The sequence below is a fragment of the Talpa europaea genome (assembly GCF_964194135.1).
Source record: "Talpa europaea genome assembly, chromosome: 10".
Classification (NCBI taxonomy): domain Eukaryota; kingdom Metazoa; phylum Chordata; class Mammalia; order Eulipotyphla; family Talpidae; genus Talpa; species Talpa europaea.
The window spans coordinates 110127962-110272140 of record NC_140077.1 but is presented as its reverse complement, the minus strand read 5'-3'; the positions used below and the strand labels follow the sequence as shown (position 1 = coordinate 110272140).

Genomic DNA, 144179 nt, shown 5'->3' with positions numbered 1-144179 from the left:
GGTGCTGGCTGGGGGGCTGGGAGGCTGGCAGACCTCCCAGCCCCCAGCAAGTCTTCACTCTATCTGGGCTGTCTGGCGTTCTCTGCTTCTGCTTCGGCTTCTCCTTCAGATTCTGCTGCTGCTGCTGCTGCTGCTGCTGGCTGGGGCTGCTGGCGTCCCCCCGTGACGCCACCCTTAAAAGCAGTCTTAACTCAGCTGAATCCCATCTACCTATGCCCACACCCTATTCCAGGTGCCCGCCATCAGGCATGCATTCAGGACAAGGATCCATCATCTATCCTGATGGCGGAAGGGCAGAAAAGCCTGACATTTTCTTTACCCTACAGCCACGCAGTCAGTTTTAGGGATATCCAAACGACTAAGGTTGTCCCTGGAGCCTGGCTGCGCTCCCTGGAGTAGCAAAAACCAAGAGCTGCCTCTTTATGAAGCAGTGTGCAGCTCCAGGCCCCGTAGAGGGTCTCCTCCTTCACCTTCAATTTGAGGGAAAACTTCAAACTTAACAAATAGTGAAAGTTAAATGTATGGACCTCGTATTTAAAAGTACTTTTTTTTTTTAAAAACAGGTGAAAATAAGGCCAAACTTTATTGGCATAAATCACAGTTTGGAAGATGACAGAGAAAATAAAATGAAAATTAAATCATCTAATAACCACTGACCCAGAAGGTGGAGCTTAGAAATCCCAGTCCGTCCAGGGGAGGTGCCTGAGCGAGTCGCTGTAAAAAAAGCCATAAGGCCTGTGGCACAAGTGGAGACATCAGAGCTTCAGAGGGCCTGGCTGATTCCCCTGATGGAGGGCTGCAGCCTCTCCCTATCGAGGGACTCTGCTGAGCCTCCGCCCTCCCACGCACACCCTAGAGCTCAGCCTGTCCGCGAGCCCAGGGAGTGATAGATCTTCCCGAATTTCCACCCCACTGAGCCTCAAAGAGCTCTTCAAAAATTACTGACCCCAAGATATTTAATAATGAGGATGGGCTCATTCTGTTGATGAAGGGATAATAGTCGACACCTGTAACACTCCCAATCGCAGCTTGCATCTTTTTAAAAATGTATAATCTACTTAACAAGATGTTAGTCATCATTGTGGTCCATTTATCACACCAGCAACTGTTTGATTTGGATAAAAGACTTAGAGAGTTGAATGCATCTGGGGATGCTAATTATGAGAAACTGTCTGGAGGAGAAAAAGGGAGGATGGAAGGTCTGGTTGGGTGAGCCCAGGACATGGAGCAAAAGAGAAAGGCTTCCTGAGAAAGGCAATTGGTGGCTGTTCCTTCCTTCTTTTCCCTCCCTCCTTCTCTCTGTCTCTCCTCTTCATCTTCTGTTTCTTCCCCTCCCCTTCTTGCCTGCCCCCCCTTCCTATCATAACCTAATGGAATGGGAGGAGAATTTTATCTTAAATTTCAGGATGCTTCAAACCTTTGTTTCTCACAAGTAGTTATCATGTGATCTAATTATCCCCCAGCAGATTCTACTCTTTGACACGGGGGGAAAGTTTGAGAGTCACCACATGCTGCTCCCTGCCCTCCGAGGTTTGGGCCACCAGGAGAGCCACTTCCAAACACCCCAAAGCAATTGTCTTTTTTCCTCTGTTCCCCTATTTTTAGCAGCATATCTTCTGATATCCTCCTTTTCAATATTTTAAATTGTAATCCCAAAATAGTTTTTCTATTCTTGTGAATTCTATTTTCTCCTTCTTGTCTGTAAATTGCAGCCAAATAATAGACTGGAGTTGAATTTTAGTCATGTGTTAAGAACTCAAATTAGCAACTTCATAAATCCTCACTTACCTAATTCTTAGGTATATTTCTATTTCTCAAGAAAGTTGTCCATTTCAAATTTGTTGGCAAAATGCTCATAATAGGCTTTTATCAGCTTTTTAATGCCATTTGGTTCTGTAAGAAGGTTCTTTTATTCATCCTGATATATTATTTGTGCTCTCTCTTTTCTTGATTGATCTTTCCAGGGTATTACCAGTTTTATTAGTCCTTTCAAAGGACAAACCTCTGGTGCTGATATTTGTGTTATTATCTCTTTCCTCATAATAACACACTGAAAGCCGGCCAAAAAAAACAATGCCCCCAAGACCCACATGTTTGGTTATATACCAAGCCTGGCTGCTTAACTCCACCCTCAGTTTCCGGCAACCCTCCCTTCGGTGGTGATGACATTATGGGACTTGTACTCCTTGGTGTCTGCATCTCTTTGGTCTGGGGCGGGGGTGGGGTTCATAAAACCTATTTGTGGAGTTGTTTTTTTTTTTTCCCCTAAAATTTATTTATTTATTTATACAAGCACTGGGCACAGTCAGAAGCGCGGGAGGGTGAGAGGATTCACCAGAGCCAGAGCGGGGAGCAGAGCAGGCAGAAGGACCGAAGTACACTGCTGAGGGGAGCAGCGGGCGGCAGGAGAGGTCTGTGCGCCATGCGGGACCCTCCTCCGGTGGCCGGAGCAGCCGGGGATCGAACCGGCACTGAAGAAGCTGCGGGCAACTTCGCAACCCAGCGCTCAACCGCTGCGCCACCGGGGAGGCCCTATTTGTGGAGTTTTTTCAGGACATTCTTTCCCCCCAAACAGAGGCGTTGTTGAGTTCTCTTGTAGAAGCAGGACCTGGAGCACAGTGCAGGTTTTCTGATCCCATGCAGACCGGGTAAAGGAGGAGTCAGAGTCCTCAGTGGTTTTGCAGGTTTTTTATTGGGGTTCACCAGGCATATGGCAGGCAGGGGTGCTGGCTGGGGGGCTGGGAGGCTGGCAGGCCTCCCAGCCCCCAGCAAGTCTTCACTATCTGGGCTCTCTAGCGTTCCGTTCATTCTGCTGCTTCTCGGCTTCTCTTTCGGCTTCGGCTTCTACTGCTACTTCTACTGCTGCTGGCGTCCCCGTGACGCCGCCCTTAAAAGCCCAGTCTCAGCCCAGGTGAATACCATCTACCTAGGCCCACACCCTACTCCAGGTGCCCGCCATCAGGCATGCATTCAGGACAAGGATCCATCATCTATCCTGATGGCGGAAGGGCAGAAAAGCCTGACATTTTCTTTACCCTACAGTCCACCCCCTCAGGGTTTTCTGCCATACAGTCTATACATATATATACAATTTTCTAAGCAAACAAACAATGCAGCCATGGCCCACAAAAGCAAATACATTAAATATAACAAAATACAATATAATAAAATACAACAGAACACAAATAAGTCCAGGCAGGGCACCAACCAAGTGCAAAAGACAATTATTGGTACCAGCAGATAAGCCACCAAATCTGCTGCCGAAGGCACTGCTCATACGAGGGAGGGGAATCACTCACGGCATCTACTAAATCACACCAGGAGCCGTCAGGCTTCCTGGCCTTCTCTGGCTGTAGTCTCGGCTACAAGGCACACACAGCATCCACCACCAGGATGCACTAGCTCTGGGATTGGCAATTTTATTCTGTTGGGGGTAATCGTCAACCCTCAGGGTTTCTGTCTGCAGTCGCTCCAACACTCGGCCTTCACAGCCTCCCATGCGACTCACAGACCCCTGCACTCAAGCCAACCCACTGCACAAGCACATGGGTCGGGGATCCAAACTCTACATTCAGCTTGGGCTCCACCCCAAGCCACTTTCCCCACCTGTCCCCCAAGGACAGGCTCCTCAGCTCCTCACCCTCACTCAAGAATGAGCAGGGCATCACCCTCAGGTGATTTTACGAGACTCACAGTTCTTCAGCATACTCAGGCTGCTTAACAGCCGCTTAGGGCTTCTCAACTTAGCATCAGTACCAGCTTTTGCCTTCTTAGTTGGCTTTTCTCCTCCACCTGGCTGCTGGGCATGCACAGGCTGCTTTTGGCCATCAAGGCCCACTGGCCACCCCCAGATTCTCAAAAAAAAAAAAAAAAACCATAACCTGCCAAGGTCCTCCGCCTTCTGGCGGGATTGTCAGTCCAAGTTTATCAGTCCATGTCCATTGGCCTCTCCCTGCGTCAGCAGCAGCCTGCTGCCTCAGGGGTCATTGGCTGGTCCTTTCCGGTGTCGTTGCCTGGTCCTCTCGGGCGTCTCCTCCATGCGAGGTCTCATCCCACAGCTCCGGACCGTATCCACCTTCTGTGCTGCCATGGCGCCTCCAGCGTCATCACAGGCAAACAGTCTGTTCTCCTTAGTCCCTCCAGGTCTTCGGAGGGCTCCAATACCCGTCTACATGGATCCTGCCCACTTACGCCAATTGTAGAGGCAGGACCTGGAGCACAGTGCAGGTTTTCTGATCCCATGCAGACCGGGTAAAGGAGGAGTCAGAGTCCTCAGTGGTTTTGCAGGTTTTTTATTGGGGTTCACCAGGCATATGGCAGGCAGGGGTGCTGGCTGGGGGGCTGGGAGGCTGGTAGGCCTCCCAGTCCCCAGCAAGTCTTCACTCTATCTGGACTCTCTAGCGTTCGTTCTGCTTCTCGGCTTCTCTTTCGGCTGCTGCTGCTGCTGCTGCTGCTGGCGTCTCCGTGACGCCGCCCTTAAAAGCACAGTCTTAGCTCAGCTGAATCCCATCTACCTATGCCCACACCCTATTCCAGGTGCCCGCCATCAGGCATGCATTCAGGACAAGGATCCATCATCTATCCTGATGGCGGAAGGGCAGAAAAGCCTGATATTTTCTTTACCCTACATCTCTATCCTTGGAGGTTTTCTGTCTAGTTGGTGTATGGTTATTGAGTGATGCTACAGGTTTCACCTAGAATTGTGGATTTGTTATTTCTCATTCCAATTTTTGCTTCACATATTTTGCAGTTCTCGGTTGGTGCACACACAGAACTGTTGTTTTCTTGGCGGATCAACACTTTCATCATTATGTAATGACCCTCTTTGTCATTTCCTTTGCTCTGAAATCTACTTTACCTGATAATGCTATAGCCACTCCTGCGTTCTTTGGAATAATGTTTGAGGTATATCATTTCCATCTTCTCGCTCTCAATTGTTTGTTCAAATAAGTCACCCCAAATTTCTTTTTTTTTTTTTTAAAAAAATTTATTTATTTATACAAGCACTGGGTACAGTCAGAAGCGCGGGAGGGTGAGAGAATTCACCAGAGCCAGAGCGGGGAGCAGAGCAGGCAGAAGGACCGAAGTACACTGCTGAGGGGAGCAGCGGGCGGCAGGAGAGGTCTGCGCGCCTTATGGGACCCTCGCCTGGCGGCTGGGGATTGAACCGGCCCTGCAGAGGCTGTGGGCAGCTTTGCAACCCAGCGCTCAACCACTGTGCCACCTGGGAGGCCCCACCCCAAATTTCTTATCTATAGCTTTGGCTATGCTTAATTCTTTTAAAAATATTTCAGGGGTGGTATTGTTAAAACTTCCCTCCAGAATATAATATTTGGATTCCCAGGAGTGTTTAACCTAGAAGGATTAAAAAGAAGGAAATATTTTTCACACGCAGAAAGAAATTTACAGAGAACTTGAATTTTTGAGTTGCAGATAGTAACGGAAAGGCAACTTTATTTTTTTATTTTTATATTTCAGTAGCACTGCCTGTTCTGCTCCCTACTCTGTCTCTGGAAAGGCAACTTTAAATGTGAATCAGTGACTATGAGGGAATTGATTTAAACCTTACTTTTGTTATTTATGAAGAACATCATTAATTTTTTGTTAATTGAAATCCCTTTATATGTCACATCATCTATGTAGGATAATTCTGAAAAGATTCACAGGTCCACAGATTTGTATTGAATCAGAGGGCAAGTTAGGGAGAATTAGGCAGCCTCAAGGACAGTGCAGGTGGGGACCTGGGGAGAATTAAGGAAGGCTTCAGAGATAAGGGCAGCAAGAGGAATGTGGTAATGCTGGCCTTGATTTCCTTCAGGTGATAAAGGATGGTGGCGTTGGGGAAACCAAGAGTGGGTTAATTAGGGCAGCAGACTCATTTATGCAAGGGGGAGATGAGAAGGGGTCAGCACTGAGACCAGTGGGCGGCCAGCCTGGTTTTTTCTTCAATAGCTGATGTTTGACTTTCTCTTCCCTAAAATGCAGGGGTGCTCATTTGGGAGAGTGGGTCATAAAGATAAAGCTATCAAACAAGGGGGAAGATGCAACAAATGGGGAAAGACAAACCTGTTAGATAAGGAATGTAAAGATCCCCCGCTCAGTAGCAAATTAAGTGCAATAGCTGAGAACTAACCAATCACAAAAAGACTGGTGGAGCTTCAGAATAATTAGGGAAAGAAGGTATATATTCCCTGTGACACGACTCCACTTTGGCTTCCTTGCTCCTCTCTAGCCTGGTTTCATGGCCTGGGAGTCCCGCTTTATTTCTGTTCTTTTTCTCCTCAATAAACTTTTTCTTTTTCTGAACAAACCTGCCTCTTCTCGCTTGCTTGCCTGAGCATCTGTGAAGTTCCTGCTGCGGCTTCGTGAGACACCAACCCGTGGGGGTCTAGTGGCCGGGACTTAGCGCTGCCCCTGCAGCCTGGGATCCGTTCCTGGCTGGGAGACTAGGCCTGACAATTCTGGTATCAGTACTGTAGATGACCATTCTTAGATACTCACAAACTCAGTATTACTTTATTGTTGTTGTGCAGTGGCCAGACTTATTTTCCCAGACTTTCAAAAAGTAAAGTGATGTGTCATGAACAGAGGCACAGCATTCCTATTTCGTCCTTGATAAAACCTGAATTCTTTCTTGTTACCACTCAAGGCCCAAATGCTGAGAGTCCTGGCTCTTTGTTATCTTTGGGCCTCTGGCAACATCTCTTTGTTCCATTCTTGTCAGGACAGCAAGCACATGCTGTATAGAACACTGAAACAGAGGGAACCTGGTGTAAACAACATATTTGCATATTTGAGATAGAACATTAACTTAGTTTTATACTGTAGCATTCTATTCCTGGGAACATGTTTATAACACTAATCCCTTCTAGTGTTTTTTTTTGACACTATCCCCCTTACCATCCTCCTTATTAAAAATCTATTCAGTTCTAGCCCAAATGCCCAAAAATAGATGACTGGATCAAGAAGATGTGGTCCATATACACCATGGAATATTACTCAGCATTCAAAAAAGATAAACACATGCAATTTGCAGCAACATGGATGGCGCTGGAAGGGATCATGCTCAGCGAAATAAGCCAGAAAGAAAAAGAAAAATACCGGATGGTCTCACTCATAGCAGGAATCTAGAAACCTTAAATAAGGGACCAGGAAAATGAATAACTATAAGAAAGTGAAAATCAAAATCAACAAAAAACTATGAACCAGAGACACCTTTTGGGGGGTAGGGGGCGGAAGGGGAGGGATTGGGGTCAGAATGGGGGGGTTGCAATTGTATGGGGAATATAAAAATAAAATTTATTATTTAAAAAAATAATAAATTTTAAAAAAATTAAAAAAAAATAAACCTTAAAAAAAAAATCTATTCCGTTCTGGACCTCCCTGGTGGTGCAAAGGGTTGAGACGCAACCTATAAAGCTATCCCCAGCCACTGCAGCATGAGTTCAATCCCCCGCCGGCCAGGGAGCAACCCACATGGCACGCAGACCTCTCCTGCCATGTCCGCTGCTTCCCTCAGCAGTGTATTTCGTCAGTCTGCCTGTTCTTTTCCCCGCTCTGTTTCTGGTGAATCCTTTCACCACCCACCCCCCTGCCACTCCCGAACCTCTGGCCTGTACCCCAGCTCTTGTATGCATAAAAATAAAAATAAATCTAAAAAAAAAAATCTATTCAGTTCCTCTTCCTCCAACTAGACTCTGATGGTTTGGAACTGTTCTGGATAAAAATACCTAACACTTGAGCCCATAGCTGGCATGGTATTAGATACCCTACGTGCACAATCTCACTTACTTCTTATGATATCATTACCATATTTTTCCAATGTTAAGTTGAGATAATATAATTAGAAAAAGGTGAGAAAACTGATTTCAAGGTGAGATTATCTCATGAACTAAACTGTGAGCAGGCAGGAGGGGGCTGTCCATCAGCCTGTTCAAACAGGTGGATAAAACACAAGCTGGCAGGTTGCGGCCTGACACCTTGTTTAAATCTTGTTTAAACAGCCTGTCCCATCAGCCTGGCCTAGACAAAAGGTGCTATCTCCTGACTAACGATTGTTTCACCAGGATCCTGCATTTGCAGTTAATACAATTCTTGACCAAGGATAACCAAGGTCTCATTTGCATGATAAAACATACACCCATGGATGAATACTTATGATGCTAACTTGTGACACTGAAGTAGCACTGAACCCAACTGCACATGCCCCAGTGTTGCCTAGCCCCAAACATATTGTGATGCTGCTCCTCCTGCTCCCCTCTGCTCCCACTTGTTAGACCCACCTTTTAAAAATCCTTTCCTAGTTCCATTAGGGGAGCCAGGCTGGAAATTTTCTCTTTCAGAAGAGACAAGCCTCCATTGTTGGAGAATCAGCCCAACAAACTTGTTTGGATGCATGATCTTCTGTCTTTTTGTTAAAATCTTTATCAAAGAAAGTAACAAATGGCAAGTTCAGTAGCAAAAGAAGTGAGATAACTTGCTTGTATTGACACAGCCACTAAGCTCCAGTTTATTTAGGCTTGCCTGACTCCCTAGCATACCCTCACGCTGCTGCACTTATCCTTATATGATGCTATCAATTCCAGAAGTAGCTAGTAGTTCCAGCCTGTTAGTTTTGAAACAAAAACAGGCCTTTGTGATTTGGCACCATGTAAGTACTACTAGCTGCCTGACTAGCTTCTGATTTTCCTTGAGTTGATTTGATTTGGTCTTCCTTGAGCAAGATTTATATGCCCATATAAAAACTCTGAGTATAGGGCCTCCCTGGTGGCGCAAGCGGTTGAGTGCAGCACTGTGAAGCTGTGCGCAACCTCTGCAGTGCGGGTTCAATCCCAGCCCGCTGGAGCAAAACCCACATGGCACAGCAGACCTCTCCTGTCTCACCTGCTGCTCCCCTCAGCAGTGTATTTCGTCAGTCTGCTTGATCTGTTCCTCGCTCTGTCTGTGGGGAATCTTCTCAACCTCCCGCACATCTAGCCTATACCCCAGTTCTTGTATAAAAATAAATCAATCTTTAAAAATAAATAAATAAAAACTCAGAGTATAAATACACATTTTAAAAGACAATTGGCAATTTTTATGGGCAATTTTTACTAACTGCTTTTCTTGCTATTTATTGCTTACCTTAAACAATTATCAGATTTAAGATCCTTACTCTAATTTCATGATTTCCAAACCAGGACTATTGGAAGAGGGGGATCCAATACTTCCAAAATACAAACATAATGTAAATCAATGTTGCCTCAATCAAAAACAAAGTGTTAATAGCAAAAAAGAAGAAAAAAAGTTGTAGGCTACCTATTCAAAGGTACCCCCTTCCATTTGAAATTCAACATAAGCAACCAATTCAAACCTTCTCTCTCAAAAGCATTCTCCCCTTTATTCAATAAACACTACAAGAATGAAGAATGGACGTGGGAATACAAAGATGAGTTAAGTCTGTGCCAGCAGGTAACAATACGCTGTTTGATGCAGATTTGTTCTCGAACAGACTACAACGTGCTTCAGTTCTGGAGATGGATGCCCGGGGCTGTTGGGCCCAGCTGCAGATCTTGCAGCAAAAGAACGTGTGCTGTTAACGCTGCTCCAGGAGAAGAACGTCCACGTTTAATTTACTATTCGGTGACTGAGGAAAAGCTACAAGCCATCGCATCTCTGCTCGTGCTTCCCCCTGACAGGGCAGAACGCACAGAATTGGCTCCCTTTGGGGCCACAAAATCAGAAACGGGCGGTCGAGCCGCGCGAGGGGAAGCGCAGGCTATTTGGGGGTGACCAACACGTGAGGGTCAGCAGCAACAGTTGAGCCTAACGGGGCACTTTTCCCCTAAACGTACAAGGCCAGACGTCACTGGGGTTCAACAGCACGTCATCAACACGCACAAAATGGGCTCCCTTTGGGGACTCAAATTCAGAGGCGGGCGGTCGAGCCGCGCGAGGGGAAGCGCAGGCTATTTGGGGGTGACCAACACGTGAGGGTCAGCAGCAAAAGTTGACCGCAACGGGGCACTTGTCCCCTAAACATACAAGCCAGACGTCACCGGGGTTCAAGAGCACGTCATCAACGCGGCTCTGCGCGGAGGCGGCAGCGGCGTGGCCGCCAGCCCAGGCCTCCACGTTTCAGGGGCGGCGCAAATCCCGGGCCCCTTTTCCGGGAGTGCAGCCGCCCGGGCCCGGCCGAAAAGACCCGGCGGCCGGACCTCGGGGGCCGTTGGAACGCGCCGTAGGGGCGCTCGCGTCACGCCCAGAGCGGACGCACAAACTACGTCACCGAGCTCTCCTCGAGGCCCCGCCCACTCCCCCTCTAGCGTCGGCGCCGAGGGGGCGTGGCCGGGAGGCGGCGAGCTGGCTGCGCACGCGCCCTCGGGAGCCAGCGCCGGAGCCAACTAGCGCTCTCGCGAGGGTTGAAAGTCGGTGGCGTAGATAGTGGTCGCGGCGCAGGCGAGCGGGAGGCTGCCCCGAGGCGGAGAGGAGGCCGCGACGCCCGCTGCCCGCCGCGCCCGCCCTCCGGCCCCGCGTCTCCCGCGCCCGCCCTCCGCCCTCGGGGCCGCCGCCCGCCTTCCGTGACCCCCGCGCCCGCGGCCCCGCCCCCTCCGCGCCGCGCTTCCCGCCGCGAGGTGAGGCCGGCGGGCCGCGGCGGCGAAGAGCGCCGAGCGGGCGGCTGTGGGCGGCGGGCGCGTCGCGGAGCCGCGGCGCCGGGCCGCGCCAGGCCTCGCTCCCCCGCCGCGCCGGGCGCCGTCGCCCGCCGGGCCTCGGCCTCGGCCTCCTGCCCCGCCGGCCGCGCCGCGGGTGACGCAGCCGCGCAGCATGGCGAGCGCGGCCGAGCCGCCGCCGCCGCCCGCCGAGAGCGCGCCCCCCAGGCCCGCGGCCGCCGGCGGCGGGAGCGGCGGCGCCAACAAAGGCGGCCCCGAGGGCGCCGCGGCCCCGGCGGCCCCGGCCGCGGCGGGCGCCGGCCCCGCGGACCCCGAGATGGAGGTGAGCACGGCGGGCGCGCGGGGAGGGGCGCCGGGGCGGGCGCGGGGAGCCCCGGGCCCCGCGCGCCACGTTCCCGGCGCGCCCGCGGGCAGGTGGCCGTGGCCGCCGCGGCCCAGGGAAATCTGCGGGGCCTCCCCCCCCCCCATTTTCTTGGTAGAGTCCCCCCCGCCCCTCGCCGCCTCTGAGCCTGGCCCGGGGCGGGCGATGCCCCCGGGGCCGGGCCGGGCGGGCGCGGCGTGGTGGAGCCCGCGGCGGGGCCCGGGCCTGGCCCCGGCCCGGTGCTGGCGGGGGCGGCGTCTGTTCTGGGCAGAAACAATGGCGAGCGCCGGCAGGCCCGGGGCGCGGTGGGGACCCGCGGGGCGCAGCTGCTCCCCCGAGGCGCGGGAGGCCCCTCCCAGGCGCCGTCCTCGGGGAGCGGAGCGAGGAGGCCGCAGCTGCTTGGGGCCCCCCTCTCTAAAGGGGTGTGGGGGGGCCCGCGGAGGGGCGCGGGGTGAGTGAGTCTGGGGCGCCCGGTGGGCCTCGGGGCCCGCGCGGTGCCTCCTCCTGGGCCTCGCCTGCTGGGAGCGGCCGCGGGGCCCGCCTTCTGGCCGGCGCGGCCGGGTGGTGACACGCCGCGGGGGTGGGAGGGTTGGGGACCCGCCAGGCGGGTCTCCGGGGTGTCCTCCAAGGCCTCGCGATTTCGGGAACGAAGTGGGGACTTTCTCCTTCCAGATCGTGTTCTTCGCCAACTTCGATCTGGCTTGAGACCTTTTGTAGTCGTCGCGCACGGGGCCTGGGGTTTCTCCGTCCGTAGACGCGGCGGGGGCAGCTGCTTTGAACGGGAGCCTCGCTGCGGAGCCGGGGCCGGGCCGGGCCGCGGCCGGCGGGGTGGTGAATGCGGGCCCCGGGGGTCTAACCCGGGGGAAGCAGCCGTTTGCGGGCTGGTGTTTGGAAGAACTTTTGGTGGGAAGGCGGCCAGGCTCTCGTCTCGTGTCGGGGTTTGTAACTCCGTGCTTTGAGATTGGTTTCAGATTAATTGTTGAATGTTGCAGTTTTCCCCTTGAGGTACTGCAGCGGTTCTTCTGGATTCCTAGGCCGCCTTCTTTCTCTCGGGTTCCTGCTCTGTGGCTTGGGGGTTGTGACGGCTTGTGCCAGCCTGTGCCGCGGGAGACAGCTGTGTGAGTGTGCAGTCGGGGCCAGTCGCGGTTTTCATCAGCTTTGCACCAGGGTCTGTCACTCTGATTTTGGAATGGCAGTGAGCACCCCGCAGACAGCTCATCGGGATCGCCGTCAGGATATGGCTTTCGGTTACTGTTTTAAGTTGAAGTGGAATTAAAGTTTAAATATGACTGTTGATGTGGTGCCCACTACCATTTGAAATCAGTGATGTTTTTGTTTGCCAGATGAGGATATTTGCGTCTTCTCTGAGTAGACGGCACTGGAACCAGCTCTGACTCCGCAGTGGACTCAATTCCCTTGTATCAGGCCCTTTGGTAGTATCACAGGAAGGGTTTTTTTTGACAGTTTTATTTACTCAAAAGTGACTCATTTTTACCTTCTTGGTGTAGGAATATCAGTAATTTTATCAGTGCCCCTTGCCACTGGCTAATGTTAGTTTTTTGGTTTTTTTTCCCCCTGGGAGGGTGGGGGGAGGTGGATGTATTCTCAGTTTACTTAACAGACACGAGAAATCATTTCATTTCTTTGGATAATAACTAGGTTTCAGTGCACACATAAGATAAGTTACAGTTTTTCACAGTCAAATAAACTTTTTAAAATGCTTTTTCTTGTTGGAAAGTGCAATTTAAGTAAAGTTTTTGCAAAATCAGGAAGTAAGTGAAATCTTGCATTCATCAGTTTTTTCCTGACAGCAGATCTTCCCAGAAATGTTAGTCCTTCTGTGCTTCCAGTTAATTTTTCCTTTTTTTGTTTGGGATACGTACAGGTCAAGGGAGCAGTCGGTTTTTATTTCATTACAGTATATTTTTTGGCAGTGTGGAGCCTGTCTTTGTTCATCTTCATCTCACTGTTGACTAGATTGATAGCTAAACTGTGGGCAGATACAAGTCCGATGCAGACAGGCATATGGTAAGCCAAGGTTCTGGTGTCCAGATTTTTTTTTAACTATAAAAGCCATAATGGGCACTGCTAGAAAATACATTTTTTAATGTTTTCCTGGTAGTCCAGTTGCATTTTGTGAAGTAGACCAGAAGGTGATTGTCTTTTTTACCTGTGGAGACCAGAGGTTTGTCTCCACCAGGTTAAGTAGATTCCCTAAGGTCTTGGCAAGGAAGTTAAACCAAATTTAGATCATATAACCACTTAGTATACTTACTGTACCAGTTTCTCTCCCGCCATACCTGTTTCTAATCTCAAATAGCTTTATTATAGTGAATATTGCCATGTGCAGATTTGTACATCACTAATGAATATCATGCTTTTTATCAGTTCATAACTTTTTTTTTTTGAAATTCAGTTTCATTTTCTTTTTTCTTTTTGAAGATTTATCCATTTATTTATACAAGCACTGAGTATAGTCAGAGGCGCGGGAGGGTGAGAGAACTCACCAGAGCCAGAGCGGGGAGCAGAGCAGGCAGAAGGACCGAAGTACACTGCTGAGGGGAGCAGCGGGCGGCAGGAGAGGTCTGCACGCCATGTGGGACCCTCCTCCGGTGGTAGGGGAGCAGCCGGGGCGGGGATCGAACCGGCGCCGCAGAGGCCGCGGGCAGCTTCGCAACCCAACGCTCAACCGCTGCGCCACCGGGGAGGCCCCAGTTCATAATTTTTTTAATGGATAATTGAAACTTCAAGTGAAGTTGTTGCTGATACTTGTTATTCATGGCATTTAATTAAAAGAGTATCAGAGTGAATATATTTGTGAAATTTACTACCAGTTTGGGAATCAGGTTGTAGCTAAGGATTATTCAGTTTAGCTTGCATGATGACTTTTTTGTAATATTCCAGAAGCTGGAAATCAGGGTGGCTCATATTGCTACTCCAGGTATACATCTGTGTAGTATATATAATTTACATATATATAACAGCAGTAGATACCTGCAGTTTTGTGATAAAAAGGGAACATTTTGCACATCTTATGTATTTGGATTAAATAGGTTGTTGGCTTTATGGTATTTATTTTTAGTAAGGTAACATTGGTTTAAACATTGGTTTAAAACTGTTTTAAACATTGGTTTAAAATCATAAATATATGATTTAGGGGAATAGTTTTATACCTCCTCAGATGTCTTTATGGTATTTACTTTCATCTGCATTTCCTATTAGGTTGGATGATAGTTATTTAAATATCTAGCAAGTTTGGTATAGGAATGTATTACTTAAAATGTTTTAGGCATATATCAATCTAATGATGGTATGTTTACTGTTTTTGAAGAATAATTCCATGATTTCTCCCCCCCACCCTCAGGAAGTATTTGATGATGGGTCTCCAGGAAAACAAAAAGAAATCCAAGAACCAGATCCTACCTATGAAGAAAAAATGGTATGTTCTAGGCATGTGAATAGAATCTATAGTAACATTTTATTGGGTGATTAAATGTACCAATCTTCTGTTTTGTTTTTAAACTGACACATACCCATATGTGTGAAACATATTCCTCATATCTACCCCATACATCTACTTAGTGTTATCTTAGTGAGTGAAAAAAAGTTCCTCTTAACAGGTACCCAAACTGTTCCTGATAATACCTCATAATGTTAATAGTCTTAAGAAGTTTAACCTCATAAACATTTCTCTTTTCCCATCACCTAGTTCAATCTCTCTCCATTGGGTGGATTATTTTGTTTGTTTATTTGCCTCCTTTCTTGTGATCTGACCTCTTAGCTCGCTTCATGTTTTTGCAGGGTAGTATTTGTGACACAAATCTGATTAAGTAATGGAAGCTTTCAGTGGTTCTTTACAATGCTTGTCATCTTTATGATGACCTTTATTGCAAGACTTTGCTCATTTCTTCAAGTTTTTCAGTCTCCTAGTTTCATTTCTCATTTTGCAACAGCATGATCTTCACTTTAACACTTTTCTTCTAAGGTCGTTTAATATGGTATCATTTTCTGTAGTCTTGGTGTTTTAAAAAGAACATTAAGGTTAGCTATAGAGTGTTGAGAACTGCATTATGTTCATAAATATGTCATTAGCTTAGTTTTTCAAGCCTATTACTTTATTAAAATTATACTCTGCCTGGTTGATGAATGACCAGTGTGTTCCCCATTGCTGAATAAAATCACTTGTATTATACAATATCTTTCGATTTTTTATTCGATATTTTTGTCAACAATATTGTAGTATTTATATAGTAGTTTTATCGTTCAAAGTTTTGTCAGAGCTTTGCAGTCATTTAACCACCCCAGTCATGATGTAGAACAGCTCTATCATGTACCCTGTTCCCCTTGCCACTTCAGATCTTCTTTCAAATTTTGTGTGGTGGATCATACAATATGTTGTCTTTTGTGTTTGGCTCTTTTGCTTTGCACATGATGCTTTTGACACTCATCTGCCTTGTTGTGTGTATCAATCTCTTTTTTTATTGCTGAGGTCACTGTGTGGAAGTGAAGTTATATTGGTAAAACGTCTTAAATTTTTTTGCAGCAAACTGACCGAGCAAATCGCTTTGAGTATTTATTAAAGCAGACAGAGCTGTTTGCACATTTCATTCAACCTGCTGCACAGAAGACTCCAACCTCACCTTTGAAGATGAAACCAGGGCGCCCACGAATAAAAAAGGATGAGAAGCAGAACTTGCTGTCAGTTGGGGAGTAAGTAGTAGTTTATACTTCATTGCTGAACCAATTTATTCATTAGACTCATAAGATCACTATTAAAAGTGTGTATTTTTGTCCTGTTGCTTATTTGCCCCCAGCCAATTGGCAGGATATGGCCACACATGTATAAATAAGTGAAAATGTGCAGAATGCCTCATTTTTGGTAGCATTATACTGTTTATGGATTGCAGCGACCTTATGGAATAGGGTATTCAGATATTACTTTCATTCCTTGGGGAGGAAACAAATGTGGAGGTTAGTGGACCTATCTAACATTACATGGAAGTAATTCGAGGGGCCTCCCTGGTGGTGCAAGAGGTTAAGACGCAACCTATGAAGCTGTTCTTAGCCATTGCAGTAGAGTTTGATCCCCATCCAGGAAGCTGCCCACATGGTGCAGCAGACCTCTCCTGGCTCGCTCACTGCTCCCCTCAGCAGGGTGTTTCAGTCAGTCTGCCTGTTCTGCTCCCCACTCTGTCTCTGGTGAGTTCTCTCACCCCCCCCCCCCCCATACACACCTCTGGCCTGTGCCCCAGCTCTTGTATGCATAAATAAATCTTTAAAAGAAGAAAAATAATTCGACTAAACTAAGCTAGAATTTACATCTGATTTAGGTGCATTCTATTCTCCTAAACCACATAAGCATCTGGGGGTATTGCTTTTATTTGAAGTCTATGCTGGAATGTTGTGATGATTTATGCCATAGCAGTTTGTTTAAAATTCTGTTTTAGAATTTTCATGCTGGCTGGATGACTATTGAGAATGTTTATTGAGAATTAATAGGCTTAGGGCAATCTCAGCTCCCTGGAATGGCTATGAGTAATTTCCAAAATAAAATACAAATTATGATCAGTAATTAAAATACTCCAGATTGTATAAAAGAAATTACCAACTGTTACCAGCCATGTTAAATTTACTGTACATTTTACAGAAATGGTGCCAAGAGCCTGTCTTGAAGGGATTATAATTAGAAAACATAAGCACAATACCTTCATTTTATTTGATCAATTCCATTTGTCTGATTTATCTTTAACCATTTTGTGTAGCCAGAGTGCTATTGTTTTAATGCTTATGAAACTTTGTAAGAAAGAACTTTTTATTCAGGTATATTTAATTTTTTTATTTTTTATTTTGTTTTGAGAAATTTGTTGCTATTTAAATGGCATCAGTTTCTGGAAATTTGGAATATCATAGTGGATATTGTTATGGGATAATAGGTTGTGAAAAGAAACACTTCCATGAAGATCCCATAAGATAAAGATACTCTGTAGTAAATATATAATAAATTGTTATTGATTTATTTATTATCACTGGGTAAGAATCTTGCTTAATAGATTTTTTTTCTGTACATTCAAGCCACCTGAAATGGAAAGTTAGCCTTACCCAGAGTAATTAGGTGATCGTAATATCCTTGGAAATGAGCATGCAAATGCTTTCTTTAATACTTCTATCTTCCACTGTTGTATTCAGTGATACTCAATTTGAAATAGTAAGGCACATCCCAGCTTTTATCTTCGGTAATACCACCATAATAATTAACAGTCTTTAATAATATATTGTGAAGGAGATACTATTTAAAAAAAAAAAAGTTCTCTCCCAGTTTGTGGAGAATAAATTGGACTGGGAGGTAGATCTTTACCCTTAAGTTATAGAGTTAGAATCTAAAGAAGTATTGGAAAAATAACACAAAGAAGACATTCTGGTTAAATGCATATAAAACATGACGATGCTTAACTTATTTATTACTGTGATTTAATTTCTGAAAAATGCTGTCTGTCTGGGAAGACTGATTATCTTCGTAGAAATAATGCTCTGAATTAAATTCAGAGGTGATAAGAGAAGGATAATTTGCTATTTTCTAATTTAAATGAAAAATTTTCTTAAAAATCAAAAAAGGTATAACATTGAAAGTTTCAGAATTGGGGAGTGTAAGTAGTTTTACAGACTTGAGTTCTTTAAGAAACCTGATAACAGTATAACTTCAGAAATTTAGTTTTTAAGTGTATCTGCCTCTTAACATGTAGTCTGGACATTTATATTTAAGACCTTTTGAGTAATTCCTTTTGCCTTCTTGTTGAGAGTAACTGCTTAAACTCTTCTATCCTGCAGCTTCTGATAAAAGTTGTAGTTTTAAAAACATGCTTTCTGGAACCTTTGTTTCTGGCAAAAATACTTAACGATAACTTTCAAATAAAATGAGTTTTCTGACGGTGGAATCTTGGTCAGCCACTCAAAACCTTCAATTGAAAGAGTACATGGTAGTTAAAATTAAAGCCATAATTCAAGTCACCTGATTTTTATTTTAAACTTGACAGTTACCGACACCGTAGAACAGAGCAAGAAGAGGATGAAGAACTACTAACAGAAAGTTCCAAAGCAACCAATGTTTGCACTCGTTTTGAAGACTCTCCATCATGTATGCTATAAATTTTTAATTATTTTTTTAAGTCTTTGAGACAATTTGATTAAAGTTTTGAAGAGTCTTTTATTATGTGGGGAACACAGCAACTAAAGATAGACCTTACACACTAACAGGTTGTGGGACTGGTGCCTCCAGCCAGGTTTCCTGCACTGCTATCTTCCCTTAGCTGAGCTCTGCTACTCATGCGCAGCAGCTACCGCCAGCGACTTGGAACTTGCAAATTCTTATTTTTAACATTCAATAAAGAAGTAAAGTCAGAGTAAACATGTTGTGGGCCCCAGTTAAACCTGAATATCAGATGGAGGGAACTGCCTACCTATATGTCTTGTTGTAAATGTTCACTGTGTTTTTTCTTTTGTTTTTAGATGTGAAATGGGGTAAACTGAGAGATTATCAGGTCCGAGGATTAAATTGGCTCATTTCTTTGTATGAGAATGGCATCAATGGTATTCTTGCAGACGAAATGGTATGTATTTGGTAGTTTTTTTTTTTTTTTTTTTTGTAAGATCGTATTTTTAAAGTATGCCATTAAATTTGTTAAAGTTAAGTCAGTATAACATACAGTTTTGTTGCTTAGAATTTGGAACTGTTAGCAAACCAATCCTCTGTTAAACTGCTATGAGCAGTTTGTGTTAGTTGCTTACTAGGATCTGTAATTGAGTTGTAAGGTGTTACCTGTGAAGTGTAATGTATTTCAAAATAGTATTATTTGGGAAACATAATTTTGCTACGATGATTGGGTCATTTCCCTTCACTTCTATGAAATACAAGTTGGGGTCTTTTGAATGTTTAATAAAATTGTCAAATATTTTCTCCATGGTGGCAGCTTGTCTGGTCCTGTCTCAAAAACATTTTATCTCTTGTTTACTACTTGTTATGTAGTGAATATTTTAAAAAGTTTCTATATAGGGGTAGTGCTAAAACTTCTTAATTATTTGGAGAAAGTATGGAGTCAAAATAAATGCATTTCAATTCTAGTTCAGTACTAGTTGGGGAAGTTACTTAAGCTTCTGGGCCTGTGGGAATGGTAATAGTGTTTCCTTTTTTTTTTAAGATTTATTTGTGCATGCATGCAAGAACTGGGGTACTGGCCAAAGGTGCGGTGGGTGAGAGGATTTACCAGAGACAGAGTGGGGAACAGAACAGGCAGACTGATTAAAATATACTGCTGAGGGGAACAGTAGGTGAGATAGGAGAAGTCTGCTGCGCCATGTGGGTAGCTCCCTGACCAGCGGGGCTCAAACTCCTGCTGTAGGGACGCGGATAGCAGGGAGGCCCTGTCATAGTATTTCTGTCATAGACTTGCAAAGATTAAGTGATAGAACACTTGTGATAGAAATTTGTGTTCTTGATGTTTGTTAGCTGTTACAAACACAGAACTTGTCTTTTAAATGTTCTAATAAATGTCAGGGTATATAAATATGAAGTCTTTTTTCATTGCTTTATGGTTATTATTCTGAAATTTTTAGGGCCTGGGAAAGACTCTTCAAACAATCTCTCTTCTTGGGTACATGAAACACTATAGAAACATTCCTGGTCCTCATATGGTTTTGGTTCCCAAGTCTACATTACATAACTGGATGAGTGAATTCAAGAGATGGGTACCAACGCTGAGATCTGTTTGCTTAATAGGAGATAAAGAACAAAGAGTAAGTGTCTAGTATTTCATTGCACTTTTGATATTAAAAGAATTTGAATATAGGTTTGGAGGAGGGGATAACTAAAGGAGGGAGAGATAAAAGAAAAGGGATGCAATAATAAATTCACAAGTATTAGCAGTTTCCAAATCTGATGTCTTGGTTCAGGATCATACTGGGGTAAAGGAGTTGTGAACTGTAGGAAGTTATGATTTTATAGTTTGTTTTTCTTGCTTGTAGAAGTGATTGTATTAAAATCAAAGACTTACATGCTAGAAATACTTTCTTTTTTAAAAGAAGTTTTGAGTATGGAAGTGATTGGAGTTTTTAAGGAGCCAGATTTTTACATGATACTAGTCATAAAATAGTAGTTTTTAAAGACTGAGTTATACTAACCTGGTGCGTTGGTATGGGTGGTATCTATTGAAATAAGTTACATTGTTGACTGACAAGATGATATTAATGTAAAATTCCCATTAAAAATACCATTTGAAAGATTATGTACTTTGTTTTTCCTTTGCCTAACTATATGTGATGATTCTCGATTTCTTTTTTTCCTTTTATACACACTTTGGGTATTACAATTTACCAAATTAATGTGTTTGGAGCCCCATTATACAGATATTTTGTAGTTTCCTCATCTGTAAAATAGGGATACTAATAGCACTGTCTCAGTATACCTATAAATATGAAAAGAATAAGTGATTCCTGTAAAACTTTCAATCTTGTATTTTTATTTCAGAAATACTACTCTTTTACCTAAACCTAACTCCTCAAAGAATTTCAGGGGCTAGTGGAATAGAGGAGAAAAGATATTTTAGGAGTTCATTAAATTTTGCATTTTTTGGGCCAATTTTTGATAAAAGGTAAATAATGAAGTTACGTTAGTGGTAGGAAAGCTAGTTACAGATGCTTGCATAATATAAACAACTAGACTTTTTAAGCATTTTCATCCCTTTTTGCATATTACATTGTTTGTCATCAATAAATTTATAGCTTATTTACAATTTTTTCCTCTTGTTACACAGGCTGCTTTTGTCAGAGATGTTTTATTACCAGGAGAATGGGATGTGTGTGTTACGTCTTATGAAATGCTTATTAAAGAGAAGTCTGTTTTCAAAAAATTTAATTGGAGGTATTTAGTTATAGATGAAGCTCACAGGATCAAAAATGAAAAATCAAAGGTAATTTGATATTATTTTTAAATATTTATTTTTATTTATTTATGCATACAAGAGTGAGGTATAGGCCAGAGGTGAAGGGGGTGAGAGGATTCACCAGAGGCAGAGTGGAGAGAAGAACAGGTGGATCTACTGAAATACACTGCTGAGGGGAGTCAGCGGGCGAGACAGGAGAGGTCTGCTGCACCATGTGGGTCAGCTCCCTGGTGGGGGATCAAACTCAGGCTGCAGTGGCTGGTGATAGCTTGATAGTGCTGAGACTTAACCCCTGTGCCACCAGGGAGGCCCAATAATTTGATACTAGATGTGAAAATCATTTGTGCTTTTATTTAGATCTTGACTAACATTCCGAATTTTCTAACTGTGAATTTTGTTCTTCTAGTTGTCAGAAATAGTGAGAGAATTCAAGACTACAAATCGCCTGCTACTAACTGGAACACCTCTGCAGAACAACTTGCATGAGCTCTGGTCGCTACTTAATTTTTTGTTGCCAGATGTTTTTAATTCAGCTGATGTAAGTATTTCTAATGGTTTTCTGGTTAGACTAAAGATAGTATGTTCATTAGATGCTGTACATTTTTGTAATAGAATTGACCTGCCTTTTTGTACTACTTGAGATAATCATTAATTTCCTCATGCTTTTTACATAGTTAACCTGGTGTAACCTACAAAATTATTATTAACCTAAAACTTTATTTTGTGTCTTTGTTTCAATTTTGTTTTATAAATACTTGTTTCTTTCCTCTGGAATGTCACAGACTAGCATTTCTATTTGGTGGCCTTGTTAACCTCAGTTTCAGTGGCCCTCAGTGAACTGCTTATGTTACTAAGGGCCTGTGCAGGGCATTTCCGAAGTGAACTTTTCAAACTTCACATTGTATTTTAAGCCCCAAAGATGGCCTTGCCCCAAGATGATGCTCAAATTTGTTGGACTCTATTTTGTCATTTTATTTAATGCTCTTAGAAACAGGACCTAATCTTTGCCTTTATAGATTATTTTCATTAATAGAAATGGTTAATTAGCCATTTTTTTTGACCTGTTGGTAATACCTAGAAATAACCTGTCAAAAGTCTGTGCGGTTTAGTAACTGCAGGTTTTTGATAAACCAGAATTCATTTCTGAACCTTTTGTTCTGGGGGGTGGGGGGAGGGGCTTTGGGGACCTCTATATTGGTACATTTTTTTAAGTAAATTGTAAAAAGATCTTCATTTTGGTTTGTTGTATTAAGGATCATTTTAAAAGAATAGAGAAATTTGTGTTCTTGAAAGACATTTATCCAGTCTCAGAAAGCTGCATTAGTTTTACTTTTTTGAATGTTGATGTTTTTTGTTTTTAAGAAAATTTTATTTTTTGCACATTGAGACTGATTTGTTTAGTCTCTGTGAAAGCTTTGCTTTAGTTAACCCAGCGAATTCTATTACTCTTACTAATGGAGCCAAATAGATTACATTCTCAAGGAAAGGCTAGTGACATTAGCCTTGTTCACAAACCAGTGAAATGCTGGTTATCTCGACCTCACTTTGAGTAAATTGAATTAAAACTAACATTGCTGTGGAAATCCTATATTTGAGTGGTCATAAAGAACAAACAGATCATTTTAATTTTTAAGCTTTTACAAAGAAAGCAAGGATTTTTTTCACGTATATTAGTTATCCAATTATTTCTATTAAACTTGCTTTCCAGTTGTCTTTTCTCTGAAATTAGGCCATCTTGTTTTTGAGAAAAATGTTTAGGAAGTAATATGCTCAAACTACTTTTCTGAAAATTGCTAATTCTGATGCACTTAGGACAGATAGGGGTCTGAACAGAGTGATTTTTTTGGAGGTTCATAACTTCAGTATTAGAAATTCTAGAAATCATTGTGTTTGGCAAAATAGGTATTTCTAGTTAAAGTTACCTCTGGTCCTAATGTTTTGTTTGTTAATCTAGGACTTTGATTCCTGGTTTGATACAAACAATTGTCTGGGGGATCAAAAGCTGGTTGAGAGGCTGCATATGGTACGTATTTTGGAGTTGGGTTAAAGCATATTTATAATAGGAAGAATAATAGAGCCATATTGAAGAAATATTTTCCTGTTAATGCAAAGCATAGTGGCTTTGAATCCTACCACTTAACTGTTTATAAGTGGGAGGTAGGGTGATGTATGGTGGTTTTAGCATTAGCACTTCGAATTCTAATTTATAAAGGGAAAAAAAATAACCCATTGTTTTTTTTTTTTTTTAAAAAGAAGTATAATACGGGAAAGAAGAGTTGCATATGAAGTTATATGTACAGATTTTTAAAGCTTAGTTTCATGTATATTCCATAGAAGACTCTTAGTAGGCTTAACTTTGAAAGACTAAAAGATGCGTTTGTTCTTAAGTCCATTGACCGTGTATAAGCAGCTGCTGAAGTGCAGTGGTGAGCAGAATTGGTGTTTTTGCCATGGTATTGAGCTTTCTTTCTTCCTGTGAAGATTTATAATTGAAAGGTGATAGAGAAGTTTCTCTAACAGACCCCAGATAAAGGTACCCTGATCAGAATGAAGCCAGCCCTTATAAACATGGGGATACAGACTTTCCCTGACCTAACTTGGGGTTCTCAACTTACATCAAAGGTTTGATCTGGATATTTTTTTGGGGAAAGTGGTTTTCCTGTATAATAACATCCCCAACACCTTATCTTTAGATGCTAGTAGTATGGACAGGCAAAAATGTCCCCTGAGGGCAAGTTTCTTCCATGATCTAACCTTTCTAGCATTCTTCAACTTTTTTTTTAAGATTTATGTTTATTTTATGCATATAAGAACGGGGGTGTTGGGGGGGGTAGTGAGAGGGTTCACCAGAGACAGAATGGGAAGCAGAACAGGGAGAACTACTGAAATACACTGCTGAGGGGAGCAGCGGGCGATACAGGAGAGGTCTGCTGCGCCATGTGGGTCAGCTCCCTGGCTGGGGATCAAACTCAAGCTGCGGTGGGTGCCAATAGCTTGATGGTATTGAGACTTAACCCCTGTGCCAGCAGGGAGGCCACGCATTCTTCAACTTTTGTTTTACTTATTATCAAGCTTTAATTTGCTAGAACCAATAACCTTGTTGGCAGTACTCAGTAAATATTGTGTTAGTTCTGGTCTTACTATCTTGTCTTTTTTTGGCCACATCTGATATCCCTTCCTGCTCTCTTTTTACTGATACCTGACCAGAATCAGTAGTAGTGATGTCACCTTCTCCACTAAATAAATACACAGGCTGGCGCTAGCTGAGGGATTGTTAATTTGTATTCCAACTTTAAACAATTTGTGCATTTTAGCATAGGACTTTGCATAGAGTATTGAAATGATTAATTCATAAGTGTTTTCCCTGCTGCATTGTTAATGCAAGGCAGGAAACATGTCTTCTTAGTGTCTTTGTATCCCTAGCACAATTCCTGGCTCATAAAATAGGTATTTGAATGGGCTTGTTTATAAATTATGTTTATGAATATTGAAATATTTTCTATATAAATTACATAAAGTATTTTAAAATCCTTATTGAATTTTAATTTGTTTGTGGTTTCCTAGGCAACCGTTGTTTAGATTTAAATGGCATTCAGGCTGCTAAGCACTCAGTTTAGATTAATTCAGTGGATTTTGGGGTGTGTATGTAGTCTTTGGGCTAGATAAGGGGGCACAGGAAATTAATTTTCCTTCCTGCATATTTTCCCATACCTTTCTGCTCTTGACTTTTCTTTAATAAACAGGTACACATAGGTAAAGCAAATGAGGACAACCACCAGCCAACAGTTTTGACATCTCTGTATATTTTGTTCAAAGTAATATTAAATAAGAAAGAGGAGGTCTGGTAGCTACCTCTCTAATTGGTTTTGCCCTGAAAGTGTCATCATAGCTTCTCTAGACTCAACAGGATGTTCAGAATCAGCATGTGTATACTTAGGAATGATATGTAAGTTACCTGTTGCAGAACAACCTCCCCTTCTCCTCCAGAAAATCAACAAAATTATAATAATTTATTTTAGTAACAGCAGAGTTTATGAGCTGACTGGGTGGTTTCTTTGCTGGTTTTGCCAAATTAATCCAGCTGCATTGTGCTGGAAATCCTTGAAGAGGGCCGGTGGGGCTGAGGCCTTCACACGCATGTCTGGCACTTAGTGCTGGCTGTTGGCTTGAGCTGTACTAGCTTCTTCACATGTTAGAGAAATGTTGCTCATCGTTTTTTTTTTTCACTAATTTTTAATTTGTTTTGCGATAATATTTTTATAAGCCAGTATAAATAGAACAGATAGGTATAAATATGTAAAAAAAAGGTATCTTTAGTTTTCCAGTTACAATTATTATGTGAAAATGAATATATAACACAAATATGACTTACAAACAACATTTGAATAAAAGAAACCAGACATTACTGGGCATATCCTGTGCGTGCTTGTGCACACACACACACCCCTGATATATATACACACACATACATTCATGCATATATGTGTATCTCAAGAGAGAGAGTCAAAAATAATAGCAAAACAAATTTGATGTTACAAAGAAGACGTGCTTACTCTTGGTGAGGAAAAGGGATAGAGAGTGGGAAGGTTATAAAAAGGATATCTGGGGTGTTGTTTAAGTAATGGTTGCATGGGTAAGTTTACTTAAAAACTGTAAATTTGAAAAGGATACAAAATTAAAAACAGTAGACTTAATGTGAACCTAGTCATTTCCTAAATAATGCTAGGCAGTGTGCATTTAATTAGTTTTAAACCTGAAAGGCAGTGAATATTGAAAACATTTACAAATTTTTTTTTTTTTCCAATAGAGGCATGTTTATTTATTTATTTGTTTGATTTATACATGCACTGGGTACAGTCAGAAGCGCGGGAGGGTGAGAGAATTCACCAGAGCCAGAGCGGGGAGCAGAGCAGGCAGAAAGACCGAAGCACACTGCTGAGGGGAGCAGCGGGCACGGCAGGAGAGGTCTGCGCGCTGTGTGGGACCCTCCTCAGGTGGCCGGGGAAGCAGCCGGGTATCGAACCGGCGCCGCAGAGGTCACCGGCAGCTTCGCAACCCAGCGCTCAACCACTGCGCCACCGGGGAGGCCCCACATTTACAAATTTTGCTCTAGCATTTTGTATTTTTTTTAACAATATAACAAGTATATACTTAATACATATATTGAATAAATAGTGGTCTTGTATTACTATTCAGGATATCAGTTAACACCGTTACATATTTGGAAGGGAGTAAAGTCATTTAATATTCAAGTAGATAATTTTTTTTGTTTTATGAATTTAATAGACAATTTTGAGATACTGAAATACTTAAATTAGAGATAAAGACATCTCCATTCCTTTTTGCTCATTTAAGGTTCTGCGTCCCTTCCTTCTTCGGAGAATTAAGGCTGATGTTGAGAAGAGTTTGCCTCCAAAGAAGGAAGTAAAAATCTATGTGGGTCTCAGCAAGATGCAGAGGGAATGGTAAGTGTTCTGAGATGTTAACGCTCTTGTGTCCTCACTAACTCTCATTGATAATTTTGCTTTCTGAACTTGTGGTTCTTCAGCGAATTCCTTTTTGCTGGATTGAAGTCAATCTACAGAATTTTCTAGTCATTTAAAATAGGAACACGACTTGAAAACCAAATTTTTGATGCAAAGTATAGAAATTATGATAGACAAGACCAGGATGGGAGGCTTATGAATCCAAAATTCTAAGTTTATTTTTATTTATTTATATTTTTGTGGGACCCTCGCCGGCAGCTGGGGAACGAACCGGTGCTACAAAGGCTGCGGGCAGCCTTGCAGCCCAGCGTTCAACTGCTGTGCCACCAGAGGAGGCCCCAAAAAACCAAGTTTAAACACCAGGATTGGGCAAAATAAAAATGTTGAGAATCTTTAATTTTTCAAGGGTGTATGAAATCTAAAATGCTAGAAATTACTGATTGAGCATTAAAACTTTTTCTGTAGATAGAAAGTTTCACATGAATCATCATTGTTAAGTGGCTTCAGAAAAACATGTTAGCTTGGCATAAATGAATGTTCTTTACTGTTTACACCACATCTCAAGTCTATGCAATTCCTAGTTTGCAAGGGGCTGGAGTTGGTAAAAGAACTGAACGGATGGGCATGTTATCTGGAAAAGAGGACCATTAGGGAAAACAGGCCATCGTCAGTCTTTCAACTTTTGAAATACAGGGTAGCGCAGCTTTTAGGCTTATCTGCTATGACTCTGAAATACAGAACTAAGACTCAAGTCATTGTGAAGGGAATGCAGATCTTTTTCAGTCAAACATGCTAGTGAATTTTAATGTCAGTTATAATTGTGATGGAAAGTTCTGCCTTAAATGACTTAAACATGTTCCATGTTTGAAGTTGTTAAACATAGGTTGCTTAGATATTTATTTTGTTCAGATGAATAAGGTCCTGAAACTGGTATTTAAATACATAGCTGTTTGCTACAGGATAATCTAAGAATTTAGATTCTTAGGGTTCCAGAATCTTTGCAATCCAGCCTTAGCTTATGGATGTAACTTCACTGCCTTCATATTTCCACCTCCCTCCACTGGCTTTTACTTATATTTAAATCATATTGTATTCATCTTATTCTTACCTTCATGCCTTACCTTTTCAGATTCTTCCTCAGACTTAGATTAAGTCTGTAAAGTGGCAGGGACGAGTAAGGGAATGTTTGCGATCTATTAACCATATTTTTGTTCTTACTAGGTATACTAGGATATTAATGAAGGATATAGATATACTGAATTCAGCGGGGAAGATGGACAAAATGAGGTTGTTGAACATCCTGATGCAGTTGAGGAAGTGCTGTAATCATCCATATCTCTTTGATGGAGCTGAACCTGGTCCACCTTATACAACAGATATGCATCTAGTTACCAACAGTGGCAAAATGGTGGTGTTAGACAAGCTGCTCCCTAAATTAAAAGAACAAGGTATCTATGTAACTGGTATCAAATTAAGGAGTAGTACAAACTTTTACAATTCTAATGTTAAAATAAGGGATTACTCGACACTTAAGTGACTACTCTGGCACGTTCTTTTTTTTTTTTTTTTAAGATTTATTTATTTATTTATTTATACAAGCACTGGGTACAGTCAGAAGCGTGGGAGGGTGAGAGAATTCACCAGAGCAAGAGCGGGGAGCAGAGCAGGCAGACTGACGAAATACACTGCTGAGAGGAGCAGCGGGTGCGGCAGGAGAGGTCTGCGCACCATGTGGGACCCTCGCCGGCGACCGGGGAGGCCCTCTGGCACATTCTTAAGCTGAACTGTGGGACTTTTAACAGCTGCTTTGTATTATCTGAATCTTCTTCCTTCCCCTTACTTAGCCACACATTTAGGCTCTAAATCTTACAGAAAGTGGTTATGGCAACCGTACTCTCGATTTTGGAAGAAGAGTTCTCATTTTATATACGCTTTCCCAGAAGTAATCAGCTTTTTGTTTCAAAATGCCCAAAGTGCTCTTCCCTCCCACATTACATTTCTCACATTTTTTATGTATAGACAGTGGTGGTGTGTTTGTGGCATTGTATTTAACTATTTTGGGGGATTTTTATTTTATTAAATAACACATGCATGAGCCCAAGTTCTTTTTATTACATGCTTACTTAATATGAAAAGAGCTTTTGATACGTGTACAAGTGCATTTAAATTATGTGAATGTAGGGTAAATGTAGTATGAAATTAGTTTTAACAGTTTCGACTCATCCAGCTCAATTTCAGCTCATTCATCTATTACGTGTATGCTTTCCTCTCCTAGATTATTTTGAAGCAAATCCTACGTATCAAATATTTCATATAGAAATTATTCTATAAAATGATGTGTTACAAGATGGAAGATTACAAATTTCTCCTTTTGAGTTTCTCTGTACACTTTGCTAAAAATGACAGATGTATACATAGCTCAATCTTCTAGGATATTTACTATCAGAAACATAGTAGGAGTGGTCTGAATTTTTTTTATACTTTAGAAAAAAGATTTATTTATGCATCCAAGAACTGGGGTATAGCCAGAGGTGTGAGGGGTGAGATGGTTCACCAGAGAAGGGAGTAGAACAGGGGGATAGACTGAAAAACACTGCTCAGGGGAGCAGCAGGAGAGACAGGAGAAGTCTGCTGTGCCATGTGGGTCAGCTTCCTGGCCAGGGATTGAACTCGTGCTGCAGTGGCTGCAGACAGCTTCGTTGTACTGGGACTTAACCACATTGGGCCACAAGGGAGGCCCTTAAACCTTTTTACGAAAATATATTTTCTAAAATACTTTCCTCGAAAACTTAGTAATTAAAGGAATTGGAATTGGTAGGAGTACTAATGAAAGCTGTTTTAAAGTTTTGCAGGGAAAATGGAAACTAGTGAACTGTCTGTGCATTTGGGATATAGGAAAGTGGAGTAGCAGCGGATTATAAGTGTCATCTTCCAAGACAAAATAATTTATAATCGTTTTTCATAATGTTTCCTTTGTCTTCATATATTCTACAAAGGCATTGTGCAGCTGGCTGAAGAAATAGAATAGTTGAATGATTTGAATTAATGATCTAAGTGAAGGACTGCTACTATAGACATGAGGCACACATTATGGTCCTTTGGTCTGGAAGGGTGTAGAGTATTGGGATTGTGATGGCGGATGTGTGGGGTCATGCATATGGAGCACTTGCTCTGGAAAGTTATTTTTAATTTTCTGTGGAGTAAAAAAATTATCATCTCAGCCATGGAATGTCACAACCTCCCAGACTAGAGGCAAGTACCTTCCTAGTTTAACTTAACCTGTACTATGTATTATAACATATCAGCCTTTACTATTTGTTTGTTTCATGATGAGAAAGATGTGGAGAATGACTGACTTGGCTAATAACATACAGTTTTTTTGCTTATAATCAACTAGGTCATTTGGAATTAAGGGGTTAGCCTAAAATTTAAAATCAATTTTACTTTTGAGACCTCTGACAATGGGCTATTACATTCTCCCCCAGGTTCACGAGTACTAATCTTCAGTCAGATGACAAGAGTATTGGACATTTTGGAAGATTATTGCATGTGGAGAAATTATGAGTACTGCAGATTAGATGGGCAAACACCCCACGATGAGAGACAAGTGAGTAAAATGCAGGGAAAGGACATAACAACACAGATCAAACAATTTTCTGACAATGTTTCTTTTTTTTTTTTTCCTGTCTGTTAGGACTCCATCAATGCATACAACGAACCAAACAGCTCGAAGTTTGTTTTCATGTTAAGCACACGTGCTGGTGGTCTTGGTATCAATCTCGCTACTGCTGATGTGGTAATTTTGTATGATTCAGATTGGAATCCCCAAGTTGATCTCCAGGCTATGGTAAGCAGATAAGAGATAAATGCATTCTATCTTAACAGATGTTTTAGTTAAAACAAGCTAATATGCAACCTACAAATGTCAGGGACTTACCCAGCAGAATTTTATTTTTTTCAGATCCAGTAGTTGAATGGAGGAAATTTGCAGGTGATTTTCTGTCTGAATGAGGGTATTTCCATCTCACCACTTTGCCTTGTCATACGATCTCAGAGGCCTGCTCTTTCCTCTGCAACCTAATGTCAAAAGGGGCAAGAGAGAGCTGAGGGTTGCCCAGTGAATTTTCTAGGGCTCAGACCTGTAAGTGCCCTCACATTCACTGGCGACAATTCTCATAATAGAATTGACTGCGAGGGAATTGGTAAATGATACATAATTGTGTCCTAGGAGGGAAAGGAAATGAGTTTGTTAAACTGTTATCCTCCTGTCACATTAGATACTTAAAATATATGCCCTTGTGTGGGAGTACCATTATCAGATCAGAAAGTTAATTCTTAGGCTGAAAAAATTATCTGTAGCTTGTAGATTCATATGAGAACTTTAAAAATCTTAAGTTTGATATTTCTGGTAACTTGAATCCCTATAAATCCAACTATGAAATACCTGTCTTTTATCCTCTGTTCTTTGTAAGGGTGGTCAGGGGGAAATTGATTTGAAATATGGGTCTTTGTAGCAGTGTGATTTGTGAGCTTACCAAAAGTGAAACAAAAGATGAAATTCAAATTAACTTTTTACTACTGGTATATTGTTACTTGTGTGATTTGTAAAGACTAAGGCTTTGACATTGTGGAGTTCATTTACCATGGTGCTTCTAGGAGCAAGTGAAAATTTGATTTAGATCTAGAAAAACCTTTTGAATTTAAACCTAAGGTTAAAAGATTCTTAAAAAACCAGCAAGCTTGAAATAAATTTTGTCTTGTCTTGCTGCCATTAGATCATTGGTATAATCTAATAAAAATCTGATGCATCTAATGTGATAGGAGGATACTAGTTTAACAAACTCATTCAGAGATTTAGCAACTATTTCATATCTCCATAAAGATTTCTTTGTGAGATAATAGATTTGATCAAAACTGAGCAATTGAGAATCTAACAATAGTAGTATAATACGAATCTGTTTTTAGTACAGTTTTGTTAACATATTTTAAAACTATGCTTGAGAATATTTCGTTTTTCAGTATATACAATCAAATGTTATTTTTGTGAATTTCTAACTTCAAAATAACATGGTAATTTGCTTAGGACCGCGCGCACAGAATTGGACAAACCAAGACAGTCAGAGTGTTCCGCTTCATAACTGATAACACTGTGGAAGAGAGAATAGTGGAGCGTGCCGAGATGAAGCTCCGGCTAGACTCTATCGTTATCCAGCAAGGCAAGTGCAAGGACTGAAAAGGCAGTTTCTTTGGGATGATGTCATGGCTAGTTATTTTTCCCCCTCACATTCACGTAATATGATGCTTATGTTTTTCTCCTTATTTTGCGTGATTGCTTTTGTTATTTGAATCAAAATGACATGGTATTATTACATTTCACACTTTAAAGTTCCAAGTTTCCATAGAATTAAGTGTGTTTAATTAGTATTACACAGCACAATCTTTCTCCCCCCAGGAAGACTTGTGGATCAGAATCTGAACAAAATTGGGAAAGATGAAATGCTTCAAATGATCAGACACGGGGCAACACATGTCTTCGCTTCAAAGGAAAGTGAGATTACTGATGAGGATATTGATGGTATTTTGGAGAGAGGCGCAAAGAAGGTGAGATGTAGATCAAATCGTGTTTCCAGTATTAAAATTCTTAATATGAACTACTTGAGGAAATACATGAGTTGTAGATAACATTTCTATAAAAGAAAGCCTCTGTGGATGTAAAGCATCCTTCATTTTGAATACAGTTCTCATGCTTTTTGTAATTGTTAATCTAATAAGGTGTTTATTTTGTTCCCTAGACTGCAGAGATGAATGAAAAACTCTCCAAGATGGGTGAAAGCTCACTTAGAAACTTTACAATGGATACAGAGTCGAGTGTTTATAACTTTGAAGGAGAAGATTATAGAGAAAAACAAAAGGTAATTTAGAAAGAGGTCTTGGTTACTAGAAGAAACTTGGAATTTTAAGTGTTAGGGGTAGTGTTTTGTAAATTTGTCTCAAACAGCACTTACTTCCATTTATTCACATCTAAGTTTTCATTTTTGTGTTACATTTAATGCCAAATTTTTAATTGGTAAGCTCTAAGATGTTTTATAATTGCTATATAATGAAGTGTATTGTCTACTGTTACAGTGAAGTATATTGTGTGGTGCAAATAGTAATGTGCATTTGAAAATTGAAATTATTGGCAAAACATAAGTCATAATACCTTGCTGAATTTTTCTTAATAGCAGAATTGACTGGTAATAATTAAAGGGAAAGTTTTTCTTATTTTGTAAAAGTCACTTGCTATTTTTATACAAGATAGAAGGAAAAAAATAATTCTGCCTGGTGTCTTCCTTAACGTTTAGATGTGTATGTCCTCCAGATGTTTTTCTAGGCAACATCTGTGTACATATATTAATTTAGGTTATAGTATAATTCTGTCTACTGTAGTATATATTCTGTAGCACACAATAAGATTATCCTTACTATAGTTAAAAAAATAATTGAATTTTCTGTGCTATGTAGGCATAGTCCTGTGTGTTTTTTTTTGTTTTTTTTTTTTTTTAATACAAGAGCTGGGGTACAGGCCAGATGCGCGGGAGGGTGAGAGGATTCACCAGAGGCAGAGCAGGGAGCAGAACAGGCAGACGGACTGAAATACACTGCTGAGGGGAGCAACAGGTGCCACAGGAGAGGTCTGCTGCACCATGTGGGATTCTCGATGGCTGACCAGGATCAAACCCACACTGCAGAGGCTGCGGACAGCTTCACAGCGCCGCGCTCAACCCGCTGCGCCACCGGGGAGGCCCATAATCCTATGTGTTAATTACAGTGTTTAACAAAATACAGTCCCTATTCTTGTAGAATTTATAGTCCAAGGTTTTATGATCTTTCCATTGATAAACAGTTGCTATAGTGGTGCGTACGAATTGCATTTGTGTAAGCTTTGTGACTGTATAATTAAAGTGGGTAACTTGAATTGTTTCCCACCTGCAAGATCGCATTCACAGAATGGATTGAACCTCCTAAGCGAGAAAGAAAAGCCAACTACGCCGTGGATGCCTATTTCAGGGAAGCGCTTCGTGTCAGTGAGCCTAAAGCGCCCAAGGTGAGTTCACTGAGCAGCAGAATACCCAAGATTCTGAGAATGCAAATTATTTTTCTTGACATTCTTGACAATATTTCTTGCAGTAAAATTAGATTGAGAATTATATTTTCTGTGATGCAGTGTGCTCCTTAAATTAAGAGTGAAGAGTTTTCTAAACTGACTTTTAAGTGTGCATTTCGTGGTGGTGGTTTCGGTTTTATTGAAAGATGCTTTCAGTTGCTTAGGGACGTGAATTCACTTGTTTGGTTTATGGAACGAAGATTGACAACACATTCAAAGCCAAATTGCTTTCTGTTGATTTAGTTAAAAATTTTTTTAGTAGCAGTAATGTTTATATTTTGGAAGCATAGGCTCCGCCCCCCCATGGCACTCCCACCCCCAGAGCACCCATAACCCACACCATCTGTTATGCGCTCCCCATTTTATTCTTGCCTCTAGTCCCTGTGCTTCTCCCCCTCCCCCGCGCCCCTCCATAGGCCTCAGTTCTGTAGTGAACTTTGAGGAGCTAAAACTTTTCGTGAGTTTGGCTGTGTCTGACCCTGTTCCTTTTTACAGATAGTATTTTTCTTTTTCTTTAGGCTCCCCGGCCTCCAAAGCAACCAAATGTCCAGGATTTCCAATTCTTTCCTCCACGCTTATTTGAATTATTGGAAAAAGAAATTTTATATTACAGAAAAACTATTGGGTACAAGGTAATGGAAATTCTCCATTTGTGTTCTTTCCTTACTCCGACACCATTGAGTGTGTAGACATAAGTTATTTCTTAAAACTCAATTAATTTGAGCCCTAATAATAAGAAATATGACTGATCTTAGTTGTATATGTACGGTACATAAAGTTGTGTCTCTACCTCTTTATTTTTCTTAAAGATTTATTTATTTATTTATTTATACAAGCGTGGGTACAGTCAGAAGTGCGGGAGGGTGAGAGGATTCGCCAGAGCGGGGAGCCAGAGCGGGGAGCAGAACAGGCAGAAGGACCGAAGTACACTGCTGAGGGGAGCAGCGGGTGGCAGGAGAGGTCTGCGCGCCATGTGGGACCCTCACCCAGCGACCGGTGCTGCAGAGGCTGCAGGCAGCTTTGCAACCCAGCGCTCACCCGCTGCGCCACCGGGGAGGCCCTCTATCTCTTTAAAAAGAAAAAAAAAAAACTACTAAGTAATCTGGTTTGTTTTTAACTTAATTAAATTCAGGGTATTGTTATTTTTTTTTCATAGTTAGATTAAAACTTGTCATGTCATTTAGTTAAATATTTAATGATATATTTTCTAAAACTAAAGAAAAAAGTTGCTGATTGATGTTAGAGAAAAAATCTTTTTAGGTACCTAGAAATCCTGACCTACCAAATGCAGCACAGGCACAGAAAGAGGAACAGCTTAAAATTGACGAAGCTGAACCCCTTAATGATGAAGAGTTGGAGGAAAAAGAGAAACTTCTCACGCAGGTACAGCCTCAGCCGACACAGAGTTTACTGTTACGTTGTAAGGTGCTGTGTTAGGTTGTGTGGGGAAAAAAAGAAAATCAAATTTGCTTTCAGAAATAGAGTAACTGGAGCCGACGAAGCAGGGCGGGTAGGTGGAAGCTGGGCAGCGACTGTCCTGGGTTGCTGCGGTGGTTGGGATGATGTTGGGTAGCGGAGGGGTGTCCTTTCACTGCTGTCCTTCCAGTGCCCCCGTTTTTCTTTTCCTGAGACTAGTCTTTGTGGCTGCTATAAACTGCTGTTCGCAGATGCAAATCTGTGCGAGGGGCTTTAACATCCTCTTAATCTAGCTTCTATTTCTCCTTCTGTTTCCCACTTGCTTGCGAGTTTGCTCCATAGCCTCTATATCCATTTCCCTTTGCAAGCTCCTAACCATCTAAAATTCAGTGAAAATGTTACCTTTTCATGCAGTAATACCTACTCTTCTGCTCAGATTTAGGTGCTTGGATAGTGTATCTTAGCAATATATGATGAATTGAAAGTATATAAGGAAAAGTTACTACTTTTAAAAAAATAAAAAAGCTGGGAGTATCCACAAAATTTTTTCTGTAGGGTTTGGAAACATTGGTGAAATAAAGTAGCATCTTTTCCAAGTTCATTGTGCCTTGAGTAAATTTTTTGTTTCTATTGTTTTGAAGGGATTTACCAATTGGAATAAGAGAGATTTTAATCAGTTTATTAAAGCTAATGAGAAGTGGGGTCGTGATGATATTGAAAATATAGCAAGAGAAGTAGAAGGAAAAACTCCAGAAGAAGTCATTGAATACTCAGGTAATTCTTTTATTATTTTAATAGGTAAGAGAATGTCCTCAGACTTTGGATAACTATTGGAAAGGTCATATTTTCTTTCTTTGATTTATGTTCGATAAACTGAATTTTGCCATACTTGATGATTATTTTGTTTTTATGTTTTTAAAATTGATTAGAAAATATACCCTTCTTTAAAATGGCATAGTTATTTATTTTTAGCTCTTGTTAACGCTAGCCAAGAAGCAAGAATAGGACACTGAATAATTGTTTTATTTTTATCTCATTCTCTTAGTAATTTCTCAAATATGATATGCTATGTTTTCTGACGTTTGTTGGATGGTCAAGTGAATGTGTATAATTGTGCTGTGATGAGCCTACTTAGAATTTAAGAAGAGCAGAAATTTAAGAGTTGGAACATATTTAAGCCATCCGGTTCATCTCACTTTTTTTATAGTTGAAACTGAGAAATTACGTGACTGTGACTGACTTTGTAGTATTAGATGTGAGAGAAAGAAGAGCATATCTTAATACCTAACAAATAAATTAGAGCATTTATAACACTAAGATTTTTATGTTTCTCCCCCTTCCACTCATCCCATCTGTCCAACGTTCGTTGTTTTACAGCTGTGTTCTGGGAAAGGTGCAATGAGCTCCAGGACATAGAGAAGATTATGGCACAGATTGAAAGGGGAGAGGCAAGAATTCAAAGAAGAATTAGTATCAAAAAAGCACTTGACACAAAGGTATTATTCAATGTTATGAGCAGCTCAGTAATCTCAGAATTTACCAGAGTGTTGCAGTTCATGTGTCTGGGTTAGAAGCACTAGGCCTAACCCTTTCCTTGCATTAGTATCAGAAGTCAGAGTGTGTATTTCTCTTTACAGTGATAAAGACTAACAGGCTGTTTTAGGATAAATGCTGTATAATGCAGTGGAGGTCCTTTGACTAGAAAATTCTGACTTTAGATACTGCATTTATAGCTAATTTTAGTAAACCCAGTTTTGACTACAGATTATATAATTTCACATAATGTAAAATCCGATTTTGATAGATTGGACGGTACAAAGCACCTTTTCATCAGCTGAGGATATCATATGGTACAAACAAAGGAAAAAACTACACTGAAGAAGAGGATCGTTTTCTGATCTGTATGCTTCACAAGCTTGGATTTGACAAAGAAAATGTTTATGATGAATTACGGCAGTGTATTCGCAACTCTCCTCAGTTCAGATTTGACTGGTTTCTCAAGTCCAGAACTGCCATGGTGAGTGCTTGGGGCCTTTTGTGCAATGAAGCAAGCGCAAACAGTTCAGAGAAATTTCATTTATTTATTTATTTATTTATTTATTTATTTATTTATTTATTTATTTATTTATTTATTTATTTATTTATGTTTTATAGAGGCATGCTTTATTTGTTTGCTGGTTGGTTTGTTTTGTTTATACATGCACTGGGTACAGTCAGAAGCGCGGGAGGGTGAGAGAATTCACCAGAGCCAGAGCAGGAAGCAGAGCAGGCAGAAGGACCGAAGTACACTGCTGAGGGGAGCAGCGGGCGGCAGGAGAGGTCTGCGTGCCATGTGGGACCCTCCTCCGGTGGCCGGGGAGCAGCCGGGGATCGAACCGGCGCCGCAGAGGCCACAGGCAGCTTCACAACCCAGCGCTCAACCACTGTGCCACCGGGGAGGCCCCAGAGAAATTTTATTTAATATTCTTTAAGATGAATTGTGAATTTGAGATTAGGAAATTGTGGTTCTGTTATCTTGGGAGTAAATTTTTGCTACAATATTGTTAGGTTAAATTAGTTCTTTTGTTGTTGCTTTTTAATTTTATTTTTAGCTGAGGTGGTATCACTATCAGGTACTACTCCCGTAGTCCGCCCATGCCCAGGCATCCATGGTGCACAGCCTAGTCCTCTGTGCTCCCCTCCCCTCCCCCGCCCCTCTGGGTGCGTTCAGTTCTATAGTCTGCTGTCACAGGTTAGTGAAGCTTGCCTTTGTCTGACTATATACTTAAAAACTTATATTCTGTTTAGTAACTATTTAATACATTAATGACTCCATTTGTTTTTCCTTCTGACTTGTTTCACTTGGTGTGTCACTCTGCAGCTGTTAGAGGAAGTGCAGGACTTAGATGCCGCTGCCTCTTGCTCTCTCTGTTAAAGTGCTAACACTCCAAGAAAAACGCAGTTTAGCTCCATCAGTAACCAGAAGTGATGCAAATAGGCATGTTTCCTACTCTGTCTACACTGTAAAGTCCTACCTGGAGGCCATAGATGTCTAGGGAGAGATGAGGTAGAACCCCTCATAAATGCCCATGACTGTCTTTCCAGAGTTGACGTGTAGTACATTGCCTACCCTACATCCTAGTGATGATACTTTTGAGGGAAAGTTTATGAGCTTATAACAGTGAACCCTAGTTCGTTTTCACTGAAATACACAGAATCTTGCCATTTTCAAGCTTTTAGATGCAAATGCCAGTTTCTGGCATAAAAATAAATAGCAGTATTGCATGTAATTTGAGGTGTGCACTTTTAGTGCTTTAGTTCCTTGGTGAAGGAAGGATTTATGATGAATACCTGACAGCATGAGTTTAAATAAGGAAGTTAAAACATTTACAAATATCATTCATATTTTCATAGCATGGAGTATGTGTGAAAATCAGTTCCTTCCTTTTACAGAATTTTTATTGGGAAATATGTAGATCATTTTTATATTACCTCTTTAAAACATTTTTGCTTAAAAATTGTAAATCATGAAAACTTAAAGATGGAAAATACATATTTATGTTTACTGTTCAGGAGCTCCAGCGGAGGTGTAACACCTTAATTACCTTGATCGAAAGAGAAAACATGGAACTAGAGGAAAAGGAGAAGGCAGAGAAAAAGAAAAGAGGACCAAAGCCTTCAGTGAGTGCTCATGAATATGTGACTTTTCTCGGAGCATGTAGCCTTTTTTAAGAATTTGGAAATTGTCATTGATGTGTTAGTTATGTTTGTTTTTGTAAATAATAGTCTTAAGTCACAGTATAAAATAACTGATTGCATCGTGTTACGGTGTGGGTTCATCGTAGGGGGATTCAGGAGAATCTGGGAAGACAGGCCTTGTGAATGCCAGGAACCTGTTCTTGGCCTGGGGGGAGTCAGTTACACTGTCAGGCTGTAGTAAATACCAGGAAGGCATTGGATTTACAGCCTTTGCCAGTACCATTTAAAAACTTTGATTTAGTGCCCCAGTGATGATTCTGGCAATGTGAAAGCAAAACTTTGAAGACAGAAGTAATGTATTATAAGTGCATGAATAAATGAATGTGTCTAGAGAATAACTGCTATTTGTAACCTTTTATTTTGGTTAGAGGTCATGCTATTTGGTATGTTGTGAATTATGAAGTATTCATGTACTTCATTATTCGTGTTAAAATTTGTTAATGTGTCAGCAAAATGAGTAGATAAAATTACTTGGAGAATCAGGATTATTTGGGGTAAGAATATAGTACCTGCTGCTATGTGGGAGTGCTTTTTCCTATTGATAATAGTCTGGTGATGAAAAGGAATCCTTCTGTTTGTTTGTAGACCCAGAAACGTAAGATGGACGGAGCACCTGATGGTCGAGGAAGAAAAAAGAAGCTGAAACTATGAATGCGTATTTGTTTCATAATCACTAACTTTAAACCAGTAGTTCTTTAATTTACGGGTCTTCATAAGATGTACTGTACAATGCTCAATTGTTATGTCATCCAGACATCAGGTTCATCTGTTTACTGAGCTAGAAACATAGTATGTAGTTTCACTTTTTTAAACGCAACAGCTGTGCTGAAATTTTTTTTTTATCATAACACTTGAATAAAATAGGCATCATTTATTAATAAATGTTTCATTTGATTTCTTTTTCCATTTGTGAAGATTGTGACTGTTTATCAGCTATTAATTTCTATACTTGTGAAGCTTGGAAAAAAACAAACAACTAAAAGCAAACAACTGAAAAAAAAAATTCAAATAACCTACATCCCTTCGGTCTTAGTTGTGTAACTGTCTTAACTCACTTTGCCTTTGCAGAAATTTCGGTATCTTCTTTGTAGTGCTACTGAGTCTTACCTGGGAAGATGATGTAAATTGCATTCTCCTTGCTTATTATATGAGTAGGATGACAGAAAAAGGCAACACAGATTATTAAATTCTATGCATATTTCTGTTACATTTTCTGTTTCTGTTGTTGGTTCTGAAATGAATACGCCCTATTCCTTTGGAAGAATGGCCTTTTAGTTGTATAGCCAAAGACATTTAGTATTTTCTGGTTCCTTAAGGTGTTATTGTACCATTTTGTAAAAGGAGTATTATTATTATGTTATTATTTTTTAATGTTTGGTAAATATTTTGACAAATTACCTTCTGAAGCAGGCACAACTTAGATAATGGCAAAACTAAGGCGATTTCTTTTTTGTTACTAAAAAGACCCAGACAAAATAAGGTGTGAATTTGTCATACTGTTAAATTGAAATTGGTGACAAGGTGTATCCCCTTACAATTTAACTTTTGAGTTTCATAGTAATTGAAAATTTTATTTTACTATATTTTAATGATAATTTCTGAGTGTGAGCAGCAAGACTGACTGAAATTCCAGTTTTTGTTTCATATGGACAGACTTGATAAACTGGAGACCCTGAAGCAGGAATACCCAAAATGTAGTGTCAGGATTTTAGCTGTACCAGAGGCCTTTATGTGCTACACATAATTTGTATAAAGTTTTATATGTGCAAATTGGGTACATGAACAGTTCTCCATTTTTCTAAGGGAATGCAATAAAATGTAGCATCGTGAATAAATATAACTTTTATAATCCTAAGTGGTCTTTCATTTCTTTAATTTTCTTTTCTCATTAAATTTTTGCTTTTTTTCCTCAGGTCATTATTTCTTTCCCTTAATTAGATTTCTTCCACTAAAATTTCTGTCAGTTGTTATGATCTACCCACATATAATTGAGATTTTTTAAATTTAAATGCTGCTTTCTATAGTAGTATTAGTACTGCTTAATTTTCTAAAATGGGGGACTTGCAGCTATCACTGTCAAACAAAAGGCAGTGTTTATAGCAAGTTCTAGAAATTACAGTTGTGGGTCATAATGCAAAATTTGACTGTTATATTTTTCATGAAAGTAGAGCTTAAAAGTGAGGACTTCATTTTAGAAGAAATAACTGGGAAACTACAAGGCCGAAAAAATCTAGAGGTCATGCTTTCAAGAGGAAGAGAAGCAACATGTTGGGTGGGTGGGAGGGGCTGGAGAACAGAAATGCTCTGGGGACCCCACACGGAAATGGAAATGCGTGAAAATGGGAAAGAAATACTCAAATTGAACCTTGCAACTTAGCCGAATGTGAGGCAGTTGTCTGGTCAGTGAGGTTACAGCTTCCGTGCATATCTGGAAGAAAGTAAGCCAGCACTGTGTATGTTCAGGGAAGGAAAAACGATAACCTAGCTCTGTTTTGAACAAGGAGTTGGAGAACAAACTCAATATTTGAAATCAGTTTGTAGTTGATTTTCTCAGTTTGCACATGAGGAAGAGGAAGCTTTAGAATATGTTGCCTGAAGCCAACCCAGAAGAGGGTGGGGGTAGATGTAGGCTGCCAGTATTCTGCTATTTATATTACTACATATTACTATAATACAGAATTATTTGAGAATTTCCTGTACTATGGCTTTGTTTCTCTTGGGATGATTACATTCTATTTGGATGACACACATGAAATTAATAAGATGTGATCCATTCAACTTCAGTATTACATTAAATATTAGTGTTATAACCTTAGAGGAGTTTCCCAATAATAAGATTTTGTGTTTTAGACACTTTCAGATTCTTACACTTGATTTTAAGTTTAATTTATAGCAGTGCTTACACTTACAATGTGTTAGAGTGTAATTTACTTAAGCAATGTGAGCTAAATAGCCATAATTTAAGACAGCTGCATTTGGTCTTTTCAGGTACTCTATCTGGTTAAGCATGACAAGTACATGGTAGCAAAACGTAAACTGGTAACTATATTAATATTCAAACACTATCAACCCTCTAATGATAGATTGCAAATAATTTCCTCATAGAATTACACTAATAGGTGATTTGTGTTTATGTAATAGATTTTTTAAAGATTGATTTGTACGAGAACTGGGGTACAGGCCAGATGTGCGGGAGGGTGAGAGTGTTAGGGGGAAAGCATGTCCTAAAGCTAATCCCATACAGGCTTTGTGGACTCCTCCCCCACCCCAGGCCAAAGCCATCAGGACATTGGGAAAGACAAATCCCATCACCACCAAAGGGAAGGTTGTTGGAACCTGAGGGTGGTGTTAAGCAGCCAGGTGTGGTATAAAACCAGACACGTGGACCTTGGGGGGTGGGGGTGGGGGTTCCCTTTTTGGCTCTCCGCCAGCTCACGGCTCTCTGCCAGCTCTCAGAGTGCCATTGGGTTTCCAGGTTGGCGGATCGGGTAGGATGCATTAAAGACTTTATTTCTCACTTTTCTCTCTGAGTTGTACATTTCCTCATTTGCCCTTCCCTTGTAAGTAAACCTTTTATTAACCTTTTGTGTGCGCCTGCAGTGGAGTATTAATAAATCCCTTTTAAGAACACGGGTGAGGACCCACAGCCAGGCAACCTGTTTTATATCGGGCTGCTCTGTAACAAGAGGGTTCACCAGAGACAGAGCGGGAAGCAGAACAGGCAGATAGACTGAAATACACCGCTGAGGGGAGCAGCGGGCTGGACAGGAGAGGTCTGCTGCGCCATGTGGGTATCTCCGCAGCCTGCCGGAGTGGAACCCACACTGCAGAGGCTGTGGACACACAGCACTGTGCTCAGCCGCCTGTGCCACCAGGGAGGCCCTATGTAATATTTTTAAAATAGCCTTTTTCTAGGGCCTCCCCGGTGGCGCAGCAGTTGAGCGCTGGGTTGCGAAGCTGCCCGCAGCCTCAGCTGCGCCGGTTCAATCCCTGGCTGCTCCCCGGCCACCGGAGGAGGGTCCCACATGGCGCGCAGACCTCTCCTGCCGCCCGCTGCTCCCCTCAGCAGTGTACTTCGGTCCTTCTGCTCCCTGCTCTGGCTCTGGTGAATTCTCTCACCCTCCCGCGCTTCTGACTGTACCCAGTGCTTGTATAAATAAATAAAAATAAATTAAAAAAAAATAGCCTATTTCTAAAGGATCTGTGTGTCCTTAGAGTGGTTAATAGATTCAAGTGTAGTTACAACTTATTTGATACATGACTTTGGTTTGGGATTCAGGTGTACACAGTGATTCAATATTCGTAATTTATTGTGAGATCACTACTGTAATAAATCTAGTTAACATCCATCACAACAGTTTAACATTAATTTCCTGTGATGAAAACTTAATCTCTACTCTCAGCAACTTCCAATACACAATACAGTATTAACTAGTCACCAGGCTGTACATTACTTCCCCGTGACTTATGGATGGTACCGTAGCATTTTGGGGGCCATTACAATTTCCATTTCTGAGAAACCTCCAGCCCTTAACGCCACACACTTTCTGGAGTAGGTAGTGAGCATCTCAAACTGAAATGGAATTCAGTGCAAAGCACTGCAAGCATAAAACGGTTGTCCTCAGTCTTAGAGCTATTTTAAAGCAAGGGGAAACCGGTGCATATGCAAATTTGTGCCTCCATCTTTAGAATCTGCCTCAGGTGAGTCAAGCACTGACTCAAGCCTGACTGGTGGTGAATGGCAGCAGAGTGACGGTGGCCTCTGATATCCTCACCATGTATTTCCATTTCCCGAAACTTCTGTTGTCGCAGACATCACTCAGCATGGCAAGTTTGACTTGAAAAAAAATGTCATCCTGGGTCTGTATTTTGAAAATTGAGATCACAGCCGTTCTCTCTGGGCTGTCAGCTGCAGGCTCTTAAAACCTTTCCCTGGGGGAGCTTGTCAGTGACACAGAATGGCAAGCCCCAGGCCAGACTTGACGAAAAAGAATTTTCATTTTAATAAGATGCTCAAAAATTGATTGATATGTATAGAAAAATCGGGAACTTAAGAACACTTGGCCAAAGCACAACGAAGAACATACCTTAAGGTACGCAAGCCTCCTCTCCCAGGCATAATGTACAAATATGGCGATTATTTAAAACCAGTTTTGCTGACAGGATGGTTGTGTCCTCTTTCACAGGAAGGACGTGCAAAGCATGCAGAAGTAATGAAACGTACATCAAAACATACAAAGGCAGTTCCCAGCATGTCTATCCTGCTGCGTTCTCTCACTCTGAAGACCGCGTTCGTTGGTCTGCTTTGTTGGCAGGAACCTGCTCGGCATGGACAGGCTCTACCCGGCAGAGGCCCTTCTAGCTGGGCCAGATAGACTTCTGGGCGTCACCACGTAGTGGACTCTGGAGGCTTACACTTGGGCCCTTTTTCTCACCGGAGGCACAAGCCTCATGCCTGGGTAGAAGGGAAGCAGGCGATAGGCAGCTCAAGAACAAGAGAACCAAAGCACCCCCAAAGTGCTTGTTTGAGGATCCATACCAGTAATTCCTAGTCCTGCTGACTCGGGCCCCACCCAGCACAAGCCTGGAGTAAAGAGGGCTTTTTCAGAATGGTTTAAGGAGTCGGTAGACAAAAGCAGGGCCCCTTCATTTGTCAGCTCCTGGGTCTTGAGAGTCAGGGGCTGGAAATCGGCTCTACCACTGCGACTCGAGCCTTCGCCCCAGCAAAGGAGCGTGTGGACTGACAGCATCCCTGTTCCTTCTCTCTGATGGGACAGTTTGCATTTTCCCTTTGAAGAGAAAAGGTCTACTTTGATGAAGTTCATGGCAGATGTGATACGAGGGGCTGAGGACACTGGAGGCTGTTGTTAAACTAAGCTGCGGGACAAATGCCTGAAGCGGCTGCAGAGACAGATCCACACACCAGATCTTGGCTGTTTCCCTAGAGGAAGGGCTTCTGGGTGGTTTGAGGCTAACCAACCAGGTTCACATTATCCACCACTGCACGGAGAGTGGCGGGACATCCTGTGGCTGGACGGAGCCACCCCTTTGAGCCCACAGTCCCTCCAGTGGTAGAAGAGCTGTCCACTTCCAGGTCCTCCTGTTAATATATTCCTTGTAGTGCGGTCTGTATCAGACTTAAACAACTCAATTGTTGCTATGAGTATAGGAGAAGGCTGTAATACAAAGCAAGACCTCATATACACGCACATTACATGTGGTAGCTAATGTGACCCATTACAGTGGACATTAGGAATACGTTGATCCTGATATGGACAGAGCAATATTGAGATTCTCTGAACATCATCTAGGAGATACTTACACATCTTACAGCGCCGGGGGGCATCCACACTTTTGCCTTTTATGGCTATGCTGTAATATTAAGCCACAGACGAATCCGGAAAGAACTCGATTATTAGAATCAGGCTGAGGGTGTTCTGAGTCTCCTTGGGCAAGCGGTTGGAGCTCTCAGAACCTGTTCCATTACTTAGAAAATGCTTTCATGTGGAGATAATAACACATATCAGATAGGAATGTTGTGGGAATTAAATGGATAAAGAAGTGTTGGACACCTGAAGCTAATATAACGTTATGTATCACGTGTGTCCCAGTTTTGAAAATAAGAGCTAAGTGAGTAGTTTGGGGATTATGCAACACTATCTTTTTCTTACACTTGCATTTTGGTCATTTTGCTGTTTATTATTCTCTTCATAATATAGGCGTTTGCAAAAGATGGGAGAGTTAGTGTAAGGACTGATAAAGACTTACTGTGGTGAAAGAAAATTGAGCGATTGGCAAAAAGAGCTTTAGGGTTATCTGCAAGTTTCCCTTAAGGCACTCATCACAGTAGGCTGCAAAACTGAAAGACAATGGTATATAGAGAGTTAATTGGCTTTCATTCTGATCTGACTGTTGATAGATTCATGACAATGGAGTCATTGGCCTTTGAAACAAAGTAAAAGAAAACAGAGGAAAACAAGAACACAGTCCAATTCTGTGCGGGCTCAGTGCTTTCTCTGTACACTGACACTATGCCTACATCTACACACGCCACCAGAACATCGGAAGACCAACGACAGGACAGCATTGTTGCTATGCCAGGGTTGCTAAGATCTAGAAACAGTAAAATTTCCTTCTGTTGTTAGGAGATGTGTCTTGACGATTTCGTCCACCTAAAAGTTTTTCAATCGACAGAACTTCTGACTCTGCTTCTAGTCAGGGAGGGTGTCGTGGATGAAGATGGTGCTTTTCTCCGGTGCTCCAAGCACCGCACCCACAGGCTTCTGGAGAAGTAGCTCAAATCTCTTAGGCCCTTCCAGGACCGGCTCTTCTGGGTCGTCGAGGATGGTCACTTGCAGTGTCTGCACCTGGACTCCTGGAGCAAAGTCCAGATTTCGGCTGATGCCAACATAATCGACTCCAGCTAGCGGGAAAGGAACACCGAGCGTGAGGCCCTAGGATTCACTGTGACAACTTGTCCTCCGCAGGAAACTAGAGGGCGTTGTCAGCGATTTGAAAGCTGCGCCTCTCCCCAAAATCCCACTGCTCTCACTGGAGGCTCCCTGCAGGCAACTTCCCTTTGTAATGGAAGGATTGAGCTTGTAAACAAAAAGCTAACCCTTAACCATCCTGAATTTAATTTCACCAGGTTTCCCGCCTCCTCCTTGGCCGGGCATCGGGCTGAATCTTGCACGCTGCTCGACCAGGACTTTCTCTCCCATGAGGTTTCTGCCATTTCTGGGTGATGAATCATTTTGCAAACTGGCTCACCTGATCCTGTAGTTTCTTTGCTGCTTACTTAAAAAATCATTCATTGCAATGATAACAAATTATAACCGGAGGAATAAAATAGGAAACTCCAAGTGATATAAATAGATACATAAGTAAGCCAAGGGGCAGACTATTTACATTGCCTAGAAAAAGCTCTGCATAGAATACTTAATTCATTTCAAAGGAAGGAAAGTAACCTTGTGGTGGAGAAACCTGGCAGACATCGCCCTAGCTGGGTGCTTGACATTTACAGGAACGGGATCAGCTGAAACCCGGCGCCTTTCAGTGTCATCCCTGAGCTACTCCCGTGAAAGGGCGTAGCCTGAGTCTAGTTCTGCAGAAGCAGCGGACAGGCCCCTTCTGGGGCGCATTTCCCATGTTAACCATCATCAAGGTCATGAAAGCCAAGGAAGACCAAGGAACCAGATTGGAGAAAACAAAGCAGACGCGACAACAAAATAGCGTGAGTGACTCAGAACTGGATTCTTTTGCTACAGTGGGTTGGGGGCAGTTGGTGGAACAGGAATGAGGTCTAGGATTAGCCTGATGAGATACCAGGATGTCTTCCTGGCATCATGCTCATCCTGTGGCTAAACAGGCAAATGTCTTTTCAGGAAGTGCATTCCCGGTTTTCAGAGAGGCGGTTTCAAATCGCTGACAACTCACTCTAAGAGGCCCTGGGATGGGCGGGCAGCGGTTCAGCTCCGGGAGGAGCTTTACCGCACTTGTCGGTCTTCTGCAAGTTTGAGATTGTTTCATTCTCAACTGAAAATTTTTTGCATTTCATTTTTTAACGCCATTAGATAATTCTATTAAGAAAAACAAAAGAAGATTATGGTGAAAAGCACAAGTAAGAGAAAGAGGGTTTGGATCTTAGGCACATTGGTTCAAACCTTGATTCCCCCACTCTCTTGCACAAACTAACCTCTGAGTTTTAGTTTCTTTTACTGTAAAGTGGGGATAATTGTTGCTATGAGACAAGGTTGTTGCAGAGAGCAGGGATAACACAGCAGGATGTGGGCACAGTGTCTGGCAAATAGACATCTCATACATAGAAATTATAAATATTTAGGTAACTATTATTTCATAAACATATATGCATGATTAGCACTGTTAATTCGCCTACTTGAACAGATGTCAAATATTTACCAGAATCTGGGTTCACATTCTCATAGATGAGTCTTTCCCTTCCCTGATGCTTTGTCTATGTGTGGAGGTTTTTAGATTTCTGGACTTTATTTGCAGGATTTGTGCTTTTACTTTGCCCTTAAAATAGTCTCAGGAGTCCTGAACTGTGCTGACTGTTCATGGCCCAATTGGCAAATGAGAAAATGGGGGTGTCAGCCTAGATGGAAACATCCCTTTATTTTACTGCTGAGTCCTGGTAAGGCGGCGGACGGGCTCCGCAGAGGGCGCTGTTCTGAGCCCCCTAGTCCACTGCCTTTTAGCGGGGCTTGTCTGTAGCAAGAAAGGCACAAAGTGGGGGCCCAGGATGTGCTGCTTGCTTAGCCATCACAGGTGGACTTGGTCCAGAACACCCCGAGGAGCAGCTTGCAGAATCTGCAAATCTCTGAACTTGGGAAAATTCACTTGGGCTCCTCACAAGCAAGTGGGTGACAAACGCATCATGGAGATGGGTTACTTGGCCGACTGTGTCCTATTTACTTGGTAAACAGCAGAAATGATTACGCATGCAGCCCCCCTAGGGGCTCAGGTGGGGGAACCTTGAAGTCAGGACCAGTCAACCAAGACCAAGCACGTCACTCCTGACGGACGAGACACTGCCCCGCACGCTGTCCCCACCACAAGGCACTTTTGAACGGCCGCTCACCTTCTGCGGAGCCGGGCTCCGTCTTCCTGGACCGCACGGTGACGGAGGCCGCTTGGGAGAGGTCAGCGCCTGTCCTCCGGACACTGACCTCCACGGAGCCGGCGTGTCCATCCACGTGGTACTCGGCATCCCCGAAGCGCAGGGCAGGCCCTAGGGGCACAGAAGGACAGACCGGTCATGTGGCCACCTCCGGCCCACAGGCTCCCCCGGCATCAAAATCATCAGACTTGGCAAACTACAGGCTCCCAGGAACAAGACCAAACCCACCAAGGCCACGGCAAGAGCCACGTGCTGTGTCTCTGTAGCAAGGGCAGCGGAAAATCAGTTGGAATTTATGGATTTTTTTTTTATTAAAAATTTTTTGATTGTACAGAAGAAATGGCCAAGGGGCTATAACTCGGTCACGTCAGCTAGTGTTTGGGCAACGATGGTGTGAATTTAGGAAGCCTTTCCTTGGGAGAGATTGTTCTTTTTGTTGAGGGACAGTCCAGCCAGTTCTGAATGGGGGGGCTGTGCCCAAGCCCATGGCGTTTGCTGACCACAGGGACAGACACACAGAAATCCCGAGGCGGGGGAAGGTTTCAAGCTGAAATGCCAGCAATGCTACCTCCAGAGGCAGACACGTGCCCTCTAGAAAGAGGAGCCAGGGCAGGCTTGGGTGCGGGGGGGCTGGTGGAAGGGAAGCGGAACCCTCTAAGGGATGAGAGCCGTAGCAACGAGAGGGGGAAGCCTTGGCCAGGCAGATCTGCCACTCAGTTCTCCCTGGCCTATGAGCTTAGCTCGGGACTCCAGCTGCACACAAGGTTAAGCTGTTACACCGAATACGCAGTCATAAAAAGTTTGGAAATGGAGGCTTCTGTTTGCACTGAGACATCTGGAGGCAAAACCAAGTCCAGGAAGCAACTTCACCTCGGCTGGATGAGCCCCAAGACAGAAACGTGGAAAATCAAAGTTACAGAGATGCCTCCTTTGCAAATATGCTGCAATGGGGAAACATATCTGGATTTAACCAAACTATCTGAAGGGTAGAAATCAGATGTAATAATTGTAATTTGCTCAAGGTGCTGGTTAGTAAATCTCTTCACGGCCTACGGTGGTTTCACTAAAGGTTTTACCATGGTGGACAAGACCTCTTAGGATATGATTTGATTCCATTTTTTTCTGGAATCACTGGGTGCCAACCCCACTTGTGTTTCAAGAGCACTAAAGAGCTTACACAGCACGCGGGCTCCGTCTTTACAGGAGATGTTCTCTGAGCTGGAATTCCCTTCCCAAGTGCAAACTTCACACACTCCTACTCATTCTTGAAGATAGTGATTAAGAGTTACCTGCTTTTAATCTTTAGGGCAGCCACATATATATATATATATATATATATAATGTCTTTTGGCTATTATCCAAAAGACAAGGAACAAGGAATGTTGGTGGGGCGCCCTTGGGCATGGTTGGGAAGAATATAAACTAGAAGGCAGTGGAGAGAGTTCTGAAAAAATTAAATATGGGCAATCATCTGATCCGCTATCTCCTCGGGATATTTACTCTCAAAATACAAAAACCCTAATTGGAAGAGATTTATGTGCTCCCATGTTTATTACAGTGATATTTACAGTAGTGAAGCACTAGAAATACTCTAAGCGCCCACTGGTTGATGAATGCATAAAGAAGATATGGTTTCTATGCCCAGTGAAATACTATTTGGCTATAAAAAAGATGAATTTCTGACACTTGCAACAGCAGGCATGGACCTAGAGGAAATTACGTTTAGTGTAGTAAGTCAGAGTTTCATTTATAGGTGGTGTATAGCGAAAATAAATAACTGGATGAACCCAATGAAAATAAAAATTAACTTTTGGGCTATAAGACCAATTAGGGGTTACCAGAAAGCAAGAGAAGTGGGGTGGGTAAGCTGGGAAAGAGGGGCGATGGTGAAGGATTGAAATTAGACTTTTAATGGTTAATTTAATGAAGTTGATATACACGTTGAGTTTCAATGATGAACACCTGAAACTTATATAATGTTAAGATGTTATTTCAATTAAAAAAAGAAATTAGTCAGCCTTTCCTCTGGGCTTAACGCTTGGAACCACACTAACTGCGGTGATGGTCCTGCTAGCTGGTGGCTGACTTCGGGTGCCCCGTGGGAGGGGCGCCCACAGTGGGTTGGTGGGGTGTCCTCTCTTTTCTTCTTATTTAGAACTTGGACTCCACCTCCCCAGTGTGGCTAACAGATGCTTTTGATACTTTCAAGTTTGGAAGGAGGAGAGGCAAGTTCTTCCTTCGTGTATTATCTTAGGGATCACACGGTCTGGTCTTGGAGGCTGGAGAAGAAGGATCCTGGGTCTCATGGACATGTGTGTGTTCTCAGGAGACTTTTCAGGAGACGGCTGCAATTTCCTGAGAAGATTCATCTCTATCTGGGGTGGTGGTCTGCCCTCAACACATTAGCATAGGTGGGGCCTCCCTGGTGGTGCAAGGGGTTGAGCACCGCACTATGAAGCAATCCATAGCCTCTGCAGCACGAGTTCCATCCCTGGCCAGCCAGGGAGCAAATTACATGCCAAGCAGACCTCTCCTGTCTCGCCCGCTGCTCCCCTCAGCAATGTATTTCATCAGTCTGCCTGTTCTGTTCCCCGCTCTGTCTCTGGTGAATCCTCTCACCCCCACACCTCTGGCCTGTACCCCAGCTCTTGTATGCATAAATACATAAACCTTAAAAAAAAAAAACCCAACACATTAGTATTGGCGCCGCTGCTGTTGAGGAGTGTTCTTCCCTCTAGATGGCGCTTTTGGACAAGCCCTAGACATGGCATCCTGGCTCTCTCTTCCAGGTGAGGCCGCATCTGGCCCACTGAGACACTCCAGCATCCTTTGTCCTGATGAACTTGGTAAACCAAGAAAACTGCCTATATGGGCACAGCCCCTGCCTTTTGTTCATCTATCAAGGCGGCCAACCAGCTTATTGCCTGCAATGAGATGCTCCAGAGAGAGCCAGGCCCACGTTCACGGACCCCAGCACGTTGCAAATGAGGCACTTTACACTCCCCAGTGGTCTCTTAGAGCTGGAGATCAGATTTTTAAGTCCTGGGCATCCACATTGAGGTGGATCTGTCCTCAATGGTACGATCATTTAGCATGAAACAGAACCGTAGTGGGGGTATCAATTCTTGGGGAGACTGGCAGGGAGCTGAAGCTCAAGAAGACACAAAGATCCAACAGAGAGAGAATAATAAAGTCGGGAAAATCAAGGGAATAGAGACCTGTGGGAAGAATGAGTGGCCACCGTGGTGAAGACCTTCTGAAACTCTCAGCTGCTGCAAGTGAACATCGTGGCCAGGTTTGAAAACAACTGCTGTGAAAATGCTTCTGCGTCCGAAGCCTGTGCGATGTGCTACAACACAACCAGCCCCACAGAGCCGTGGGCCGCGCTTTCTTCCACTTTCCCGGATTTTACAACCAAACTACATGTCTTTCAAGTTTTTGAGACATGTGTGTTGCAGTTTATCTTGGTCCACAGCAACAATATTAGCCACATTTGAAAAGTCGTTGGATGTGCTGATTTACTAAAATGACACTTTGTTTCTGTGCACTTTTTCTTAGATCTGTCATTATTTCATAGATGCCGATTTAATGACGATTCTAACCCAGTTGCCACGTTCATGTGCAATGCTGACGTGCACTGTGCAAGTCTTGCTGCCTCAGCACAAAGCGGACACACTCTCTGAAGATGGGCATCAGTTCTGTTTTGTGGCGGCTTGCAAGAGGCGTCAAATCACATCCTACAAGCCAAAAGGAATTTTTCAGTAGACAGGAGAGGCCTGAGATGAAGTGTTGACAAGGGTCTTCTGTTTCCTCTTGGCCTTGGCACCGGGCCCGTGGAAGATGGAGCCCACGCCAGGTACATACACACGGAGACCGCCACGCACGCCTCTGCTGCCACAGTCTGTGGCCTCTGTGCTCGTGGAGCTGATGGATTCTGGGGATTCCAGGGGTTCCACTTGCTGAGTGTGGCCTGGATCTTTGGCTGTCAGGTCGCCTCTGCCCCTTACCTTTCTTAGCATTCCTTCACGCTGGCTGTTCAACAGAGGCATTCCTGTAGGTGGTGATTCACTTGGCAAGGGGATATTCTATCATGTTTAAGGAAGCAAAACCACCTCCCAGAGTCTAATGAAATACAATGAAAACATTTCATTCAATTCTAACCAGAAAAGAAATGTTTCGCCGAGAGTTGCCTGGGTGCATCTTCCCAGGTAGAGCCTGTAACACCCTCCTTTGATGACCAATCTCAGTTGTCTATGGTCATGAGAACTACCGTGAAAAGATTGAAATTACACACACAAAAAAGTCACGTTCCCTTTTCCTTCTCTACTCTTTCCCTAGGGCAGAAAGATTGATGCTGATTCTTTCTCTACTGGACCTTACGTTGGTTAAAGTAATTCCCCCCGGCCCCCGCCACACACACACACACACACACACACACACACACACACACACGACCCTGTGATTTACAGAAGGGACTTTATTACTTGATATTGAGACAACAGAATCAGGAAAGGAAGCATCGCCCGAGTCATTGGAGCCCAGGATCTGTGGAGGCTGAGCGAGGACGTGGCCAGCGCCCAGGAAGTCCTCTGCCTTCTGCAGGTGCAGCCGATAGAAGCCCCAACGTTTCCCTTTCCTACCACTTAACTCCAAATAGTCAGAGGCAAACAGTTTGCTACTTGAAGGTGAGCAAAACTTCCCCTTCCACTCTTAAAATCTTCATGTGCGGGCCTCCCTTGGTGGCGCAGCGGTTGAGTGCTGGGCTGCGAGGATGACCACAGCCTCTGCAGCGCCGGTTCGATCCCCAAGCGCCGGTGAGGGTCCCATACACACACAAAAAATCTTCGTGTGCTCAGCTTTCCTCACCCAGGCACACTGCGTTGCTGTTTGCGTGTTCCTGGGGAGCCAAGCACGGCCTAAGGCGTTTCCTGGGGTAGGTTAGCCCTTCGGCTCACAGTTCTTGCTTTCATTGTGGGCGCTTTCATTTCTATGTGGAAGTTTTTCAACCTAAGTTTGGAAAAAGGCAACACCCTTTCTATTGCAAATTTTTGCCCACATAGGAAGCAGTGAGTGGGCAGTTTTCCTTTAACGTTCACTGGTAAACAGCTGGACTCTCTGTCCCTTCTCCATAGTCAGTGTGTGCCACGTGAGATGACACGGAACCTGCGGTATGTGAAGAGGGTCAAGCCCTGCTGCTGCACCTGCTGGAGGTTACCTGGGGCGGGGAGGGAGGCCAATGCTCAGCAGCCAGCTCCAGGCCCCAGCACAGCTTTCCTTACTCTGTGACTCCATGTTCTGACTCGGCCTCTTCTCTCCCATTCTGTGTGTGTGTGTGCGTGTGTGTGTGTGTGTGTGTGTGTGTGTGTACTTTAACCAACCTAAGGTCCAGCAGAGAAAGTAAACAGAAAGAACCAGCATCAATCTTTCTGCTATAGGAAAAGGGTAGAGAAGGAAAAAGGAATTTGACTTTTTTGTGTGTATAGTTTCGACCTTTCCATGTTAATTCCCCATGACCATAGACAATCGGGACTGGTCATGAAAGGAGAGAGTTGTTAGGGAGAAAATTACGTAGAATAATGTAAGAAAGTCGCGGCTGACATCCCCTTGCAGCTTGCTTTCCTCACTTGACTTGGTACAGCTTTTCTGTCTCTAGAAGCCAGTCCGGTCCTGTCTTTCCTGACCTCGGCCCGAGTTAGGTGTGCTGCGTAATCCTAGCCATAACCCCCGATATTTACAAAAGCCAAATTTTTCTTTTTTTTTTTTTAAAGTATTATTTATTTATTATTTATACAAGCACTGGGTATAGTCAGAAGCGCGGGAGGGTGAGAGGATTCACCAGAGCCAGAGCGGGGAGCAGAGCAGGCAGAAGGACCGAAGTACACTGCTGAGGGGAGCAGCGGGCGGCAGGAGAGGTCTGCGCGCCATGTGGGACCCTCCTCCTGTGGCCGGGGAGCAGCCGGGGATTGAACCGGCGCCGCAGAGGCTGCGGGCAGCTTTGCAACCCAGCGCTCAACCGCTGCGCCACCGGGGAGGCCCCAAAAGCCTAATTTTTCAATTAGGTTTCAAAAATCATGTCACACCACAAAGGCATCCCCTCGGCGTGTCCGTCCTCTGTTTGCACTTCATGGTTATCAAACAACCTGACCAGGCAGTGATTTTTCAAAATTCTTAAACAGTTGGACTGACTCACGTTCCCCTTCTGTCCCCTTGGGAAAATAACAGGGAATTCATGTCCACGACAGTAAGTAACATCCTCTTGTCCAGAAACTCTGGCTAATCAAGATTAATATTCTCAGTAGACAGTCTCTCAGATCTCCTGTTTTATCCGAGGATATAATATAAATTCTAAACTTCCATTAAGGATTATACTGAAAATTCCTACATAATATTTTAAGACAAACAACTGTTATCTTAATTTGGATGGGGAAATTTTTGAAAAGTACACAGTGAAAAGCCCCAGGGTCTATATTTGTTCTTAGTCCTTGACACTTGTGAAAATACGTCCTGGAACTGAATTGTCCTTGTTGATTTTTCTTTGTAGTGGAGCAAAACTGTCTGTCATGTCATTCTGAGGCCTGGTCTGCTGGGCGCAGTATCCACAAACAAACCTATTTAGGCGCCAAATGAACAAAAAACAAACACCAAACCACTTTTGGTCCCATTCCTATGCTCCCTTGTTCTCTGGTTGTTCCAAAGACGTCATTTCACCCAGAACAGTGTGGCACACAATGAATTTGCCAGTTCCCACTGGAGAGTCTCTACCCCCTTCCAGCTGTGCTCGGCCTGCGTTGGCCTCTCGGCACGGCTCAGTCTGGGGAAGCTCAGGGCTGTGTCCTGGGGCAGCCGCGCTCACTGATGCTGCCCCAGCAGCCCAGCCTCGCCTTGTCTGAATGTGAACACGGTGTCTCGCCACACTCAAATCCCGATGGAGGACAGTCAAGAGATGAAAACCGGTCAATTTAATTTGAGACTACAGTAAAGTATTTGGGTCCTGGCTTTGTCTTTATCACCACTTTCTCTTAAACGTGCTCTTTCTAGAAAAGGCCATTGAGACTTTGGAAAACAATACTGGATTTGGTACGGTCACAGCTAGGAGTGGAGGCTTGACGGAGAGGAGGGAGGAGCCACCCTCTTCCCTGGCTAAATGGCAGCGGGGCACCCCAAGACTGGAGGCCAATCTCCCTGCCAGGTAGGGCCAGGAAGAGAAGCCTGGATGATTACACTTGAGCCCTGACCCCGTTCCTTTGTACAGCTGGGAGGTGCTGATCTGATTGTGAGGGACACCCCCGTGCTGCTGCTGAGGGGCCCCATGGGGCCGTACAGGTTGGTCAACTTAGGTCCTCTTCTTGCTTTCCTGCCAAATCCTAGGTCATTTTCTTGGCCTTTGCTTGCCTTCCTCGCTCTCTCTCCTCCTCCCTACCCCCTCCCTTCCTGCAATTTTTTAATTTTAAAGATTTATTTATTTATGCATGCAAGAGCTGGGGTGCAGGCCAGAGATGCGGGGGTTGAGAGGATTCACCAGAGACAGAGCGGGGAGCAGAACAGGCAGACTGACGAAATACACTGCTGAGGGGAGCAGCGGGCAAGACCAGAGAGGTCTGCTTTGCCTTGTGGTTTCTCCCTGGCCTGCGGGGGATGGAACTCGTGCTGCAGAGGCTGCGGATTGCTTCATAGTGCAGCGCTTAACCCCTTGCACCACCAGGGGGGCCTCTTCCTGCAATTTTTAAAAAATAAAGTCATACACAAATACATAATCGTCCTGCACTGCCATTTTGTCCTTGGTGCTTGTGACATCTGTGTATCAGAAAAGTCATTCAAAGTCTTTGAAGAAAGAAGTATCTTTAAATTAAAAGATAATTTAAGCTAGCTTGAGCATGCACCTGGTGGGGAGGGGGGTGAAAAGAGAAGGGAGCTTCTGCCAAGAGTTGGAGCAGGAGATGGACTCACCGTCACCTCCATCGGCCAGGATCACCACCTTGGCGGAGGGGAATGTGGCTCCCAGCTGCCCTCCCGCCGGCAGGCCCAGGGAAACGCTGAAGGATTCCTCTTCTTCATAGAGGGAGTCGTCGATGATCAGGACCCGGCAGAACTTCTCAACCTCGTCCTTGTCAAAGTGGAGGAGGCTGCTGTGGTCTTTTGGGCGTGAGATGTAGTCAGAGAGAGAGGACACCGAGGAAGGAACCGAGCCTGTGGCAGAACCTACGGGAAGGTGAGGTAGGAGGGAGAAGAGATGCAATTCCAAGGAGGCAATCTGCTCCCCGTTCGGTTCGGTCCTCAAGCTATTTTTTAGATACTAATTCTTTGAACCGTAGCATAGTCATCTCGTACAGTCACAAACACTGATCTTGTAATTAGAAGGTTTTCAGAACAGACTCATGACCATTTAGGGGCTTTTGAATAAGGTCTATAGTGCACAGCATGCTAGTGCTGGCTCAGCCCAACTCATTACTGATATAGAAGGGAAAACAGATGCAGAGAAATGAGCACCAGTGAATCCACCCCCATGACAGGGGCATAGATTTCTCCCTGCCCCTGCCCTGCCCACAGTCACAGGGCTGTGAGGAGCATTTGTTTAACCTGACCCTTCCAGCTCGAGGGTTCTTTACATGACATCATAGTAGAGCCACAAAAATATTTTATAAGAAGAACAAAATAGATGAAAGGATTTCTGTTTAAATTCCGAGCATTTTATTTAATTCTATGGCCATGATTTATGCACATAAAGAGTCACCATCTTAAGGGCACTACTTGATGACTTTTGACAAAGAATCACAGTCAAGTCACCAAGACAGGTGCATTGCAGAGAACAAGCCCAAAAAAGTGTTTGATGTCCTTGAGGTGACCTCTCGTTGCACTGACAGGAAATAGCAAGGGGAGATAGAGCTGGTCAGAAAACAACATTCAGCAACAATCAGCTGTGTCACAGCTCTGGAATTAGCAGAAGGCAGCCAATCAGATGCTACCAACTTATATTTTTATATTTTCCTTATTTTCAACCCCACTCCCAAACCAGAATGATCCCCTTCCCCTACATAGAGGGGGAGATAGATTTGAATGTTTTTTCTCCTCCCTCCTTGCTTGTCAACCTGTAACAAACTCTGCTCCAAGCAGATGGGCCTGATCTTGTAAGTTCGGTATCTTTCCCCCAGGACTTTGCTCCCTGCAGCCACTCCCAGCATCCCCGCCGGCCTGCACTGAGAACCCACTGTCTGGACAGCAGCCCCCAAGGAAGCCGCCTACCTTGGTGCGTGGAGCACACGACTGTCAGTTCCTGACTCGCATCCCCAGACCGTCTCACAGGAATCAAAAGCTCCCCCACAGCCTCCTCAACTCTGTATTCTGCTTCTGGAATATAAACTGTTGATTCTAGAAAGACAGCAGAAGCTTTATTAGCAAGACTTAGATTTGATTGGAGACATTTTGACCCGAGTCCACAGGTGCATTCTCTCTGACCTCTGCATTTTCCAACAGGGTTTCCTGCACTGAATACAGTGACACAGAAGTGCTAGTAGCTGGGGTTGGGCCGGAGAGGTGCTGGGTGCAGGAGGCCCCCTTTGAAAGGTAAGGAAGGATCTCTCACTAAAGTGCGAAGGACAGCCTCAGAACAAGTCTGTGTCTCTTTTTGTTTTTTGAGGTCAATTTTATTTTATTTTAATTTTTTAAAGATTTATTTATTTATGCACACAAGAGCTGTGGTGCGGGCCAGAGATGAGGGGGGAGAGAGGATCCACCAGAGACAGAGCGGGGAGCAGAACAAGCAGACTGATGAAATACACCACTGAGGGGAGCAGCGGGCAAGACAGGAGAGGTCTGCTGCGCCATGTGGGTTGCTCCATGGCCGGCCGGGGATGGAACTCGTGCTGCAGTGGCTGCGGATTGCTTCATAGTGCAGTGCTTAACCCCTTGTGCCACCAGGGAGGCCCTGAGGTCAAATTTTATTTTTATTTTATTTTATTATTTTTTAAAGATTTATTTATTTTTTATTTATTTATACAAGCACTGGGTACAGTCAGAAGCGCGGAAGGGTGAGAGAATTCACCAGAGCCAGAGCGGGGAGCAGAGCAGGCAGAAGGACCGAAGTACACTGCTGAGGGGAGCAGCGGGCGGCAGGAGAGGTCTGCGCGCCATGCGGGACCCTCCTCTGGTGGCCGGGGAGCAGCCGGGGATTGAACCGGCGCTGCAGAGGCTGCAGGCAGCTTCGCAACCCAGCGCTCAACCGTTGCACTACCAGGGAGGCCCCTGAGATCAAATTTTAGATCTAAATAGAGTTTGCATATTTCTGCACTTGATGGACCTTTACAGTTTACTTATAAATGCTTAAACAATCAGGAAATTTAATTATTAATACGGAAAAATCTTTCATAGCTCTCTTGCACAAACATCCAACATTTATTGTGCTGATATGGTATAAGAGAGTATGCAGGCCACTTACTATGCTGAGAAAAATAAGTGACTGGCCTAACCTTTAATTTTAAAGCAGTTTCCCAACGACATTTACTGAGCTGTGTGTGGGTGTGTGCACATTTATGTAAATATACATGCATATAGTATGTAAATATGACTATACATACATGCCATCGGAACATTCACTGAAATATGAATGTGAATACTGGTCTTCTCTTGTTGATGGAATTATGTGTATTATTTTTCTTTGAGATTTTCAATGTTTTCTAAGACTTTCATAAGAATAGATTGTGTACCTAAAGCACATGTGTTTGTTTAAAAAATAAATTTTATTTGAAGTGTGTCATTCCTACTCACAAAGTAAAGTGATATCTAAAGTTACTCGTGGAGTCAAAACACATTTAATTGCCTTGGTTTCCTCCCCATCATATATATATATTTATAATGTTTTTCCTTCTTGCGTCTGTCACCAAGCTGCCCTGAGGAGTCACCATCTGGGGGGATGGCAGCACTGGACCAAGAGTTTGGAGTGTGGATGTGCCACAGGAATGCCACAAAAACCCTACATCAGTCTCCTACAGCCCTTTTCAAAAATCCCAAGAACAAAGGAAAATCTACGCCCTTGATGTAAATTCGCTTAATTCAAATCCTAAGTGGTATGAAAGTGTCCCGTGGCTTACAGAGCCTCAGGGAGGTGTCAGGCCTGAAACGGGCCCAAGAGCCCATCTGGGTGGTAGGTCATAGCAGCAGGCACCACCTACCATCTCCAGGGTCTACAATTTCAACAGTTGCCATTTCCGGAAACTCCAGGGCAGCCATGAGAGGGTCCAACAGAAGGATCTGGAAGGTCTCCGAAACCTCATATTCATTGTCAGGTAGGATTCTCACTCTCCACGTGGCTGCGGTCTGTCCAGGACTGAACCGGATGGGTTTCTGGGTCTTTTCTTTAAAATCTTTATCTTTTTTTGCAGTTTCGTCTTTGGTTACAATGCCTAAATAAAAACCAGAAACTATTAACACAAAGCCAAATGACTGAAGGAACAGTCTCCTTTCCCAGGGGAGTCTGTTGATGAAAAGCAAATAACATAGAAACTGCTTCTTTTAATGCTCCGAAAAGACACTTGCAAACTATCCCTCCTGTGTGCCAGCGGAAGTGTGTGGAGTAAATGTGCTCAGCCCCCAGAAAGCTCAGAGTCTAGCTAAGAAGACTCTATCTAAACTGTGAACAATGGAAGTGAAAGCCCTTGGCTGCTTTGTTAGCTGGTGAGTTCCTGGCCTGGTAGCCCGCGGGAGGGTTCCATCGTGAGTACTTGATCTGGTCATTGCAATTCCTGCTGCCTCTGGGAGAATAACTGCAGGTCATTTTCTCACTCAGATCTTTACTTAGGGAGGTGTTAACCCTTTGGTGTTTGTGGATTTTTGATTGGGGAAAGAATCACTAGCAATTTTTTCAATTAGGGCACCATGGGTGGAAATGGAGAGGTGAAGACAGATTTGGGTTCTGTTTGGAAGTGACTTATTGGAGGGGGTGAAACAACCCCACAAGAGTATTATAAACAGCCAGTGTGAGGTCTGAGGGTGAAAGGTGCTACCCCATCAAGACTGAATAATAGACCCTTCCTCAGCACACAGCATTGCAGCAGCATTTGGGTTGTGTCTGGTTGTGTCGTCTGTTTTTGAGTGTGACTTGCCAATGAAGTTGGTGAAGTTGGTGTCTCATGCCTTTAGGGCTCATGACAAGGCTTCAACTCTGCAGTTGTTTCAATATGTGACATCAAATAGGCCGTGACACCAGCAATTGAAAATCTTGACCCCAAATTAGAGAGATGTTCCCTTGTGCTACTTCTTCTTTCTTATTTTTGGAGAACTTGATGTCCTGTAAAAGGCCCCCAAAGCATGAAAATAATTTCCAATGTAGAAGAGCTAGTGTTGACTCTTTTAAGCAGCTGGAGAAGGCCTGCAGCAGTACTTCTTGATGGTGGAAACTGAATAACTACCTTTGAAGTTACATTAGTCACTCAGGCACCTGCTGGAGTGGGCAGAGGAAGGGGGAGTGGAGTCCCCAACCACAGCTAAAGTCGAGCTAGGCAGCACTCTGTTTAAATTGAGTGGCTATGTGGCTATTTACCAAACTTTTCATGGCACTGGCTCTGGGGCTCTGGTTGAGGTGCTGAGGATAGACTCTGTATTAGGTAGAGCTCCTCTCACCCTCAGAAGCAGCCAGAATTAAGCATAATAATGTATTGTAGATTTCAAAGCAATTTGAAAAGAAACAGTGGCTTGAGGATTCTGGTATATGGCTGTGAAATACTTAAAATTTTCTGGAGTGTCTTGAATTAAAAAGAGAGAAGCAACGCAAACATCATAAAAGGCACAGCAGGAGAAGAAGGATAAAAAATCAGTGTGTGGATTTTCCATCGTCAACACCCAGTCCAAAGTTACTTACTGATGAAGGATGCTTCTCCAAGGTATCCTCTGCGTGCGAGGCTCACTTCTAGGAACACAGCGTCTTCATCCACAATGTAGTAGGGCTTCTCCAAGGAAATCCAAGCCCAGTGTAGACGGAAGGGCTGATTTGTTAGCTTATTTCCCCCTGAAATTGAGAGAGGAGGGAGAAGTTGGAGTGTCTGATGGAGAAATCAGTGACTGGGGTTTGCATCTTGCCACTGAAGTCAAGGGTTTCAAAATAAGGTTTCTCTTCATAGAGAGAAGAACAGTGCTTTGCTCTTAGAGAGACTTCCCTGAGTACCACCTAAACCTGTTCTCATGTGGACGAGCCAGGTGCCTCTTATTCCAGCAAGGCCTTATGCACTGGGCTTCCAAAGAGCCAAAGCTTGGTTCGTCCTGCAGTTCTCCCACTACTGTAGCAACTGTGATGCATCGCCACAGCCCCCAGGGCTCTTCCCTCCCCTGTTTTGACCCCTCTCCCCACCGTTTTATGCCTCAGATCAGTGATCACAAAGGTTGGTAGCTCTAAACTCAGCTCTGCTCAACACCCCATCCTTCCCACCTGCCGCTGTTTGCTCTCTCTGCCACCTACTGCCTCCGCTTCCCTGCTTATTTTTATACTGTTTGTGTATCTATTTGCTCTCACATTATTCTACAAATTCCATGAAGACAGGCTCTCCATTGTATTTATTTTATTACTATGAGAATCTAGTATGGTGTCCTGAACTCAGATGCTCATGTGCTTAAAAACTGCCCAAGAAGAAGATTGACAGAGCAACAGGACAGCAGGGCTTGTCCAATCTCCTTTTGTCTACAAAGCTTGGGTGGCCTCCGTGGGCAGAGGGAGCGAAGAAGGCCGCATGTGGGCAGTGCCTGAGCACCCGCCATGAGCCGAATAGGAACGACGCATGTGGACAGAGTCGAGTCACCTGCCCAGCGGGACAAATGGAGGACACAGGGCTGCACAGGCGGGGCTGGAAGCCGATCACCAGATTCCCACGGCTGCAGGAGCAGTAAGACACCAGCACCTGCAGGTTGGGGCCGGGGTGTCCAGAGGCAAGAATCTCAAGGAACTAACAAAAACACCAACTAAAGAAAGAATCACCTTCAAGTAACTGCCACTCGGGGTTCCCTGCTGCAGAGGCAACAGTGCTCCCCACACCAGCGCTGCTGTGTCCCCACCGCCTTTCTCCTGGGTCCACCTGGGCAGAAAGAGCAGAAGCCTCTGCCCTCCCTATAGCACCAGAGAAGGCTGAACACAGAACAAGTATGAGATTTAATTATTACTTGAGACGGAATTCTAGTGACGAGATTAACCTTGTGTTTTTGATTCAATGCACCCATGAGATATTTTTATTGGCGCAATCGGAAAATTTATGTCACCTGCCAGTGATCCATGTAGGAGGGAGGGAAGAACCTTTCTTTGCAACTATCACTGAATAATGTTCAAAGGACACATAACTGAAACCTGGTTACATCGCGGCTCTTGTTTATTCCGCACACCAGGACTCAGCGATGTGTAACTGCAAGATAAATGCCTATGTTGCATTTCATGTTTACTCTCCATCTGTCTTCTCCCTCTCCTTGTAAACATAACATTATTGATGTTGTGGTGTGTGTATTCTGATAAATAGAGCAAAATGTAAGCAAATAAACCCACCGGAAATCCTTTTACATTATTAAAAAAAAACATTATTGGTTTTGTTTCCAGTTTGAAGGAAGCCACTTTCATTTGTTATGTATATGGTCCTTTGGATTTTGAAATCATGCATTAAAGTAGTAGTCATCATTCTAATTGAAAGATAATGATGTATTTGATATAGGATAAGGAGTGGGTATTTGAGCCCAATGTGCAGAACACAACGAATTAAACCAAGGGGCCATGACGCTCTGGTTTTGGCTGCTTTATAAAGATGAGAAGAAAGAAAATAACTTCAGGAATAATTTCTTCTGTTATTCCATGTCTTAATTATTTTGACTATTCTATTGAGTCTTTTTTGTTTTGAAACGCTGCCATTGCGTGTCCTAGTATCTGTAGACCAAAGTCCCCTCAAGTTGTTAAGTATTTACTTCCTTCTTTCTGGAGGTGAGAAGCTGAGCTTCCACTGAGGTGACATATACAAGGACGCATGCATGTTCTTGAAAATGTTCAACGAAGTGTTCTTTAGCAAGATGTGCTGTTTCTAGGCATGACAAGGTCACTTTGGATGGAGGCCTGCACATCTCGCCTGCCCTTCTTTGCCTCCTTTCTAACATAAGCTGCTTCCTTTCCAAACAGGTTTTAAATACATACCTCGTTTTACACATTATTAGATCAGTTACTGAAAGGCTGAATATAATTTGCTTTTCTGTAACTCCTCCAGTGTTGCAGAAACAAAATTAAAATCCTTAGGATATTTTATTCGACAACTCTCATCTGAAAGAACTGTAATTTGTAGTATAGGCCGAGTAAAATTTTAAGCATTAGAGTAGTAATCTGTAAAACCAACCCGAAGATAGCGATCTTTTCAAATTAATTTAAGTGCTTTACAAAGTTATTTAAAGTTTATGAACAGTTTTCAAATCTTTTCTAGCCCCATCAACGAAAAAGAAATAATTTTTTATTCAAAGTTCACAGTGATTGAAGGAAACATTAATATATGTTTTTTCTCCAAGGACACCTTGAGTGATGATCTGTATCTTATAATTCCCATGGAAAGCTCCTGCTCCTATTTTTTGTCTCCAAATAATTCTACCAACTTTCTAATCCTATGCAAAGGCCTTCAAGGTCTTTAGGTTGATTAGAACTAGATCTTAGTGCAACGGAATTTTCTTATTCAGTCTTGGATTTAGTATTTTACCTTCTGCTCAATTACATGTGGTCATTTACACAGAGGGTTAGTTAAAACTTTTAGGGATCACAAATTTCTTTGGTCTATGACAGCAAACTTCTCCCCTCAAAATGTACATATTCACCAAATCTTACATGCCGGAGATTTGATATTCCCGGGATTCACAGAAACACTCAGCCAACCTATGGATTCCTTAAAGACTCTGTGTTAAGCCAAGAAACTAATTATGTACATAAATTGGCTACAGGTTTCCAGAGTAATGAATAAGTTCAATATTTCCCTAGTGAAATTAGCCATAATGACTTAGTTAATATAATCATCACGTACTTGAGGAGAGGAAAGAAAATTCTTAATGTCAACCTACAGTCCATGAAGAAGGGAGGATTAAGAGGCAGTTATTGATTATATTTCACATAACTAAATCTTCAAGTCACCCATGGAAAGCACATCTATCTAAAAGTAGATCTAAAAATCAGATCTTTTGATTGCCAAAGTACTTAAATACATTGACCACAGACAGAGTATCCTGATCATCTGAAAATGTCCCAGGTAAATTTTTAGGGTTTTTTTTGGATCTGATAATTCTCATGCAGGAACATTTACTGCATCCCTAAACTGTAGAAATCACTTATCAATCCACATATTAGTGCTATTCTACAAACCATGCTTTGGGAAATGTATCCCGATAAAAACATTTGTTTTAATCTGTAAATCCTGTATTGGGAGATGTTATGAGAGATTTAACTATACAATACTTGATCTACTACAGTGTATAGTAAAAAAAAAAAAAAGAAAGAAAACATGTTAATGCATTCTAGAATTCTCTTATAGTTCTAAGTTATATTCCAGAATTCTGCAGAATGATTTACTAAGACAATTAATTAATTAAACCATCCATCTAATTATTCCACAAAGATTTATAAAGCACCTGTTATGAGCTGATGACTCTTCTAAGTGTTGAGGACAGAGAAATGAAGACCCCCCCAAATCCTGTTCTAGGACAGAGAAATGAAGACCCCCCAAATCCTGTTCTCATGCGATATACATTCCAGTGGGAGCAAAGTAATCATGTGTAGTAGGCTTGGTGGTGAGAAGAGCTACAAAGCAAAATAATCAAGAGAGGTTCGCAAAGAGTGACTGGGGGAGGGAGACGGGACTATTTTTGGTAGAGTGGTTAAGTTTAGCTTCTCCAAAGGGGTGCTCTTTGAGAGATTAGGAGGAAGAGTCTAGGCAGACGAAAGAATGAGCACAAAATAAGTGTGTCCAGAGAAGTAATCAACATTCTGTCAGGACCAGTATCTGCTTGGACTTTTGTCCCTTCTGATGCCTTTTCATTCCTTCCTGTCAATCCGTCATTAAGAAGGGATATTAGCTTCTGCAGACCAGTAGTGGTGCGTATAGCCGCTTAGTGAACTTGCTCTTGTTTTCTCACTATCCAGCAGATTTTAACTCTTTTCTATGTTTGGAGAATTTGATATTGAGTGAGTTCCACCTCCACTAGGAAGACACCAGAATGCATTTTGCAGCTTCCCTCACAGGAGAGGCATAAGGGTGACCCCTGGACTCTGCTGGCAGCCTGAGACCCTGACTCAGAAGTGCACACTGTGGGATGCAGGTGTTCCCCAGGGCCCAGTTTGGTGACGGTAGCAACAGAGGCCTCTGACTTTCTCTGGTGTTGGCGACGGAGGCCCAGTGACCAGGGACAACTGTGCAGGTGTGGTGTCTGTGCCTAGAGACAGAGGCAGCCCATGGAGTGTTCTCACATCCTTTCTAGGATCTAACTGGCCTCCGGGAGATAGTTTCCGAGCTTTCTTCTATTCCCAAATGAATTTCTTTAGCTAGAGTAGGTTAGACTCAGAGTCTGGCTGATCCACAAATGAATTGTTTTGTCTTAGTTGAGGTTGTAAAATAATAGGAATGCACCCAAACTAGTTAGAAAAATAGTGGATTTTTTTCTTTTTTCCTTTTTGGTGGAAGGCAGAGAGGGTAGGTCACATAACCCAATGGCAGGGAGCTCAGCTGGATTTCTCAAGAAACTGAGCCCAAAAAATCTTTGTATATTGACAACTACTGCAAGGCTCCATCGCCTAGGTCCACACGTCATCTTTAAAGGCATCACTCTGGACATTGACTTTATTCTGTATTTTCTGAAGACTCACCAACCTGCTTCTCCATGCATATGACCATACTCCGCCTGAGTCTGCTCTTTAATCAAGTAATCAGCAGTGACAGACAGAGTACCCTCTGAACATCTCCAAGGCCACCCCTGGTCAGCTACCATGCGGTGAGCGAGGCCTTGGCTTCAGGGTGAGGTTGAGGAGGAGAGCAGTTCTTAGAGCAGAGGACTCAGAGGTTCTGAGATAATCTAAATGGTATCGATCTTTAACAAGTTTAAACTTTAAAACTGGGTGGAAATCCTGGTGGTGCCTTTGGCACTCTTGTCTCTAGTGATTTTTCTGTACTCACTCTCTAACATAAAATGTATACAGGTAATAAACAAAAGCAGCTAGGTGGGCAGGAAATAGCGTGGGTTTTGGATACAAGGTCAAGAGGTCACTCTGCTATGAATTAGCTATATGAACATTACTAAGTACCTTTGAATTTTAGATTCCTTGACTGTGGAGTGGTGATAAAAGCAATAACAATGACAGTAATAACATCTTCCACACAGAGTTGTTATGATTAGTCTGGGTAGTAGAGGCGAAATGATTAGCACAATGCCGGCACAGAGCAGGCCCTCAAGAAAATGGACACAATATGGTTATATGCATATGTTGCTTTATGACATTTCAGTCCCTTAGGGTCTGCATACATGGCGGTCCCATGGGCAGCACCGCAGAGCCCAGGTGCATCATGTGCTGGGTCACCCAGGCTGTGTAATGACACTCTATCAAGTCAGGCAATGACAAAACCATCTAATGACGCACTTTTCAGAGGGTATCTCCAGTGTCAAGTGACACATGCCTGGGTTGACATTGATGCACGCAGCTTAATGGAGAGGCAGGAGGAAACTAGTGCAAATCAGTATTTTCAAATGCACAAATCAATTGGGCGCAGAGAACCATTTCTTTGCTCATTTATACATTCTATAAATAATTCTTTGAATTCCACACAATCAGCTGGCACAGCACTCAGAAGGATGCTGAGAGGCATGGATCAAAAGACATGCTAGATTTAGTGTCTTCAGGTTTCATGAGACAGAAAGAGCTTAATCTCTGGACAGACACAGTGGAAGGAAAAGACTGGCTTAGAGAGAACTGGAGCATTGAAGGATGTGGGGATGGCTGGAAGGGAGAATAAGGGATAAGGTCTGTCAAACACTCAGGGAGCTCAAGTCGGGCAGCAGGAGGTGCTGGGTAGTGTGAGCAGAGAGGAGAGGGCGGGGGATGACAGCTTGGGGGCTGAGATGCTATTTGGCTTTGAAGTGATGGTTGAAAGGCCAAATGGAAAACTTCCTCAGATATGGGGGTGTTTGAATGTGTGCAACAGGCAAAGGCGAACAAGGGAGATTTAGTGTTCTGTGATAGCGGAAGCTTCTAAGTGCGTTTTGAAGTCAAATTTACTGAAAACTTAACAACAGAGAGCGAGATACATATTGCACAATTTTCAAAAATTTTGTCAGGCGAAATACTGGATCCTCTCTCAAAGCGTCCAAGAATTGTAGAGGTGGGTGAGAACATTTATAGGTAGTAGGGCCCTGGCCGAGTACCTGAGATCAGCGTTCTGGGGCCCTACTATGGCTGATGCAGGCATTTCCATTAACACCCTCTGTCACTGCAGCTGGGCCCTGGGCTTTCACTCTCCAGACAGGACAAGTGGAGCAAAGGGCTGGGGATCCACCAGCCACCGTATCTCCATGGAGGGCTCTGGCCGAGCCTCCCTAGCTGGCCGTGTACCGGCACTTGCTGGGGAAGAAGTGTGAGTGTGGGGGGATTACTACAGGGGTAGAGGCAATAGCTGGGCCGACTAAGATGGAGGCTCCACGAGTGAGTGTGTAAAGGGCTCCCAGACTTCCGAACTCGGGGGGTGAGGAATTCCTGAGGGCGAGCATGGGTGGAGGATGTGACTGTGGTCCCACCAGAAGGGGCCAGAGAGGTATTGCCTGGGTCTTCCTGTCCCCCATAGGTTTCCCGGGAGCACTCTGCGCCGACCCAGCAGCAGGCAGCCGGCCAGCAGATGCATTAACGATGACATTCTATGTATGAGGGATGGTTTAACGTATAATGGATGAGAGCACAGATTCTAGACGGTATGAAAGCCCAATTTATGTAAGTCAGGGACTCTGTGTAGCAGTTGCTACATACATATTTCCATGAAGGAGCAATGGTAGAAGAAGAAGACCAACTGAACTTTGGGGGTGGTCACATTTGGGAGCCAGAGAAAGAACAACAGGTATAAGGAAAGGAAGAAAAAAACAGCATTTGAATTAGTTTTGCCACAGTGTGGAAGTCCGGTATAAAAACACCAGCTAGAAGTCAAAAAGAATAGTTTCAAGCGTGAGTGTCACCTTCATCGTGGAGTGGCATCTTGGTATTGGCTGATCCAGCCATCACAGCTGCATGCCCGCGATGTGCTGGGGTGGGGCTTGTGCTCAGCGCCTTGGGCTAACTCTTTGCTGTGAGGGTCTGTCCTGTGCACTGGAGGGTGTCCAGCAGCCTCTCTGGTCTTTACCTACTCAACACCAATGTGGTCTCTCCCTGCTCTTTCTTCATCGCCCTCCAGTCGTGACCATCAAGAATGACCTCTGGATGGAACCAGAGGCTGCCCTCTGGATGACCTCTGAATGGACCCTCTGGCTGGTGTAGGGGAAATGAAAGGACTTTAGTGCACCTCCGATCCAATTTTATATGTTTCCTATTTCTGTGTTTGGGGAAGAATAATGAGACATTTGAATTTGACATTGATCATTGAACACTCCCTAATGAAATCAGAAGGTAGCCTGAGCATTGCTAAGTTAATCTGAGGAAAATTAGAAATATCAAACACCGTAGAACTATTTTTCCTTGGGAAAATCAGTTTTCAAGCTGGAGCCACAATCTATTTAGTGGAGTCTAATTTGCCATCACATGTTTTTTCTGCAGCAGTTTGAAGTGGAAGCATCGGATTGATGGCTTTATTTTATTTTTCTTTCTTGAGGAAACTTGATTACAACACTCCGTGTGATTCAGAGGTATATATAGGGTCACACTCTTCAGGTATTTGCACCACTCCACACCCCACCACCAAGACACCCACAGTCTCCCCACCCCCAAGTCCATGGGGCCCCAGATTGAAAGATCTGAGGTTCTGTCCTCTCACACATGATGGCTCCAATTTAGGCACGTCTCTATCCTCATCCTTAAAAGGGGGGTGAAAAGAGGTGCAAACAAGGCATTATATATGAGGTCTGAGATGTGGGGAAGCATAGGCTTGAGTCATTTTTATAGTTTAAACTATTATCATTATTATCATTAACATAGTATTCTTTATGAGACGAGAGAATGAATTTTTTTTTTAAAGATTTATTTTTATTTATTTATTTATACAAGCACTGGGTACAGTCAGAAGCACGGGAGGGTGAGAGGATTCACCAGAGCCAGAGCGGGGAACAGAACAGGCAGACTGATGAAATACACTGCTGAGGGGAGCAGCGGGTGGCAGGAGAGGTCTGTGCACCATGTGGGACCCTCACCCGGTGGCTGGGGAGCAGCCGGGGATCGAACTGGCGCTGCAGAGGCTGCGGGCAGCTTCGCAACCCAGCGCTCAACCGCTGCGCCACCGGGGAGGCCCAGAGAATGAATTGTTTTTTTAAAAGTAGAACCAAAATGATGTCCTAATGTTCGAAAAAGAACATAGAAGTTGACAACGGAGGACAGGGTAACGAAGGGCCAATGAACCTGTGATGTGCCAGACTCTGGACTTGTCAGCAAGAAGAAAAAGAAAAAGAGGAGGCAAGCAAGATGCGTCAGCATAAATAAACTGAGACAAGGAAAATTAAATGAGTTTGTTAAAGAATCAAACCCCCAGGAAGCTCTAGGAAAACTGAATTCTGAGCTGCTCAGTGTGGTTTATATAGTTGTTTCGAGGATTTCTGGAGAGGCAAAGAAATTTGCGTATAGCCCAGTGACTGTATTGATCTGATGCCGTCTGCGCGTGGAGGAAAATGAGCGTTGTTAAAACTTATTCTACCGGGCCTCCCCGGTGGCGCAGCGGTTGAGCGCTGGGTTGTGAAGCTGCCCACAGCCTCTGTGGCGCCGGTTCAATCCCCGGCTGCTCCCCGGCCACCAGAGGAGGGTCCCACATGGCGCGCAGACCTCTCCTGCCGCCCGCTGCTCCCCTCAGCAGTGTCCTTCGGTCCTTCTGCCTGTTCTGCTCCCCGCTCTGGCTCTGGTGAATTCTCTCACCCTCTCGTGCTTCTGACTGCACCCAGTGCTTGTATAAATAAATAAATAAATCTTTAAAAAAAAAAAAAAAACTTATTCTACCTATTTTGAGTCCTACCTTTTGGGAGTTGGGAGCTTTAGCAGCTGCAAACCTTGACATCTGTCTTTTTTGAAGTTACTGATTTGCCTGGAGGCAGCGCCTTTTCTGGGCACAGCCTCTTCTCAGGACTAGACCAGCTGCGGGTGACTCCAGGCTTGCACCCTTAATTGGGATCAGAGAAAGGAGGACCCACTTAATGGCCGATTTAGGATAAGAGGTGACTGAGACAGGAGATGGTGAGCAGGCCTGATGGTACTGGCCTTGGGAAGGTCCTGAGTAAACAGTGAGGTGAAGAGAAGCAGGAGGTGAAGCAGCTATTAAAACCATGATGGAGGGGCCTCCCTGGGGGCGCAAGGGGTTAAGATGCAACCTATGAAGCTGTCTGTAGCCTCTGCAGCACATATTCTATGCCTGACCAGCCAGGGAGCTACCCACATGGCGCAGCAGACTTCTCCTGACTCCTCTGCTACTCCCTTCAGCAGTGTACTTCGGTCAACCTGCCTATTCTGTTTCCCACTGTCTCTGGTGAATCCTCTCATCCCCCCTCACCCCGCACCTCTGGCCTATACCGCAGCTCTTGTATGCATAAATAAATAAATTAAAAAAATTAAAAATAGATAAATAAAATCATGTTGGAGAAAACACCCAATTGCATTATTTCTAACTCAGTGTACTTGAGGGGCACACTGCATTTACATTTTCACTATTGTCTCCATTTAGGTTAAAAAAAAAAATAAGAAAAGTATAGCCAGTGTATAGATTTGATTTTGATGTAACTTTTTTTTACTAATTCTACTTTCTGATATCTCATTTAAAAAATTAAAATAGGGCCTTCCTGGTGGTGCAGGGGTTAAAGACACAGCGCTATCAAGTTGTCTGCAGCCACTGCAGCATAAGTTTGATCCCCGGCCAGGGAGCTACCCACATGGCACAGCAGACCTCTCCTGTCTCAACTGCTGCTCCCTTTAGCAGTGTATTTCGTCAGTCTCCCTGTTCTGTTCCCCGCTCTGTCTCTGGTGAATCCTCTCACCCCCTGCACGTCTGTCCTACACCTCAGTTCTTGTATGCATTAATAAATAAATCTTTAAAAAATTAAAATAATTTTAATTAGTAAAATAATTTTGAAATTAAATTTTAAAGCAATTTCATTAAAAAATTAAAAAAAGATTAGATATTGCTAAAGACAGTTCTGAAGAGACATCTAATCATTGCTGACTTCCACATGGGTAAAAATCAAATGCTGAATGATGAAGTAAAAGCTTTTATCAAAGCTTAATGGTTTATGACCTCAAATTTCTAAAAAGACTTACCTGAATAGTATTATTTGATCTAAAATATTTATAATTACCCAATGAAACTCAATATTGTGTATACTTTACATTTTTAATATTCCATGACATTTTGCAATAGTGTCCTTGTACAAGCATTTAGCTTCTAGAGCAATCAGCATAACAGAACTTTACAATGAATTTGAATTGCATATGCACCTACTCATCATGCATTTGGCAATAACACCGATAACTAACCACTGCCACCGAGTGTCAGTTAATCTCATTAGTCATCTGGAAAATGCTTCTCAGGCCTCATCCTGCTCCTTTGCATGGAGCGTGGCTGCAGGTGATGCTTATAGATGGTAAATCCTGTGCTTTTCCCCAGGAGGGTTATGAATTCAGAGAAAGCAAAGTCACTTGAGGTAGAAGAATTAGCAAATTAGGAGTGAGAAAAAGCCAAGTTGCGTGTCAGGCACATCTCCATTTTCCTTCCCCTTGTTGTTTCCCCATGTTCCCGGAGCTGTGGTAGCAATTTTAAAAATGTACTGTAAAATAAGCCACATGCCCTTCTGCACACGGGCGTCATTCGTATGCGTCCACTCCTGCTGCTCAGGGGTTTCACACTTCACTTCTACTCCGTGAGCCCGAGGGCCGGCCTGATCACCCCCTTCTGGTGCTTCTGAGTGCAGCCACCTCCTCGTGGAACTGGAATAAAGGGCGTCCCTCCCTTTGACATGTCTGAAACCTCAAGGTTCATGGCTATGAACAATAGGCTATTTTGTGCAACCACACACCCAGCTTTTCAGAAAAAGGGGGTAAAACCAAAGAAGAGCGCTGATGAGAGAGCGGCTGTCATTGCTCTCATGACATCTCCTGAGCGACAGCCACTGTCTCCCGGCAAGCCTTCTACATGCACGTAGGCATTGAGTGGTGGAGATGCAGATCTTGCACTCACTGGTGGGTGGGTGGGGGCAGCAGGGGGATGGCAAATGTACTGTGGCTTAAAAAGACGTGCTTGATACATTTTTTTAAAAAGAAGATTTATTTTTTATACAAGAGCTGGGGTACAGGCCAGAGGTGCAGGAGGGTGAGAGGATTCACCAGAGACAGAGCAGGGAGGAGAACAAGCAGATGGACCGAAAACACTGCTGAGGGGAGCAGCGGGTGAGACAGGAGAGGTCTGCCTCACCATGTGGATATCTCCCTGTCCAGCTGGGAATCGAACCTGCACTGCAGAGGCTGCGGACAGATTCACAGCGCTGCGCTCAACCCACTGTGCCACCAGGGAGGCCCGATATATTTTTTTTGTATGTCCCCAAACCATCTCGATGATATATTTGACCCTCCATTTTGAAGAATAAAAACCCAACTTGTTATTGCTACGTGTAACGATGCAAGTTTTCTGTGCCTATTTTTTCCCCTCTTAAATAGATGTCTTCAGTATAAGCACATTGGGAGCAGTGTGAAAAAATAAAGACCCCAGGTTTTTCTTAGGTTCTTGCGCCTGCTTCCACGGGGCACCCCATGCTGCTTATGACACAAAATAGAACTACCAAAGAACTCTCAAAGCAAGATGGTGGAGAATAAAAAAAAAAAAATCATATTAGCACAAGTTTCCAACTAGCAGGCAGGCAGATACATTGATCGAATGACCTCTTCCAGGGGCATGTCTCTATGGGAGCTGGGGCTCAGGATGCCTTAACTGGAAGGGAGAAAACATTGAACCTCCTTTCTCCTCAAGAGTACATAGAATTCAAGGAAGATGTTGAAATATACTTCCTTCCGAGGGATGTTATGTTCCTTAATGGAATGGAATAGATGGGAAGCAATGCAATGCAATGCAGTGTAACACAAGGAAATACAACACAATAAAGTGCAGTGTCATATACTTAGCAGCTTCCTATTTGGAGATCAGAATAATCATTCTCGTTCTGGGATATAATCGAAACAGAACCAGAGAAAGTGCCTGGGTAACTTGGTAACTTCATGTACGGAACCAGGTAGTCTTATTCTCTGTTTGCTGGTTATGCTATTTTCTTTTCCACCCCATCGAAGGTGAGACTCTGATTATAATGCGTTAGGAATGGGGACGCCGGGGCTCTCTCTCCCCAGTCCACCTAACAAATTAAGTAAATTGCCTGGCACACAGTCCTGGCGGTGCCTTCTGGGGAAGACACAGATGCAGCTACTTAGTTCCACCTTCCAACTCATGGGAAAGCTGAGGCAGCATGGGGGGGGGATTGTGACGCTCCTTGGTATCACGGGGAACTGACGCTTGCCCAGTTAAATGCCACATCCAAGAACTTCTCTGTGCTTAGTGCCATTTATTTCATAGTCACGCTTCTGATTACTATGTGAAACAACTTACACTCATTCCCTAAATATTAATTTGGTGGCATCTTGTCCCATTTTTCTTTCGGAGATTATTCTCTTTTGTCATATTGCCCCAAGGATCAACTGTGATGGCGGATGGTGGGGTCTGGTGAAAGTTTGAGTTTCCCTAGACATGAGGTTGCAGGGATCTGATTGGGAAGAGGGCCAATCTTTCTACGAGATCGAACCATGGGAAGTTGTTGCTTCCTGCAAAGCCAATGGTTGACTATTAACAATTTCATATATTTCAACTTGATTGATAGAGCGGTGGCAGGACATAGTGCGAAGAGAACTCGAGGAGACCAGGCTGTGGCCGTGTGAATATAAGCAGAGTTTTTCGATCCAGGGGAAGCATTCCCTTTGCCAGCAATTCTTTTCTGCCAGACCACAGATCAACAGTCACTAGATAAATGAAAAGCTTCCATTCCACTTACAAACTCTTGGGCAAAATATCAATTTTCTAGAAATAAAAATACCTCCTTTATAGCACAAGTATAATTGGTCCCACGGGGTTGTGCTAAAGTAATCCAATGTTAAATCAATAAATCTTCTAGATCCTTTAAGAAAATGTCAGCGAGGCATCATTTTGAGTGACACCATACACAGACCACAATAAAAAATCGCAAAAGAGGTGAGAGTTAATAGGTCAGTAACACACTGAACCCAGACGCCACCTACAGTTATAGGAAAGGGAAATTCAGTTTAAAAGCCACTTAAGTTATATTTTATTAAAACAAAAATTGAGGACTTTGGATTACAGATTATCTTATAAATTACATTTCTGCATATATGACAGAGGATACTGTTGTTTTCCCTTCACCCTCATACCCTCCCTGCTATACATGGGTACTTGTGTGAACGTGTGTGTTTCCTTTGTCAAAATCTCTCTCCTTCTATTGCTTTCTCGGACATTCCCACCTACCTACTTCTCCTCCTGTATATCTACTCCTTATTCTTCGTAGATACCCGCATTCTGCCCACCCCCAGGAAGACTAGTTGGTATTTGTATGCATTATCTTTTTAAATTTAAAACCAAGAATGGTTATTTAATAAGCAGCCTCTATAAAAGAGGCTCTTTGGTTTATTTTGCCTTTACTTCATTATGTCTAGAATCAACCCTCGTTGTTCCCTTGAAGTTTGTGATAAAATCTCAAGGTAAATCCCTCACTCCCAAATCTTTTATTAAAACACAAACACAAGATAGGCATAGTCTCCAAGGTCGTTTGCAGGCCACAGGTCTATGATTCTGAGCGAGTATAATAACATAATGATAATAGTTTTCCTTTGATGGCAATGTGGAAAGGCAAGGCACAGAACAGAATGCTGGAGCCTGGAGAGCTTTAGATTTCATTTGCTAACAGTGCATAACTGTGCTTTTATTTCAGTGGGTACTGATTAATAATGTGGTCAACTAAAATACAAAATTTCTTTTATTACTGAGTTGATGGGTCCCTGAAATAATCTGGCTTCATTAACTGGAATCATGCGTACCCAGTGAAGACATCCGGAAACGCTTCAACCTTGAGACAATCATAAAGGCCCCCCTAAAGTCAAATCTATTTCATACTATATTTCTCAGAAGGTGGATGAAGAGGAAGAGGGAGGTAAGTTGTTTTCAAGCAAAGTTTAGTGCTGAATGCAGTAGTGTTCTTAAATTCAGTATTATTATTCTCACTTCAATGGACTAGTTCTAGAAGCTCATTTTTTAAAGTCTGATGAACAAACAGTTAAAACTTCTTTTTCTGTGCTTTATATTTCTGCATCAGCCCCTGCTGTGTATAGTATCTCGCCGTTTTGTGCTTAATACTAAATGTCACCTGGGTCTTCCCTGTTTATTTGGCTTTCCTAGTGTGCCCTGAAGATATATTTATACACAAAACAATAAATTAGGAGTAACTAAATGATTCATTTAATGGGCCTTTTCCTGCAGTTAAAAGAAAGAATGATACATTAAAGTTTAAAAAAAAAAAACATGGGGAACAATAGAAAATGAAACTGGCAAATGAAATAGAATAGAGAAATAAATGCCACTCAGCCCCTTTGGGTATTGTGTGTTGAATAGACTGAGGTGAGACCCATGCCTGCCTGCCCTCGTCCTGGATGGCATGAAGGAAGTTGGGGTGTGTGTGTGTGGGGGGGCACTGGAGTGCAGCAATGCTCTTCTTTTATATTCTAGGCAAACCTTATAAAGTAGCACAAGAGAAACACAAATGGCGCTGATATAATTATTAGAGATCGGATCCTCTATGGAGTTTTCCACTGCTATGCTAAAATTGCCAAAACCTTAGGAGCTAAACAAAGCACATGTTATCTCACAGTTTCAGTGGGGCTGGAGCCCAGGCACACTTAGCTGTGTCCCCTGCACAGGATCTCAAGGAAAGGTAATTTAGATTTTAGCTGAACAGCCTGCTCCTCTCATGCTTGACTAGGAGAAATGTGTTTCCAAAGGCATTTGGAGTACTGGCAGAATGCGTTCTCTTGTGGCTGCACGGCTGAGAGCCCCGGGTTCTTACTCGCTTTGGCTAGAGGCCGCCCTCTGCTTCTGGAGGTCTCTGAAAGTTTGCTGCCAAGTGGACCTTACAATAGGTAGTTCGTAATATGGCTCTTAGCTTCTTCAAGGCCAGCAGACAATCTCTCTAGTATGTGTTAGCAAGATTGGTATACATATGTACCTAATAAATATAAATGCCTGAGATGTATTACATACAATTATATTATTGTTATATATATTTTATTATACATGAGTAGATCATATATTATCATATGTAATATACTATATATGTATATATACATACAACCACAGGCTTGACATCCCATCACCTTTGACATACTCTGTGGATTAGGACAACCCACAGGCTCCCCCACACTAAGAGGAAAAGGCAGTACAAGAAGAGCTATTTTAAAATTTGCCAGCACAATCTCCAACCTGACAGCACATTAAAATTGCTTGGGGACTTACTAAAGGCACTGATGTCCAGGATTTACCACAGACAAATTAACTCAGAGTATCTGGAGGGTTGGGGCCAGGCTTTGTTCTTTCAGAAAACTTCCCAGTTCATTTAATTATACAAATATTGTCACAGGATCCAGTGTGTCTGTTAAGTAATTCTGGAAGCAGAGGGCCCCTCTTCTTTTGATTGCTAGAATGAGTGAAACATAAATGAAAGAAAAATGAAGTTCTTCTCAGAAATAGTATATAAGGTGAGAATTTCTGAACAAGCAAAACAAATATCTGCCCACTGAGATGGTATCTCTGTGACCACTGGTTTAAATGCACAATTAGTACAACAAAACAGAAGAACATTTTAGCTACAAATGAACATTCGTGACTTGTAGTGTAATGGAGAAAGTAATCAGACTATTGGTAAGAACAGGATGAGATGAATTAAGATGAAGCAAGTTTTGAGCCTCCCGGGTGGCGCAAGGGGTTAAATCTCAGCCCTATCAAGCTATTGGCAGCCACTGCAGTGCCAGTTCAATCCCTGGCCAGGGAGCTGACCCACATGGCACAGAAGACCTCTCCTGTCTTGCCAGCTGCTCCCTCAGGAGTGTATTTCAGTAGATCCACCTGTTTTGTTCCCCACTCTGTCTCTGGTGAACCTCTCATCCCCCCCCACCTCTGGCCTACACCCCAGCTCTTGTATGCATAAATAAATAGATGAATCAAATTTCATCCAATCTTCTAGCTATCCTTGTTTTGCATTCCATGTGGTACATTCATTTTGCCAGGTGACACAGATACCAGTTTCTTCCTAAATAGCCGTGACTAAAGCAGTGACATTACTAATCTGGAGTAGTCCCCTTTCCTTGGTGTGGGGTAAGGTAAAAAATGTCAGGCTTTTCTGCCCTCCTGCCATTAGGATAGATGATGGAACCCTGTGGTCCTGAATGCATGCCTGATGGCGGGCACCTGGAGTAGGGTGTGGGCATAGGTAGATGGGATTCACCTGGGCTGAGACTGGGTTTATAAGGGTGGCGTCACGGGGACGCCAGCAGAAGAAGCAGAACGAATGGAAGGACCACGAGAACAAGCAGAGAGCAGAGAGCAGAGAGCAGAGAGCAGAGAGCAGAGAGCAGAGAAGCAGAAGCAGAACCACGAGAGAGCAGAGCAGCAGAGACCACCAGAGAACACCGGAGAGCCCAGAAAGAGTGAAGACTTGCTGGCCTGCCAGCCTCGCAGCCCCCCATCACCCCTGCTTGCTGTGTACCTGGTAAATCCCAATAAAAGCCTGCAAAAGCCACTGAGGGCTCCAGGCCTCTCTCCTCCTTTACTCGGTCTGCTGGATCAGAAAACCTGCTCTGTGTCCTTCCTGTCCTTACACTTGGCATTTGGAATTCCTTCCAAAGAACAGAAGACTCGACTGGCCTAAACTTTCCATGCTGCAACTCTTGAGCTATGATTTTTCTCCGGTGCCAGGTATCTTTTCTGCGAAAGGTGCAGAGTTTGCTGGGCCCCAGCAGGAAGTAGGACAATGTGAAAGAGAGAAGGCCAGTGAGGGACTCGGGCAAACATGGAGGAGCCGCAAAGGGCTGCCGGGAGCAGACGGGCCTGGGGCCTTCATTTCTGCAGCAGGAGCCCTGGCAGGTGAGGGAGTCTGGGGGAGCGGGTTGGGGCCCACAGTCTGTGGAAGGAGCCTGTGGGGGATCCTTCCAAATACCCAGGTATGCTGTGCACCAGCAGTTTCCTTCCAGCAAATGAATTTATGAGAGAAAAATAAAAGCTGGGAAGTAAAATCAATTTAAAGCATGAAAGGTGGAAATAATGTGGAAAAATATTACTTTTCATGCTTAATTAATCATAGAAAATGTGTCTGCCGGCATGACGCCATTTTAGCAGAAGACAGCACGGGTGAGAGCTGTTAAGGAGAGGGCGCCAAGGCGCCTACGCTGTCATGAATAACAAAGTGAGGGAGAGCAGCATCCTGGGGAAGAAAACTGCAGTCAGTGGTTGATGAAATCGGAGGGTTTAACACCTAGAGAGTTCCATTTCACAAATCTCTTCTCGGTGCTTTTCTGCTGACACGTGGGGTGATTTCTAATGCAATGGCTTGGTCAGCTTATCATTTGAGATGAAAGGCAAGGGTGTAACTTTGCCAGAATGTTCTACGGGCTGAGGGACACTGACAGAGGTCTCGGATTGAAGGTCGTGGCAGGTAGTTCCAGATCTTTCATTTAGAGCAAGAGATAAGAGAACCCTGGCATTGGAGAAGTTTTAAATTGAAGAAGTGTGCGCAGGTGTCAAGCCCATTCTTCAACTTGCATAAACCCAAGATGTGTTTTTAATTTGAATGGAACACCTCTTATCAACACGTTCCAGGAAATATTTAAATTATTTTGAAGCCATGTCAAAATCACATGAAAAGAAATTAATTCCTTTAGTGTTTCTCAACCCTTACACCAACCCCCTAAGGGAATATGTGGATGTGTCCTCAGGAAGGGCAGGGACCTGGGGCCTGGCTATAGGCTATGAGCTTTGAAGTCTTAGAGCTTAAAAAATTCCCTGTGAATTTTATATTCTGCTTCATAATATAAGCACTTGTATCATATAGAAGCAGAACTCTGCTCAAGGAGTACTTGCTGAGTCTCCCCAAGTGCCCTCCCCAGGGTCATAGTCCCTGTATTAATGGCTAATATTATTTGCAACAAGTAGTAGTGAAATTTTGAAGTCTTATGAAAACAGATCACAATCTGAGGGTATTGGCCCTTTCTAATGCTTGGCACTGTCAAGTTCCCACCCTATCCTCATGGCAAACTTGAAAATACCTGTTTGGTGCATACTCGCAAAATGCCTGGACTTAAATGTATTTTCAAAGAAATTCAGTAGCTTTCCTATCAGTTGACTCTCATTGTTACTTTTCCTATTGAAATGAAGGGGTCCCCAAGGATTTGGGGAGAGCAGGTATGAAGTCCTGGTTATGGGGTTGGCTTGAAACCAATCTTAAGGGGTTCTGCAAATAGAGGGGAAGTCTCTCACTGTTAGGAATAGAGCCAAGAGAAAAGACCTCCCCCCAACCCCCCGACATACAAAGACTTCATGAATGTGTGAGTAACCTTATTCCTAATAGATAAACTGTTGGGTGGAACTAACCCAAATGTCCATCAACCGATAAATGGATGTATGAGAATTAATATTCACTCAGTAGCATGCTACTTGGTCATCAAAGGAAGGAAATAGCAAAATGGGTTATAATATGAACCTTAAAAACAGGACCCTCGGTGGCAGGAGCCAGACCAAGACCACATATCACATCATCCCATTTATATGGAAGGTCCAGAGGGACAAATCCTTGGAGACAGCAGGTGAGTGTGGTCAAGGGTCAGGAGAGGAGGTGGGTGAGGAGAAAAGAGTGAACGCCAGTGAGGACAGGGTTTCTTTGTGAGGTGAAAATGCCCTAAAACCAGCTTATGGTTACATAGGTCTATGAATATACTATGATAAAAAACCCCACTGAATTGTATACTTTGACGAATTGTGTCACATGTGAGTCATACCTTAAAATATCACGTAGGATGTATTTTATATTAAAAAAGATTTTGCAAAAGACAAACCAAAACCAAAACAAAACAACAAAAAACAGCCCATCAACAACAACAAATATAAAACATCTCCAAACTCGGGGGAAATTGGAGCCCACAGAGTGGCTGAGAATTGTCAACAATGCAGAACATAAAGGATCTAGAAGGGAACTGTTTAGGACTTGGCACATATTCTGTTGTTTGTATTAAAATCATAACCATCAAGTGAAATTCAACAAGAGATACATGAATTATTTTCCACCTTTCATGGCTGTTTACTGCAGAATATGAATCACACTTTACCTTCCCTTAGTCATACTCAATTATACTGTTTCTGCAACTTATTCATGTTTATCAAATAAAATATTAACCACTCTGCACTTGTTTGTATCACAGAGCTTTCTCAGAAAGTCAGGCTTTCTGTTCTCCATAAAGTAGGGTAATGGAGACTAGGAAATTCTTCCTGAAGTGCTTTCCATGAGGATAATCCGTTTACACCTCTGGAGGTCACACTGAATATTCAGTGGGATTCAAGTCAACAACATTATTAGAATCTGAGGGCAGGAAGGGACTTTGGAGATAAACTGCTTGACTTCATTTTTCAGGGGGACCAGTCCCAGATCACAGAGACTGGCAGGCAGCAGCGCTAGGCTGACGCTCAGGTCTCCCCATTCCCAGGCCTGTCTCCTGATGATAATTCACCACAGCAGTGAAGACACAGAGCAAAGTTTGAATCAGTGACTCCAGCGCCCGTCTCAATCACACCCCTTTTCTGTTGTGTGGTGTTTAACAGTTTATAAAGGGCTGCCACATATAGAATTTTATTAGAGTTGCATCAGCCCCTTGGAACCAGGTGGCAAGTAGCACCTCTATCTCAGAGATTCAAAAAAGAGTTGTCCAAAGCACTAGGACTAGCAAGTGCTGGATCTGAAACGAGAACATCACACTCAACATTTCCCAGCAGAACTCACTGTCCCTTGCCATGGTGCCACCAGATAACCATGCGAGAAACCTGGACATCATTCTTGATTCCTCCGTTCCTTCCTCAAGTTCAAGGTCTATCAATTCTAGCAGCTGCAAATTAAAAAAAAAATCCCCTAGACTTCTCTCCACCCTTAGTGCCACCACTTACATTTATACCAACACCTCTTTCCTGCAAGCTCCCCTTTCTGATTCTGTCTCTACCTGCTATTTGTTCTCTGCTCTTTCTTCCTTTATGCCTCTCTGCAGTTCTTTCTCTTTGTCCTTCACCTGGCTAACTCCCACTCATTCAGGTCCCAGCTTAGTTGTTACTTTCTCCCGAAACCTTCAGTAAGTCCTCAAAGACCAGATAAGCTGCTTCGGCCACTTGTTGTCATAGCAACCTATGTTGATTCCTAATAGAACATTTGCCCAGGTTTTGATAAATCCCCCAGCAGACTCCTTGAGAGCAAGAGTATATCTCTTATTTTCCTGTCATATCCCATGTGCCTGGCGTGTTGCAGGCACTCAATGAATATGTAACAAGCCAGTCAGAAGAGTGCTTTGGCAATTCTGAAATTTGAGTCCAAGCCCTAGCGATGTATTCTTTTCTCACTTGATGCCAGTCATGTTCTGAAATCAAACACTTAAATTGTACAATAACACATTTTCTCATTATAAAACATAGAATTTAAGTGGAACTCTATATGTGACCCAGTTATACTACTAGCAATAAGATACTGTTTAATGGTGACAGGTTTTGGGGGGTGGGTAGATGAAAAGTTTTGAAAAAAGATAATGGTAATGGTCACATAAGATATTGCATGTAATTAATGCCATGGAATTACACACTTAAAAGCAGTTAACATGCAAATTTTATCTTATATATGTTAGCGCAATTTAAAAAATTTAATATGATGTAACAACAATCCTTGAATTGCATAATTTATATGGGTGAATGTGAATTATTATGGTAGGTGAATTATATCAGTAAATTTACTAAATATTGAGTTTCTGATAGTAATTACTACCAACATTTCAAAGCAATAATGAATGTATAGGGAACACGGACATCTCTACAAAGCCTGACATTTGATATTAAAATATCTGTTGTTTCTAGTGGTTGCAAAGTCACATACTCTGCTAATAGCATTGTATTTTGTTACCTACATTTATAATTGGGAGAAAAGCTGTACTTTAGATGGAGGTTCGTAAGAATAAAAATATCTTTGTTTTCCATTTCAAGTTCACTGACCCTCTGAATTCTATCTCTAGATCTCTTGGGTATGACCTATAGATTTATGCTATTGAAAATAAACTACATGGGGGAAAATCAATTTGCTTTGGTTCCCTAATTCATATACATATATAATTTTGGCTACTGAGACTCTAATGCTGAACAACACTTATTAATTTAACATTGCATGGTAAATCAAATTATCTTTCTTATATATAATAAAGTCTTTTTTTTTTATAGAGGCATGCTTTATTTATTTGTTTGTTTGTTTGTATGTTTGTTTATACATGCACTGGGTACAGTCAGAAGCGCGGGAGGGTGCGAGAATTCACCAGAGCCAGAGCGGGGAGCAGAGCAGGCAGAAGGACCGAAGGACACTGCTGAGGGGAGCAGCGGGCGGCAGGAGAGGTCTGCGCACCATGTGGGACCCTCCTCTGGTGGCCGGGGAGCAGCTGGGGATCGAACCAGCGCCGCAGAGGCCGCAGGCAGCTTCGCAAGCCAGTGCTCAACCGCTGCGCCACCGGGGAGGCCCTCAAATTATCTTTCTTAAAAAAAAATATACTCCAAGTCTCCCCCCCATATAATCACTGGTTAAGTGCAGCCATTACATCCAATCTCTTAAAAAGGCTAGAAAAATCATTGCCCAAGGAGCCCATTTCATTCCTCCAGTCACTTGCCAGTGGGCACACGGGCCACTTTTGTTACAGAAAGCAGCAGTACAGGCCACCTCCAGCCCACTCACTGTTTTGATTGAGTGACTCATTGGCGGGCACCGTGAGGTGCCTGCCCTGGACTGGCGAGCATAGATGACCAGCCAGGGTCGCTCTAGCCCGATGTGGGAATGAAGGCTTCCTGCAGCCTCTCTCCAAGAGTTCAGTGTCCCTCTCTGCAGCAGGAGTCTATTTTCTAGCAGCGTTTTCTAATGGTTTTGGTGTTTTGTTTTGTTTGGTAAATATATGAGATTATTCTGTGTCAGAGAATGAATGGATCCTTCTAAAAGTAACCAATTGCAACCCTTCCTCAGCACTTTTATTATCTAAAGTTAGCTGGAGAGAAGTTGTTTATTACAAGACCTGGTGACTTCTAGTACTTTAATAGAAACACTTCTTAATAAATAAGACAAAGACACATTTGATCTTCAAAAGACTATTTTGTGGGATGGAAAATAAGGCAAGAGTAGGATGAAGAAACCAAAGTCACTGTGGGGTATATTTGCAGATGGGAAAGTGAACCAAGAATTGGGGGACCAGATGAATAGGATGAGTGTCCAGAGATAATTCCATAACCCAGGTCAAGAAATTTTTAAAAAATGAGGAAAGAAATGAAAACAGAGGGTAGACGGAAGGGTAGAAAGGAGAAAAAAGTAAAAGCCAAGAACCAGAATATCAATGCAATCGCCCACAAGGGTCTGGAGCCCCGCAGCACCCCCTGTATTCGCCACGTGCACGAGGATACGTTCCTGGAATCTGCTTTCTCAGACACTTGTCAAAAAGCAAAAGCAAAAGCAGAACATGCCCATTACTCATAACAAACCTAATTGAGAAAACACTGTCATCCGTGATCACTCAGTCAATTATTCCTTATTCTTAATGTTGGGATTTTATCAAGGGGCTGAAATCACTTAGGTGCTGGCTTTTCACACTCCAGCCTGCACTTCTGGAAAACTGAGCAGATTAAGCAGCAGGTGCTTTGCATATCTGTCTCTATGGTCTCCTGGTAAGGAGGCCATGGGTGGGCAGCCATTTTATGCTTCTTACATGTATTTTATTTCCCTGCCAGTTTCTCATAAATTTAGGCTGGAAGTGTGCAGATGGATATATGCATATTCATCCCCACTTTTTGTAAATTACTTTTTAAAAGCCTGAAACATTATCATATGTGGAGACAACCCACTGCATCAGTGTCCTAAAGAAAATGATAAGCAGAATGCCCAGCGGCCCAACTTATTTGACGTTCCGTCAGAATGCAATCTGCAGATAATTTTTCTATTAAAAATATTGTCTTCAGTGACTCCAGTCAATCAAGACTACAGATGAGTTACCCACCCAGCTTTTAGAAACCAGGGATGTCTGGTTTGTGGAAGAGGCGATGACACTGTTCTGTCACAACAGGCCCTATCTGTGCGCGCACTGCATATTTGCACCAGCTTGCAGATGTTTGCCTGTGACCTCTGCCTTAAATCAAATGTCTCCTGCCATCCAGAGAAACATAACGTTTTGAATTAGGTCTAGACCAGTACATTTAAGCATAATTTCAATATTCATTTGACTCTGTGGATTTCCTATATAGTGACTGAATCTCTCACCATCGTCCAGATTTTGCTTCTTAATCTATAGAATGTGGGACATTAGTGTATCATGAAGGTATTGTGAAGATGAAACGAGAGGCAAAGAATGTCAGTGGTGAGCAGGACCTGGGATGAGGTAGGTGTTTCAGAGATGTGGAATCTGATCTTGAAACTGTTTTACCTCATTATCAAGGAGATAGACACATGCTAAGTCACCATTCCATGAAATTCCAGATATTTTTCTCTCTACTGAGAGCTTTATGTATATATACATGCCTCACATACTAACACACACATGCATAGGTGTGTAGACACATGTACATTGGTTTATCTATAATTATTTCTTAGACAACTATGCATGAACATTAAATTTAGGGCTTTGTTGTCAAATTTTATTTGAAATTTTCCTTACAGTGATCATTTAAAGAGCCTGCTTACATAATGCAAGATAAGAGCAGCTTGGACTCTTTGAAGCAATACGTTCTCTTTTCAAGCAATAAAATATTTCTTCAGTTGATGTATGTGGTAATCAGGATATTTAGCAACTGGAAAAAAGAGAGCAGGGATACACAATAATGTGATCTTATTAAACATGCTCCAGTGTAGTAGGTATTGATTTGGTAGGGGAGAATATTAAAAGAACATCATTCATAATATTTCTCTTTCTTTCCAAAACATTTTTTCCTTTCATTAATCATCTTTTTGAAGTGTGGCTATATCCTTGACCCAGAGCTGTCTTAGGTTATTGCACACTCAAGCTGACTTTCTATTTTTATACATGGAATTGCATGGTTTTTAAAAAAGTAGATTGAAAGTGTGGTTTAAAAAAAAAACCTGTATTTTATTTTATGGAGAGAAAAATATGAACAAAAAAATGCTTTCATGCAAGTCCTCAAAGATAAAGTGATCAAAATCACTCTTGAGGCTATTTGTTGTGGCTCATAAACTCCACAATACGTTCATTTATTTTTAATTTTCAGAGTCTCTTTTCAACGTATCCACCATTATGATTAATGATAATGAATAATCGTACAGCCTCCACCAATCACAAAATGAATTTGAGATTTGGTAATTTTTTTCATGAATTTGTACTTAAACTTTTTGTTCAACAAATATGACTTGAACTCTTATTACCTGTCAGGTGCTGTTCAGGAGACATTTCATTTCTAACAGAGATTAGGACCAGGATTATATGATTTATTATCCATATCAACCATATCGATTTAATTAGCCAAGACTACCTGCTCTCCTCTTTCTCTGGTATACACATTCAAAGTTACAATTCTAAATAAAGTTATAATACTAAATCTTACATAGAGAATCTCAGCTAGACAACAAATAAATAAAATCAATATTTATCTGCTATTCCCCAGACTTCCAGGACTTTGAAAATTAATGGAAGATATAATTGCCAGCAAGAACTATGTGTGTGTGTGGTGTTCACAAACACACACTCACATTTACACACATATTTGCTTATTCTAAAGCAATTTTTGCTTTCCTTTGAACTTGGAATGGGAACAGGAATAAAATTTTGCTTTTTATCTCCTACTCTTCTGTATTATTTTGATTTCTTTTATTTGTGTACATATATTTTTATTTTTTTAAAATATGGTGGAAAGCACTAGAGAGACTGTGGCACTCATGCCATAGAGAACAGAGAAAACCATCTGGAGATCATTTCACTTTGCCTCAATAAGGGAGGAACTTTTATCTCAAATTCCCACTTAGTTCTTTCTGAGGAAATGGGCTGTGAAGAGCTCTCTTTGTTATAAGTAGATGGTAGAAGCTGCTAAGTTTTTCAACCTTGGGCAAGCCTGTGTCATCTGGGCAGTCTCTGGAATTAGAAGACTTAAAAGTCATTTGTTCCAACCCTAGAAATTTCCCTCAGGCCACAAGACAGGGAGGGGGAAATAAAGAGGAGAGAAGCACAGCGGGCGAGGGTGGGGTTGTGGGTGGCTGGGAGGTGGCTGCAGAGTGGTGACCAGCAGCTTTTCCTAAATGTCGTAATTATTTCATAATAAAATGTCATAGTTAGGGAGTGGGACCCTAGGCCTTTGCGTCACGTACAGTATTGTAAACCAATGTAACCTCAATTGAAAAGACTCATTTGTTCGTCCCTTCTGTGTAAGGTGCGCTCATCAAGCCCCACATTTCAGTGAGATATTTTATGAGATGGGGCTACATCCAGCTGTGACCCAGTGCACAGGGGTGCCCTTGCTGATTTTTAGCTCACTAGTCATCGTCCCACTGACCAGTGAGCTAGAAATTAGCAAAACTTGCTTTAACCTGTTCTCAGGGGAGACGCCACTTTGGAGCGGCTCACTGTGCCTGTAGACCGCATTCTAAAATGCAGGCTCTAAGCCAACAAATTCAGCAAGGCAGACCTCGGAGACACAGCAGGTAGAGACCCCTCCAGAATCAGCCCTGGCAGAGCTGAGGAAGCAGGAACCAACTAAGCACATGATGCAGGGTGATTCTTGGAGCATCCACCAGCAAAACAGTCTTTGCTTCTTTTTTTTTTCCTTTGCTCATATTTTAAAATTTCCTTTTCACATTTTCTGCCTCAGCTACCTGTCTGTCTGTCTGTCTTGGCTTCCTTGCATGAAAAAGGCTTCTATATCTGAAATAATTATGACATTTAGGAAAAATGCTGGGAAGTTTTAGACATTCCAATATCCTTTTAAATTAGCATTTCCACTGCTTAGAAGTCTGCATTCATATTCAAGTATAGGCCAGGATCAAGTTTATAACAGAATCAAAAATGAAAGAGAAAAAAATGTCTTTTACTAGATAAACCAGGTAATTGAGCTCAAATATGGCCACACAATGAAATGCCATATAGTTGTTCAAAAGAAAATGACTGAACTACTTGGGGGAGTTCAGAATATTATATATAACATGGGATATCACATATATGTATATTTTAAGTAAGAGCAGGCAAGGTTCAGAGCCAGGCATAAACCAGAAAGTCTGTGTGTAAAGCAAAAGGATATTCATATATGCTATGAATGTCAAGGAGATGTCATATATATTTTGTAATGTGAGTCATTTTTTTTTGGTAAGGAAACATAAGGATCAATTTATCTTTTGGGGAAGGAAAAAGTTATCACTGTGCAGTTTAATTATTACCACTTTTTCACTATGGACATGCATTTATTTAAAAAATGTTTTTAGCAGTTACCTGGTGGAGGAATTATGGGCCATTTAAACAATTTTATACTATTTATGTTAAAATACCTATGCATTCAGGTATTTTCAGGGTGATTTTTAGACTGCAAGCTTTCCTTTGGAATTATAACTCATAATGCCAAAACCACGGCTTTAACCTATGTATTAAGGTAGTTTTCAATATTCTTACTATACTTCCATTCATTGAATCCTCTCCAAAACTTGAATTGGTCCTTGATTTTGTGAAAAGGTGAGGCCTTTTCTAAAAGAACTAATTGGTAGTAAAGAATTGCTGGCAGCAACAAGAGAACTCCAGGCCTTGGCCCCCATCACAAAAATATGGAATCGGGGGGGAGGACTCAAGACAGCATGTAAGGTCCCCAAATGGAAAAAAAGAAGTACACTTTCTGTAACGAATCAGTGGTTTCAGGTGAAAAAAATGGATTTACTTATTTATTTTTAAAGATTTATTTATTTATGCATACAGGAACTGGGGTACAGGACAGAGGTGTGGGTAGGGGGGTGAGAAGATTCACCAGAGACAGAGTGGGGAGCAGAACAGGCAGATGTACTGAAATACACTGCTGAGGGGATCAGCAGGGAGACAGGAGAGGTCTGCTGCTCCATCTGGCTACCATTTCTACATTTCTGTCCATGCCAAAGTTTTACTATTGTCCCAAGTGACAATGCTTGGGGATCAAATTCTTGCTGCAGCAGACAGCTTCACAGTGCTGTACTTAACCCCTTGCGCCACCAGGGAGGCCCCAAAATTTAAATCACAGATGACATGATGCAAGGGAAGCTACCTGGACTCTCTTCTAAGGAGAGGGCAGGAGACAAGTTCTGGTTCAGCCCAGCTCAGTGACCGCAGCTCTCTGCGGCTGTTTCCTGCACTGAGCAGCACTCAACTCCTCCCACCCATGGGTGCCTGGGAGCACCAGTGGGACGGCACCCAGTCCCTTCCCTCCAGCTGTTGACACTGATGCTTCTGGACCTGCTTTGCTGGAGTGTCCCCCGGATCTCACACTTCCTTTTGGTCACCATTTATGAAGGAATAAAAGGTACTGAGGTAGGGAGGACTCATGAGGGAAAGAATCACAACAGGTATACCTGCTAATTTCTTCCTTCCTGAGAAGGATCTGACCTGATTCCTCCTTGTTTGGATTTTTTCACCCATTGCATTAGTAGGCGGGACAATTGTGAATTACTTATGAGCCAGAATAACATGGTTCGCCATTTGAGTCAATGTTATTGAACCAAGTTGGTCCTGATGTATTTAAGGGCTCTTTTAGTCTAAAATGGAAATTGCTTTTTACTGATAGTAACAGTGGTCATTAGAGAGCATTTACACAAGAAAATGTGGAGAAAAAGCAACTTATCATCATTGTCATTATAAGCCATTTTTAACATCGTGGGTATGTAGGAAATGTAACCATCCTCTGCATCTTTACATACTGATTTCTACTTAACTTTCTCCACCTGACACTACAATGTGACCTCCCTTCCCTAATAGCACATTTACATTTATTATGACATCGTTTTGAAGTCTGCAAATTGTTTTGTAGTCTCGCTGCAGTTATGCTTCTAGAAAGATCCTGAGCATTTTGTCCCATCACTACACTGTCTCCTAGAGTCTCAGGAATTTGAATTCTTTATCTGCTCAGTTTTAGCTATCTCCTTTGCATTCTATAACGCTTTGCTTTTAACTCCTACCCTCTTCTTACTACTTTTTTTAAAATAGAATTGTTTGGGAAATAAGAACAATAGATGCCTAATATGGGCTCTCTGAGTCAGGGGCGAAAATATCAGGCAGCACACGCCTCGTGCACAGTCCTGGGGAAAAGCAAACTCCTCATCAAACTCCTCACTCACTGACTCTCATGGTGGCTCCACCACAATCAATGGCAAAATTCTACTTCAAACCAGTGGTGACAAATGTCTCCCAACAGTGCATCCATCCCACATGGCTTAAATGACTGTAAGAGCTCTGGTTATCGGGGAAAAAATGATTAACAGATCAAGTGGTAAATTTCATTCAACATCCTATTTGGGAAGTATTTTATAAGTAGGGCTATTTTAAAAGAAAAAGAGTAAGCTGGCTACCCCTAAGAGATAGACTCAGAAGACTTGAGAATATCAGATACAAAAGCATCGAAAGTTGTAAACTATTCCAAGAAGGCTCACAAGGGGCAGACGTAGACCTCAGCTCTGTGCAAGATACTCAGACAGGCAACAACAACAACAACAAAACCCATGGAATGAATGCAGAAATATTTAATTGGATTATGGACATGAATATAGGCTTTAAGATCCAATGTAAACAAATATGTTTTCCCATGTGGAGTCTGATCAGTCTTGTCACTGGATTGACAAGGTGCTTCTCTATTAGTTTGGAAGTACAGTCTTTGCCCTGTTTCTGCTTCTGACCACGGTTCCCAACACATAGGCAGTGCCTGGGCTTTGGAATCTGCGAGACCACCTGTTTGCTACCTGTATTGACTTCACGCATGTTATCCAAACTCAGTCTTCATTTTAAAATCATATAACATTTGCCTCTTTTTCTACAGTGAGAATTTAAGCCATAATTTATGTAAACACTGCCTGGCCCATAAAAAGCAACTTAAAAATAGTAACAGCACAACATTTGCATGACTTATCATCGCAGACTAACTCCTGCTTCTGATGTTGCCCAGAAAGCAGCGCCCACACAGATGTTTACAGCGGACCAGCCCCCTCAGGAGCAGAAGGGAAAATGGCCACTAGGATCTCTGCATCTGACATGGGCTACTAGGATCTCTGCTTTACTTTGGAGAATCAGCTTTACAGGTTTAAATTTATCTTCATCTTTTTTAGTAACTTTGATTCTTGAGGACTTAAGAGAAGGAAGGCCTGTTTTTAAACTTTGAGAAGATGGAAAGGAGAGAGCAGTGGTCTCCACTGTAGTTTCATCAGAAAGGAGTTAACTTACTGTTAACGAACACCTGCTTTGTGCCGGGTGATGTGTGCAAATTGTTTCACTTAACACTCTGAAAAGATGACCGAAGAGCACCATCTTGGAGATGGGGCAATGAATCACACAGAGGACAGGTGACTTGCTTTTAAGGTCAAAGGGGCGAGTTGGGACTCCAGCTCAGTACCCCGAAGGGCTTCTCATGGAAGACTGCTTCCTACTAGATACAGGCCTGACTGATTACACATGATTTAGCAGAAAACACATGCTGCTTGCTGGGAATGAGCAACGACTTGGACTAAGGGGGGTTCTTGGGTGGCCAGCCGCACGTGGGTATAATTTCTGCAATCATCCTGTCAAGCTGTAAGATGGTTTTTCTTTGACCACATAATCAGCATATCCCTAGCTGTGTAAAGAAAATGCCTTAACTAGTTGCTGTCCATCATGTTACTCTGAAGATACAGCGCCCAGACATAGTGCAGCCAAACAGGCATTTTTTTTTTCAAGCCAGTTTTCCTTTCTGCCTGCCAATATCCTTTCTACCTCATCCAGCAAGGCTGCACTTCCAAAATCAGGGAAGCACTGGAACTGAAAATCTGAACAAAATTTAAAATGTTCTCATCACTTCAGAAAGAAGTCCCTGCTAGATTCTCAAAACCTCCCGAAGAGAAAATTTTCTTGCCAATAGGATATCACACAAAATCCAGGTCAGGTAAAATACTCCCCATCTCACGACTGCAATTCCTCATTGCTTTCCCTTCCTAAGCAGTGATTTAGCAAGAATCATCAGCATAGGAACACACACACACACACACAGTCACCCACAGACACACACATGCACAAGCACATACGGATGCACAGATGCACGTGGACAGAAAGAGGGTTCATTTGTCCGTATTATGACAACATTGACGGTGACCACTCAATGCATGATTTAATTTTCTTCAATTTTATGTTGATTTGAATTAACCATGCCTCCCTATTAAGGTTGCAATATCGACCTACCGCTGTCTTCCACGGAGAAGTAGAAGGTGTCCTTTGTTGCATTGCTGCCCTCTTTCAAGACATAGAGGATTCTCATCTCATCAACATCAGCTAATAAAAGAGAAAATACCACACAAGTCGTATTGGCACGATGGACAGTGCTTCAGTAGATAGACAATTTACTGCAGTAAATACCTCTTAAAGCAATGGCTAAGCACACACAACTCTAACTTCTTAGGGTTTCAATGGCCAAGAGAGAACTTAGCTTAAATTGCATTACTGTGTTGTTCTGTGCATGATCTCGGGACCATGCCAGCCTGCTGGATATTATAACTGTGTTTATTTTCAGCAGCTCTGTCTCTACCAACAGCTGAGTCCATCTGGTTTTAGGGCTTCTGGACCAGCATTGAACTTGGTGTAATAGTGCATGTTCACTATTTGTCAAAATAAATTTAAACAAGAATAACTGTAGCATTCATGAGAAAATGAGAATAACATCATTTTTATTCTATTGCCTAATTGCTTAGGTTTTTAAGAATTTGCCATTTGGGTCTATTCGTGTCTTTGTATTGGTAATTATTGGTATTTTAAAGACAACTTGCATTCTAGGGGTATTTATTTATCCAAATAATTCTCATAGAAGCATACATGATTTCATTTGCTTTAGAAGCAATTCTGAAATGTAGTAAGCTATTTTTTAAAGACTGCCCCCCCCATCAATTTTTCTCTAAAGTCGTATCCAGGTTTATACATATCAGATGTGGAAAGCTCAGGCATCTCTGCACATCTCATTCATGGAGCTACCTAAATGAATTTTAAGACAATGGAAACAGCAGTCAAAGACACCAGGTGTCACTTCACCTGGGAAAGCAGAGGGACCTGCCTCTAGCTCATCATCAGTAGAGAAACAAATATGGAGGAAAGATGCTCTTTATAATACATCCCTCCACTCACGCAGGCAAACTCAGTTTTCTGCTTTTTTTATGATGCAGTAATTACATTCGAATGGTGCATTAAAATATGCCTTGCCACTGCTACATCCCAAATCTAAATACCAAGCAACATTTTCAGAAATCTAGACTTCCTGATCAACTGTGCAAATGATTCCTAGAGATGTCATACCTGCTGTTCAAAATTAAACAGATACAAAGTAATATAACCTGATCTTATATTTCAGAAGCAGAAACTGTCCCATTGTGTTTTAAGGTACAACTACAAGTTTTATTAAATGTTTGTGGATTCCCATGAAGTGGGCATTCTGATGAAACTGCTGAAATAGGACTTGCTGCCTTTTTTGCTATGAGAATAATTGCAAGTCCCACTGTGTTTCATCAGCATCAGAATCTTTCCGTAAATGGACTGAGGTCAGGACAGTCTGCACACAAGTGACTGATATGATGTGCTGAGGGGGAGGGGACAGAGGCATCAGGTCACGGGGTACTCACCCTGTGTGAACACCCCTGTGCTTTCGTTTCCAAGGCCAGTATTGACAATGAAGCCGTGCACTGGTGCTCTGCTCACTTGGTACTTCAGGAGCCTCTGGGGACTGTCCTGGTTCTCTGCCTTCAGAGACTTGCTGGTAATCAGACAGCCCATGTGCCCAGTGTTTAGGCGCTTTAAGACTTGGGCCCCCTTATTAATGGTCATCTTGGGGAGCCTCCTGTCTCCTGAGCTGATGTCGATCCTCATTACCTGAGGTTCGTGTGTCCCCTGGGCAGCGTCTGGGAAGACATGGGGGGCAGCCTGGGGGTCATCTGTCACGGTCAAGGAGAAACTGTCCTCTGTCGTCTCACTGCCGTCGTGCCAGTAGCTGATCAGGTTCTCATTCAGGTCCTGCTTGGTGAAGGTGGCCACAGGATGGCTTCCATTATACAGCACCTTGCCATGGGTGGGGGCTTGGGCAATGGTAAAGAGGAGGCGATCATCTGGGGTGTCCTTGTCTTCGACCGTCAACTCAAAGGGGGTGATCAGTTTGCTTTCCCCCTTTTGCAGGTTGAGTTTATGGATGGTCAAGAGAGGTTTCTTTCTATCTCCATCTGTGATGAAGATCTTGAAGGCTCGGGACACGGTGCTGTGTCCATCGGTCACTTGCAATTCAAAGCTGTCCATTTTTATCTCATCGTTTGAAGTGTGGGTGTAGACTATTTTGTCGCCAGCCAATGGCAGCTGAGTGGAGGTTGCAATGGGCTCCCCAGGGTGCTGTGAGCTCTCCAGGTGCCCCAGGCGTGGAGCCTGAGTTATGCTAAAGTGAAGCTGTTCATCAGGACTGTTGATGTCACTGGTACCAAGGTGATCAGTGGTGAGGGCCACTCTGCCACCTTTTGTCAAGGTGACCCTTTGGCTGACCAGCCCACGGGAGTCTCGATCGACACTGCCAATGGTGATATGGAAATCTTGGTCGATCAAAGGGTTAACGCCATCAGTCACGTCGAACTTGATAAGGTCAGAAACTCCTGCTTGGCCCACGTGGGTGTAACAGATGAGGCCTCTGTCGATCTCATCCTGGGTGAAGTTCATCCCTGACGTGAAGTTGTTCCTTACTGCCCCGCCGGGTTTTCTCAGTCGCTGCAAAAGCCCGTGTTGAGGCCCAAAACGGAGGACAAAACTGAGGCTCTTATCATCAGAGTCAAGATCCGTGGCCTTGAGGACCTGATTGGTGATGACCTCAGTGTGGCCAGCCTTGACTTCCAGCGCATCATTGATGCTCAGCCGGGGTGTCTCATCATCCACCAGGATCACCACGATGGGGACTGTCCTGTGGGCAGCGTGCTTGCCGTCACTCAGCCAGACCTCGAAACTGTCCTCTGTGGTCTCAGAATCGTCATGCTCATACACGATGGTGGAGGCCTCCTGGATCTCCCGTAAGGAGAACCTGTGCACGGGCCGGCTGCCAGTGGCCAGCTGCTGCAGGATCCGGCCGTGCCGGGGCAGGGCTGTGAGCTGAAAGCACAGGTCATCTGGTGGTAAGTCAGCATCTGCTGCATCGAGCAGTGGGGTGTCGATGACCAGGCTCAGCCCCTCCAAGACCACAAACTCACGGGCAAAAAGCTCAGGCTGCTCATCATTGGTGGGTAGGACGACTATAGGGAAGAAGACATAGGGGGAGGAGTTGATGCCATCGGAGCAATGAAAGGTGAATTGGTCTTCTTGTGGCTCCACCCGCTTGTGGAGACTCTGCACATAGTTGATGTGCCTCATCCGGATATCTCTAACAGCAAAGGCACTGATGGGGCTGCCAGCCCGGGACACCTCTGAGCCAGGAGCTGGCGCGATGTTTTCCAGGTAACCGGAGGCTGGCTGACTAGTCACCGTGCACAGGATCTCATCTTGGGGGGTGTCTATGTCTTCAATGCTGAGATGTTGGAAGGTCAGGGGGTTCTTTCCACCTTCATTAACAACATAGGATTCCCCCACGAAGACCTTGGGGGCCGCATTGTCCACAGGCAGTACAACCACCTGGACCTGCACTCTCTCTACTATACTGTCCCCCACAACCCACTGATAAGAATTCTTGGAGAGCACGAGGCTGAAGGCATCATGCTGCTGCTGTAGGCCAAGCTCACCCCCGGTGTGAGCGTAGATGACGGCCCCGCTGATGAGGTCCTCCTGAGTGAATCGTTCTGTGGGTACACCGTTGACCAGAAGGGTGCCCAGTTTGGGGGCATCCTCCACAATGAAAGATAACATCAAGTGCCCTGTGCCCTTCTTTTTGTCATGGATGGTGCCCATGGTGATCTCCGTGGCTCTGTTCTCCAACACATCCACGGAAACGTGTAACAACGGGCTCCCTGTGATAGAGATCCTGGGGCTTCTGTCATTCACTGTGGGGTGCACAGCAATCTGGACAGTGACGGGGACTTGGTGCACCCCATCACTCACCTCCAGATGCAAGGTGTCACTGGCAGCCTGCTCTCTGCGGTGCTGGTAAGAGACACTCCCATTGCCAATATCAGCTTGCCTGAAAGAGTCCCCAGGGACCATGCTCTTTCCCAAGTACTGCAAGTGTCCATGCTGGGGGCCCCAAAGTAACATGAAGACAATTTGGTCAGTGTCTGTGTCGGGGTCTGTGACGGCCAGCTCATTGCTGCTGAGGGTAAAGCTTCCTCCCTCTACAACAGTGAAGCCTCTGTTGGTGACTTCTGGGGGCTGGTTGTCCATGGGCTTCAGGAACAATGTGAACGTCCCTGGCACACTATTGCCTGCAGCATCCTCCACTTCGTAGGTGAACTGCACAACCCGGGGTACAATACCCAGCTTCTTGGGGGGCTGGTAGGCCACTTTGAGGTGATTGACCTGGGCCTGGGTGAAGTGCAAAATGGGCATGTCTGGTGAATCGGTGAACACAATTTCTCCAGCCTGGACTTGGCAGTTGCCATCAGTGTCCGTTGGGCGTGTGAGTAGGGTGTAACGGAGGCTCTGGTTGTCCGAGTCCTGGTCAGTGTACTGGAGGGACTCCTTCCGGAAGTGAGTGAGTTGGTATCGCTGCACGGTCATTTCTAGGCTAGTTCCTGGAAACAGCTCTGGCCTCTGCAGATCCAGGGGTTGGACCTTAATGGGGAAAAAATGCCGGTTGGACAGATTCGGTGGGTCATGGTCATCATGCACCCGGAAAGCCAGCTGGGCCGTTACAGACTGAGGGCTGTGGGGCCCCAGATGGCGGAAGAAGAGTCTCCCTCTTATAATATCTTGCTGAAGCCACTCCGTCACTACTTTCTCATAAATTCCATCTTTTTCCACAAAATCCCAGTCTTCGGGGAACAGAGGTGGCTCAGCCTGCCTCAGCAGCATCTCCCCCAGAGGCGGACTTGAGCGGGTGGAACCAGGGGCCAGATGCCGCCCCTTTTCTTCGCCCCTTTGCTCTGATGGCAGCTCCTCCAGCACAAAGTGGATGGTCGAGTCCTCGGAGTCCACATCCGTGGCACTCAGCACGAAGGGGGTGATGCGGACCACCTGCCCTTCCGTCACCGAGAGCCCGGTGTTGGCATCGACAGTTGGTGGCTGGTCATCCACAGGGATGATGCTGAGCGGGAAGAGGAAGTCCACCTGGTGCTGCCCGTCCTCCATCCTGAAGACGATGTTGTCACTGGAGGTGTCGCTGCCGTCATGGCGGTACAGCACCCGCCCTGCAGCCAGGTCTGCGGGGGTGAAGTGTCTGCATGCCCGGGGCGCCCCCAGCACCACCAGCTGCCCGTGCCTCAAGCCTCCGACCACTGTCACTTCCACCTCTTCCAGGTTATCTTTATCACTGATGTGGAGGCCGCCCTGACTGGACAGCGGCCTTGACTGACCTTCAAAAAGCACCAGTCCCCCGGCATAGGTAGCTCTCGGGGCCATGGCGTCCACGGCCTTCACCACCACCACAAAGGCAAAGGGGGCAGAGCTGGCACCGTCTTCGTCCACCACCTGCAGGTCCAGCTGGAAGAGGCGCTCCCCATGCAGCGTCTCTGTGGGGGGCTGATAGGCGATCTTCAGTTCCCGCAGCTCCCTCTGGGTGAAGAAGGACACTGGAAGGCCCAGGGGGTCGTCGGTGCTGACCAGGCAGCCCTGGCCACCCGGGGGCGCGGGCGTGGCGGTGGGGCCGCTGAGAAGGTGGAAGACCAGGTCGTCAGGGTCTGACTCCAGGTCCTCGGCAGCCAGGGCCTCGGGCGTCAAGGCTGTCAGCTGGAGCTGATCCACTTCCATGGTCATCTGGGCCCCGGCGCTTGGCCTGGGCGCCGTGTTCTGGGATCCCTGGCGGATCCTCACCTGCAGCTGAAAGTGCTCGCGGAGCGGCGCCTCCATGGGCCCAGCGCCTTGGTCCAGCGGGCCCAGCAGCTCCGCCACCAGCGGCACATAGTCCCGGGCGGGCGAGGGGGCGGCGGCCGTGTGCTGGTAGCGCACCCCAGCCCGGAGGAACGCCTGGCAGTCCATGCTCCGGCCCCTGGGGAGCGGGGCTCCCGCGGCGTCCACCAAACGCCCATACCTGGGCAGCGGGCCGGCCTCGGGCGGGAGGGGCGTGAGGCGGCACCTGCGGGGGGCCCGGACCCCGGCGTCCGGGGAGGCGAAGCGCAGCACCCCGCCGTCGATGGCGCGGCTCCGGCCCCGCGGCCCGTCCACCCGCAGAGGCCTGCTGCGCGCCACCAGCGCCGGCGGGGAGAAGTCCACGGCCACGGCCAGCGCGAAGGGCAGCGCCAGCGTGCAAGTCGGGGCGTCGTAGCGCAGCTGCAGCCGCACCCGGGCGCGCCGCGGGCCGCGGGAGCCGAAGTGAGTGTAGCGCACCTGCCGGGGCCCGAAGGCGCAGGGGAAGCGGCGCGGGGCGAGCGCGCCCGGGCGCGGCGGCGGGGCGTCCAGCACCCGCACCTCGCAGCGGTCCCCCGGCCGCACGCGAATCACCAGGTCGCGGCGCGGGTCCAGCCAGAGCGCGCGGCCCGCCGGCACCCGGAGCCCGGGGTTGGCGACCAGGACGCCGGGGCCGTCGGGGCTGCCGCCGCCGGGTGCGCCCCGGGCGGGCGGGCAGAGCGCGCGGCGCGGCGCGGCGCCCGGCGAGGGTCCCTGTCCCTGCAGCCCCCGGCAGCTCAGGATCAGGCAGACGAGCGCCGCGACCAGGGGCCGGGGCGTCCCAGCGCGGCGCCGACAGGTCCCGGCCATGGGACCCCGGCGCTGGGCTGCCCAAGGGGTCCCCAGTCCGAAGAGGGGCCCTGTCCGCCGCAGGTGCCGGCGGCCGCAGGTGTCCGGCGGGAGGCGGAGCCGCAGCCGCTGCGCGGACTCGGCTGGAGCCGGTGGCTGCGCTTCAGCTGCGGCAGGTAGCAGCGGTGGGGGGAGCGGTCTGCCCACCTCCTGCCCCGCCCCTGGCCCCGTCTCTCCTCTGCGGGCGCCGGGCGGAGGGGGCCGAGCGCCCCGAAACCTGGCGAGGGTGCCGAGTTCGCGCCTCCGCTCCGCGGGGCGCCCCCCAGGTGGCCTCACTGACCTTCGCGCCGGGAGGACCAACTGCCTCGGACCCGGGTCTGGACTCTCTCCTCCTCGGGAGCCTCCAAGGGACTGTGCCCAGGACAGGTTGGCAGACAGTGGCCGTGCCCAGGTCAGTCCTGCGGGGGTGACCCTGCGCTCCGCGGTCCAGCCCCCAGGCAGCGGCGTCCCCGGTGATGGGAGAGCGACACCATCCCTGTCCCTTCCCGCGGACGGGCGTGCATCTTCCAGCTAAAGCCGAGTCTCACTTTGGACAGAAAAGAGGCGGGTGGGAGCTGCCTTGCAAACAGGGTTTTAAGCTGCCTGTCTGATGCAGCAGCTTGTTCCGAGTATTCTAATCTGGAGTCTCCAAAATAACCCGGGCATTTTGCTTCTGCTCAGTTTTCAGGGAAGAGCATTAGCATCCAGGCTGGTGAAGTTGAATCGCTTTTAGTCTGTTTCTGGTGGTGGGTCTGGCAGAACAGTGCAGGTTCCCTTCCTTCCATTTTCTGAGAATGTGGTTTCTAGGTCTGAGCCACAGTGATTCCCGGGGAATTTACTAGACATGGTGTTTCCTAAGGAATCTTTTTGTAGAAAAATAGATAGTAGGAGTGTGTGTGTGGGGGGATGTCAAGAGAGACAGGAGCAGAGAAATACTACAGAGACTTGAATAAATTTCTGTGAATTAATCTATTTAACACTTGCACTCAGATTCCTCATGGCTTTGCGAAGATGACATGCCCTCCGTGAAATGGAGTTGTGGGGACGTGGTCACTGGTGCATTTTTTAAGTACTAGAGGCGTCTTTTTAGCCACAGGGCAGAGTAAGCTTTACTTACCATAAAATAGTAGCAATGAGCCTTCTGCAATTAATATGAATGTGAGAGGTACTTGTTGATCGTGAAAACAGATGCAGCCAAAACTGTGTTGCTGGTAAAAAGGACTTCTTGGGGAATATTAATCTATAAATGTCACCCTTTAATTATCCTCATGGTATTTTACAACGCTGCAGATGCCTGTTTTATTCAGCCATTTGTTGAGGAGCAATAATGACTCCAGGGTAGCGCTAATCTGCAAATGGCTTGAAAGAGTTAATTTTCTCCCTAAATATTTAATTTAATCAGCCAGTGAAATGCTGTGGTTCTATATATCCCACTAAAGAGGAATGCAGACACACCTCATTAGCAGGCAGATTTGTTCCTATAGCAGGATATTAAGAGATAGTACATTGGAAGCAATATACGTTTAGCTTAATTATGCAAAGCTAGTTCAGGGTGTCTGGAAAATATTATTTAAAAATTATATTTTTGGTTGAGTCACAGGTATAATTCCACTGTAAATGAAAGAGACATTATATTCATAAGACTAGTGCTTTATCCCAAGGATGATTTTTTAATAATAGGACTTGGATCAGTCTGCATATATTAAATTTTACCAAGTGAATTTTCCTGTATGAGTGCAATCCTGGTTTCTCCCCAGATATCACTCACTCCGGTCTACTGTCTTGACCATGTATTATTGTATTACAGGCAGAGTAGGGGTGTAGACAACAGAAAGCTAAGCTGCTTCCTGTCTGTTTTTTTCCCCTGGCCCGTCCCCTCCAACTAGCATTGTCCTCTCCTTTACTACCAAGTTTTTTGAAAATGCTTTTTTCACCCCCTTTATTCTTCTTACCCTTCTGCTCACATGCTCTTAGACACTCCAGTTTGGCTTCCCCTTTATTTATTTTTATTTATTTATTTAATCTATTTATTTATTTATTTATTTTTAATAGAGGCATGTTTTATTTATTTATTTATTTGTTTGTTTGTTTTGTTTATACATGCACTGGGTACAGTCAGAAGCGCGGGAGGGTGAGAGAATTCACCAGAGCCAGAGCGGGGAGCAGAGCAGGCAGAAGGACCGAAGGACACTGCTGAGGGGAGCAGCGGGCGGCAGGAGAGGTCTGCGCGCCATGTGGGACCCTCCTCGGGTGGCCGGGGAGCAGCCGGGGATCGAACCGGCGCCGCAGAGGCTGCGGGCAGCTTCGCAACCCAGCGCTCAACCGCTGCGCCACCGGGGAGGCCCTGGCTTCCCCTTTAAATGCACGAACATGTGAAGGTTGTCAGTAACTGCAACCTGTGCAGCTCATGTCCATCTTCCCCCTCCCTGCTCCTGATTTTCTACCTTCCCCAGTTCAAACCCCACGTCTTCCAATGCTCCCCAAGCCTCAACCGCTCCTTGAAACGTGTTCACGGTCAAGTTGACTAGTGTCGGTCTTTCATAACATTCATCAGCTCCACGAGCACAAGGAGTGCGATGTGCACCACAGACACCCACAGCTTAGGTGTAGGTATCTAAGGGTTGGCAGTGCCGGTGCGTCATAGCTGTTGAGTGAAGGAATGAATACAAGAAGGAAGCAGAGGAGAAGCAGTAATTGACATATAGCGGATCCCCTAACAACATTCTTTCATTCCAATGTTGATAAAAAACAAGCAAGAAGTCCTGGCTGGTGCTGAACACAAGGTCCTTGGAAGATGTGCTTTCTTCTATTTGTTTTGCCTGAAGTTGCAGTTTCCAGGATCTGCTCAGTGGCATTAGGTGAGGGCTGCGTCTAGAGGCTGGGCCGGGGACTGGCGCAGGTGTAGGAGACGCCTGCCTGCCTTCCTCACACATGCCGCTTCATTCTGTCTAGAGAATACAGATCTGATTTCTAACCAAGTACTTATTTTATCAGTGTTTTCCTTCCACAGGGCAATTTCACTTGTCTGTATTGTATTTTTTTTATCTCCCGCCATCCCATCCCAGAGCTGTCCTTTAAACCTGAGTTGCGTTTCAAGCCTACCATTAAGTGGGCAGGAAAGGTGCTCGGCCGTGGGCTGTGGTCTTCTTTTGATGTTGGCAAAACCCTGCTACGTGGTTATGCGTCTTATTTTTAATTTATATGTGATAATAGATCCAGCCTCACACAGCTTTTATAAGAATTAAATGGATTACTGCACATAAAAGGTTTTGAACAGTGCCTGGCACACAGTAAGCATTCAATAAATGTAAGTGACTATTATAATTATAGATGGGAAATTAAGATTTATAGGACTTAAGTAGAAAAATTTTACCTTGTAAACGAATTCCATTCTCACTAAAAGTGTGTCCTACGGGGAAGGACTTCTCATGTGCCCCTTTACTCCCGGGAACTTTTGGTCATGCCCCATTCCATAAATAATTGGCTCTGCCCTCAAGTACATAAACAGCATTTAATAGGTTACAGAATAGAAAATCCATGCCCAAATATTCTGCGTGTGCTTTGGCAGGAAGTCCCTTTGCAGAAAAGACATACTCAGCTTTCAGGAGCCATGACTGAGAGCAGAGAGGGAAAATTCTGCCTTGGGAACTAGAAAGTTCTACTGTGGTATCTCTGCTCCTCTCCAGGACCAACCTTATTCAATCTGATCTTTGCTGAAATTATGTATTCTCTACCAGCTAGAGAAATAAAAGCTCCTAATCCCTAAATATCACAAGATGAATGCCTTGAAGCAGGTCCACTTGCAGATGTTTAAGATTAACATACTGCAGCCAAGTCTACTTGGACTTGACTCTGTGTTTTATCTCCCACCATCCTTTCCTCCAATGGGCCTTGTCCTCAGTGGACTCATAGACTTCGAGGAACAAGTTCTGGGGAGGCTATGAGGTTAAAATAAACTCCCTCCCCTACCAACCATTTCAATAGCGTTCATTGGCCAAGCAGGTTATTTGTCATCTGCCAGGACAGCAGCGTCAGGATGCTCGGCCGCCAAGCACACGCCTGATGGCAGCTGAGCCGGTGAGCACCTGTGAATAAAAGCAGGAAGCAGGGCCCCTCCATTCCTTATCAGCGCCACCCCCCCACCAGTATAAGGATGCAGGGACTAAGTTCTATCTCAGTGACTGTACCCCAGGACCATGGGATCCGGACAGGGGCATCATGGTCAGTGGCAGCAGCCACACAGCTGGGATCAAAAGAGATGGGGCCATGTGCACTCACTCTAAAACCTCCCCAACCAATTTGCCTAGACTTGCTCTGAATGTAAATTACGTGTTACCATCAGCACATTTGATGCTATCTGGTGTGGGAAGAGCTGGGAGGAGGGGAGTCAGAATATTTTGCCTGCTCTGCCGAGCTCTCAACTGGCATCTGGAAGAGAGCAGGTGGCTCAGGTGGCTCAGGGGGACTTGATCCCCAACTCTCAGCGGCCCTGTTCACAAAGAGTTGAGTCAGTCCTCTCACGCCTGGTTGAAAATAAGCCTTGGAAGAATAAAAGGGGGATTCCACACAATTTGGGGCATTTTGATCATCTTACTTTAAACCATGCAATGTATAAAAGAAGTAACTTTTATTTCAAAGGAAGGCACTAACAGTTCATGGAAAAGAAGAATCAAGACTAAAAGACTGAGTGGTTTTCTAATCGACTTGGTATTTTTTTGTTCGCTTATAATACAGCTAGGCACAAAGTAGGTATTTCCTTTTAAGTCATTCAGAGTTTTAGAGGCAAAAATTGTCACGATGAAGAGTAGTGTTATTACTCAATTAGTAGTGATATTATTTACTTGGTGGCGTTTTGAGAAATCTTATGTGTATCTGATCTCAGAATTGCTTAATGATGATACTAGTTTACTTGTTAATGTGGTTTCCATTAAGTCCATCAGTGTGAATGAGTTAATAGGAAGTCTGCCTTTTAGGCATAGTCTTATTTGTCTACAAGTTTTCTCTGATGGCATATTATGTATTTTTAATAGTTCAGTCTTTTTTTACTCTTAATAATTGCTTTTATTACAGTCATGGCTTCAGCTCCGAAATTTATTATTTTCGTGATTCTTTTTGTAAATAAAGTTTTATTGAGACACAGCCATGTCCACTTGGCTGCATGCTGTCTTTTGTGGTCTTCATTGGCCCATGACAGAGCTGGGTGGGTGCAACAGTGAAAGTTTGCCAGCCCTAGGTCTAGATGGAGTCAGTGTTATGCTCTTTCAGTGTGATCAAAGGAACACCAGGAATGTTTGTTTTTCCGTTCTGAACTATAAAGCTGAGTCAAATCTGAAAAGAACTTGTTAGCATATTTATCAACTAAATATAATTAATGTTCCTTCTCAGTTATTTTTTGGCATGTACTTTCAGAGCATTCCATTTTGACTTTTTCCTTTTTAATCAGTAATACAAATGCATAATATGGGCACAAAATACATGATGATTAAGCTATGATTCTATGATTATTAAATGTTTTATAAGGAAATTAACTTTCTAAAGCAATATCTTATTGCAAAATTGAATCAAAAGCTATTGAAGAGATGTTAAAATTCACATAAGCATTATGGTGGAAACATTAGCATGTTTCCTATGGTAAACTGTTAGTATGAAACAGTGTTATGTGAGTTGGCTGGGGCTGCTGTCACAGGTACCGCAGACTGGGTGGTATAAACCACAGGGGTGGCTGTCTCACAGGCAAGGTATCAGCTCGCTTGGCTCCCTCTGGTTGGGAGGGAAGAATTTGTTCAGGCTCCTCTCATCAGCTTGTGGGTGGGCATCCTATTTCTTCTCATCATCCATTATCTTCCCTCTATGTGTGTCTCTGTGGCCAAATGTTCCCCCCCACCCCGTTTTTTTTTTTTTTTAAGAACTCCAGTCATATTGGATTAGGACCCACTTGAATTATCTCATTTGAACTTGACTTCTCCAATGAGCTTATCTCCCAGTAAGGCCACATTTTGAGGTCCTGAGGGTTAAGATTTCAATTTAAGAATTTTGGGAAGATAAAATTTGACCAATAGTACTCTCTTTGGGGAGATTTGGGAGAACAAAATGGATATTCCACACAATTTGGGGCATTTTGATCATCTTACTTTAAACCATGCAACATATATAAAAGAAGTAACTTTTATTTCAAAGGAAGGCACTAACAGTTCATGGAAAAGAAGAATCAAGACTAAAAGACTGAGTGGTTTTCTAATCGACTTGGTATTTTTTTGTTCACTTATAATATAGCTAGGCACAAAGTAGATATTTCCTTTTAAGTCTTTGGGGAGATTTGTCCCCCCAAATTCAAATCCTTTTCACATGCAAAACACTTTCACACTGTCTTAACATCTCCATAGTCTTAACTCATTCTAGCTTCAACTCTAAGTCCAAAATATCCAGACATCATCTAAATCAGGTATGGGTGAGACTTAGGAATGATTCATCCTGGGGCAAAATCCTTCTCCAACTGTGAAGGTGTGAAACCAGGCAAGTTATCTGCTTCCAAAATACAAAGGTGGGACAGACATGGGAGAGACATTTCCATTCCAAAAAGGTAAAAACAGAAGGGAAAAAAGGAGTTCTGAGTTGCAAGCAATACAGCATGTAGCCAAATTTACTTCTATCATGGTTTTTTCTCTATAGAGTCAAAACTAAGCAATACCAAACTGGCATAGGTAAGATCTTCAACTTATAACTACATGCATGCATGATCCTCAGATTAACTAAATACTAATGCAGCTTTCCATTTTAACTGATCCAAGGGTGAAGATGGAGAGGCGTCCTATAAATGTTGCTCTACTAACTGACTTGTTGGTTTTGAAGTAGCATTTGGAATAACTGCCTGGAAAATTTAATTATGATGTTTAGAATATTTTTTAAGTGGTGAATTTGTTTATTTAATTTTCACTTTCAGGACATTTCCAATGCACTGAGTCAACTTGAAGAAGTCTTATTAAACAGTTTCTATGAAGGATGCCAAAGGAAATGGACTTAATCACTTGTTAAAGACTCATTTATAATTAGTATATCAAAGTATTTTATTTTATTTATTTATTTTTAAAAATATTTATTTATTTATTTATTTATTTATTTATTTATTTATTTATACAAGCTCTGGGCACAGTCAGAAGCGCGGGAGGGTGAGAGAATTCACCAGAGCCAGAGCGGGGAGCAGAGCAGGCAGAAGGACCAAAGTACACTGCTGAGGGGAGCAGCGGGCGGCAGGAGAGGTCTGCTCGCCATGTGGGACCCTCGCCCGGCTGCTGGGGATCGAACCGGCGCTGCAAAGGCTGCAGGCAGCTTCACAACTCAGTGCTCAACCGCTGCGCCACCGGGGAGGCCCTATCAAAGTATTTGAAAAAGAAGTTTCTGCGAGTGGCGAGATGATGGGATGAGATTACATTTGCGTTGTGAACATGGGTGTGTGCTCTCTCCTTGAGCAAGGGTTTGGTGGGTTGCCTTGCTGAAGGCAGCCCTCAGACCAGTAGAGAGGGTTTGTGGAAGACACAGTAGCTAACACAACCTTTCTTTGTTCCTCTGCTCCCCAAAGGATAGGTTGATCAATATGTGGTCACTTCAAAAATTTTGCTTGGGAGTAAAATTCCTTTTTCAATTATATAAGCCAATGATTTTTAAAAATTCCAGCCAATTTTGAAGGTTTGGCAAGGCTAGCAGGTGTGATCAGACTGTGCTGGGAATGTAAAGGAGTTGTGAACTCAAATACTTATGATGTTAGGCAGGTAGCATGAGTTAATGAAGTCATAGACATATAACACAATTAAGGGAGATCACCTCTGGGTCTCTACTGGAACACAAAAACACCTTACACTTAAGCATGGTTCTCACCTATCCAGGACATAATACTGTTTCACATATTGCCTTTTGCCCCCTAAGGTGTCAGCTTCTAGCAAGACTGGTGTTGTCCTAGAACTAGAGGAATCTGTGGTAAGCAGAGTGTATAGCGGGTAGCATGACCAGGGAGAAAGAACCTTCAAAGACATTGAATGTCACTTGAATAGAATGATAAGACAACCACTGGGATAGAGCTGTGTCTGCACCCCACTGCAGGCACTCATTGTTGGCTATGGGGGGCCCCGATGCAGCAGCAAGGTCAAAGCTAAGAGGGGCTCCACAGTGAGGGTGCTGTAGACTGCTCTCTGTGGTGGAGCAGAGATGGATGATTATAGGGGAAGATACCACAGGAGGGGAGAGAATGTTCCCAGAGAGAGGGGATGGAGGCAGGTACACAAGCACCTGGGCATTGAGACTTCCAGCCCCTGTGGCTTCCTTGCTCATCCTTTCTACGTCGGGGCCAAGGAATGATTGGCTTGTGTTCCAAAGGACTCTGCATGTGAAAGATGTCCAATAAGAGCTTTGTTACCTGAAGCTTCCCAGAGTTTATGTTCAGCTGCCATAGTGCACATGACAAGGTGTTTTATGTACAAATATGTTTGGGCCTGTTCTCTAGATTATATGTCAAGGGCAAATAAAGTTTGTATTTTGAAGAGTGTGTCCATTTTCCCCCACAGATTACTTAATCAGAAGTTCCTGTAAGCAGATGCAACTCCATCATATGCCATGTATTAAACTTCTCACCCCATCCGCCCATTTATGTATTTGGCCATGGCGACCTCATAATATTATGGGTATTGGAATAGAGGGATTAAAAGTTATGTTTTTAAGTTTAAAAGTTATATGTTTGAGCTATGAGAGAACATTTTAAAGTAGTCCAAATGAAAATAACATTTTAAAAAGTTAGATTGCTTCTGTGTCAGTTGCAAAATGTAGAATTTCAATTACACCAAACAGCTGCCGTGGAGGGGGGGCTGTTGGGCCCGCTGCTCTCTTTCCCTTTGTGATTGTTGGCCAATGAGTTTATTTTTAGTAAAGTAACATGTTTACTATTCATTTAGAATGATTGTAAAAGCAAATTTTGAATAGATGCTTTAAGCATACATATAAATCCTCCACGATTTTTCCTATTGCACTCATCTTGAGTAATATTTTTATTGGCTTATTTGTTATCAAGACATTTATGGTGTTCTATACCATTACTATTCCTTGTATGCCTCATAACATCAGATGCTCTAAATTAAAGACGCGGTTGATAATTGCATAGTTATTTGAATTTGCGAGCTAAGTTTGCAAACTGTGGTCTTTACGAGGAAGAACTGAATAACATTTTCAGGCTTGGCAGGAAGAGAGAGTGTCCTCCTAAATACAAAGTCCCACAGAAGCATTAATAAAAAGTGATGAACAATGGGGAGAGAAATTCCAAGGAAGTAATTTGTTCTTAGAATAGAAAAATGTATTTTTTCCTGGTCGTAAAATCGCTTAGTCAATGAATTGTACTCACTGGGTAACAGTTTAACCATTTCTCTGGACCTGTAAAATAGCCAAGACCTACTGCAGATAGTTCGTGTTACAGCTGGAGAGTTGGGGTACGGACACTGCCAGGATTTTCTTACTGCATGTGGCTAGTATGGCCAGACATGTGCCCTCCTATCGGGCCTTTCTGGTGCTGCATTTATAGGCAAAGCACAATCTGTACTTTCTCCCCTTTGCCCTGTAAATTATTTCCTAGAGTCACGGCAGGTTTTTAATTTTCATCCAAGAAGAAGCCATAACTTTATTAATGATAACAACAGTACAAATTTTAAAACAAAGTGTAGCTACTCTTAAAACACCAAAAAAGTCCTTGTTTTCAGATGGTGACATTGTTAATTCCATAGTGGCCTCTATAATATCACTGCTGTTATTTTTTAGAACTCTGACCACTTTTGTCCCAGTCACTTTTGCTGGGGTGACATAACCTATTCGTACACAAAAGTTTTTAGTGGGTGCTCAGCCTTAGGAAAGAAGATGGTCTTCCTGGGCAGGCATGACACATGTTAATGCAGACATGCCAGCAGCAGCTAAAGATAAACTGGTGGGTCAATGACACATTAGGTGTGTTAAAGGCAAGTAGGATAACAGAAATATTCCAATTCGACATCATCACCAAATTTCATGGTAGTTATTGTCTAAATCAGAAGTGTCTCACCACTGATTTTCTCCTCTTAAGTAACAAGGCCGTCTTTCTTCTAGTTGCTCAAGTTCAAAACTGTAGTCTTGTAAATCCTTCCTCTGCCTTCTGAGTTCACTCTCAAATACTGAGCTCGTCTCCACTGAGCGTGCGGCACACTCTGCCCTCTAGGGGGCGTAGTCACTATACAGAGCAGCGGCCAGTTACCACCTAATTTTACTTAGCTGCATTTCCCCTTCCTTGGTGACTGCATCTACCCTCCTTCAAACTTTTATTATCTTGTGTCTGGGCTATTACATTATTCTCCAAGTCTAATCCTCTTGCTCACACCCACTTTGATGGCGCTTCTTCCTTCCTCCAAGCTTTCCACGGCTACCTCTTTCTTCTCAGTTCAAGTTCAAACTCTAGTCTTGGGTGTGTTGCCTCCCCCAGTGGATACATCTGCTTTTATTTACTGTGAAGTGGTGGGTGGCACATCCTTTGCTTAAGTGCCTTTCTGTTTTCCCGTGAATCCAATTTCAATCATCTATCAACGGTGCTACTTGATGGCCTAGTGGTTAAGATTTGGTACATACCCTCTCTCAGTCTGCTATAAAAGACCAGCTGAACCCCATTACAGCAAAGATTTTTTTAAGCCCCACCAGTGGAAGTATTCTCTTGCTCCTCTGAATCCCTTGAATACTTACCGTTCAGACTGATCCTGGGTACTGGTTGTGCCCTTCCCTGGCAGGCTGGTTATCTGTCTCGTTCAGACTTCATCCTTAACTCCCATTTAGAATGTGTCTTTCTACTCCCTAGAGTTGACAGCGCTGAGCTTTTTGCTAGCACAAGTCACTTAATGCATAAATATTTAAGGGTTGCTAGCTTCAAATAAAAATGAATTCACTCAGTTGTTCACTCATTTATTCATTCACAAAGTACAGGCACAAGAATACAATTATCTGAGTCCAATTATACAAGGTAAACTTTGGCCATAGCCTTCTTCTGTAATCTAATTCCTGTTGATAAAGTCATTTGTTTATTCCCCCTATTGTTTCTTCAAAGACTCAGAACAAACTTTGGTGGCACATACATAAAGGAATGCCTTGCTTTCTGATGGCTTGATTCTAATTTCAATTTATTACGTATGAATGTTTCTGTAGGTATTTCTATCTCTTTCTCTACATATACATACTATATATATACATGCATGCATGTGCATGTGCATGTGCGTGTATACATAGGCACTATATAAACTGTGTCACAAAAACAACAAGCACATTGAATTTAATTCTGTGCCTTTATGTATTGGAGACAATCAACACTATAATTTGTGCTGCCAGCTTAACTCATTTTTGTGCAGTTATTGGAAAAATGCTTTTTTTGCTCTACTTGTTTAATTGGAGTCTTTCTGAAATTGCAAGGGGAGCTATTAAAAAACTGTTATCATTTGCAACTGCATATGTGCTTGAATCAGGTTTCTTCCATATTGTGCAATCAAGCAGAATAGTGTAACACACTGGACTCCAGGAGCCGATGACACATGGCAAAGTTTATCTGCCAACTAAGGGAAGTTGTCGTAGCAGTAAAGTTCATTGCCTGTGGTTCTGGCTGTGGAGTCCAAGAGGGAGGTCCTGGGAAGAGCATGGGAGGCTCCGGACTCTACTTATTGGGGTCCCTTAGGTGAGAGCGGCCTCCCAGGGCTGCTCCTGAGTCTCTGTTCTCCAGCCTGCACTATGTAGCTAGCTGCATCTGCGCCCCACAATTAAGCCTGAATAAAGTAACGTATGTGAAAGCTGTGAAGTGTGAAATCCCGTGCAATAAATGAACAATTAGAACTGGTCCCCCATTTTCTGCACCCCTTCCCAGAAGCGTTGTTCCCCACCGGTGCACTGTTCCCTGCACCCACTGACTTCCACCGGGCACCCCTCCTGTGGCTTCTGATCTGACCTGGCTCTTGGGAGTTTCTCCGTTACTGTTGGTGCTCTTGGCTTCCCTGAATAAACTGACTTCTCCCTCAGCCGCCCCCCATCCTTTTTCCTTCCTGACACAGACAGAACATCTGTGGTGGCTTTCGCTCTTATTTTTAAAATTGTGTAAATTAAAAAAATTAATTTACATATCTACATAACTTCAAGGGTTCATCTTCACACCTCTATATGCACATCTTCACTCAACCCCCACCAGTGCTCCCTTGCCAAGGCCCTACCCCCTGCCTTGCCCTGTCCCTACCTCCCTCTGCCATTCATATATTTTTCACAGAGTCTAAGAATTATTTTTGTTGTGCATGCCAATTGTGTTCTCTGGTTATTTATATTCCACAAATAAGTGAAACCCTCTGGCATTTGTCTTACTTCCTGACTTACTTCACTTAGCATAATCACCTCCAGATACACCCATTTATCCCAAAAGGTGTGATTTCATCTTTTTAAATGGCTGAGTAGTTTTCCACTGAGTAGACATTGCACAATTTCTCTGTTCAGTCATGTGTGTTTGGATACTTGGGGGGTCCCCAGTGTGGCTATCGGGGTTGCTTCTGCTATGAAATCAGGGGACACACGTCTTTTCATATCAGAGTTTTCATATTTTTTGCATAAATATCTAGTTGGATCATCTCCATTTTTTTAAAGGCATCTTCACACTGCCTTCCATAGAGGCTGCAGCAAATTCCATCTCCACCAATGGTGGAAGACTCTACCAGAAAACAACTGGAAACCATAAACAAATACAGTCATGTGGCAGGATGCAAAGTGAATACTCAAAAATCAGTGGTCTTTGCATATGCAAATAATGAATTGGCAGAAAGAGAAATCTGAAAAGCGACCCCATTTACAATGGCACCAAAAAGAATGAAATACCTGGATATGGTGGGTTATTAGTGTTGAGTGATGGATTTTGGGCACGAGATGGATAATATTCCTGAAATTAAACATTTGATAAAAGGCTAGGAAATTGGATGCTGTGTTCACCTAGTACCTTCTTTATCCTTTCAGAGATAACAAAAGATGATCCAGTTTATATACTGGTCTTTGAATGTTGAATACAAAGAGAATTTATTTGTCTCCGGGTCACCAGTGTCTGAAACTGAAATTTTACCCAGCGCCAGAAAGTCTGCTGGTGATAATCCATTCTCTTTGATTTTAAAATTCATAATCACTTTTTTTTTAAAAAGCAACTCAAAATTTCAGTGTTCAGTGGAGGTGGAGGATTTTAAGTTCAGCCAAAGGTAATGCCATTGAAAATAATTAAGAAGGTGATGTGGTCTTTGCCTCAGTTTCTGAAAAGACCCAGAAGTGAGTTATATTTTTCACTACGTGTTTGGAGTACTCACTGATTAAAAAGAACAAAATTTAAGTTTTCTAGAACTTGAAGCAGCAAGTAAGAGAAATTATGTATGGAGTATCTGCTGAGAGAGAAAGCGCGTCATAATTATCTCCTTTGTGTGCTATTGCCTAAGCCTTTGTGAACGGAGAGAAATGGCATGTTTGATCTTTCCACAAGAGGGACCATGGAATACAATTGAGATATTTGTACTTGGGAGTAGACATTATGTGGTATTTGATTATTTGAGTTACATTTTTGTGAGTAATGTATTCTGCAGTGGGTTTGCCCAGCATTATTTTACATGCTGTAGGTTTTGTTTTTTTTTTTTTTTGGATAAGACAGGAATAGTTTCACTAGGATTATGATGATTGATCTGGCAAATTTCACAAGCAAAATGTGCTTGAGAAAATATTTGCCTTGCAATATTGGATGGCCTTTGGCTTATGTATTACTTAGACTTCCATTTGGCTACTCGGAAGGGTCTTACAGCTTCTTTCTCTTTAAAAGTGTGCTTTTGGCAAAATGTCGAGTAGCGAGTATGGATTCTGACCTTGTCACTCAGATCTCTCTCTGCCCACTCTTCACCTCCTCTTGTCCATTCACCATGTTGAATTTTTCAGTTATTTAAGGAGGTCTTGATTTCCTGCCTTTAAACTTCCAAACACGGTCCCTTCTGTCTAAATATTTCCACCTTTTCTCTTGTCTAAGCAGATTCTTACTCATCCTTCGGATACTAGCTTCAATATCAGTTCCTTGATAATTTTGCCTGAATTTCAGATTAGATTCAGCCCCATTGCTTCATGTGTCCATAACTCCGGTGTTGGCTCCCTGGGGCTGCCGTAACAACACTCAGTAACCCCGATGACTAACATGACAGACACCTGTTGCCTCCCAGGTTTGGAGGCGCTAGACCAAAGCAGGGTTGGGCCGGCCTTGCCTCCTCTGAGACTCTGGGCGAGACTCCCTGTCTCTTCCCGGTGGAGGCTGTGGATTGATAACTTCCCTTGGCTGGTAGCACCAAAGTTTTTCATGTGATCATGATGGATTTTAGAATTAATGTTATTCCACTTACGTAAGATTAATCTAAGAAGTATCCTTTTTAAAACTATAAAGTTCAAGAGAGATTTTAATTTTTTAAAAGATTTGGTAAAATGACTATAAAATTTAGTTATAGGACTTTAGGGGAATGATCACTCTTTGACAGTATTTTGAATAGGAATCCGGCTATTTAGATTTCTTGGAAATTGAGATTTTCCTAGAAAAGTAGTGACACATGCAGGCTTTCACATCTATTGTCTTAGAAGTGAGAAAAATGTTTTTCAATGATTTTGTAATTTTCTGCATATCTGTGGCTTAGCGCATCTTTGCCTTTTGAAATCTTTGGTTTTATGTGCCTCCTTTTCTTGATTAGATTTCGTAACAGTGTTGTCTGATTTATTAGCTCTCCCTCATGCACCCCCAAGAAAGCAGTTCTTAGATAGATTTATTACCTTTACTTTCTTTTCTTTTTCTCCCTTTGAATTGCTGCTTTCAGGAAGTAGAAAATTTTCCTTCAATTCATTTTATTCTTTTTCTAACATTTGAGCTTAATATTCAATTTGTTTATTTTTTATTCTTGCTTATTCATTTAAGTATTTCAGCTTATGGATTTTTCTATTCAGTTCTGCCTTACCTGTGCCAAAGATGATAATAGCTAACACTTACTAAGTTCTTACCGTGTCCTACAAAATGTTCTAAAAATTTTCAGCAACACATGAGGTAGGTATGATTATCATCATCATCTATCAATGAAGAAATCTTGGACCTGAGGAAATAAACACTAGGAACAACAGCAGCAAAAGAAGCGACTCTTCCTTCCCAAAGCCAGGCGGCCAGCAGAGCCCTGGAGTAGGGGAGAATGATGCCCACCAAGGTTTGGTTAGCTCTTCTGACCTCGGACTCTGATTAGGCCAAATTAAATTTTCATATGCTGGATAAAAGCACGCAGCATATTCTCTGCTATGAACAGGAGATTTTGCTTTGTCCCACACCAGGTGTTGCTCAGAAGCAGGGAATACCTCTGCCAGGAAAGTCTGGAGACAGGAAGGGGTGAAGGCACGGAGGGGCTTGTTTGCAGTGGTGCGTGCCTGACTGTCACTGTGCTGGGAGAAGGGTCAGGCAGCCAGGGAGTGGGGGGTGCGGCGCCAGCCCCCTGGTGCTCCCTCCCTGCTGGACGTCCCTCTGGCATCTTATCCCCCAACAGGGCGGTTCTCCTCACGACTCTTCAGCTTCTGAGAAAGTCAAGAATCAGGGCTTGGACAAGTGGACTCTCGTTAGTAAACACAGGTGGGAAAGGACACACGTGCTTGTAAGTTTGTGTCTGTGTTACTTCGAGGGGTGCTTCTGAACTCAGCACGAGCCCTTCTCATGGACACCTGTGGAGTCACCTGCACTGGCTGCATCTGGTTGGCTCAGGTAGGGACACGTGGTGCGAAGTAGGTCCATAATGTTCTCGTTCCTAGGAACAGTGGGCCTGTAGTAATTTCTTTGGGACTTTGAGACTTTTGGAGAGACTCTTCAAAGAGAGTCTTCAGCAGGACAGTCATGTGCACCCCGGAACAAAGACAGCAAGAGGAGTGGGGGCGGGCAGGGAGGAAGGCGGAGGGAAGATTTGAGTGTATGTGGAGGGTCATGGGAACTGAGTGTTCATTGAGAGGAGTAAACGACTCGTTTCTTTCAATCCCTGGTTCCAGTTTGTGACAACTCGCTGTATCTTGCACCACTGAATCCCCTGAGACATGATGATTATTTTTCTCTTTGCTTCAACTCGGATCATTGGTAGAAATTGCTTGATGGTAATCAAGTGAGAAAGTAACATCTAATTTGAATGTAGAGAACAATGCAATGTCGAGCAGTATATGTGTGAGTGTGTGGCCTAAAGGAGCGTGTTCAAATCAGACCTACTTTCCACGATACAACCTGAAATATGTTTATTCATGATTAGAGTGGAAGGAGGTAATAATGTATGCTGAATTTAAGTGGTGACTATTCCATAATCATAAAACTATAGGACTTACAGGAGAACTGATGATAATCAGGTCATCTTCTTTTCCCCACCGATTTCTTGGAGGAGGGGACAAATGGTCCCTTTCATACAGCATAGCACCTGGACTAAAAACATTGTTAAATACTGACATTTTTAATTTAATACGGGATTTCGATCTGGGTCTCTGCTTTTAAAGTTTTCTAGTAGCATTATTTCTAAAGTGTTAGCATCCCCACCAATATGAGACATTGGAACCTCTTAAGTAATCTTGTGAATAGGCTACATTCAGAAAATACTATTGAATGCCTCTTTTGATCCAAGCACAGAGTCCTAAGCCCATCTGGTGTTTAATAGATTAAGCCACAGGACGTTGCTCCTAGAAAAATGGAAAGCACAGGAGGAAGCAAAGCCAGGGAGAACAGACCCAAATTGGCCACGTATGAGAAGCAAATTCAGGTCAGACTCTCTGGGTTGAGACAATCCCCTCACCTCCTGTTCTGACAATGGGGCAAATGTCTGACCTTGATATCTAAGGTATCTAGGAGATCTAAGACTTTCATGAGCTCTGGAAAAGAACTGCAATCTGTAGGCTGAAGAAATGGAGGCACTGGTTCAGGAAAACACACAGGTTGTTATGGTTTCTCTAAATGAGAAGGCAAGAGAAAGTGCCCTCACTTAAATAGAACCCCAAAAGAGTATAAAATCCAGCCTCTCAACCAGTGGGGTAGAAAAGTGCCCCCACCCCCCGCCCCGCACTTGTGTATGATTTGGATAGATGTAAACAAGCTACTGGGAATCTTATGGGAAGTCGTGGAGAGCAATTTTAGGATGATCTTTAATGTATAACATCTAATCTCCTAAAGTCTATAATTCTGTTTCTTGTTTTGGACATAATCAAGCAGATAAGTGACTTCAAATAGCCATCAGAAGGCCACCTTTTAAAATGTGCTTTCAAAACTCTAATGTAAAAAGATATTTTCTTATACACATCTCTGAGACATGGTATCTGGTGATGTCTCTACATTAAACAATTGCATTCTCAACCACCTACCTTGTCTCTCCCAGTCTTATTTACCTGCTCATTTTATTTTCAAATTCAGGTATGGATAGTTGCTCATTTGTGACTATGATGAGCATTTAGATGCAATAACTACCGAATGCTACAGCTTGATGTAACCGAGCAGAGAAAGTAACCAGTGCATACAGTGGGTCTGGGTCATCGTCTGTGGTCTAATAGAAATTCCTATTTATTCAGCTTTTGACTTTAAAAACCAGTTATGTATTTTATGGCCTAAGAGAGATAACTGCAGTTAAATGCTCAGATTGTATTCAATGAACACAGATACATTTAACAAAAAGCCAAAATGATGAGAAGTGAGGAGACAAGTTTGTAGGGCAAAAGGGGAAAAGTTTGAAATAATAGTTAAAAGTAATATTTGCAGGAACTGGATTAGGGAAAACGGAATGTTAGCAGGGGCTGCATTTTGATGTAAATCTGGTACTGCTCTGTTCATATGATCACCGTTCTGCGGTGGGTAAGGAGAAACTGAGATGACTCAGGTAGGGATTTCTGCAGTAATTTGACATTTTCTGACACTTTTTTATATTTTTTGAAAAATATGTTCAAAGCAGGTTGAGGAAGAAACAAGTTCTTTACTACAGGCAGTTTGAATTGTGCTGAACTGGGGGCATCTTCAATTTCTTCCAATGTTAATGGGTAAGAGGACAGGATTAGGAAAAGAGCTGAAAAATATGTGATGGGGCCTCCCTGGTGGCGCAGTGGTTGAGCGCTGGGCTGCGAAGCTGCCCGCAGCCTCTGCAGTGCTGGTTCCATCCCTGACTGCCTGCGAGGGTCCCACATGGCGCGCAGACCTCTCCTGCTGCCCGCTGCTCCCCTCAACGGTGTATTTCGTCAGTCTGCCTGTTCTGCTCCCCGCTCGGGCTCTGGTGAATTCTCTCACCCTCCCGCGCTTCTGACTGTACCCAGTGCTTGTATAAATAAATAAACAAACAAATAAATAAATAAATCTTTAAAAAAAATGTGATGTTTCCTTTTCCTATTTATCTTTTAAAAGTGTATCTTTTTTGTTTCACATTGGAAAATGAATGTATTTCTTTACTAGGATCTCACAAGAACGGCTCTGTCTGTCCGATGTGAAGCCATACATGTGACCCACGTGGTGGCCAGACCTGGGGTGAGGGCTCTCAGCTGGTACCAAGTGTACACCAAGGATATCTACATTCACCAAAGAGGATGGTTCCTGGGATTCCATCATCTCTGCTGAGGCTTCCAGAAAGGTCTCCAACCCTTGTCCAGGATTCTTCGTCCTAATGCCAGGTAGCTATTTTTTCTCTAGTCCTTCCAGACTCCTTTATAGACCTAGGTGGACTGTGCCATGTCTCTCGTGCCCAGGACACCTCTGGAATTCTGCTGCTCACACTTCTTCAGTTATATGTCACCCACTGCACCATACCCAGCACCGAGGCACCCACACTCCATGGGGTCCCTGCCCCTTTTCTAATAGTGTACCCCAAACCTCAAATACTTCATGTCATGGAACCTGACCTAGAAGTACAAAGACTCACAAATATGAGACAATAAAAGGGACTCCTTTATGCAAATTCCAACAATTTATAGTTATTTCAGTACAGACATAGAGCCAACAACTTCAGATCATTCCAATAAGATGAGAATTTCACTCTGTCCCTACTCACACATAAGCAGCAGTACATCACCACCACCATGGGGGCAAATATGCACACTTGCCCCCTCTCCCCGCTTTTGGGAGTCTTTTCCAGGTCATAGAGGCTATTAGGAATTTTGAGATTTAACTAATGGGAACACCCACAATTCAAATCAACTTTTTCTTACCCTTCAATGACTAGTTCAAATATAATATGACATATTTTAATTTTTAAAGTAGACTGAAATACCAGAGCAATACCCCTGCTAACATTCCATTTTCCTTAATCCAATTCCTGCAAATATTACTTTTAACTATTATGTCAAAGTTTTCCCCTTTTTGCCCTACAAATACCAGAGCAAATTTATCTTCACAGCAAAATTGAGAGGGAGGTGCAGGGTATTCTCCATATCCTCTGTGCCCCCCTCCCCATTATCAATATCCCCATCACAGTGGTCCTTTTGTTACAATTGATGAACTCACACTGACAGGTCATAATTACCAGGAGCATAATTTATATCCGTCATTAATTTTTAAACATCTAATCAGTGTTTTATGAAAGTAATTAATGGTATTCATTCATGGGTAGATGTAGGCAAAAAACTGACTGCTTTAGGGATTAAAAGGAATTTCAGGGAGCTTTTCTCCCCATCATTAGAAAGCTATAGGATTCATACTGAACACAGATATAATGATATTTTAACCCTGCTGTTTTATGACATCAGTAATAAGGTAAGTGCAACGAGCTTATGAAAGAAGAGGGAGCAGATTTCAAAACACAAACCTACTAACATGTTGAAATTTGAAATTCTCAAACGCAAAATCTTATTTCCTTTTGTGGAAATTATCATTTTTTCCCCATCAAAATAGTAGAAATCTTTCATCCCTTTCAAATTCAGATCCAGAAATGAAAATTTTAATGTAAAATTCTGTTTAGACATAGCACTGTAACCACAGACATATTCAACAGAAAATTAAAAAAAGGTGGTTCAATATAACTAATGTCTTTTTCTTCAAAAAAGAAACAAAAGCAAGGCAGTCAAACTCTCTTTAGAAAAAGCTAATTCATCTTCTTTAATAGTTTTCAAATATTCAGGCAACACAAACCCAAGTCATTTCTTTCTTCAATAGCACAATTATAGACTGAATTTCAAAAACAGGAAAATTTAATTTAAAGTAATCAATATACCTCTTTATTAAGAGATATCAAAACCAAGGCACAGCACTGTAACCACAGTAATAGTCAATAATAAATAAAAAAGGAAAAGGTGGTTCAGTATAAATAATGTCTTCTTTAAAAACAGAAACAAGGCAGTTTTCCTAAAGGACATTCCAGAATCTAATGGACTGAAGAAGAATCAGAAGTAATCTTTTTTGAAATAAAGCTCCTTTACCATGTACTTCTAATGCTTTCCCCTCTGTGCATGATAATAATCACTAACACTTGCTTTCTTTTCTGGAAAGTGTTGCCAAGTTGTTGCTAGTAATGAAACTGCCCTCCTGACATAAAGCATTAACTTTTTGTAGCTGAATGACTGATTTATATTAAAAACTTAAGTCTCTATCACTTTAGAATGCAGCATAAAAAGATAATTAAAAGCCATTTAGGGCCTCCCCAGTGGCGCAGCGGTTGAGCGCTGGGCTGCGAAGCTGCCCGCAGCCTCTGCGGCGCCGGTTCGATCCCCGGCTGCTCCCTGGCCACTGGAGGAGGGTCCCACATGGCGCTCAGACCTCTCCTGCCGCCCGCTGCTCCCCTCAGCAGTGTACTTCGGTCCTTCTGCCTGCTCTGCTCCCTGCTCTGGCTCTGGTGAATTCTCTCACCCTCCCACGCTTCTGACTGTACCCAGTGCTTGTATAAACAAAACAAAGAAGTAAATAAATAAATAAAACATGCCTCTATTAAAAAAAAAAGCCATTTAAAGCAAAAAATCAAACTATTACATAGTATTCTTATTTATATGACAAGGTAAAAAATTCATTAGATGGTGTAGTTGTCTTGTGTGTTATTTAAGAAAAGTGCATAATTTTCAAAGGAAACGATTCTAGCTTTTCACTGAGAGTGTTGGGGAAATCTTTTTTTCCTGTATAACTGGATGATTTGTTCTTAGTGTGAATTTTATCTTGGTATGTGATACTGTGCTTTTTGCTGTTCTCTTTCTTCTTGCAGAAATTCATCTGTCAGGAAATGACCCAGTGATTTGGACACAGCCAGCAGTTCTGGCGTGTGGTAGAAACTGGAAATATGTTACCAGTTTATATGTTAATGTCAGGACTCACATAGTTGTGCAGTGCCTAATACGACTTTTCTTATGTAGTTGGCTATTAGTTGTGAAGCTGTATTCCTGGAAGTAGTCAATTAATATTACCCTTTTAATTATACTAGCAAAGCTCCATTCCTCGAGTTATAATTCTCAACTAAATTAGAAACGTAACCTAATAATGACAAGCTGATGCATTACCCTTTCTTATTTTCAGAACTGTTAACCTTTACCTACAAGGAAAAAAAGTCTTGGAATTGTATATATCTCACTGTGAATCTCAGGCTCATAGGCGGTAGGATAATACCTCCTAGTTCATCTTAAGCAGGCACAGTTGTCTTCTTGCAATGAAGTTTTTCATTGTGGAATTGTAAAAGATAGACATAAGGATTATTTAATTACTGTTATTTCTATTTTGGGGGAACTAAAATATTTATCTTAACTTCACTCTGTGAAAGTCGTAGCTATTGAGTCCAGGTTGGAAAGAATCTCCTTGAAAGAAGTTACCTTTTCCCGAAGAAGCTGAGGGTTTGGCATATTATGTAGGAACATTTTATTAATATCTTTACCTGCAAATCCCATGGAAATGAGAAAGAAATATCTCTAGCCATGGAGAAGCATGTTTGCACGAATCCCATGGATTTTCGCAAGGAGATGAGCTTACTAGCTTGAAAATGGCTGCGGCCCGCAGAAGAGATGCCACGCTTTGCATCTGTGTTTCTCCCCCTGCCAGTTCGCAGATAGTCCAGGACAGCAGCCGCAGCCCAGGCGGAGCTGCCAACACTAGGAGGCCTCTCCCCAACAGTCCTCCAGGACCTGAAACTCAGGTTCATTGTCATGCATCCTGCCCAGGGCTGCGCCTCCAGGATCTTACACAGCAGCTCTAGTTGTGTTTGTTTCCATCTGTGAACAGTGGCAGGGTCACCAGCTGGGGGCCTCCTGGCATGGCCCCAGGTGTGGCAGGAGGCTCAGAGTCCCCTCCTGGCATCTGCTCCTCCTGATCCTGAACCTTGACATTTAATGCAACCCCTCTGGGGAGCTGATGAGATTGGCCACATCTCAGCCACTTGATGACAGCTGCAGACATCGAGGCCCTGGCTGTTGCAGCCTCGGCCCTGACACTTCTGGACAGTCTCGGTGATTGGAAGCTAAGTTAGCTGCTAACTTCTGTTAAGTTATTTCCAGCTTCTTAGCATCATGTTAGTTGACTCCAGACCATCTCTCCAAAGGTGATTACTGTCCTCCCTGCTCGACAAAACCATAAAGATTGTCTTTTTGTCCTCAAATTTTGGGTTTTGGGGTTATGGCTTCTCCCTGCCTTCATGGATGATAAACTACTTTTGTTTTCCATTGTTCGGTTGTTTCTTTATTGATCCTATGTTAAGAGAGAAATTAGAAACAAAATGAAATTTTATTATGTCATCACTTCCAAGAAAATGCAGAAGAAAACATAAACTTAATGCAAAGCAATGTTTCTCAATTTTGGCTGCAGGTTACAATTTCCTGGAGGGGCATTTACAGTTCCAGTGACCTTTCATGCCAGTAGTAGTAAACTACTACTGCTGGGCTTGGATGTTGGCATCATTGTTTTTTTTAAATTTCCCAGATGATTCTAATGTACAACCATGGCTATAAGGTCTCATGCTTCCTTTACAATGATATGGGTGGGGTGCAGGGAGACAATTTAAATGAATGTTCAACTTGTTTACCTGCATCCTTTACAATCCTTGCTGGTTCCTCAGTGTAAGTTGGTTGCAACTGTTCTGTCTCTATTCATTCACTTTCCCCACTAATAGCACTGGCTTCCCGGAGGTTACTGTGGGCTTCTTTCTCCTTTTGTCTTTCTTGAAGGTTCCTTCACTCCAGTTGGGATCATTCCTGGAGCTGCTGAAGGGCAGGACAAAAGCAGCGCAGTTCTTTAATCCTTCATTCTTTTCCTTCCACAGACGTATACATCCTTTTATGCCCCTGGAAATGCTCTCGCCAGAGTCACCAATGACTCATTTTTTGCTATATTCAGTGAACACTTAATAGTTTTTATTTAATTATTTGACCTTTCAGCAGCACTTGGCAGTGCTGACGATGACCCTTTTCTGGAAGCACTGTCAGCCTTTGGCATCCAAGACACTTCGCTCTTTTTGTTTCCTGTGCTCTGGAGCCAGACTGTCTGGGCTGTCCCGGGCTCTGACACTAATTAGCTGCGTGACCTTGGCTGTGCCAGTCAATGTCTTTGAGATTCCATTTCCTTATAGTGAAAATGGGGATGATAAAGAAGCTATTTCAATGGGTAGGTGTGAGGGTTCCATGGGAGATGCCATTGTGATTCTCAGGTACATTAACGTTGGAGCAACACTGTCCCTAGCCAGTCCTCAGTAACCTTGTGCTAAATAATCATAGTGAGTGAGCTGCGGTCACCCCTGGAAGTTCCCTTCTGATCTGACACTCACATCCGAAATGGAATGAAGGAGTCAAACATTAATTCAAACAGTGCTCAGTGACTGCTCACCTGTTCTGTGATAAGCTCTGGTGTCCACGAGAGGCCATAAATAAAGATGCAATTCCTAACCAGGAAGCAGGGGGACAGTGGGGAGATGGTGAACTGGAGGCTCCACCCTTTATTACAACACACAAACCAACGGCTCCCTCACTATTTCTGAGGGCTGCTGGGAGCACATCTTCTTCCAAATTCTGTTGTGGAGCATTCCTTGATCACCTCTTTTATAGGTGTCCTTGTGGCTGCTGCTCAGTGCCCACCATGGGCATTTTGCCCTCCATAGAATCCGTGGATGGAGCGCTCTTCTTGCTAAGGACTTCGAGCACAAGCTCACTGTGTGTGAAATCTTTTTACTTAAAGTTTGTGGCTACTAGGGAGGAATTATACACAGACTAGACAGCATTATCTCCAGGCCAGCCTCACCACAGGAAGCCCCTCTTGCCTGTCTCTTTTCTTGGACCTGGCCCACTGCCATTTTGTAATGACTTATTTCCCACTTTCCCAGGCCTGGGACTGCAAACTCCTGGCTTTCCCCCACATTCTTCACAAGGTACTGAGGAAAAACAGAAAACAAAACAAAATTTGTGCCTGAGGAAGTTGCCCTTTTATTAAGCAGAGCAATACATTTCTTTCTCGACCAACATTCATAACAATAAAGTTATATTTTTTGTAAATGAAAAACTGTCTCCTTTGAGCCTCTCGTGAATTCTTCAGCCCCATCACATGGTTTTTGAAATTAAGTGTTTTTTCCGTGTACTCAGTTACCTCTCGGTGTGACACACACCACAGCACAGGTGAGCAAAGTGAAAGCTGTTGAGGCTCGACTTCTGGTCAGTTTTGGAGACTAGGGCACAGAGGTCCAGGGAAGGGGCTTTGTGGATGACGCAATATAAATTTGGAGGGATCTGTAAGAGTTAACATGATTAAGGAGAAGATAATAAGGAACATAGTAAATATAATGATACTCCGAAGATGTGTTTGAAGAAGTAAATATTCAAATACTAACAGTAGGTGAAGCCACTGGACAGAGTGAGCTCATCCAGAGTGAGAGAAAACCAGGGCTGAGGTTCACTCTGGAAAACTGAGCAAACTGTAGGAAAAGAGGGGCCATGAAGGATATAGAGGAGGAGTAGAACTTGACACAGGAGGAACTGGGAGCAGGTGGTGTCCCTAAGAACAAAGAAGGAAAAAGGAGGAGAAGCTCAAGAATGGAGAACTGGACAGTCTCAGAGGCTGCAGAAAGACCTAGTAAGAAACATCAAGAACCGTCTGCAGGATTTGGTGGCAGAGATGTCTGTCACCTGGGCTTCAGAAAGAGCAGCTCTTCCCTGAGATGCCATAATTCTAGCAACCAGGTGGGGGCACAAATCGAGAATTTTCCTCTCTTGGGACTCATATTTGCTGTTTACAACATTGCACACCCATTTTTTCTGATGTTGGGTGACTGCACTGTTCTTGGACCAGAGTTCACACATCTCTTTCCAGCATTTCTTTCTAGAGCTAAGGGGCAGCTCTAGCACTGATTTCACAAGGGTCGCCCCCTACAGTCCTTGTTATCATGCAGCCATGAGTACCTCTCACCAAGAGCTATTCCTTGTTGGTCTAAGTACATGCCCGTTGTTTCCCCCTTTATGTTCACACACAGGAATAGGCAAGTTAGAAAGGACAGTAAGTGTTTATTCTAGTCCTGGCAAAACACAAGGCAAGTTATGAGAGCTGTTTGCTCTGAACTGTCTAAGAGTTTCCCATCTTACTTACGAAAACCAACCAAGCGGAGCCTGCACTATCAGTCCTAATCTCTTTGACCTCATTTCCTTGAATTCCCCCTTCACTCTTTCAAGCATTTTTGGCTGCAGGACCTTTATACCTTTAGCGTTAATAGAGCCAAAGTTCACAGGAGAGAAGTAGTAGGTTCTATGGGCTGTGAAATTGGACTTCAAAGCAATCGAGCCAATCTACCTTCGCAGGTGTATTTGTTTTAGGAAGGTGCTGGTGTTTGAAGGGGATTGAGGGCTCAGGTTCCGTGCAGTCGATGAGGCCACCTTTCCCCGCTTTCTTGGGGTTTGTCCTTATCTTTCACTTACCCTATTTTCCCCTCCCCACACCCTCTTCCTTAGTTTCTGACTTTCCTGCAAGTGTTTGTGTCCTGTGACTGCTTTCTGCTCGCAGGCTGGCTCTTGGGGTAAGAGACATGCAGAGAAGGCAAGGTAGGTTCCATGTCCAAATCAGAAGCTGGGCTGAGTTTCTTCAGTCACATGAGAGAGGCTCAGGACGTCCTTTCTTTCTGGGAAGGAATGCGGAGGTCTGGGGAGTTTCGTGGAATTGTATGGGCAGAGCAGATGTAATCACGTTGCGTTCTGATCCACCTAATGATGCTCTTTCTCCCTTAAGGAGAGGTCCCTTCTCTTTCTCTTCTCTGAAAGCAGATGTGGAGACCACACAGAGACTTGGTCTTTCCAAGTACATACCAAGAAAGGTTATCTGGCTGGCAACTTGTTTTTTTTTTTTTTTTTTAAGATTTATTATTTATTTATGCATACAATTTATTTAGGCATACAAGAACTAGGCCAGAAGTGTGGGGGGTGAGAGGATTCACCAGAGACAGAGTGGGGAACAGAACAGGCAGATTTACCAAAATACACTGCTGAGGGGAGCAGCAGGTGTGTCAGGAGAGGTCTGCTGCACCATGTGGGTAGCTCCCTGGCCGGGGATCGAACTTGTGCTGCAGTGGCTGGGGACAGCTTCATAGGTTGTGTCTTAACCCCTTGCGCCACCAGGGAAGTCCTGGCTGGCAACTTGTTAACAAATCTCCAGGCCAGGTATTTCAAAACTGATTAAGCATTTTCGCCAGAGTTGAGTGTTTGATTTAAAACAACAACAACAACAACAAAATGGCACTGGACACATTCCTGATATACATAATGAAGCAGGTGGCCGGCCTGGGGTTCACCCCCCTTAGACATCTGAGAGGCGGTACATGTCCGAGTGACAGGGATCCAACACTGGCCTGTGGGGTGTCAGCATCTGCCTTCTTTTTTATCAGTGGTGGTCACTGGGTCCATTTCAGTGAATCCCCAACTACCTCGTAATGAAACAAAATGCGCCTTCATTAGTACTGAGATGCTCCCTCCACTGGGATACACTTAATTTCTTATTATTTCAAGAAGAAAGATGTTGAGACTACACATAGAAAAACAAAGTAAGTGTACTTCTCAGTACTTAAACTTCATTTTATGTTAAGCCAAAATGCAAAACCTAATTCCATTTCAGAATCCAAGGAGATCAAATCTGGATTCTGGCAATTTCCTCACAAATTGAAAGACACCTTTGTTACAAATTTCGACTGGACATGTTGGGAACACTCATTTAGGAAAACTAGTGTCCTCCAGCAGAGAGAGAGGTTTGTCTTTTTACATGGTCCCTAAGATTGGTTCACAAACATTGTGAAAGATTAAAACTCTTGAGCACTTTTCTATATTTATAAGACATTTTCAAAACATGATTTAGAAATCTGGTCCTAATCAGGTAAGTAATATTGACAATAGATGTGATACTTGTGGAAAAATTTAACCTTGGGTAAAAGGTTCTGTTGTGTGTGTTACTCAAATAATTATAATCTTTTACTACATAGTCAGATTCTTTTTCAACTAAAGTAATGCAAGGCTCATGGTTTCACGGACGTGGCCTACTTAGCCTCACGATTAGTCCAGGAGGTGGACGCTATTTTTTTCTTCTTTGGAGATAGAGAGCTGAGTTTCTGAGAGGCTGAGGGTCACATTGCTAGACACACAGAGCAGGGCGCTTGAAGGCGGCCTTCCACTGCCCACTCACCTGCCCCCTGTTGTTCCTACAGGTCGTGGGTTTTTATATCTTGTATCTCACAAAACTGTTACAATAACCGAGCAAGGCAGGCGCTTTTACCACTATCTCTACTTTACAGAGAAAGAAATGGGGTTAGAGGTCATGTAAGGGGCTTGTTTTGGGTTTTTCTTTGGCAAGTGGCAGGTCCCGGGGTCCCTGGGGATGTCTGATGCTAACCAGCTGCTCTCCCTGATCCTTTCTGCCAACTGAGCACAATTCTTCGAAGATTTTTATTCTCTAAAAACAAACCCAGAAAAAAAAAGAGATGAACCAGCCAACCCAAAACTTGAAGTTTCAAACACAAACATAAAGCCAGGTCTGTAGCAGGACAAAAATGCTCCCTTCTGGAAAGCTCTGACTGTGTTGCCTGATGGGTACAAGGAGGCCTTCCCCTTTCGTAGGTGCCATGTTTTATGTCTTCTAAGACCCTGCTTCAGGGAACTGCCTGCTGAGTCCGCCATCTTTCCCACAGTTTCCATGAACATTTTTCTTGGTTAAGCAGCAGAACATCCCTCATGCACTGGAGGACCTGTGAGGACTCAAAGGGGGTCCACCTCACATTCTCAGGGAGCAGAGAGATAGGGAAGACGGATGATTAAAACTATCAGCTTCTTCAAAGTAAAATAACATACCATTAAGCAGCACAAAATCAATTTTGTATTCATTTAAGAGATCCTCAACAACAAAAGCCCAAATCCAATTACTTGGATCTCATATTTTTAACTTCATTTACTTTTGTAAAGACAAGCATTTCCGCAGAGCAAATCTCTCTGAAGGAAAAGGCCAGTTTCCTGAAAAAGAAAGACAACGCTGGGAGCATGAGGAAGATGAAAGGAGAGGAAAAAGAGTTTCCAGACTCCACCCAGAGTCTTATCTCTTCTCCGGCCCTACAGCCTTTTCTTTGAGATTACACTCACAAAGCCGGGCCTACAGTTTTTGCTGACACCCCATGGAACTCAACTCCCGGAGTCCATTATAAATGCTCAATAAAAATGTGTCCACTCTATTTGTTTTCTGCTGCTGTATAATAAATTACCACCCATTTAATAAGATTTATTGCTTAACATTCCTGGAGGCCAGAAGTCCAAAGTGGGTCTCCTTGGGCTAATCACAAGGTGTTGGAGGCTCTAAGGGGCTTCCTTGAGCTTTCCAGCTCCCACGGCTGCCACATTCCCTGGCTGGTCTCTGTTCTCTGTCTTTGCCACCACTGATGTGAGGCCAAGCCCTTTTCAGGCCTGTGCATCTCTGTCCTCTGTTCCCCACTTGAGGGACCTGTGATTACCCATGCAAGTAGTCCATCTCAAAAGTAGCTGATTAGCAACCTAATTCCATCTTTAGCCTTGTTTCCCTTCACCATGGAACACACCACAGACGTGCTGGGGGTTAGGACGCAGACATCTCCAAGGGAGATGGGGAGGTGAAGGTTTTGATGGGCTGAATGAGCAATGTAGAAAAACTATGCTTGGTTTAGTCATTTTTTTTTTTTTAAATTCCATTTGTGGTTTTTGATTTGACAGCAAAGAAAGAACCCAAATTTCAAAGTACATCAAAGGACTGGAAGCTTCCATTCATCACTCTAAAAACCCTGAAGACTCTCCTGGCATTAAAAACAATAAATTACAATGATAATGGAAGATCAAATGATTGATGTCATAGAGTATTTAAGTCTATGCTGTAGAAATAAGACCAAGCACTTTCTCTGGAAAGAAGGAAGCTATGCCAAGTTTCAAAAACCCTCATGTCTGTTTTCAATCTGGCCGCCTGATCATGATAAAATAATAAATATGGACTAAGGGAATGCCAATAATCACAGCACATCTTTTTCTGTAATCCTTCGATATAGATCTTTTTAGGAGCAAAGCCAAAGAATGGTGGTGTTTTATCACTTCCCTCTGGGAAGAGGGCTTAAATATATGTGTTAACAATACATTTTTTTTTAAATTCCTGTGGCATGTAACAGTGAACTTTGTTCTTTCTACCTTGTTACTCCCTCCCAACTCCAGCTGCTGGCAACCACCACTCTGCTTTACCCATGAACTTGACTACTTTGGATACCTGCAAGTCATTCAGTATTTGTCTTTTTATTACTGACTATTTCACTTAGCTTAGTGTCCTCAAAATTCATTCATGTGATCATGTTTCCTTCCAATTTAAGGCTGAATCTACTTGCATGTATGTCTGTGCCACATTTTGGTGGACACAGGGTTTATTTTTCCTTTAGTTTTTATGACTGCATCTGAGGCCTTGCTATTATTTATTCATGGACACACATGTTTTCTTTCTGTGTCCTTGGAACACATGATGTAAACTACTTCTCGGAGAATTAAATTATTGAAAGAGCAAGTTAATGAACACACTCTAACCATCGTGCTCAGATAATGCAGGTCAAATAGATCCTGTTGAGTGTCTGACTTAATTTTACAAGTAAGAGAAACTGCAGCTCTTGACAGAATGGATGGGATTGAATCTTTATGCTTTGGTTATTTTTATTCAATGTTTTACTTTCAGAAGACTATTTCAATTCATACATGAATGGACTTTTTAAAAAAGAACCCTGAAAGTTCAAGACCATGACTTCCTCAGAATAAATTGTCAAATATATTATAATCTGTCAAGCACTGAATGTGTCTGAAATTTGAGAATTCCAGATCACTTGTCCAGGTAATCTAAAATTGCAATATAAAATAAAGATTTTGAAGCAGCCAAATTATCTTATTTTCTCCCTTATATTTAATATTTTAAGCTTATAAAGGTTTTGCTTACATCTGAAAACTTCTTTATTGGCAATAATAACACACGAGAAGGAAGACACGCCAAATGAAAAAACCCCTTCTGAGCTAACTCTCTTTATTGCTCTGCTTCCACCTTCAGTTCTTGCAGTGGTTTTTCATATCGTTAAGTAGCTCAAGAGAGTGAGATAAAGAAGATCAGAGGTTTCCTGGAAGTAACTCAAGGCTGGCTCTCTATGAATCAAGCCTTCGTACTTTCTAACTACAAATCTCTTTTCCTCGGCACAGGAGATGTTTCCTTAAAGTTAAGACAGTGTAGGAAACAGACACCAAGTTAGACATACAAGTATGAATTCTTAATCTCATCTGAGATCCATGTGTTCTCACCACTCCAAACAAAAAAATAAGTGTCATTTTTATGCATATTTTCCTCTCTGCATGCTAAACCTCTTCTCATGCAACCAAGGGTCTTATTTGATCCGAATGTCAAATATAATTTTTCAGTATTGCTGACTGCAGAGTGTATGTCAGATCTTATTGAAAGATAGTTGGTTTTATATCTTTGATAAGAGATAAAATTTAACCTGCTTGTGCCTGCTGGCAGGTGCTTGTAAACCTATTGCTTGAAGAGCATTTAGAAGTATAGACTGATTATTGACTGCGCTTAGCAAACCAATAATCTGTCATACTCCCCATCAATCATCATATTTTCCTGCTTTAATTGACTCCGATTCCACAACAAATAGACTCATTTACAAAGGAAATGAACTGTCTTGCTTTAAGATGTTAGCTGCACCTCAGCATAGCTGTGTTCTTCTGTGTTAAAGCGCACTGCTTTATAAGATTATGAAGGGACTAGAGTATGTGCTCTGAAAACCAAGCATTCAGGCTAGAGACTGCGTGCTCTGACTATGCAGGAGAAATATGTTTCTAAAAAAGCATAATGAAATTATACATTCAACGGTGGCATGTCTTTTCCATAATTGATATGGGCAGAGATGGGATTAATAAAAGAACAAAGCCTCCTAGAAATTTAACAGAATAATATTTAAAACATGAAATCATTTTGATTTATAGCCAATCCATAAATTCTAACCTTCAGGCATATCATTTCAAAGTAGGAAGAGACCACATAGTCTAGTTTCCTTACTTCACAAACAAGGAAATCAAAGATCAGAAAATCAACATAATTGATGGCCAAGTCAGGATTAGAATGTGGGTTGCTGGAAGCAGAGAGCCTTCAGTTTTAACTGTCACATACTCAAATGGCAATGAGGACTGACATTGCTGGGAGGATTTTCCTGAAAATCCTCTATCATAGAAGAATCTTCATCCTCAAGTATCCCATGCATTCGTCACTCTGCCAGAACGGCCTGGGTTACAAATGCTCCATCCACGGAGTTTGTGTCCAGTACAACTTTAAGGATGAGGCAGGGGACACTGGTTCCCTTGAGCCTTTTGAAGAGGGTTTGAAACAAAGGAAAAGAGACCTCCCCTGGACAGCAGGCAGCGGATGGCAAAAATGGGTGATGGAGAAATCCTATCTAGAGAAAACCAAAGGAAGTTGGAGTTAAATAGGGGTTGAGGTTAATTAGAGGTTCTGAATTAATGGCAGGATTCAGTGGTGAGCTACCTGGTTAAGTAAGTGAGCTTGGGAGGCATCAAGCAACTTTGGGATGAAGAGTAAAATAAGCTCACTTGTCCAGAATCTTTTTAAAAAACATTGTAGTGAGTTGGCCCAGTATTGAGGCTGAACTGAGTCAACTCTTACATAGTCCATTTATTAATATGACTTTGCACTTAACGTACAAGTTCAGAAACATACCCATCATTTATTTCCTATTAAATTTGGTAATCACTGTGAATCATTATAATTATTGTGTGCATTGAGTTAAAGAATATTTTGTAGCATGAAAGATGGCAAAAAACTTGAATATAGTAATTGTCAATTAATATGTAAATTACTCCAAGCAACAAGATAGTTTAATTGTCATTTCTTTTAAATTTATTATTTTTTTTTTATAGAATGAGGTAAACTCTGATTGTCTGAAAGTTCACTTCCCTATCAGAATAGTTATTTTAAGGGAATGTCTAGCAGTTCAAAATTCAGGTTAGGAGGAAAAAGAAAGAAAAATCGTGGTTATCCTGATCTTATTAAAAATACAATTTTATTGATTTGTAGTTGGTTTACAATATTTACATCAATTTTGGGAGTACAGCTTCACACCCCAATGTGTGTAAATACCTCACCACACTGGCCATCCACCACATAGTTCCAGGGCCATTCACACTATCAAATTGACCTTTTCTACCTATTCCTCCCACTTCCCTTTAAACCACCATATTTTTCACAGAATCTGCTAGCAAGAGACTAGGATACCAAGGTACCCCCAAACCTGCATGCTGTAAAGGAATCCCACCATCTGCATGCACAAAGGCAAAGGAGATACTTGGTTTGAAGGAATGTTAACAGAATTAATGTGCATAGAAACAGAAAAGAAGAAAGCTCTTGATAAATAAAGGTCTCCCGACAAAATACCCCAGATTATTCATCTCCTTTGGGACAAATGCCCAGCCAAACAGGGTTAGCCTGAAGGTGGGCCACTGAGGCCTGGATGCTTGTCACGAGTTTAAGGCACCTCCTGGGGTGTAACAGGGGGGTCCCCAGAAAAGGGGGAGGTTCCAGGTTTCCTGCCCCACCCAAAAAGGAGGGTGGAACTGAGCAGGGAGAGAAGAAGCTGCAGAGGAGACTGAGGAAGGAAGGAAGCAGGATGGAGCCAGGAGGAGACCTGGAGGAGGCGCATGGAGCTGAGAGACACGTGAAGAAACTGCGCTTGCCTTTTGGTCGTGGACTGGGTGACACAGATGTGGGTGAGACCCGTGGGGAGGTGACAATGGCAGCTTTTATCTTGATTTTGATTTTGCTCTTTTCCTTCCAGGCTTGTTTGGTTGTTTCTCATCCTTTTCTGTGGGTCCCCACTGGAAGCTGCTTTAGATTGGGACAGGCTTTGGGGCCTTGCTCTGGACCAGTCCCACTTGGATGGACTTTTACCCACGAGGGGACGGTAACTTTGGGTGCTTGATTTAGAAACTATATTCTTTGCTTTTCCTGTATTGTTTCCTAATTGTATTAAAGTTCCTTCCCATTAAAGTCTCATATGTTTTTTGTTGATGGGGCGGATGGCAGAACCCATTTAGAGCAGGCAGGTTTGTGGGGTCTGGGCTGCCCCTCTCCCTGCCCTGTGACAGATTAACCATAGGAAGAGGGCTCTGAAGCAGGTTCAGAAAGCTGGGACTAAAGGAGATACCACATCAAGATAATGGCCGCCACTGTTGGTCTCCTCACGAGTCTCCCACCATGCTTCTCCTTTGCAGCAGCACCAGGACACAAGTCTGGTCACAGGGGCCAGAGGAGTCTCTTTTATTCCAGAGCCACCTGCCTTCCATGTTAATAGTTTCACCTGGCTGCTCAGCCCCTGCTGCACCCCCCCCCTGCAGTGACCCTCAGGGCTAATGGCTGTTGCCATGGTCCCTGAGGTCCGGCGTGGGCAAGGAACCATGCGCGCAGGGGGAGAACAGCAAACTCCCTAAGATGCAGAGAAGCCGAATGCCTGCCAATAAATAATGACCACCAGAAGCTGCCACAAAGATGATTAAAAGAAATGCTGACCACCTGGAACCTTATCTCGCTTTCTCAAGGCCCACAAACTTTATTCTGCTACAACTGTCTTTCTAAAATCTTTCCTTTTTCTGGTCATTGATTGCTAATTAAAAAACATACATAATTTAATAATTAGGCTAATGCAAATGAAACATTACTAAACACTGTGTTATAATAGAATTGTTAGTTTAATAATCTTTCTATTATGTGCTTAACTTTAGTACCTTTGATATTAACTGCATTATAAAATAAATTCACCCATGACAATTAATTATGAGTAAAAATGATAGTTAGTGCAACTAGAAAATAATTATATAAAACAGTAGAAAGAATTTATAGCCTGTCCAATTAGGAATGAGGCTAGGTCCAGATGTAACTTCGGACATAAATCACTGCCCTGTCAATTAAGCTAAGCCTATGAGCAAACTGATCTCTTTGATGTTCACTGTTCCTATGCTTTTAGAAAAACATATATATACTGACCACTAGCTTAATAAAGACACACTCAGATTTTCATTCTCTTGAAGTGTGTCTGTGTGTCATTTATTCATCGAATCCCTGACCACCCTGCGCAGTCTCTCAACCCTGAGACGGCCTCATCGTCCATCGCTGTGCTGGTCCGCGGCAAGCCCCGCCCTTAGTTAAATAGGGGCAGGGAACATGGTGCCTCTTCTCCTATGGAGATGCCTCTCTAACAAATCTAACAGTTATTTTTATTGTGTTTTGTTCATTTTATAAGCGCTGAATAGTATTGCATTGAGTAAAGAGATGCTGTGCTTTGTGCTCAGTGCTGTGCAGACTCATCTCCTTCGGTTCTCCAGCTCTATGAAATTTGTACTATTACCCCCATTTTAGAGATAAGGAAACAAGCTTGTCTTTCCCAGGTCACATGAGCTGGGCCTCACGTGTAAACATGATGATAAGCTCTTTGTTATGAAGGAGGATTTCATGAACTCCAATCGACAAAGGATGTAGAAAATTTGAACGAATTGGGGTAGAGTTTCTGCCCCGGGTACTATGTCACAGCAGTCTTAGGTTCAAGGGTGAAGTAGGACACACAACCTTCCAAGAATAAGGAGCTGGGAGGGGCACCTGCTGGTTCAACCATCATCACTAATGCAGCTTCTCTGAACTGTTTGTAAAGAAACAATGACACCAGCTCCCAACCCTCCCTCAGGCATTACAAGTGTGATTCTTGCTGACACGAGTAAATTTTAAGGTTATTTTGAAAGGAGATGCCAGGAAATGGTTAAAGAGAGTTGTGTGTGTGTGTGTGTGTGTGTGTGTGCATGTGTGTTTGTTAGGAGACAACCATGTTTATGGTTTTCCAACTTGCCTTTTATAATAATAGAAGGAATTGAATTCATTACCTTTTTCCACTTATAATTGACTTGTGTGCTGTCAAAAAATCCTGAGAGTGGGCCTGGTAATTATGTTCAACAAATCAACCGCAAATATCATGTATCAATTTGGGTTTTAGCTCTGGGGGATTCTTGTGGGTGAGAGTATATCTAAAAATATGTCAAAAAAACTAGTGGAGGAGAAAATGAATAGATTTCTTTATTGTACCTGATTTTGCAATTGGCAAACAAATCATAGAAACATAAATATTACAAATGATGTACTTTAAAAATAAAGAAATAAATTAAGTCTAGAATAAAACTGAGCAGATGTGATTGTTTTTGTGAGCTTTTTTTCCTTTAAAGACTTCAATCTTCTTTGCTCTAAGAAACAATTGAAAATTCCCTGGTTTCCCAACCTAACTTTAAAAAAAGGTCTTAAAGATTCAGAGACTGTATCCACGGTATTTTTCTAAAACTTTAAGAAATGTTTTGCTTCCTTAGTATTGACTTGTCCTTTCAAAATATCTATATGTTTCTTAGCAGATTCTTTTAAAAGAGCACGATTACCATCACTATCGTCTCATTTTCTTGTCAGCCCTGAAGTACAAAGAAGGCATTTCTTGACAAATTCCATCCACGCAAAATGAAAAACCAACTAGGAATACATGTGAGTCCGATAGCACCTTCACCACCCTGCTTTATTACGACAGTTTGTTGGCTGACGAGTCAAGCTTCTTCTGTGATAATCCATATTCCCCTTTTCTCCAAGGAAACCAGCAATGAAACCATATCCTAGAGAAATAGCACCCTGTAGTTCATATAAAATGTGTAGCTCGTGTGAGGAAACTTTAAAAAGGAATGAAGTGTTGACTCTATGCTATTTAGAAAGTGATTTTTTTTCCCCAGTGCATATTTAGATTTAATTTTCTAAATTAAATTGAATTTTTTTGAGGTAATAACATAGGTTTACATTGTTACTTGTGTTTTAGGGCTGTAGGATCTTGTGCGTCAGGTGTTGTTGCTACACCACACTCACCACCAAAGCACCCACAGTCCATTCCCACAATCCCTTGTGCTCCCTCTCCACGTCCTCACCTCTGCTCCTCCCCTTCTGGTAGCCTCAGTTCTATAGTTGATTTTTTTTTTAAAGAGCTGTGAGTCTAGAGTGGAAGAATGTGACTGTGTCGGGTGAAGGGTAGGACTGGGGCACACCTTTCCCTGTGTCCTCTCAGATTTGCCCATTCTTTGCTCTAACACAGAATGAGGGAGGAGCGATCTCTGAAGACACCTTTCCTGGCTGTCTTGCTAGATCCAGCCAATGGGAGGTGCAGGCAGGAGATTGGTGAGGGGAGGAAGAGGAGAATCCAGGGCCTTTTTCTGCTCTTCCTTCCTGTTCAGGCAGGGATCGTGACTCGGCATGTTAGGGGGAAATGATGTCCTGAGCTAATCCCATGCAGGCTTTGTGGACCCCACCCCCACTCCAGACTAAAGCCATCAAGACATTGGGAAAGACAAATCCCGTCACCACCAAAGGGAGGGTGGCTGGGACCTGAGGGTGGAGTTGGGCAGCCAGGTTGCATATAAAAACCAAACACGTGGGCCTTGGGGGGCTCGCTATAGCTTGCCTCCTGGCTTCAGGGCTCCTGGCTGGCGGCCAGCTCTCAGGTGCCATTTGGGATTCCTGATCAGCGGATCGGGTAGGACGCATTTAAAACTTTGTCTCCCACTTTTCTCCCTGAGCTGTACATTTCCTCATTTCCCCTTCCCTTGTAAATAAACCTTTTATTACCCTTTCGCGTGTGCCTGCAGTAGAGCATTGATAAGTCCTTTTAAGCGCGCAGGTGAGGACCCACAGTCAGGCACCCGGTTTTGTATTGGGGTTGCTCTACAACAGGCACACTCAGGTACCTCCCGGCCAGTCTTCCCCTGGGTGGTTCCTCTGAACCATGCAGCTGCCAATATGGAGTGACCTGATTTTTAAAAATATTTATTTTTATTTATTTATGCATTCAAGAACGGGGTGTGGGCCAGAGGTGTCAGGGGTGAGAGGATTCACCAGAAACAGAGTGGGGAGCAGAACAGGAGGATCCACTGAAATACACTGCTAAGGGGAGCAGGGGGTGAGACTGGAGGAGTCTGCTGTACCATGTGGGATTGCTGGGATCGAACCTGCACTGCAGAGTCTGCGGACAGCTTCACAGTGTGGCGCTCAACCGCCTGTGCCACCAGGGAGGCCCATTTACCAACATTTCTATTGAAACAATCAGTCAGAGCCAAACCTTACAAGTTGCCTTTCAAATCAACCAAGAGCTTAAAGCTTGGTCACTCTGGGAAGGCTATGCAGCACGCGTATGACAGGGACCACCCAGGGGGCTGATGACTGATGCATAAACATACTCCCGACTTTTACATCAGGAGGTATGACCAGGAATGGGGGTAGGGGTGGGGCTGAGGACCTGATGTATGACAAGGGACCCCAGAAGCTATTCAGTGTTTCTACAGATAAGATTGAAACCAAGGCTGGGGAACTAGGGCTTGATGTCCATTACAATACCGAGTCCTCAAGCAGATGAGAAGGGCCCGGAGGGCAGACTCACAGCTCCTGATACTACAGATGACCGCACATTTTCTAGTTTCACCCCTCCCTTTCCTTTGTCTTCCTTCCTCTCACAACTGATGCTTTATAATTCTTCTATGAATAAAAAGTCAAGATCTTGCTCTTCAGCAGGATGTGGTGTTGCCGGATGCAACAACTTGGCATCAGAAGTAGGTAAAACTAACCCAGACCATGCAGGTTCTTGCACTGTCGGTCTTTAGGTCTCATGTTAAGGTTGGGAGGCTGGGGCATAACATGGTTGATCTGGGAAGCTAAGGGAAAAGATTTTCTGGAAATGGTTAATGTCGAGGATGATAAAGAATGTCAGATTGATTTAACTGATAGAGGCAAATATGGGTGATGTGTGTCTTCACCAACTAAGACTGGACCTGTTGTTTCTACCCAGGACCATGTTGGCAAGTGGGGGCAGGGGGTGAAGGCGCTGGTGGTCGGCTGAAGCTCCTAACTTGCCTGGCAGGCAGGCAGGAGTTGAAACCAGGATGAGCTGATACTGGAAAGACATTTGTCTCCAGGGTGGAGGAGCAGATACGGTGGCAGGTGTTGCTAAGAAAGTAGAGTTTCTGAGTTGAGAAGCTGGCGCAGGAACATGCCGGCTCCAGGTCCCTACTACTTTCGGAGAATTTGTCCACCCCTCTTTGTTTTGACTTTAGTTCCTGTTTTCACTAACCAAAAGAAATCCAAAGAGGATTTTAGCTTTTCCAATTTAAAATGAAAATCGAAATCAGCATTCGGCGTCTGTTTTGCAGCAGCCCCTTCTAGCAGCAGCCGCCGCTGAGCGGCCAGAGCAGCCTCACTGAACTCCCTTCTCCAGTCTGTATTCTTCAACTGTTCCCATTTTTCTAAGTGTTATTGTGATCTTGGGTTTTATGTGTAATTTGGTAAGATTTGGCATCTATTTTTTGGACCTGGGAATAGCCCATTTTTTCCCCATATAAATTAGTGGCAATTGTTCTTCACGCCACAGCACTTTATGAAAGTTTTCATAGGGATCCTCTACTGTCAGACAGTGGGGGTACACCTGTAGCTGATCCAGAATCTGGGGTATGGAAAAGGAGTGCCTCCAGGCAGCCAGGGGACAGGACATGTGCAGTGAAGGTGTTCACAAAGCAAATTCTGTCAATTCCCCGTCATATTGTCCCTGGCTGTGCTCCTGGGATAGCTGTGATCTCAGAATAGTTCGTCTGCCTGACTATGCTCTCTCTCCTCACCATCCCTTTTCTGGTATCATGTATCTTTCCAAGGTCATGTAACAAATCACTTTTGGAATCTGAAGCAGTGAAGGGACATAAATCAATGTAATTCATACATGTTTCTCTCTCAAAGACATGTCTAAATGAAACATTACAAAAGATTTTAGTTACACAATTAAATTCTGGCTTTAAAAACACTTAGTACTAGTACTTTTTAACCTTCAAAGAACTTTACAGTTATTAAGGTCATTAATCATCTGAACACTCTCAGAGGTAGCACAATTCACTCTTTGAATTAAAGTTGTTTAAAAGATTAACACAGAGAGTGAGGACCTATTTGGCTACCAGATGCAATTTTCAGCTATAATATCCGATTTAGGGGATAATATTGCTTTGGCCCCTTCTGTTGGGTAGAAAAATAATTATTTTTGTTCCTCTCTCCATCAATTAGAAGCTATCACACCTTCCGTGTGAACCCACTAAAGACTTCACAAAAATACAAATTGTAAATAATGCTTAATCAGATTAGAATTTCAGTAGGCAAAATTTATTCGAATCCCATCTCTTGTCTCTTTCTTTTTGGATTTCCCTCTTTCTACGCATTTAGCTGTGTGCAGGGGATATTTCTCCCCCTCTAGATCTTTTCCTGAGTGCTATTCTACGTTGTACCTGGCTTTTTCCTCTTTGCCCTCTGCCTCTCTTTCATTTCCTCCTGCCCAGCTTTTCCTTTTCATTCTACCACTTATTTCTGTAGCCTCTATTCTCCTTATTTGTCTTTTCAGCACATGGAGATGATCTATTTCCTGGCCCAGACCCTGGGACCAATCCTTTTATCCTTTCTTTTATTTCTCATTACTCTCACTCCAAGGCTTCTACTATTAATTAACATTTATTGAGCCTACACCATGTGCCAGGCAAGTAGATTACTTCTCATTGTGAGGATGCCATAAAAAGACAACAACACAGGCAAGACACAATCATCTGTGCTTTCTCTGGATCTTCAAGTGGGGAAAGTAAGTAAAACGGATTGTCAATTGTGTTTCAGAAAAAAGGCCTTGCCATCAGCATTCACTTGGTTATTGATAAAGTGAAGTATCAGACCCCATTGTAAGAGGGAGAGGGAAAAAAAATGGAGACATTGATTGAACCCTTAGCAGTGAAACGATGCAGTAGGTATTGACTGGCCTCCCTCTCAAATAATAGGAAAAGACCGAGATGAATTTTCTTTGTGTAATAGTCAATCACTCAAGTGGCCAAGTCGCACACAGGATTGCTGTGCAAAAATATCTACGAAGGACAGCTGTAGAAGACATTTTTCTTGCCGATTCAAGGTTGCACAGATAGTTCCGTGATTTGTGAAGCATGTGTGTGGGAGTGTGGCGCGCCAGCCTGTTAGAAGATGATGGAAGGGAACTAGCTGTGTGTTCTGCAGGAGCCTCATCCTAAGGAAGAATCAAGACCTGCAGTGAGACAGGGATTGGCATCCCAAAGTTCTCATTAAAGCAGCGTATGTGTGTGCAAATTCCAAGTGCAATAGGTGTGTAGTGATTAAATAGCTGAGTAATACAGTCTTGCCTCTGTTCTTTGATGAGGTGCGGGAAGCATTATTTGCTGGTGTGGATTTGCGGGGGGAGGGGGGGAGCAAAGTGTTCTTGAGAACCGTAGGAACTGCGGTATAACCTTCCATGGCGATGTGCAGATTAAAGTGAAATTGTGTAGCCCTCTCTGGCCTGGTTGCGGGGTACTGCAGGTGTGGAGGAAGTACCTCCTTATTTTTCTGTAATTCATCGAAAGTTGTATTTTGTGCCTCTCTGTACCTTCAGAAAAGCAGGAAACTTGTCATCTTTTGCAGGGTCCTCCTGTCTCCCTGCAGTTTGTGTCATACTTGTAAAATTTACCCACGACTAGGAATTCAGGATGTAGCATCTGGCCATCGAGTCACCTATCTGAACTGGGGAGCACTCAGACCCCAAGTTGGGGTCCCACAGCATTTTGTTACACTCAGGTCATTCCTGAGGGACCCAGAGCCATTTTTCTTCTGTGATCTTGCCATTGCCTGCCTGCTCTGTACTCTCCCCACCGGCTTCTTAAAAATACCTCGTTCACACTGTGCACTCTTCTCTGAATACGGTGTGTTTGGAAGCCAAAGGCCGGAAGACTCTTAAGATTAAGTTCTGGTTTTATTTCTGTTAGGATATTCCTCTGAGACAAGAAATGCATAACTGTGCACCTGCTTGAGCGGAAAGGAGGTAGAGGAACAGGTTGAATCTTAGAAACATTATCCGGTCACAGCTGTTTCAGAGTTCATGCAAATCGAGAAACTTCTGCCAGGTTTCTGGAGCTGTGGCCACTTCTCCAGATGGGCAGGCATTATGCCGGTGACAGTGCGCACAGCCCAGATCTTCAAAATTTCCATGAATGAGACCAAAATAGTCAGTCTCTGCCCATCATTTCACCGACTGGCCAGGCTCTTGGTTCTACCACTCCGTGACTTGTGAGTGAGGCAATCTTGGGTATGTTCACGTTCTTTCAGAATTCCTTGCACGTAGATGTGCTTAAGAAATCTTACCTGAGGGCCTCCCCTAGTGGTGCAGGTGGTTGAGCGCCGTGCTGTGAAGCTGTCTGCAGCCTCTGCAGCACTGGTTTGATTCCGGCCACATGGCGCTGCAGAACCTCTTTTGTTGTGCCCGCTGCTCCCCTCAGCAGTGTATTTTGTCAGTGTGCCTGTTGTGCTCCTCGCTGTTGTGTGTCTCTGGTGAATTCTCTCACCCTCCCTCTCATCTGGCCTGTACCCCAGTTCTTGAATAAATAAATCTTTAAAAAAAAAAAGAAAAGAAATCTCACTTGATATTGATTGATCATTCTTTTATTTTTGCTGATTTTCAATTTAAATTATTATTTTTTTTTACTGTTTCTTTTGACCACTAGGTTCCCATTTGGAACAGAAGGAAAAGGAGCAAAGAATTAGAGTCAATTTGGGAAATATTTGTGTCTGTAAAGAAGAAGTGGGAGACAGTGACAAACTAGACAGATGCAGCCCTGTCCTCTGAGGTCAGTCCCTGAGAAAAAACTCAGTGGTGACTTGAGCACCGACTTCAGCTTGCAAACGTCTGCGGAAGCCGAAAGCATTGCTGAAATTGAGCCCACTGTCCAATGGCGCAGAAACCAATAACCATGTCACTTGCTTTTGAGAAAAGAACCAGTTTAATGCGAGGTCACCTGGCAGGAGGCTGGAGCCCAGCATCAAACCTGTCCCTCTAAGGATGGGGCTTTGGGTGATATTTATGGGTTTGAGGAACAAAGAAAAATAGTGAAAATGCCGGTAGGTAGAGTCTGATCAGTTGCTTTCTGCTGGCTCATGGTGTCCTCTGAATTGGAGTCCTGAACTGCAACAAAACTGAGTAGCCCGAACATCTGAATGCTGCCCATCTAACCATGAGCCAGCTTCTCAATTTGCCTTCCGTGGCTATTTTTCTGTCTGGGCAATGCTGGTCTCCTGGAGGACAGCGAACTCTCTTCCGCGCCTGTGCTCTGAATCTCAATTTATCAAGTTGTGATAAACTTATTTTTTCTTCACTTAAAATGAGTGGGGGTACTTTTATTCTTTTGTTTCATTTGTATGAGCTTGCTTTGCTGTCCTTGCAAGATGAGCAGAAACAGGAGAGGACCACCTCAGTTTCAAAAGATGCTAGGCTTGGTGGAATTTCTTTCTTCCTAGAGAGGACAGAAACTGTGGAATCAAAGCAAAGAGCAGAAAATGAGGACAAGAAAGATTGTATCGGGCAGCTGGTCCTGTGGAAAATCAAAGCAGGTGCTCTTTTACTCGTGCATGGTGTGGCTGCTGAGACCTCTGGATTTATTTTTGCACTTTCCTGCTCTTCCTCCCCCCCACACTGTTCTGGATAAACAATGTGTTCTACAGGAACAAGGCAGACATGGGATTCTTCTTTGGGTATGCATAAACCTTATCTCATATGCATTATAATTTTAATTGATTTAAAATAATCGCAGGAGTTCACCTGCCATGGAAAAATAGGGGGCTTAAAACCATGGTCCAATTGGCTGTGAGCTGTGGCTACATAGTTGTTCAAGATGAGTTACCGGCCAGAAGAAGATCGTGCAGGACATGACATATAATCTGGGGGAAATGTGGGTTGGAGGCTGATCATGTTGAATTCCTTCAAGTCATCAGTGTTTAAAAACCAATGAGACAATCAAAAGGTGTTATTTCAGACTGCTCTGAACAACTTCTTTCAGAGGCCTGGAGAGGGGCTCAAATGCAGTCTCTGCTCTGGGAGGGAGAGCTCTGCTGTGTGGGTGGCCGGGGAAGGTTATTTAGCGCCATTATGTTCTTAGGTGCCTACCAGGGTAATTCACTTATAACTGACTGGCATAATTATTATAGAGTCTCAGCGAACATTAAGCTGTGTTAATCACAGAACATTGTAATTGCTGTTAGAATGACCATGAAATGAGCCATACAATTTGAAAACACACTTAGAAGAGATGCAAATGAGAGTTATTATGCATGGGAGATTCAAGGGAAGCTGATTAACAGAACTAAGAATGGAAAATGGATTAATGACTATATTTCTTCACGCTATGTGACCATCGGCAAACTCTCTTTGTTGATTTTACCTGATATTAACATTCCATTAGAGTCCACACACCGCCGGGTGTTTTAGAAATGACATTGAAGGTGATGTGTTGACATTTTACCATTAGGTGTAGTGAGAGAGACTTTCCCTCTGTCTGAATTTCTGAAGGGAAGGCTCCAGAAAACTCATCAAAACCACCTCCTCCCTCTTTCCGTCAAAGTTCACATTGAGAAAAGACAGATTCTCCACATGTGGTGTGTTGGAGAGTGGAGAGCAAGATGTGCAAGAATCTGAATCACCATGTTTCCTTCACTGCATTCTCCTCAAATCTGTCTGCCCCTGCATTTTTGCTTCTAGGATTTTCTTCAATAGAGTTGCCTTATCAGAGGAGCTGGCAGGCAATTGCACGTACATCAGAGTATGAAAGAAGTTTATCTTTGGCATGAAAGCTGGAACTTTCTCCTGGGCTTCAGAAACCTCACTTGACATACACTTGGCCACAGGTGTGCTACCTTCAGACTCTGGGAGGATCATTATGGGGGGTGGAGGGATCCTGACTCCCAGCTCCACAGGTGTGAGCTCAAAATGGCGCTTGGTGCATCTTTTCCATGTAGGGGCCAGAATGCTGTAAGGTTGCCATTTTGTCTTTATGTCTTCTCAGTTCCTCTGTACTTGCCAGGAGGAAGAGCTTGAGTAGTTTATCAATATTCTCGAAATTGAATTATTACAGATTTGTATAATAACTCTAGCCAGGCAAGTAAATTGTCCAGTCCCTGTTTGAATACTTTCAACAATAAGAAATGCATCCCTTTCTTTGAATAGTCTTATTTCATTCTGAGCATTGAAAGTTGTTTCTTAAAATAGTCAAAATTTGGTTCTCAAATAAATGTGGATCCTAGTTTGATTTCTTGGACGAAGTTTACAGAACAAATATAACTATAGTCTTACAATTATTTCCACACCTCTCTATGTACCTGGAGAATTTCCATTTCTACACAAAACATATCCAGATTTAAATGAAAGGGTTTTGTGAATCTTTCTGATTCCGGTTTTTTGCTAGTTTTCCAATAGACTTTTATTGCTCTTTCCTGCCCATACAGAATAGAGTTCATGTATGCAAAGGAAGCCACTTCCTTGGCTGCATCCTGGATCCTGAATCTATTCTCTAACCCATGATCTTTGAGGGCTTAGAATGGGGAATCACTGATGAAATTTATATAGAATAGTGCCATAGAGTGACCTTTATTTTAGATAATCAACCTGGTCATCTTGGGGAGAGGGATTTAAATGCAGATTGAAGGCTACGAAGAGTCATGCAGTTGTTGTAGTAGGGCACTCCTATCGGAGAAGCAGCAATGAGGATGAAGAAAAGAGGTTGAATTAGAAATGGTAGAGATGGAAGGTGGGTGAAGGAGAAAAAGGAATCAGGATGATGTCAAGATATCTAGCTTAGGTAT

At 43.3% G+C, this 144179-nt stretch overlaps 2 protein-coding genes across 2 annotated transcripts; one reads left to right on the top strand and one right to left on the bottom strand.

The window, feature by feature from the left end:
* Positions 1-10803: 10803 nt before the first annotated feature.
* On the top strand, positions 10804-39380 carry SMARCA5 (SNF2 related chromatin remodeling ATPase 5; the record flags this gene model as incomplete). The annotated part of the gene is made up of 24 exons (XM_084244874.1): positions 10804-10971; positions 14375-14449; positions 15554-15720; positions 18042-18142; positions 18514-18614; positions 19618-19797; positions 20814-20969; positions 21349-21480; positions 22897-22965; positions 26298-26407; positions 27650-27876; positions 29914-30035; positions 30123-30275; positions 31512-31648; positions 31885-32029; positions 32221-32340; positions 33405-33515; positions 34094-34207; positions 34836-34958; positions 35633-35765; positions 36369-36487; positions 36796-37008; positions 38544-38651; positions 39315-39380. The coding sequence occupies 24 exons, from the start codon at positions 10804-10806 to the stop codon at positions 39378-39380; spliced, it is 3150 nt and encodes a 1049-aa protein (XP_084101000.1).
* Positions 39381-45940: 6560 nt separating this feature from the next.
* On the bottom strand, positions 45941-98890 carry FREM3 (FRAS1 related extracellular matrix 3; the record flags this gene model as incomplete). Its single annotated transcript, XM_084245600.1, has 8 exons — positions 45941-46152; positions 48331-48480; positions 56317-56568; positions 57610-57735; positions 59535-59765; positions 61220-61366; positions 92285-92374; positions 93709-98890. The coding sequence occupies 8 exons, from the start codon at positions 98888-98890 to the stop codon at positions 45941-45943; spliced, it is 6390 nt and encodes a 2129-aa protein (XP_084101726.1).
* Between the last annotated feature and the right edge of the window lie 45289 nt (positions 98891-144179).